This window comes from Hyperolius riggenbachi, chromosome 4, assembly GCF_040937935.1.
Source record: "Hyperolius riggenbachi isolate aHypRig1 chromosome 4, aHypRig1.pri, whole genome shotgun sequence".
NCBI lineage: Eukaryota > Metazoa > Chordata > Amphibia > Anura > Hyperoliidae > Hyperolius > Hyperolius riggenbachi.
Window position 1 is genome coordinate 419,431,223 of NC_090649.1, and position 110,452 is coordinate 419,541,674.

At 46.0% G+C, this 110,452-nt stretch overlaps 1 protein-coding gene and 1 long non-coding RNA gene across 3 annotated transcripts; one reads left to right on the forward strand and one right to left on the reverse strand.

Annotated features, from left to right (window-relative positions):
• Positions 1-328: 328 nt before the first annotated feature.
• Positions 329-80,361, forward strand: PPP4R3B (protein phosphatase 4 regulatory subunit 3B). 2 transcript variants are annotated; one of them, XM_068232426.1, is made up of 16 exons: positions 329-674; positions 16,423-16,478; positions 23,419-23,517; positions 23,761-24,384; positions 39,277-39,354; positions 40,154-40,270; positions 43,236-43,352; positions 45,875-46,024; positions 46,175-46,277; positions 49,403-49,444; positions 59,437-59,595; positions 62,295-62,464; positions 64,961-65,100; positions 70,508-70,692; positions 75,057-75,259; positions 78,711-80,361. In XM_068232426.1, exons 1-16 carry the CDS (start codon positions 533-535, stop codon positions 78,807-78,809), a joined length of 2,484 nt encoding a protein of 827 aa, XP_068088527.1. In that variant the 5' UTR covers positions 329-532; the 3' UTR covers positions 78,810-80,361. The 2 variants fall into 2 exon arrangements, with proteins under 2 accessions (XP_068088527.1, XP_068088528.1); XM_068232427.1 differs by having other exon boundaries at positions 45,875-46,006.
• On the reverse strand, positions 52,239-58,521 carry LOC137504262 (uncharacterized). Its single transcript, XR_011019461.1, has 2 exons — positions 58,446-58,521; positions 52,239-52,394 (listed from the first exon to the last, which is right to left on the reverse strand). It is a non-coding gene; the product is annotated as an uncharacterized lncRNA (long non-coding RNA).
• Positions 80,362-110,452: the final 30,091 nt, after the last annotated feature.

Consider the following 110,452-nt stretch of genomic DNA (forward strand, 5'->3'; position numbering starts at 1 on the left):
GTTAGGAGCTATGGCTAAACTCATACAGGGTGCATTTCTCTGTTTTCCTTCTGACCTCTGCAAGAGTTCAGGTCCACTTCAATTTAAAAAAAACACATTGTAAGAGGATATGAAAGATTTCTTTATTTTTCTTTGCAATTTTCTGGTTTATTCTGCCATTGTAATTGCTCCATAGGCACTGAAAGGGCTACACAGGTTCGCTTTATACAATATTTTGCCCTTACCAGATATGTCCGCTGAGGCTTCCACGTCCCCTCGCACGGAGTAATGCGCCCCCTGCCGGCGGTCGGCAATCAGCTGCCAGCTTTTGTTGGTCCAGGAGAGGTGCCGTAGCCCCTGCCAAGCCATCTGGGGCAACCTGTTTCAATGATCGTTGGAGGAAGAGAAAGGAGAGAATCGGGTTACAAGATGGCGGCCGAGTGATGTGCGCGGAGGAGATGTGTGTGGAGAGCGGCCAGGCAGCCATGATGGGCGGCGGAGGGAGCCGGGAATAGAGCGCAGCCAGGGCAGCACAGGCAGCGGCGCCGCCATCATGTCTGACACCAGGCGGCGGGTGAAGGTCTACACTCTGAACGAGGACCGACAATGGGACGACCGGGGCACCGGCCACGTCTCCTCCACCTATGTGGACAGGCTGAAGGGGATGTCTCTGCTGGTCCGGGCCGAGTCCGACGGTGAGGAGGGGGGCTGGGTGACAAGCTGTGGGGAACTGCAAGTCCCAGCATGCCTGGCATGGGGTGTTCCTTCTCGTGAGCATGCCTGTCCTGGGGTAGCTTCCCTCCTGTGGTGGAGCCAGAAGTCACATAATGCCACGGGGTCCCCCCTCTGTTGTGGAACCATAACTCCCAGCATGCTGTTGTCTACCTATTATCTGTGGAAAAATATCCTAGAATGACATTGGGTCCTCCTGTGTCCTGTGGAAACCAGAAGTTGTAACATGCCATGGGGGCTTCCCTATGCCCTGTGGGAACCAGAAGTTGTAGCATGCCATGGGGTCCTCCTGTGGGAAGCAGAAGTTGTAACATGCCATGGGGTCCTCCGGTGTGTTGTGGGAACCAGAAGTTGTAGCATGCCATGGGGTCCTCCTATGTCCTTTGGGAACCAGAAGTTGTAGCATGCCATGGGGTCCTCCTATGTCCTGTGGGAACCAGAAGTTGTAGCATGCCATGGGGTCCTCCTATGTCCTGTGGGAACCAGAAGTTGTAGCATGCCATGGGGTCCTCGTGTGTTGTGAGAACCAGAAGTTGTAGCATGTTATGGGGTCCTCCTGTGTGTTGTGGGAACCAGAAGTTGTAGCATGCCATGGGGTCCTCCTGTGTGTTGTGGGTACAAGATGTTGTAGCATGCCATGGGGTCTTCCTGTGTGTTGTGGGTACCAGAAGTTGTAGCATGCCATGGGGTCCTCCTATGCCCTGTGGGAACCAGAAGTTGTAGCATGCCATGGGGTCCTCCTATGCCCTGTGGGAACCAGAAGTTGTAGCATGCCATGGGGTCCTCCTATGCCCTGTGGGAACCAGAAGTTGTAGCATGCCATGGGGTCCTCCTATGCCCTGTGGGAACCAGAAGTTGTAGCATGCCATGGGGTCCTCCTGTGTCCTGTGGGAACCAGAAGTTGTAGCATGCCATGGGGTCCTCATGTGTGTTGTGAGAACCAGAAGTTGTAGCATGTTATGGGGTCCTCCTGTGTGTTGTGGGAACCAGAAGTTGTAGCATGCCATGGGGTCCTCCTGTGTGTTGTGGGTACAAGATGTTGTAGCATGCCATGGGGTCCTCCTGTGTGTTGTGGGTACAAGATGTTGTAGCATGCCATGGGGTCTTCCTGTGTGTTGTGGGTACCAGAAGTTGTAGCATGCCATGGGGTCCTCCTATGCCCTGTGGGAACCAGAAGTTGTAGCATGCCATGGGGTCCTCCTATGCCCTGTGGGAACCAGAAGTTGTAGCATGCCATGGGGTCCTCCTATGCCCTGTGGGAACCAGAAGTTGTAGCATGCCATGGGGTCCTCCTATGCCCTGTGGGAACCAGAAGTTGTAGCATGCCATGGGGTCCTCCTGTGTGTTGTGGGAACCAGAAGTTGTAGCATGCCATGGGGTCCTCCTGTGTGATTTGGGAACCAGAAGTTGTAGCATGCCATGGGGTCCTCCTGTGTGTTGTGGGAACCAGAAGTTGTAACATACCATGGTGGTCCTCCTATGCCCTGTGGGAACCAGAAGTTGTAGCATTCCATGGGGTCCTCCTATGTCCAGTGGGAACCAGAAATTGTAGCATACCATGGGGGCACTCCTATGCCATGTGGGAACCAGAAGTTGTAGCATGCCATGGGGTCCCTCATATGCCCCATGGGAACCAGAAGTTGTAGCATGCCATGGCGTCCTCCTATCCCCTGTGGGAACCAGAAGTTGTAGCATGGCATGGGGGCCTCCTGTGTCTTGTGGGAACCAGAAATTGTAGCATGCCATGGGGGCCTCCTGTGTCTTGTGGGAACCAGAAGTTGTAGCATGCCATGGGGGCATCCTGTGCCCCATGGCAACCAGAAGTTGTAGCATGCCATGGGGGCCCTCATATGCCCCATGGGAACCAGAAGTTGTAGCATGCCATGGGGTCATCCTGTGTGTTGTGGGAACCAGAAGTTGTAGCATGCCATGGGGTCCTCCTATGCCCCGTGTGAGCCAGAAGTTGTAGCATGCCATGGGGTTTTCCTATATTCTGTGAAAGTAAAAGTTCTAAGATGCCTTTGGGTTCACCTTATATTTTGAGAAACCGATATTTCAGCATGCTATTGGGTCCCTGTTCTGTGTAATCAACAGTGCTAACAGGCCATGATGTTGCCTTATTCTGTGCAGTCTAGTGTGCCATCTGGCAACCTTTTTCTGTGGAACCCCAGTTTTCAGTTTGCCATGGGATTGCTTTTTCCTGTGGTTACAGAGGTGCCATCATGCCACGGGCTTGCCTTTTTCCATGGATTTAGAAGTTTCAGCATGCCATGGGCTTGCCTACTCCTGTAGAGCCAGAGGTCCCAGTAAGTCATAGGATTTTCCTGTATTCAGTGCAAACAACTTTCTCAGCATTCCTTTACACACTGCATTGTTGAACCAGAAGTATTTGATACCCATTGGCTATTCATTCTTGAATGTACAATTATACCAAATTTATGTAGCAGAAATATAAACTGGGTGAATACACTCGCAACTGATATTTTTAGTAGTCCTTTATGTTGCATAGATGTGATAACTTTGTGCAATCGAGATTTTATCATCATTTGGGTACCTTTAATGCCTTGTACACAGCATGCAATTTTCATGTCACTTTGATGTGAAATTTCACATAGTTAAATTTCCGGCATGTCCAGGCTGCTTTCAGTTCTGAAAGGGAACAATTTTGTACAGTACCAGTCTCAAAATCAATCCCTTTTTTGATCAGAAGTCGGTCGTATATGCAGGAAATTTCTGTTGCTATGACAGGAAAATTGTATCGGGCCTAAGGTCGCTTGGGATCTGCTTTTTTATTCTGTAGGAATAGATCATCTAGGGTGCTGAAGGTTCTTCCTGCTTCTGTAGAACTAGCAGCCTTAGCATGCCTTGGTCCAACACAGTTTCTGCAGAGCTTGGTATTCTGTGGGATCTTCCCTTCCTACTTCTGTGGTACATGGGAAGCCCAGCATGTCTTTGGCTTTCTAGGTTTCATGGTGTTACAAGTCCCAGCATGCCTTGAGGCCTTGGATCCTCAACTTCTTCTGTGTTTCAGGACATTCTTCCATTCTTGTGCTACAAGGGTCCTAAAATGACCCCAAATCCTCCAGATGCTGAGAAGCCAGAAGCTCTAACATGACCTTATTTAATACGAATCATTGCTTTAAACTTTTTACACTGGGATTTTTGCGGTGCATGTGGCTTGTACAATTTGAGCATATCAGGCTCTGCACAGAAAGCATTGCTTGGTGTTCCCATTAATATCCTGTAGTGCGGTGTTCTTCAAATGCACTGCAGTACGCATTTCAATCTGTTTTCCATGCGCTTCCCCACTCAGTATTATTAAAGTCTGTACAAAATGGAAACCAATGCAGTGGCTACTTGAGTTGTATAGTGGGAACAAGCCCTTATGTGCTGGCATTTTCTAAATATAACAACCATAAGGAATAGTGGTGAGCTAATTGTTAACATTATATGCACGTTCCAGTTCAGCAGCAACTGAAATGTGCATCAGTGGAACCAGAACTTTATGTGGGGCTAATCAGATTCAGGAAGTGACAGTTAACAGGTATTTCCTGAAAATGACTAGCCCTGTGCAAGGTTCTTGTTCTGCAAATTGGGTTCCTTTTGTTCTTAATAGACACCTAGAGGCTTTGGAGATCTCCTCCCTGAGTCTGTGAAAATGTGCATGTTATTGTCACATAACAATACTCTGTTGACCTCTGGCTGCTGAGGGAGCTGAAGTCCTAACGTGCCCTGGGGCCCTCTGGCTGAAGTCCCAGCATGCTCTGGGGGAAATCTTGATGACAGGACTTGATTAGTGGGCTTGTGCTTTTTGGTGCTGCTGAAACATAAATGAAGTCCGACTTGAGGCTCTCTGACCGCTGAGGAGTTGCAAGTCCTGGATGGGTTGGGACCCTGTGATTGCTGAGGCAATGCACATCCCAGCATGCCCTAGGGCACCTTAACTGCTTAGGAAGCAGAAGTTCCTGAGGTCATCTTGATGCCAATGTTTTAGCATGCCCCAAGGCCTTTTGCTGGAAAACTGGTATGGCCCATACTACATTTGTGGCCTGTCGCCAGCACATGTGAGCGTGTGCGCAACAGGCCGGCGACACCTTGTCGCCAGGTCCCTCTGCGTATACACGCAGAAGAGGGATCAGCTGTGCGACAGAAGGCCCCCCCCCCCCCGGAAACTCCGTTCTCTGGCTATCAGGTTGCTGTCGCTAATCCGCATACACACGCGGACTAGCGACAGTTGCGGCGAAGTTGAAGTTGTGGCGGCAACTGTCGCTAGGCGATTGACCGCGCCAATCGCCTGGCGACAGGAGCGACGGTTCGGGGTGCGCGCCTGTGTTGCGCCTCATACTCACGGGCGACCTGTCGCCGCAACATGCGCGCGCCGCGTGTTGCGGCGACAATTGTAGCCCGTGAGTATGGGCCATTAGGTCACAGCATGTCCTGAGGCCCTTTGACTTCTGATAACTGTAGATCCTAGTGTCTTTTGGTTACTAAGGAACAGCAGAGCCCACCATGCACTGAGGGCCTATTGTTGCCTGGGACAAGAAATACCAGTATACCCTAGTGCCTTTTGACTGGTGAGAAACTGTGGACCCTGGCATACCCTGTGGGTCATTTGCTGCCAAGAAGAGTAAGTACTGGCATACCTTAGGGTGCTTTGAGGACAGCATACCCCACAACCATCTGGTTGCCAGTCCTAAGAGTGACCAGGGCTGTGGAGTCGGTACAAAAATCTTCCGACTCCTCAGTTTATGAAAACACGACTCCGACTCCGGGTACCCAAAATGGCTCTGACTCCCAACTCCTCGACTCCAACTCCTTAGTCTAATACTTAACAGGGCTGTGGATTTTGTACAAAAATTATCCGACTTCCGACTCCTCAGTTTATGAAATAAACGACTCCGGGTGCCCAAAATTGTCTCGACTCCGACTCCACAGCCCTGAGAGTGACTACCCTGGAACTCTTAACTGGCATTGACGGAGTCCTGGTACACCATGAGGATATATAGGCGATGACAAGGATTGTGGAGTCAGAGTTGGTGGTTTCATAAACTGAGTCTGAGACAGATGATTTTTGTACCCACTCCACAGCCTTGGTGATGACACAAGTCCAGGCAAGACCTGAAACCCTGCTGAACGCCACAAGAACCAGAAATTAGCAACTTATATTAAACTGAAGATCATAGCGTACCCTGAAGCTCTTGTCTACCAAGGAAATAGCAGGTCCTGACAGATTTTGGTCCCATTAACTACTGGAGCATGACAAGCACTGGCTAGTCATAGGGTTGTCTGGATGCCAAAAATCAGGGCTGCAGAGTCTATATAAAAATAATTCTACTCCCGACTCCTCAGTTTATGAAACCACCAACTCCGACTCCAGGTACCCAAAATGGCTCTGACTTCTCGACTCCCGACTCCTTAGTTTAATACTTACCAAAGCTTTGGAACGAAAATCATCTGACTCCTCAGTTTATGAAACCACCGACTCCAGTTTCCCAAAATTGCGCCGACTCCGCAGCCCTGCCAAAAACACAAGCATCATTATGATCTAGTGCCCTTTAAAGCCAGTGGGTACCACTTTAAAAATCAAAAAGTCAGATACTCACCTAAGGAGAGGGAAGGCTCTGTCCTAATGAGCCTTCCCTCTCCTCTTCCGGTGCCCTCGGTGCTGCGCTAGCTCCCCCGTTCGCGTCTGCCGCCGCAGGGACTTCGGAGGTCTTCAGGAGCACTCGGGCTTCCGAAGACGGGCCGCTCCAAACTACGCACGCGCGAGTGCGTCATAGAGGGCGCTCGCGCATGCGTAGTATGGAGCGGCCCGTCTTCGGGAGCCCGAGTGCTCCCGAAGGCCTCCGAAAGCTCCCTTCAGCTGCGGAAGTGGCAGTATTTGACCGAACTGGTCGAATACTGCCACGGGGGATCCTGCGCAGGACCGGGCATCGGGAGAGGAGAGGGAAGGCTCATGAGGACCGAGCCTTCCCTCTCCTTAGGTGAGTATCTGACTTTTTGATTTTTAAAATGGTAAACATTCACTTTAAAGTAAATCCTGTGAGGTTTAAAGATCAAAAAAGTCAGATCCTCCAGAAGCTTCCCTGTCCTCTTCTGCCGGGCCTTTCCAACGCTGAGACCTCCGAAGCAGATGGCTTGCGCATTAGCATGGGCCTGATCTGGCTCGGCTTCTTCCTCTCGAAGCCTGAGTGGGCATACGCAAACTCCACAGTTTTTTGCGCAGGACGGCGATCACTTTTCTCCCTACAGATGCGGGATATGGAGACTGACAAATGTATTTCCTTATAAACAATATACTTTGCTGTCCTGCTAATCATCTCTTGACGGGGGGACACAGGACAGGTAATGTATAAATGCACACATAGGGGGAACATTCATACACTAAGGGGGCAGCGGCAGACTCGGACGATTCCTGAGAGATTTTATGCTGGAATCGTTTGGGAATTGGCCTGCGATGTATGGCCAGCCAACAGATCTCTCTCTAACCAGATTCGATCAGAGAGAGCTTTGTCTGTTGGTCGAATCTGCCCATCCTCACTAGATGTATGAGGACCTCAAAGCAAACTCGAGCCGAAGCTCTGGCTCAAAATCTGCTACTTGCTATTTAGTGAGGGAAGCCTCAGGATTCTAATGAGGCTTCCCTTGTTTGTAACAAACCCCCGTTGCTAAGCACATCCCCCTTCACATCGGTGCCACACAGCTCCCTTTTCCCGGTTTAAGTGTGCGCAATGGCCGTGTGAGCCCACCCGCGCATGTGCAGTAACACAGAGCTCGCAGCTCCGTACTACTGCGCATGTGTGCACATGCGCAGTATTACGGAGACGTTGCACATCCCATACTGCACAGCATGCCTAGGGTTATGCCAATGGATTCTAACACACTGATGTGAACGTACCATCGCAGTACAATCGTGTTTTATTGTCCGTCGCACCTCAATTCCCCATTTTGAACCTAACCTTTTTAACTAGAAGCTCCTAAAGTGCTTGGGTGTGGGGCGTGCTCTAGTCTACTCCATAAACCAGACTGGGCACATTTTCATTGTGTATGTACAAGTTCACAAACACTGCATACCCAGTTAACCGAATTACTCATGGATCAAGGAAAGAAGACCTGCTCAAACTGTTCCTTTACTGGGCATGTGCGGCTTAGTAATTTGCATATGCACAATGAAAATACGCTTGTTCCAGGGGCTGGGGGCTTCAAATACATTTTCAGTTTGGGAGGGGGGACGACGCTCTGAGCTTTGACTGCTTGCAATAACTTAAAGGAACATTCAATAATTTTGATTCAGGTTTGCCTTAAAGGACAACCGAAATGAGAGGAATATGGAGGTGGCCATATTTTATTTTTAAACAATACCAGTTGCCTGGCAGCCCTGCTAGTCTATTTGACTGCAGGAGTGTCAGTAACACACCAGAAACAAGCATGCAGCTAATTTTGTCAGATCTGACAATGTCCAAACACCTGATCTGCATATGCTTGTTTAGGGTCTATGGCTAAAAAGTATTATAGGCAGAGGAACAGTGGGATAGCCGGGCAACTGGTATTGCTTAAAAGGAAATGAATATGGCAGCCTCCATATCCCTCTCTCTTCAGTTGTCCTTTAATTACTTTGGTACCAGCGGTCTCTGGCTCCTTAAGGATCAGAGTCCGCTGGTACGAAAAACGGGTCCCAACGACATCACACCGTGCGGATTTTCCCCTTCCGGTGATGAGATTGGCTCACTGTGATCACATGGTCAGGAGCCAATGAAATCTGCTCACAGAGTTATGCTGTCAAACCAACAGCAGGGCAAGTGAGCTGCAGCGGCGCGATCAGCGGTAATGGTTGAAACGCTCGGCGGAAAAGTTAAAATCTATGCCTTGGCAAAAACAACCGGTCAGAGGAGCCAAACAGGACGTAGATTGCAACTAGTGTTGTCCGCAAGTGGTTAAAGACAACTGTGAGAGTGAAAGGTTTATAGAAGCTGCCCTATTTATTTCCTTCTAACCTTTCTGGCGATAGTTCGGGGTAAGCCACGCAGGAGGTTTTCTCACGCCCTGCTGGGCCAATTTGCGCTGCCTGGCCTATCAGCGCCAGGCAGCACTGAAGGGTGGATCGGGACTCCCTTAGACGTCACGTCGTCCATGACGTCGGTGACGTCATCCCGCCCCGTCACCAATGGCGATCGAAGAGGGTAGGGGGATGCCGCTGCACAGCGGCTATCATGTAGCGAGCCCTAGGCTCGCTACATGATTTAAAAAAAAAAATAAAAAAACGCCTGCGCTGCCCCCTGGCGGTTTTTAATTGACCGCCAGGAGGGTTAATACCAGTTGCCGGGCTGTCCTGCTAATCCTTTGCCTCGAATACTTTTAGCGATAGTCCCTGAACAAGCATGCAGCAGATCACGGGTTTCTGACATTTTCAAATCTTACAAGATTATCTGCATACTTGTTTCTGGTGTGATTCAAACACTACTGCAGCCAAAGAGATCAGCAGAGCTGCCAGTCAAACTGGTATTGCTTAAAATTAATTAAATATGGCAGCCTCCATATAACTCCCACTCCAGTTGTCTTTTAAACAACGTTTATCCATTGACACAGTGGATATCTCTTCCAGGAGTGTATCATTACAGGACTTGCATGTGACAAAAACCATAGAGCCACTGCACCTGCTATCCTTTTCTTGTCCACCTCCAGTTAAACGGAGTTCCTTGGTTCTTTTATTCCCATAAATAAATGGCCACTTGATTGAAGTGTTCACCCCTGATGTATAGAGTTTGTTTTCTGCTTTCAGCGTTATTTCTGAGCCTGGCGTTCTTTTGAGGTGCCGTTTGGAAAGGTTTTGGTCTATTTTTAGCACTTGCACCTGGCAGCCTGGGATCCAAATGTCTTCACACTAACGCTGCTATGTGGCGTTTGTGTACAACATGGACCTTCTCACTGCTAATGTCAACCTTTTATAAGTGGTTTGTGTGCTTGCATTTGTAGTGTGGGGGGGGGGATTAAGGCATTGTCTTGTGCCTGTCTTTGGGCTTGTTCACACTATGTGCTGTCAGTTATGACGTACAGCGCATAGTTTGCGATACGCAGAGTAACTGGAAAGTTCATTGATTTTCATGTTAGGCCCGTTTGACATCTGCGTTTTTTGTGGAGCTGGCCGTACAGAGCCGGCCATCGGGATCAGGTAAAAACAGTTTTACAGCCATTGTGCAGTAAACTGTCAGTTTTCGATTTGTTCCTATGTAGTTGCAAACCCTTTCGTTTCCGTTATGCAGGTCTGAAAAATTGGGTCCTGCTGCATTCAGCGGAACTGTATGGCCGGTTCCATTGGCAAAAGCTAATGTGAACTGAGCCTTATGCTGGGCATAGACGGTTCGTTTGTGTCCTTATCAATCGAGCCGCTGATGGCTCGATTGATAATATCCGACAGGTCTGATGATAGATTCCCCGCCGGCGGACAATAGCGGGGAATCGAGCGGCTGATAAAGAATGCCCGCGGGGACGAGCGGGAATCGATCCCACACGAGTGGAGATGCGCCGGCATCGAGCCGCTGGCTCGATACCGGCACATTTTCGAACTGACTATGCCCAGCATTAGGCCCGGTTCACATCTGCTATATGAGCCAAAAGGATCCAGTGAGCGGATCCGGTCTCTGCTTTACCGGATCCGGATGGCTCAGTCCGTGGCCCGGTTCACATATGAAAACAGATTTGATCAATGATTGAGCAAATCCGTTTTCATTCACCAAATACATACCTAATCTTCTGCAGCAGCCGGCAGTAGAGGGTTTCTCCTCTTCCGCTGTGACGCGTCATGTAGTCACATGACGCTGAAGAAGACAGAAGCCTCTACCGCCGGCTGCTATGGTAGATTAGGTATGTATAAACCCTCCTTCGCCCACCCGCCCGGCTGCTGCACCCTCCCTTCACACACCCCCCCCCCCCGCTAAGCAGAACGCTCCGGAAAATTAGGGCCTGCAGCAATTTTTAGGTCCGGGGACCGGAACGTATCCGTACCAACGGACGCATGTGAATGGATCCATAGGTTAACATTGGATCAATTCACATCCGTTCCGTTTGTACAGTATACGTTCCGGTTACGTTCCAGAAAAAACGTTAATGTGAACCGGGCCTTAGGCTTGGTTCACACATAAAAAGGTGCCTTGTCCTGTCAGTTGTTGACAGTTGGCATCAGTTGTATGTATTTCTATGGCTGTGTTCACACATAAATCATTACATTTCCGGTCCAGTACTGTCCTGTCAGTATTGTATCAGTTTTGTATGTGTTTCTGTGGGTGTGTACACACTTAAAAGATTTACATTTCCAGTCCAGTCAGGTAAAACTGATGCAAAACTGACTGGACTGAAAATGTACAGATGTGTGTGTGTGGACCAATGCTTATCGTTCACCGTGTAGCCGTGCGTTCTGGCATGTTGCGATATAATGTAGCTGGACACATTTCATTACACATCACACACGTTTCTCTGCCGGGTTCTATTGTGTTGCGGCGGCTTGCCCATGCCCTGCGTCGAAATTGCGTGCACAAAATCTCTTTAATGCCTGCGTTGTGTAAACCTGTAGACCTTTATTTTCTTGTAGGAGCACTAAGTTGTAAAATTGAATATACACAGCAGTGTTCTCCCCAGGCTCTTTTAGCCGGGTGCTCCACCCGGCTAGATTTGGTGACCACCCGGCTGTCATCGGCTCACCTCCTCACCTCCTCCTATGCTGTAAGCACAGTTGCCCTGCATTTTCAACTCGCCCCACCCGGCTACTTTTTTATGCCACCCGGCTACTATTTCATGCCACCCGGCTGGAAAAAAATTCTGGGGAGAACACTGCACAGGTACACATGCATATAAGATATACATTTGTCCTAGCGCAAAATGCACAATGGGTTACTGTATTCCTATATCACAGTTACTTACAAGTAGGTATTTTTAAACTTAACCGCTCTGAACCTGGTCCATCTCCTCATGAGGGATTCTCGGGATTTCTTATTTTTGAAAGCACTCCTCGGGCGGCAGTGGTGCAGTCCAATTCCCAGAATAGTGTTCAATTTGGGTAAAGAGGCGCCCCAGTGTGAATAAAATTGGAGGCTCTCTTTGCTGATCGGCTGTTTGCAGTTGCCACTGTTATTGGCTGGAATAAGCTGGCTTAGACCCGTGAAGCGCATAGCCTGTGCTAAATAAATATTTTTGTCTATACAAAAATCTCATCATTGATGTAAACCACCTCATTTTTTTTCGATTTTATCTCGTTTTTAATCCAATTTTATTCACACTGTGGCGCCTCTTTATCCAAATTGTGCTTTACGTACCCCCAAGACACCCTGTTGAAGGGGTCTAGACAGACTACACATGGTTTAAACCATAGCGATAATCTGTCACTTTTTACCAAGAAAAGCGACCACACCCACACCCAGGTCCGGCTGGACCACCCTGAGTGGAGTCGGTTTTTGTTTGTCACCACCTGCTTCCTGTGGTCAGTTGCCCGTCTGCAACCCACCTTTGTGAGTAGTACAATTACCTTACCTGTTGATATCTCGTGTATGAAAACATATAGCGCTATTGGTCTCCCGTTTTTTTTTTTTGTCTCCTGTGTCTTTTTCTCTAGGGTGTTGAGACACCCTTACTACTCTACCCATAATAGTGTGTATGTGAGTGCTGCCCACTAGGCTGGCATCTATTTTTTTTCAGGTACTTTCCAGGCAGTGCTTTTGAAAAGACTGAGAATCCCCTATTAAAAGATGTGCTAGTCCAAAACTTGTTAGTTTCATAGCTGTCACATCAATATCTACTAATAGCTACGTGGGGAAATAGCCATTTGCAGCTCATTTTACTGTGGGACAAATGCACACCTTGAGTCTGTACACATGTATTTTCAACTTTAAAAGACTACTGTAGGGGGAAAAAAAAAAGTTGAACTTACCTGGTGCTTCTAACGGTCCCCCATAGACGTCCTGTGCCCGCGCAGCCGCTCATCAATGCTCCGATCCCCACCTCCAGCCCATTTCTGGAATTAAACCACTGCGCCTGCGCAGCCGCGCCCTCGCTGACGTCACCAGGAGTGTACTGCGCATGTACTGCGCAGGCACAGACTGTACTGAGCGTACGCAACACACTCCTGGTGACGTCATCGTCGGAAATTCCGGAAGTGAACCGGAGGCGGGCGGCCCTGAGGATAGGTGAGTGGCTGTGCGGGCACAGGACGTCTGCGGGGGACCATTAGAAGCACCAGGTAAGTTCAACTGGGGCTTCCTCCAGCCCCATCCACATGGATCGCTCCCATGCCGCCATCCTCCGCTGCCTCTATCGCCAGTACTGGGTCCCGTCACTTCCACCGGTCGTGGCCAGTGATACGCATTTACAGGGACTCCCTCCGCCTCGCTGGCGCCTGCTTTACGCCTGCGCCGTACGGAGGGAGTGCACTGCGCTTGTCTCGACTGGCCAAAGTGACGGGATCTGGTATCGGCCATAGATGCTGGGGGAGGCCGGTGGCGTGGGAGCGATCCATGCGGATGGGGCTGGAGGAAGCCCCAGGTATGTATAAATCTATGTATAATTTCATCTCTCTGTCTCTTTAAGGACTAACCACTCTGGCTCCCCTAAGCACCAGAGCACTCTCTAGTGACCCCCACCCTCTACAGTATTATCCCTGGTGGTTGTGTCGTAACGCCCCCCTCCCCGTCAATCGACCGCAAAGTGAAAAATCTACATAGTGTCTGATGGTTACAGCCTCAAGCATGGCGTACGTTCTCAACGACATCGATCTGCAAAGAGTTAAATGCAGCTGATCACGTACAAGTGAAAATATACAAATTAAACCTCCCTGTCAGTATGGTAGCCGCTATCTATCCGGAGAGAGACTGCAGCTGCCAGGAGATGTAGTCCATGGATGTGAGGATATATCTGCACACTGGCAGTCTGGAGGACCTTCAAAATTCAGTAGCTGTGGTCTCTCCTGGGGGAGATGGCAAATCCCAAACAGACAGTGATGGGGCAGAGGAGCAGCCAATTGTAGAAAATGAATGCCGATCGCACTATGCACCCTAACAGCAGAATCTATTATGAACCTTCTTTTACTTACAGGTGCTCAGTTGCCTTTAAGAAATTTACAGGTGCTCTGTGATCATCTCCCAAACTGACCTCAGTTGCTGGACGTTAAGGTGGCCACTAATGGTACAATTTGCTGAATGATTGTTTCAGAACGATTGAATGACTAATAATATGAATAATCGGAAATGATTGTTTGTGACCACTAACGGGAAAAAAAAAAAACTCTTAACCAATCAGATTAATACAATCGATCCCATCAATCTGATTGGATTGGTTTGAGATTTTTTTTTTACATTAGAGGACCCAAATGATGATTTTCGATCGTTCATGCGAGGAATTGTTTTGTAAACGATCGTTCTGCAAATTGAATCCTTAGTGTCCACCTTGATGCCTATTTTAAGTTGGGAAAAAAAAATAGTTCACAAGCTGTAAAGAGTAGCTTTCGTTACAAATGTAAGTAGAACCATTCATCTGCTGGCTATACATTTATACCCCTGCTCACCTGACCACAGTGATGTGCAGGAAGCAGCTTGGCCTCCCTTGGCGCAGCTGCAAACAAACCTCTTCAGCAGTGACTGAGGTGAATCTATAGCTGGAGTAGATGTGGCCAATGGTGGGTGGTGCCAAATGCAGCATTTTTTCTGTGCCAAAGTCCCAGCATCCCCGTGTGTGCTTCCTCTTCTCCTCATAGTTTGCTATAGTTTTCTAGTGCTCAAAGTAAGGCCCAAGTTATCAGCCTCTCTGTATTGTAGCTTAGTCCCAGCACCACCAAAATCCCTCCCTACTTGGCCAGGAAAATCAGCCAGCTGGAGCATCCGGCAAAACTGCTTTGGACAACACTGACTAGTGTGCAGAAGTTGGTTGCAAAGGAGAAATGCAAGCTAGTTACAGATATGTTGTTATCCGAAGTCTCGCACGGCCCCATTCTCCTCATAACTTATTGCTGCATGTAGGTTTACTGGGACATGTAGGTTCATTCCTTAAACCTGTGCTTGTTTACCTTATTCAAGGGGTAAGGGAGCAGAGGCGGAAAATCTCTGAAGCTGTCCCTAATCCATACACACGTGCGGTTGTTGGAAACTGACAGGTTGGACCATACTCATTTAAAAAAATAAAAAAGGCCGTGATTATTGTCCATTGTTCGGACAATTATCGCTGTTAAGGCCCATACACACACGTCTGATTTTTGCGAACGACGGGTCATTTGAACGTCCCGTCGTTCAGTTGTCCACACGCCGAATCAGGCGTGTGTACAGACTGTCGTTCGCGTGGGCGGATCGCTCAAACTCAGTCTTATCACGCGAACGACAGTCTGTACACACGCCTGATTCGGCGTGCTTTTGACTGAACGACGGGATGTTCAAACGACCCGTCGTTCGCAAAAAATCAGACGTGTATGGGCCTATAATCGCTCGTACTGCACAATAGCCGAGGCTCGATCCATTTGAAATACTCACATGTTGTGAATGTTGCACTTCCAGGTCCTCATTTTAGTGATTGTCTGGACAGGAGACTATTGTGCTGTCACTGAATTCAAATATGCGTCATCGTTGTTGTCTTATCGCTAAACTTTGTTGATCGCTAGTTTTCCAACGATCGAGTAATGAGCGTTAGAGGAAAGCATTAGTGACAGGAACCTAGATCATATAATACCTGTATAATAAAAAATACAGATTAGATATATCATGCAAGAGGTTTTTTGTATCAGGTTTGGTATCCTTGTGATATATAATCATCATGCCAGGACCCCAATGTGTTTTCTCATATTAATTGATTTTAGATTTTTTTTGTTGTGGTGTATTGAATAAAGATTTGTACATGGAAGCTTTAATTGGTTCGTTTGCATACTTAATTCTCGGGCAGATGATCTTGTTCTTTAAGTGTTTAATCTATTTAATTGCCACAGCTTAGAAGAACTTCAAGAAATGTTACACATGCAGACTTTCTGATGTAAAAACATGAAACCAGGTACCCAAGAGGTTAAAAAACACAGCCTGGGGTATTCTGGAAAGCCTCTTTTTGTTCTGGCTCTCGCTGCTGCCTGGGAGATCTGTCTCCATTAACTTTGCTGTTATCCACTGGCTTATCACCCCTTCAAAGCAAGCAGTATCCTCTGTCCCAATAACGCCTGCTCTAAAGCCTCATCTACACGCGTAGATGAGGCTGCGATCTGGCGGCTCTATTAGCCGCCGGATCGCCTCTTCCACGTGCCCGCCGCTTCCCCGCTCTCCGCCGCATACGATTCCCCGCCGGAGCCGCTTATCTTCCGCTCGATTCCCTGCCATTGTCCCCTCGCGGGGAGCGAGCAGGGAATCGGCGGAAGCAAGATCCGTCCTGTTGGATCTTATCAATCGAGCCGCATCAGCGGCTTGATTGATAAGGAGCATAGCGGCCGCATCTACGTGTGTAGATGCGGCTTAATCTATATGAATTGACATTTAGTGACGTGTTGAGATAATCACTGCACAAGGCGGTCATTTACCTCACTGCTCAGGAATGTCAGCTTTTTATGCGGTAACAGCTTTTATGAATTGACCTTTTGCTAAGTGCTCGGTAAAGTCAGCTGTTTTCAGTATTACCACATGCGGGAATGCTTTATGAATGTCTATTGTCGTTTTAACTGTTATTCTTGAATTGTGTAAAACTTTATTGCTTTTCTGTTTTTAGGTTCACTGCTTTTAGAATCAAAGATAAACCCAAATACTGCATATCAGAAGCAGCAGGTAAGAGCATTCCCATCCTGAGCTACTTTCTCCAGACTTTCCTTTTGTACAGTTTGTTCTTACTTTCCTTTACATAAAATCTTTTTTACAAGACCAGGACTGTTCCAGCCTTGATTGTGAAGGTTTAGGTGTGGTCCTCTGTGTTTTGTAGCTGTAGTCAATATAAATTATTAACTTCAGGTCTTAAAACCTGTATATTGAGCTACTGCAGGAGGCATTGCTTAGAGAAATCCAGTTATGTAAACAGAGAAACCTGGAACTTCCCTTTTTAAAGTCCTTTATTTGAAATCCTTTTGCCGACCTGTGTGTGTGTGTGTGTGTGTGTGTGTTTCCTTTTTATATGCCCTCTCTTTCCCAGTAATATTATAGTATAGTGTTACCTGTAGGGAAAAAAGTGCCCCATTTAGGTACTTACCTCAGTAGAGGAGAGCCTCTACTGCCATTCTGGCGCTGGTACTTCAACAAGTTGTTGGAGAGGCTGCACTCCGTTCTGTGAACAAGCATGGCAGCACTGCTTGGGCGTGAGATTCCTCACATCTGTGCAACAGCATGGAGCCACTCTGGCTCGGGAGAAAAAGCTGAACCCGAGCTGCTTCATGCTGTGGCGCAGGCGTGAGGCATCCGGCTCAGTGCAGGCGTGCTTGTTCACGGACAGGAGCATGGCCGCCAACTTCCAAAGGGTCCCAGCTGTGGTCAGGGGAAGGCTGTGCGTAGCTTCTGGATGATCCTGGGCGCTCCTGGGTACAAGAGCTGGAAGAAAAACAGGGCGAGTAAAACTTATCTATCTTAGGTCGCCTCATGTGTCCTTTAGTTACCCAAACATTTAGGTCCAGCAGGAGAAAAGCATAATACAAATGTTTTATTTAAAACATGTCACACTCTGCTCCACAGAGCAGTCATATTTGGCCCGCAAGGGGTTTACCCATAGGGGAGGTGGCCACTAGGCACCAGGGAACTTGTATATTAGAGGGACGAGGCAGCAGTAGACACCAGGGAACTGTATAGAAGAGGAGGATGGCCACTAGACTCTAAAGAAGTATATTGGGGGGGGGGGGGGGGGGGGACATTAGACTCCAGGGAATTTTATAAGAGAGGGAGTTGGCCACTAGACATTGAGGTTGGCCTGCCACTTGGTCCCAGTGTTCAATTTTGTATTTGAGTTTGACACCCTTGATTTAAGAGGAATCTGGTGTGAAAAATGTACATCTGGTCTATTACATACCTATGTAGAGGGAAGGCTTTGGATTCCATAGAGCCTTCCCAGTTATCAGACAGTTCTGTCATTCCCGCGCCTTCCCTCTTAAAAAGCTATTCGACCTGCCAAGTCGAATAGCTCCTTGGCTCTCCTTGGGTAACCTCCTCAGGAAGACAAGCGTATCTGTACTGTACACACGCAAGTCTGACGTCGCGCATGCGTAGTACAGATGATTGATCAGTACAAAGCACCCATGCATGCATACCTGTGCAGGAGTTGGTGGCATACTGTCACCTGAAGGGATCAGAAAAGTGCGGTGTTGAGCTACCCATCTGCAAAGTGACTTAGAGAAACCGTGACCAAGAATTGAACTTCATCCTAATCAGTAGCTGATACCCCCTTTTACATGAGAAATCTTTTTTTTTTTTTTTTCACAAACTGATCATCAGTGGGCTCTGTATGGCTGATATTGTGGTGAAACCCCGCCCACAGGAAACTGTGAGGACCATGGTACTGGCAGTTTCCCATCTGTGAACCTCATTGCATTGTGGGAAATAACTGTTCACAACTGTTTCCACCTGCCAAAAATCAAACAGCAGCTACTTCCACTGACATCACCTGCCAGCAGTAAAAATGTCACCATGTGATAAATGTCAGAATGTAAATCAGGGAGAGGAAAGATTTTAAAATGGGCAAACACTGACTAAATCATATAGATATAATTATTCTAAAAATGAAGCACTTTTTTTCTTATTACATTATTTTCACTGGAGTTCCTCTTTGAAGCCTGAATTCAAGAATGTGTTTGTTGCCAATTCCTTCCACCACAACTGTCCTAAAGTGACCCCGCCTTTCATTTGCACGCACATACCTACATATGTGTGGATACAACTGCTTCAAGCTGGGCAGATACTGGCCTCTCTGCAGCATATTTTTGCTGCATGACAAGTTCTCTTGTTTTTGTACGTCTCTGCACTGACCCGATGCTTGGAAATGTCGAGGCATTTGTAAGAAAATCGGCTGTTGACCTGAGTTGGTGTCAGAGGAAAATGAGTTGAGTCATGTTTGGGTGTGTGAGTTGAGAGACTAGAGTAAAACCATGTGTTGTTGTCGTGTGTCTCTGTCCTGCCTCAAACACAACTGCTTTGGTAAAATGTTTCTATTTTCTTCTTTAGTCCCTGCAGCACTGATGTCGTCTTCCTGTCATCAGTCATGTCTCTTGTATGCAGTTCCACTGTATATTACTGCACAGACTGCTTCCCAGTGGCCTACCCACTTCTCTCAGCTTGTCTTCCAGCTTGCTGCTGATTCTTGGAAACCATTGAACTAGATTTTGCCTGATCTTAAATTCGATTCATGGCAGAGGTTTATTTTGTATATTTAAAGCATGTTGGCCTAAATGCTTTCATGTCCCAGTGTATTCTATGTTTGTCTTTATAAGAAGTTTCACTGGAGAACCCCTTGTACACATGCAGCTTTTCCTGAGCAGAATGATCAATTGTGATTTAGTGTACCTGAGATGTCGGCATAAAAAGATTTGATACTTGCCCAGGGCTTTCTCCAGCCCCATGAGCGCATATGCGTCCCATGCTGTCCTCCCGAGTGGCTCCGTTCAGCCGCAATCATTCCCGGTAATCTGTCTCGTACACGCCAATCGGCTCTTCTGCGCATGTGCGAAGGGGCCGCGTATGGGCAGAAAAGCAGCCGCGCGTGTCATTTAGCTTAGCCAGGCAGAGGATGCCCTCAGTGTCTGGGGCCAAAGTAAGCAGCTTGTCAGGTGCAGAAGATGGAGGTTGCCTGTACTGACCTCACACTCACGGCTGAAGCAGCACAGACAGTTTGGCAAGTTTGATGTCATTGCGCCTGACGTGCAAAGCAGTAGTAAAATTGCGCAGCAAGCACATCACAATTTCACTGGTGCTAATGGTAGGGGACAGTGTGTGTTAAGCCAGTTACATGCACGTTACTATAGCAACACTCATTGTGCTAATAAGGTAACGTGCATTGCCTCCCTTGTCGTTAGTACCAGAAAAGGGGCCCATACACTGAGCCGATTAGCGGCAGATCGATCGCAAATCGATTGATCGATTTGCGGCCGATTTCAATCGATCTGACCTGCTGGAAAATCTAGGACGATCTGTTGAGATTGCTTATCATTTTGCATTGGACCTAATGGAAATCTGATGGCAAAAAAAAAAAATGCCATCAGATCGATTTTTAATAGATTTTATACTGAAATCTATTGGAAAAATGTTCCTAAACACATCAGATAGATCAGAGATCTATCTGATGATCTATCTGCTGCTAATCTAACAAGTGTATGGCCACATTAAGATTGCAGTTTGATACCAGCGCACGCCAGTTTTATCGCTGCTCCGTGCATCGGGCCCTTAGTACCTTATCCGTGATTTTGGGGTCTATATCACAGAGATGTTATTGGACAGTGATGTCCTCTTAAAGCACGCAGAGATAAGAGCACAGATGGTCATTGAGATGCCAATAAATTTGAGTTAATGTTCATTGGGCTTGATTCACAAAAGCGTACTAACTGTTAGCACGCCAGTGAAAAGCTGCTTATCACGTGCAAACTGCCTCTTCGCGTGCTAATGCACTTGTAATAGTTTGCGCGCGTAAACTTTAGTGTGCATAAAGTTTTGCACGCGTAAAGTTTTATGCGGCCATTAAATCCTATGCGACTTTCCGTGCGCACCGGACTTTGCGCGCGCAGTTATACCTCAAAACGGTGCTAACCTACTTAGTGCAATGGTTATCACGCAAAAAAGTATTTAGCAGCAGAGTAGGTTAGCAGCGCTTTGTGAATCAAGCCCACTGTATGCAAATTATGCAGCTTGTAATATGACCAATCAAAATTCAGCTACTGTATTTGATTGGTTCATTTCCAAACCGCATACATTTAAGGGGCCCATACACTCAGCCGATTTTCTGGCCGATCGATTGAAAATCGGTTGGCCAATCGACTGATCGATGGCCGATTTCGATCGATTTCGATGGATTTCCATCGAACTGGCAGGGTGGAAAATTTAGGTCGATCTGATGAGATTGCTTATCAGTTTGCATTGGCCTCAATGGAAATCTGATGGCAAAAAAATGCCATCAGATCGAATTTTAATAGATTTCAAACTGAAATCTATTGGAATTCTATCCTGGTAAAAAATGTTCTAAAAACGCATCAGATAGATCATCAGATGCATTTCTTATCTATCTGCTGCCAATCTGACGAGTGTATGGGCACTTTTAAGCAGCCCATACACTCAGCCGATTTTCTGGCCGACCGATCGATCCCGATCGATCGATTGCAAATCGGTTGGCCAATCGACCGATCGATGGCCGATTTCGATCGATTTCGATGGATTTCCATCGAACTTGCAGGGTGGAAAATTTAGGTCGATCTGAAGAGATTGCTTATCAGTTTGCATTGGCCTTAATGGAAATCTGATGGCAAAAAAATGCCATCAGATCGAATTTCAATAGATTTCAAACTGAAATCTGTTGGAATTCTATCCTGGTAAAAAATGTTCTAAAAACGCATCAGATAGACCATCAGATGCATTTCTTATCTATCTGCTGCCAATCTGACGAGTGTATGGGCACCTTTAAGCAGCCCATACACTCAGCCGATTTTCTGGCCGACCGATCGATCCCGATCGATCGATCGATCGCAAATCGGTTGGCCAATCGACCGATCGATGGCCGATTTCGATCGATTTCCATCGAACTTGCAGGGTGGAAAATTTAGGTCGATCTGATGAGATTGCTTATCAGTTTGCATTGGCCTTAATGGAAATCTGATGGCAAAAAAATGCCATCAGATCGAATTTCAATAGATTTCAAACTGAAATCTGTTGGAATTCTATCCTGGTAAAAAATGTTCTAAAAACGCATCAGATAGACCATCAGATGCATTTCTTATCTATCTGCTGCCAATCTGGCGAGTGTATGGGCACCTTTAGGAGTAGAACTAGTGTGGCCGTCTTTATGGAAAAATTGCATATCTATGCAGTTGATTTTGGTGTGTTGGTCTCATCCAAGAGTTTTTGTACAATAATTTAAAGGATACCCGATGTGACATGAGATAGACGTGTATGTACAGTGCCTAGCACACAAATAACTATGCTACATAGTTACAGACTACAGTGTGACCATCGCTGATAAGAAATTACAACTATAAAACACTTTGCTTGCAGAAAATGGCTTCTGAGAGCAGAAAAGAGATACAAAGGGTCAATAATAGTTCATAGATTTGAGCTCTGGCATACTTCAATGTGTCATTGAACAAAAACAATAAAACAGTAAAAACTTAGATTTAAATATAAAACTGTAGAATATCTTAAGTCATTTTAGGAGGATAGATACGATTGTTTATTTTCACCTCAGGTGTCCTTAGGCTTTTTAATGTGTTCCCCCCCCCCCCCCCCCCTTGCAGTTTGATTTTTGGATGCATGAAAAAAAAAGCTCCATGTAGGATAATGTTGCTTACTGCATGCAATTCCCCTACCTTACCACCTGCTCATAGCCGCACCATGGTTTAAGCTCCCTTTTATGTTTCTGGGAATCTATCTCCACCCAGGAAGCCAAGAGCCACTCTTATCAGATGCGAGCTGTGGTGAGTGGTGCTGTTATCATGACGTGTCAGCAGATGCTTTGGTTATGTCTACCTCAGAAGCCGTATTCTATAAGACACAGTACTTTAATACATGAAGTCTCTATTACATACAGCATTTCGGTGTGACAGTTCCTGTGTTTTTATGTAAGGATTTGGCTTTATTAAATAAAACCTGAGATCTTAAATATAGGTGTATTTATACTTATCGGGGGCTTCCTCCTGCCCCATGAGGTGCGCGGTCTCCCTCTCCGGCCGCTCTGTTGTTTTCTTATTGGCACGGTAATCTGGCAGGCCGGGGTCTTCTTGGTGCCTCCTGCAGCTGGGAGCATTCTGTGCCTGTGCGGTAGTACGGCCGGGCCACCCATGTGCAAAAGTGCGCAATAAGACATTGGAGCGGGCGGAGAAGACAGCGAGGGAGAACACACACCTCATGGGGCTGGAGGAAGCCCCAGGTTAAGTATAAATACACCTATTTTCAGGGCTGTGGAGTCGAGCAATTTTGGGCACCTGGAGTCAGTCTGTGGTTTCATAAACTGAGGATTCGGAGTCGGAGGATTTTTGTACCGACTCCACAGCCCTGCTTGCATTTAAGATGTCGGGTACATTTTAAGCTTTGTACGCACACTAGATGAAACTCAGCTATGATGTCTGCCCCTGCTGAGAATCTACCATGTGTGAAACGGCTCTAACACTTTGGCCAGGGATGACCATTGTTCTCCCCATTTACCCTGGCTGCCATATGACATCAACTCCCACTCCATCAGCTCACACACCCCCACCCCCACACATTGCCTGAAGGCTAGCAACACATCTGCATAACATGGCCCTGTAATGTCGCCTGAGGGATCAGGTCTCAATCCCTACAGTGTGACATGCTTCCTGTATATGAGGCTTTATGTCTATATAAAAATGAAGCTTTTACTTTCTGAGGTAAATATCCTGCTCGCTGTGCGCTAATGGCATCTCATCTGATGTAGTAAAATGCACCGAATTTCAAGAAAAAGTAGAAAAATTGGTTTCTAATTTGCCACTACTGTACCTTAGTTAACATTTGTCTTTCATGGGAAAGGTAAGGAAAATGGTTGTGTTTTTGGTGACTGATGCGTTTTCCTTCCTCATAGGACACGCTGATTGTCTGGTCTGAAGCAGAAAACTATGATTTGGCTCTTAGCTTCCAAGAAAAGGCCGGCTGTGATGAAATCTGGGAAAAGATATGTCAGGTACATTTTTGTATTTATGTGCGTTGGTTTGGTCTCAGGTAAACTTTAAAGAGACTTTATGTGAATGCGCCGTCCCCACCATATATGCTTGTTTCAGGTGTGTGATTCAGACACTAATGCATCCAAGCTGATCAACAAGACTGCCAGGCATCTAACATTCTTTAAAAGTAAATACATAGGGTTGTCTCCATATTCCTTTTTGAGGCATATTTGGTTTGACCAATGTTTAATTTTGATTTCTAGGTTCAGGGGAAAGACCCATCGGTGGAAGTTACACAAGATCCTATTGATGAGTCTGAAGAGGAGCGCTTCGAGGAGATGCCTGAAACAAGCAGCTTGATTGATCTTCCTACTTGTGAACTCAGTAAACTTGAAGAGATTGCCGACCTCGTTACCTCAGTCCTGTCATCGCCTATACGCAGAGAGAAACTAGCACTAGCCTTGGAGAATGAAGGCTATATCAAGAAACTGTTGCAACTTTTCACGACCTGTGAAGACTTGGAGAACACGGAAGGTTTGCACCATTTATATGAGATTATTAGGGGAATCTTATTTCTCAATAAAGCAACTCTGTTTGAGGTGATGTTTTCAGATGAGTGCATAATGGATGTTGTGGGCTGCCTGGAGTATGACCCATCTTTGGCTCAGCCAAAAAGACACCGGGAATTCTTGACCAAAACTGCAAAGTTTAAGGAAGTAATCCCCATAACAGACTCCGAACTTAGGCAAAAGATTCACCAAACGTACAGGGTACAGTACATTCAAGACGTCATCTTGCCCACACCATCTGTGTTTGAAGACAATTTTCTTTCTACGCTCACGTCTTTTATTTTCTTCAACAAAGTGGAGATTGTCAGCATGCTGCAGGTGAGTGCTGTTCAACCCTGTACTTTAATTCAGTATGCCATTGTTTTTTGTATCCGGAAAATGTCTGGCGGTACTGGGCGATCTGGTAAGATGCAGTATGGTGAACACACTATAAAACATTGTCTTGGCTTTTGTTGAAAATGTTCATTCTTTGTAAGCTTCACCTTCAGCCTCTGTTCTACTCATTGCTTTATTTTTTGTCCGAAAGAACACAATACGACCTACATACTAACCAGCTAACTGCAAAGCTTTAAAGCGGATCCGAGATGAAAAACTAACTATATATAACAAATAACTTGTCTATATATCTTATCTAAAGTTTAGAAAGTTTACACTACAAATCTAGCTGCAAACCGCTTCAACAGTATGATTATTTCTTCCTGTGATACAATGAAAGCAGCCATGTTCTGCTTGTCATTACACACAGGCACAGTTGCTCTGCATGTCCTCCCTTCAGCCTGTGAAAACGTTACTCCCCTCTCCTCCGCCTCTGAAATCTCTGGCTAGTAACACCTCCTCCTGCCCAGAATGAGCTCCCTTAAGCCCTTGCTACAGTGCCAAGGCACTGTGAAAAGCTGTGGGCAAAGCTTGTTTAGTTTATAGGGAATTAGAGTATTAAAACAAAACAAAAAAAAAGTATTTGGTTTGAGGAATGCCCTATAAACTATATGAAAGAAACACAATTATGCAATGAGTAAAAGTTTATCTCGGGTCCACTTTAAAGGCAACTGAGCACAGAATGTATTTCCTTTACATTGAATCTTCCTGTAGCTCGGGTAGCCTCCCGTTCCCGTAATGGTTGGCATCCCATCCGCATTTCAAAGGACCCGTGTCTGAAGCCTGCTCCCAACCAGCAATGCATGCTGGGAGCTGTATCCCACAAGGCATTGCCAGGAGCTGTAGTCTATAGATGTGTGTGCATCTCCTGCCGTACTATAGCTCCCGGCATGCCATGCATTGCGACATACAGCTTCCAGCATGCATTGCAGCCGGGAGCAAGCTTCAGATGCGGTTCTTTTGAAGTGTGGCCCCTTTGGAATTCTTTAAATGAGAGCTGGCTTCTAATTTCTGGCTATTGCTGGTGGCCACCTATTATGCTGTTTTTATCGTCATTCGTGCTTGTCGCCTCCTCCTCCTCCTATGATGAAAGCAGAGATTTGCCAGCTCTACATTCCCTCATTGTGCCCACTCAGCTTCTTTTTCATGCCACCTGGCTGGAAAAAAAATCTGGGGCGAACACTGGATAAAGTGGCACCCAAATCTCCAGTGCCCTTTTTTACCTGACTTGCCTTATTCTTGGTTGTTCCCCCAGTCTGTCACACTCCTGTGGCAGCTCATGGCTAATAATCACAGCTGGTTCTTCTTGCTGCAGCCACAGTGGGCATGGGCAGAGGAGTCTACATGCTGAGGTGTTACCGTATGCTGTGCCGTTGCTTTGAGTAAAGTCAAGACTCCCAAATGGGAACAGGGTGACTGGGAGCATCAGTACTGCTGCTGTGACCTGGAACACAGAGTAGCTGCAAGGCTCAGTTTCCCTGGAGCTCTGATGGGAGGAACCGCAATAAAAATAAACTGGCTAGGTGGTTAGAGGGAGGAGAACAGCTGATTAGTGATGAGGAAAGGTTAAAGGGACTTGGTATGTGATTTATGAAAAGATGATGCAGTCTCATAGGTTTCGGAAAATAGTGTTTGTATATGTACACTGAAGATGTCCAGAAATGAGGCCCTTGGATTAGAGTTGGTTTCATAGAAATGGGGCTGTATGAAAGGTGTTTTTAAAGAGACTCTGTAACAAAAGTTTCAGCCTTATTTCTTCTATCCCATAAGTTCCTATACCTGTTCTAATGTGCTCTGTCTTACTGCAGCCTTTCCTAGTTGCACAGTGGCTGCATTATCTCTGTTATATAATCTCATCATCTTTCCTCTGACAGCTTTGTAGGGCTCAGGCAAAAATGTGCTGCTCTGCTCATTATAGGCAGAAGCTATACACACCCTCCACGCCCCCTGCAGGCTCTGTATGAGTCACAGACTGAGCTCCTCTCAGCCTATCACATGCCATGTCTTTTGTTTGTAAACACTGCCTAAAACTGGCAATTACAAGCCAGGTTTGCAGCAGGGAGTGGCAGAAACAGCACAGAGGGGCCCAGGAGAACATCATGAATAGAATGGTATGCTTTTTATTGTAAGAATTTTAGAGTACAGATTCTCTTTAAAGAGACTCCGTAACAAAAATTGCATCCTGTTTTTTATCATCCTACAAGTTCCAAAAGCTATTCTAATGTGTTCTGGCTTACTGCAGCACTTTGTACTTAAACATTCTCTGTAATAAATCAACTTATCTATCTCTTGTCAGACTTGTCAGCCTGTGTCTGGAAGGCTGCCAAGTTCTTCAGTGTTGTGGTTCTGCTATAAACTCCGCCTTCCAGGCCCCTCTATGCACACTGCCTGTGTGTTATTTAGATTAGAGCAGCTTCTCTCTTCTCTCTTATCTTTTATAAGCTGGATAAATCGTCCTCTGAGCTGGCTGGGCTTTCACATAGTGAGGAATTACAGACAAGGGCAAAGCTGTTTGCAGGAAGAAAGGAGCAGCCTGAAACTTCAGTGCATGAGAGATGCAGGGGGAAAGAAACACACAAATGATTTCTTGAGATTCAAAAGGAAGGCTGTATACAGCCTGCTTGTGTATGAATGTATTTTCTATGTGTGGACATACTGTACATCAACCTACTTCCTGTTTTGGTGGCCATTGTTTGTTTATAAACAAACATTTTAAAACTGTTTTTAACCACTTTTAATGCGGCGGGGAGCGGCGAAATTGTGACAGAGGGGAATAGGAGATGTCCCCTAACGCACTGGTATGTTTACTTTTGTGTGATTTTAACAATACAGATTCTCTTTAAGTAGATATTGGGAATCTTTACAAGATGCTGAGCAGTCCCCCGAAAGCCCACGCTATTTACGAACACCCCTTGGGGGAATTCGCTGTAATTGGGAGCACCCAGGTGTTCAGTTTGCAAACGATGGGCTCGATCCCACCAATTGGCGAACTGTGTTACTTCCATGTCCTTCTGCAGGTGTCAAAATGTCACGCAGTGATCGAATGCAAAGTTTCCATATTTGACAGCGTCTAAATGAGATGCTGCTGCTGGCTCAGTCACCCGTTTGAATGGGAAAAAAAATCATTTGTCAGTTTTCGGCCATTATAGCTTTAAAATAATACATGCTACCATAATTAAAACCCACGTATTTTATTTGCCCATTTGTCCCGGTTATTACACCATTTAAATTATGTCCCTATCACAATGTATGGCGCCAATATTTTATTTGGAAATAAAGGTGCATTTTTTCAGTTTTGCCTCCATCACTATTTACAAGCTAATAATTTTTAAAAAATATTAGTGTTTATAACCACTTGACATGCATATTAAAGTTCAGACCCTTAGGTAACTATTTGTTTTTTTTTTAATTGTAATTTTTTTTCTAATTAAAAATTTTACTTGAGTATTTTTGGGCGTGTGGGAGGTAAACCGTTAATTTTAAATGTAAATGGTGAATGTAGATGTAGTTTTACTATTTGGCCACAAGATGGCCAGTCAAAATTATTTTTATTTTATTTTTTTACTTCCTGTAAGCGTACTTACAGGAAGTGAAGAGGGGATGTGTAACAGAACAATCGCTGCTTCTCCACAGAAGCCAGCGATTGTTCTAAGGGACTTAGATCAATGAAAGGGAACTAATTTCCCATTCATTTATCTCCAGGCTAACGGGCGGCCCGCACACTCCGGCGGTTCCGATCCTGCGAACCCCGGCTGCTCCGTTTTTTTTTTTCATGGACGTAGCTCCTACTTCCAGCATGCATATTTGGACATAGGAGCTACATCCTGTGGGCTAAAGTGGTTAAGCTCTGTTACAGCCATGCTACTCAGAGGCTGAAGCTGATAGCAGAAGGTATTAATCAGGGTAGAGATAGATGACAGATGGCTGCCAGCGTCCGTCCTTGTCATTTAGCGGCGCCTCCCACATTTAGATGAATGGGAGTTTTTAGCGGCGACTGCGTGAGGGCCATGGTCAATAGCTTTTTCTGAGATGCTGCGTGTAGCTGCCTTCTAGCGTTGTTTGCGTTCACGGTTATGTGTCCACCAGGGGCTCAATACGCAATGGAACAACTGTAACCAATGGCAAATGCTTTTCTGCTTGGTAGAAGGTAGCGTTTAGCATCAGAGGAAAGCATACAGCCAGCCCTGTTGACTAGGTGCCAGTTACAAAAGTTCATGTTAGGAAGTAGGGGAGCTTAGCTGGGATCAGAAGGTTAGGGTTGGGCATCAGGAGGAGATTGGTAAGTATTCTCCCCAGGCTCTAGCCGGATGCTAATTTTGGTGAGCACCCTGCTGTCAATTGCTCGCCTCCTCATCCTTCTATGCTGTAAGCCGACCCAGCATTCCCCTGTCTTACCCTACCTGGCCACTTTATAATGCCACCTGGCTTGAAAAAATTCTGAAGAGAACACTGCTAGGAGAATTGGTTGGTTTCACAGTTGACAAAGGAGACTCTCCAAAATACTGAGCACATGTTTATATGTTCCACCCTTTTCTGTGGCCAGTACATTACTATCACACATTCCTGTCGTGTGCCACCCTTTTCTGTGGCCATTACATTACTGATCACATATTCTTGTCACACGTGCCACCCCTTTTTGTGGGCGTTACAATTATGGATCACATCTTCTTGTCACGTGTGCCTCCAGTTCCTGTACCCGGAAAATGACCACAGATTTTGTGTCCTGTATACATTCCTCTGTGTTTTGATTTTAGTTGTGTCGCTCTCTAGTCCAGAAATAAACTGGGATCGGAAAACGCATGAAAAGTGTACATTGTGTATTTGAACATAATAAACCCTCAGTCGCTTGCTGCTAACTTTAGTGTTTGTTAGTTTACTTCCTGCTGAGTAACTTCTGTCAGGACACTGCAGCCTGCACACAACCTGTGATTTATTACATTGCTACAGACAGTTGTATGTGATCCGGTGTTAGTCATGGAGAGAATATGAAGACATAACAACAAACTGTTTAGGTAGAACCTTTAACCTCCCTGGCGTTCTGTTAAGATTGCCAGGGCGGCTGCGGGAGGGTTTTTTTTTTTTAATAAAAAGAAAAATATTACATGCAGCCAACTGAAAGTTGGCTGCATGAAAGCCCACTAGAGGGCGCTCCCGATGCGTACTTCTGATCGCCTCCGGCGATCAGAAGTAACAAGGAAGGCCGCAATGAGCGGCCTTCCTTGTTTCGCTTTCCTCATCGCCATGGCGACGAGCAGAGTGACGTCAGCCGCCTCCGATCCAGCCCTTAGCGCTGGCCGGAACTGTTTGTTCCGGCTGCGCTGGGCTCGGGCGACTGGGGGGACCCTCTTTCGCCGCTGCACGCGGCGGAACGCCGCGATCAGGTAGCACACGCGGCTGGCAAAGTGCTGGCTGCGTGTGCACCTTTTTTACTTGAACAAAATCGGCCCAGCAGGGCCTGAGCGGCACCCTCCGGCGGGCTCGTCCATACTGCTAAGGAGGTTAATGACTGTACAAGAATTCCTTGCAGGCTTTCGTTTAGAAAGCTTGCAAGGAGCTGGCCCGGGGCAGGGGGTGGGTGAGGGGACGGGGAGCAGGGAATAAGGTGAAGGGTCTTGGTTTGGGGTGGGTTTTTTTTTTTTTTTTTTTTTTCCCCCTCTTTTCTTTCTTCTTCCAGTTCTATGTTGATTGTATGGAGGCCCTCCGGACTCATATTAGAGAGGGGGGGAGGTGAGAGATGTGGGTTGGAAATAGGAGGTGGAAGGAAAACTGAATGAGGGTAAATTGTCAATAGCGTCTCAGAAAGGGGTTGATTATAGATGGATAACATAAATGTATGCAAAGAAGCTGTAGATAAAAACAAGCTGTTAAAGTAGGCTCCCACGCTCCCCTTGGGAAGTGATGTTTTTAGGTATTAAGAATAACCCGCATGTGTTTTATGGGATATGAATGTCTAATGTATTTTGTAAATCATGTTGATAAAAAATCTATAAAGAAAGCTTGCAAGGAAATCTTGTACAGTTAGTCATTAAAGGGAACCTTGAGGCCGGTTTCACACTGGAAAACACTGTTGTGGGGGCGTTGTGGTGCGATGAGCGCATTGCACCGCAACGCTAAAAATAGCCTTCGGAGATTAGCGTGGCATTAGCGCTCACTTCCTCTGGCCGGAATTAGAATTTTGCGAAAGTGTATTGAAAAAATACTCTTATGCGCACCACAACGCAAATAAACTTAAAAAAAAAAAAAAAAAAAAAGCTGTTCCTGACAATGCGCTGTTGCTTGTGCGGCAAATTGGCACTTGGGCGCACCGCATCACACCGTGCCAGGTATTGATTTACCTGGGGCTTATTCCAGACTCCCCTGCAGTCCTTCTGTGCCCTCATTGTGACTCCACGAGCCTCCAGTCAGCCGCAGCACTCTTCTAAGCTGGGTGACCCGGATAGTCGATGGCCACTGCGCTGGCTGCATGCCGTTCTCCCCGGGATCTTAGCCGGGTGCTCCACCCTTCTGCTGCGGTGTTTTGCTTAAAGGGAACCTAAACTGGGAAGGATATGGATTTTTCCTTTTAAAATAATACCAGTTGCCTGACTCTACTGCTGATCCTGTTTCTTTAATACTTTTAACCACAGCCAGTCAACAAGCATGCAGATCAGGTGCTGTGACTGAAGTCAGACTGGATTAGCTGCATGCTTGTTTCAGGCATGCAATTTGGCCACTACTGCAACCACAGAGATCAGCAGGACTGCCAGGCAACTGGTATTGTTTAAAATGAAACATCCATAGCCCTCTCAGTTAAGGTTCCCTTTAAAGCTGTCTGACTGAGCCCTGTCAGGGGCTACTGCACATGCGCTGCCCAGGCCTTGAGCGTACGCCTGCAGCCAGATGTTTTGCAGCCGAGCATGCACAGTAGCCTGCGACAGCTTTCAGAGGGGCACAGCAGCAGATCTGAAGGACTACAGGAGGCTGGAGGAAGGTTTACATGCAGAAAGGCCGACTTAAGTTTGGGCATCCAAAATAGCAGCTACCAGAATATAAGTAAAGTTACAGATCTAGTATTATGATGTGCAAATTTCGAAAGTAAAATATTATTAAATTATATATATTTTTCTACAGCTGAACCTAACTCTCTTCTCACACAGAACTCTACCTATACCATTCTCCCCTATAGACCCCCCAATGCCTAACCCTACCAACCTCCTTGAGGATGCCTAACTTTAACCCCGCCCCCTTTGTGGACACCAACCTTAACCAAAAAAATCCACAATATTCATAGAAAACTGCTAAACATCATTTATAACGTACGCTTTATAGAAAACCTGCTAAGTATTGTTTATACCATAGCGGCTGGCCTTTGGTGCATAAATTTCCTACTATAAATATTTGTATGGGTGCCTATAGTGGTGCCCAAACGTCCTTTTTCCCGAAGAAGCACCAGGCTGGTTAAACTGTGAGCTCCTTTGGGTCACCTAAGGTTTCTATTAAAGGTACCTTAATACCTAAATGTTTGTTGTTGTATGCTGGTATTTCTACTGACAGGATCCTGCTACACAGCAAGTGAGGGGAAGGGGAGATCCTGTGAGGATGTTTGCCTCATTCACTGCAGAGTGCTCTGTGTGTTTTCACACTGTGATCCCATGTAAGCTGGCAGCTGTTGCTGACATCTGTCCACACTGCATTGCGAGTGGCTGTTTTCCTGCTGTGATTACAAATTGCTGCAGGGAGGGCTTCAAGTTGTCTCTTTAGTGCAGCAGGGGGCATGGCACAAGCACTGCTTTCATCACATTGGGATTCTCACTTGGAATCTGCTGCTCTTTGTGACCTGCAGTGAATAAAGTCTGAAGTGTAAATGAGCCCCTTTACATGGCTTTTGGCAGGATATGAAAAAGTCGGTTTGACTGATGTGACCTTTTTAACAAATCCATTTTTTGATTGTCTCCCCATCCCAAAATTTCCATCCAGAGATTTATTTTGCTGCCCAGCCTTTCCCTGGTGTTTGTTATGCTCAGTGAGATCACTAAGGAATTGTATTATTTGAGAATAGTGGAATATTGGCTAAGAAATAACCTTGCATGCTTATGTAACCTTACATGCTTATTTCAAATAAAACATATGTATTGGCCTTTACTTTGTAATTTTCATATACCTGGACTATTTATATTGTCTCTCTGAAGCAGGACTGTATACATACCTTTAGTTTGTCTCTGAAGTCCCATTCCTCAGATATCCTTCTTTTCTGGCTGGTTGCTGTAGTCTGGTCTCTGCACAGCCCCCTTTCTCCCATAACCTCCTAATGTAAATATTTTTACCATAGACACACCTAATGCTAGCTACACACAATGAGATTATCTGGAAGATTTACTGGCAGATCGATTATTTCCGATTGATTTTCTGTTCACTTCTATGGGAAATCGATGTGAAATCATATCGGACATGTTGGAAACAATCGATCTGACAGTAAATCTGCCAGAAAATGGACCTAGCATAAGGCCCATACAGGTTTCCAGTTTCTTTCACCTACAAGTGATCCATACTGAAGCACATAAATTCAGGCACATTGCCTCATAAGTTCAGTGAATGCATTTATATGAAGATTTTGCATGCAGGTGTGTGAAGGGTAACTGACTTAAGCATCTGTACATGGTTTCAGAGGCATAGTCCAATACTGCAGTCAGAAAATCAGATGGCTGGCAGGAAATAGAGATTTATTAATGTGTACCTGGGGTAAAGTGCAGTATCTATACTTACCTGAGGCTTCCTCCCACCCCGCGTGGTCTTTGGGCTCCAGCGCCGTATTCCCGGGCCACTCGGTTGTCTACAGTAGTTTGACCAGTCGTGCTATTCTGCACATGCTTGGCCCCGTCACGCACTTGCAGCTACGCGCACACAGAAGAATGTGACTACCTAAATTACCTGAGGTGTCCAGTGAGGATGTCCATGGAGCCCACAGACCACATGGGGCTAGAGGAAGCCCCTGGGTAGATATAAATATTGCACTATAGCCCATCTTGGGTTCCTTGTAAAAGGCAAAAAGCATGACAGCTTCCATATTCCTCTTGCTATGATTTCCCTTCAGAAATTGCCTTTAGTTTTAGGATGTCTATAATCTGTTGAGAATGGAGCAAGCTTTGCAGGAACACATTGCCTTGCAACGTGGAGATTTTCCACAGTCCTCCTTTCATAAATGGATATTGCCCCGCTGGCTTAATCCAGAGCTGGCTGCTCCAGGCAGGAAGTGCTCACAGAACAGCTTGGTAACTGTGTGTGGGCAGATACTGTATGCCATTATGTTCAAATGGGAAATAAATTGTTTTACTCACCAGTAAACCTACGTAACACTGCTGTAATTGGGAGCAAGCTTTCAGCTGAGAGACGCAATGGTGGCGCTCCTATTAAAAGAAGAAAGTGTAAATCCAGCAGGGGGCCGGTGACAACATTTTGTCCATCTGCTTTGCTAGGATTCATTTATGTAATTAATGCATTGTGCCTTCTGTTCAGCACTGGGTTTTCTATGGTAGCTGTATAAGGATTATCCGGTGTGGAGCAGATCTGTTTGATCCTTGGTTTGTGCACTGCTGGGTCACTGACTGTATTACTGCTGCCTACAACCAAGTGCTTCACACAAGATGCTCTCGTTCCCTGTTCTCCAAAGAGTGGGAATGATCTTTGTTTCTCACACGTCCGCAGGTTCTCGGGTGTGCAATGTTTGCCCTCATGGGTTTATGTAGACAAGATCAGGGAATCGTTTGAGCTGTGATGGTTAAATGGATTGGATTTAATCCGAGAATGACCTTGTAGACTTCATTGCTTGTATTTTGGTTCCAGCGTGCAGCCATAAAACACCTTGGGGGACATTTAGGGCCTATTACTACTATCTGCGATTCTTGGACATTTCCTTACACTGTTTTGGATGTGGAATCGGTCTATTGAAATCAATAGGCTGCATCTAAAATGTTTGAGACCAAAAAGTTGTTTTATAAAGATGAGCTTACAGTGCAAGAATTGGTTCGCAAATCTTCAGAGGTTCAATCTTTAGACACGACATCCCATAAAAAGTTGCAACAAAAAAAATAGCAAGGTTGTTCAATTGTTTAGAAAGACAACGTTCTTCAGGCCTTCACAATCAATTGTGTACATCTGCACTCTATACACAGCACAAGATGGAACAACATCTGGACCAAAACTAAGCCAGGAATATTAATCTGGAATGTAAAGGGGCAACAAATAAAACAGCATCTGGACAACAACCAAGCCAGGAGTCACCACTTCCAATGTAAATAAACACTGCACACAGGCAGGACTGACCAGTCCCTGTGTGTGACATTTATTTACATTGGAAGTGGTGACTCCTGGCTGTTTATGGGATGTCTGGTCTAAAAATGAACCTCTTTGAAGATTTGTGAGCCAATTTTTGCACTTTTTGATACATTAAATATTTTAGCTCATCTTCATACAAAAGAATTTTTGGTCTCTTCAAGTGATTTACTATGTACTTATCCTTGTATTTATACTGGTGAATAACTGGTGTAGTGGCGCAGCACTAAGGATACGTTTTCTTCTGCTCTCCTAATCTACCTAAATGCATCTAAAATGTTGCATGCTGCAGTTTTCCGCTGCATGGATTTGAGTCAGCATGGGTGAGACTTGTGGGAGTATGAGGGAGTATGAGGGCAAGCACAAGATCAGGAAACAATATAGAGTACAGTACTATATAAGGGAGCTGTCAGGAACCGGCCCCGCGGCACGCCTGCAGATACGGTTCCCGACTGCGGGTTTGACCAGATCAAGCGGGGAGCAGCCTTATTCAAGCTACAACAAGGCTGTCACCCCGCAAAGCACTTCTCACTGCCACCACCAGCTGCTGCTAGACACTTCACGATTCCCACTCTATCGAGTGATCTGCATGCAGTCTGCGTTTTCGTATCTGGGTCAGCTTTGCGCTTAGGCCAAACACGGGAACGCCACACACACAATACAACCGTACAGTAGCAATTAGGGTTGTCGCGATATACCGGTATCGCGATATATTGCTGTTTCAATGTGCATGGTTATCATACCATGCACATTGTCAAAATACAGTTTTTTCCGCTTACGCATTCGCCGCCGTTGCCACTCAGCGAGTCGGCTCTCAGGCGCCGGATATGACACGCGTCCACTGAGGACGCGGCTACTGGAACGCAAAGACTGCCACCCAGGCTCCCACCAGCGGCGCACTATGCAGAGCACTTCTCCTGAGTCCTGGGCTAGCGTCATCAATGACTCTCGTTCCCGCCCAGCGTCTTTGCACTCTAAGTGAATGAAGCACTTAGGACTGAGGACTTGGCTGCTGACAAGTGAGTATTTGTCCCCTGACTCCCCTCTCCCTCCCTCTGGCTCTTCACCTAATTCTAGCTACACCTATCCCTATGCTGCGGCCACCTACCACTGGCTACACCTATCCCTGGCTACCTATGCTGTGGCCACCTACCACAGGCTACCTATGCTGCGGCCACCTACCACTGGCTACACCTATCCCTGGCTACCTGTGCCACGGCCACCTACCACTGGCTACCTGTGCTGCAGCCACCTACCACTGGCTACCTGTGCTGCGGCCACCTACCACTGGCTACCTGTGCTGCGGCCACCTACCACTGGCTACCTGTGCTGCGGCCACCTACCTCTGGCTACCTGTGCTGCTGCCACCTACCACTGGCTACCTGTGCTGCGGCCACCTACCACTGGCTACCTATGCTGTGGCCAGCTACCTGTGCTGTGGCTAACTACCACTGCCTACACCTTTCCCTGGATACCTATACTGCGGCCACCTATTACTGGCGGGTGGGGGCACATTATTTAATGTGAGGGGGTGGGGCCCAGGTCCAAATAATTGGTTAATACCGTCATACCGTGGTATTTTTTTTTTTTTTTTTACGGTTATACCGTGGAATTTCATACCATTACAACCCTGGTAGCATTGCACATTTAGCTGCTGAACTTGTAACGTAAATTACACTGCAGTCTCTTTCTAGGCTATGAGCGTTACAGCACAAGTCAAACTTATTAAATAAATATTTAATATTCCAAAAAGTGGAACAGTGCAGACAAGAATATATACAAAAAGATTTACAAAACAAAGTAAAAAATCACAACAATAAAAGTTACAAAGATACACACGACATTTTGCTTAAAATACAATGGGAATAAACGTTACCAGCATATAGATCTGAGCGTTGTTGCGAGGAGAACGCGGTTCTGGTCAGACCAGGTTAGTCCTAGCATTTTGCTATAGCCAAAGAACTACTAGAACTCTAGATCTTCCTAGCTGAGGTTTTATAGCAAAATGTGTGGCCCGGGGCCACTCAAATGTCAAGGTCCAGGAATAATCCAATTTCCTCAGGTGTGACGGCACATCCTTGCTGGCCAGAGTTTCCTGTTAGCCTTTGAAGATCCCAGACTCGGTCAGGATTGCATATTTGGTCAACCGGTAGCTGTTACATGAATACAAAGTTCAAAGCAATGCAACACCTTTTCAGGATGCAGGACAAAAGAGGAGGTTATCATCTAATTACCTCTTTCCTTGCTGGGGGCAAAGGTTGCAGGTGACAAACACATCTAAAACAGTATTTCCTAGCAGATCAAAGGTAAGGACATGGCTGCTATTGACCTAATTAGCCATCTCCTAATTAGAGGCTAGGTAGACAGTTCCTAATTGAATGTCTAGGTTCATTTGCCTATCCAATTTAATTGATCTATTCCGTATTCAATGCAGAGTTAATTTACATTTCCATACAGGAACTCCATGAAGCCAGCTGCCAGAGTGGCCGCTTAACATACATACCCCTCTGAAAGACACACTGCAGATATAAAAATAGGCTTCTGTATTATACCAACATCATAACTAGCTGCTATATCATGACAGGAGCGCTATAACAGATGCCACTGTGAAAGTCAGCACAATAAAGGGCCATGCACACGACATACAAGTCTGTAGCTGTGAGCAACAACAAACCAAAAAGAGACTTCAACTGATGGCAGCGACAGTTGTACACATGCGACAACAAAGCGTGAACACGCAGCGGAAGTTGTCCGTGACAGAGCCGACAACCTGGATGTCGAGAGCGACTCTGTCTGCAGAAGACTTCCAAGCAGACGTGAGGACAACGACAGACTTTGCGACGGTTTGCGCAACAGAATCCGCGAGCGATCACCAGTTCAATCGCTCAGATATGGCTGTGTCTGCAGACTTTCTTTGTTGCTTGCCTTGTCCACATGAACGAACTGTCGCTCATCATGTGTCTGTACAGACATTTGTGCTCTGTGTGTATATGGGCCTTAATGGAGGAGGACTTTAATTTGGAGAGAGCACTATAAACAGGGGCACTATAGTTAAAGGGGTTATGTGGCATGTATAAAAAAACAAAAACTGACACTTACCTGGGGTCTCTATCAGCCCCCTGCAGCTGTCCTGTCCCACGCCGTCATCCTACGATCCTCCGTTCCCTGCCCCGGTCTAATTATTCCTGTAACTAGAGTGCGGCTGCCCGAGCACGTCTTCGGGAGCTTACTGTGCAGCAGGGCTGAGAAATCTGAGTCGCAGCAATTTTGGGTACCCGGAGTCCGATAATTTTTGTACAAAATCCACAGTCCTGGTAAGAGACTAAGGAGTCAGAGCCATTTTGGGTACCTGGAGTCTGAGTTGAAGTCAGTGGTTTCATAAACTGAGGAGTCTGAGTTGGAGACAGATTTTTGTACCGGCTCCACAGCCCTGCTGCGCAGTACATGAAAACTTCATACTACGCAGTAAGCTCCCGATGACGCGTACAGGAGCGAACATTTGTCTAGTTAGACGAATAATTAGACCAGACTATTAGACTATAGTGCCCCTGTTTATAGTGCGCTCTCTCTCCAAATTAAACTCCACCTCTATCATTGTGCAGCCATTTACAGTGGCATCTGTTATAGCGCTCCTTATATAGTACTTTATAGTGTTCCCTGTTCTTGTGCTTCCCCTTGTTATGCCCCCCACAGCTCTCCACTCACACAGTGGGGCTGGCAGCCAGCAGTGTGCCTTTAGGAATTATATTTACTCTCTTCATGACTGTTGCAGCCTCCAAATTCCAATTCCTGGATCTTTATCATCTTCTCGCCTTGTTCAGCGATTAATATGCCAGCTCCTGAGACAGGTCCAGCTATTGGATTGCTTCTCAGGCCTCATGAGTCACACACAGCATCATCGCTGTTTAGGTCTGCAGGGCATTATTTGCTGTGGAGTTGGTACAAAAATCATCCGTTTTCTCAGTTTATGAAACCACCGACTTCAGGTACCCAAAAATTACTCAAACTCCACAGCCCTGGTCTCCAAATAAGAGGTGTAATATTGTCAAAGGCTTTGAATAAAGCTCATTATATGTGAGCCATATCTGCAGCATGTCACAGAAGTCGTAACAAGTAGATAGCAGGCCTCTGGAGCTCGCCTTCTTCTTGCCTTTGTGCATTAAAAGTATAGTCGGAAATGGGGTGTTGTAAACCGGAATAAAGTCAAAAGATGTTTCCAGACTCTAAAGCTCTGTATGTCATTCAAAATACTCAGCTGTGCAGGTGAGATCATTTCCAGTTATGAATAATGACCCCATGACGCAGAGCGAGACACTGCACTTTTGGCCATTGAGGTGAGGTGATTTCTATGTATGTATACTGTCAGGCATGGCATCATGTGGAGGACAGTTCTGTATTTGGGCTTTCTTTTTTTAAAGATGTGCTTAGTAAATGCACTGATCCCCACTTCCACTGCTGCAGCAGTTTTAGTGACTGAAGTCTGTTTTTACGCTTTTATTAAATTCCTACTTTATCTATTTCATATAGGAAGATGAGAAGTTTTTATCAGAAGTTTTTGCACAGTTGACAGATGAAGCTACAGACGATGACAAGCGGCGAGAATTGGTAAGCAGGGAATCTGCCTGTTCTTGCACTCCCTTGTAAATGCACTGGGAAAAGTATTGCCTAGTTTTGTTTGATACTTAAAGGAAACGTAAAGTGTAACTTAGGTGCCCTGTTTAACTTAACTAGTGGTTATTCTAGCCCTCTGTGGTCCTTCTGGTCCCTTGCTGTGGTTCTGATTTGATCTATGCAATAGCTGTCTCCTCCAAACACTGCATGTGTGGCCTTGGGCCTCCTCGATCCTGTTCCCATGGCCAGGAGCATTCTGTTCTTGCGCAGGTCATTAAAATGTGCCTCCCCCCCCCCACATGTATAGTAGCGCATGACTGGCCGACGGTCAGAGGAGCACTGCGGCTGTATGGAACGCAGTGGAGTGACAGCAAGGGACCTGAAGGACTACAGGGAGCTAGAAGAAGCCCCAGGTAAGTAACACTGGGCAACTAAGTTTCACTTAAAGAATATCCAAGGTGACATTTCTTAATAAAAGTATTCAACTACTTGTAAGATCCCAGCTGCCCTCCAGGCGGCCAGCCAGAAAGCTGTGTGGGCTCACAACACTGACAACCGTGCATGCGAGGCTGTGCCTACCGAGCATGGACGGGATCCTACAAGTCCACAGTACGCATGCATGCAGCCTAACTGCGCAGGTACGGTGGCCATTTCACTATACTGCTTTCAGGTCAAAGCTGCTGATCCATGGTAGGGTTGAGGCCTGGTCTGGACAGTTTTCTGGCTAATTGGAGGCGGTGATTAGTTCCCTTTTAATCTGCAGTTTTGGCTAATATCTGCCTTTATCTTTTAGGTTAACTTCTTCAAAGAATTCTGTGCGTTTTCACAGACGTTGCAGCCTCAAAATAGAGATGCGTTTTTCAAAACTCTGGCAAATCTAGGAATTCTTCCTGCGCTAGAGATTGTCATGGTAAGTTGTAGCATTTGGTTTGGGGGAGATTATTGTGAAGGAGTTTTGTCAATGTGGGGGTGAAGTCAGGGTTGATAGAAGTACTGAGTTGACTTAATCACACTCCTTACTCTGCCAAACACAAAATTGTTTTGGCTGAGGAAAATCTAAAGTACTGTTCTTATGGATCTTTGATGATCATACAGCTGGTCCCCTCTAGTTGTTCTCATACGAATAGGTAAGTCCTCATAATCGAAATTTAAATAAGTTCGGGCTGCCCATGGCTGAGGGGGGATTAACTTACCCAGGTGCCGATGCGCTCAATTCGCATCCCACATCACTCCCATGCTTCCTTCGACAACCCGGAAGAAGGAAGCATGTGAGTGACGTGGGACACGAGTGGAATGCATCGGCAACTAGGTAAGTTAACCGATCATTGGTCATGAACAGCCCAAACTCATTTAAATTTTGACTACGAATACATAGCTACTCATAATGAGCATTGCTAGTCCCCTCCTGATAATTTTCCCGCAGGAAAGCAAACAGCATTTTTGTACAGCAATTGTTTTTAAACTCTCTTGAAATGAAATTTAAGGTGTTTATGTAGAGAGCACGATGTTGGGGAATGTTTTTATAGTGGAACTGTAGGTCATTTTGCTTAGCACTTATAGTTCAAGAAGAGTCTGAGAGCGATGTTTACATAAAAAAAAATAATGTACTTGTCTGAATTAATTTGTTTCATGCCTGCAGCAACAAGATGGGGTGGGGCATAGAAGTGCCTGCCCATCACCACAGCTCTGATTGTACCTTGCCTGCACACACCCTCACACAATTGTCTCCATTCATCTCTTGGCTGCAGAGGATGAAGCAGAGGAGCCAGTACTGAGGGATTTAGAGTCAGGGCGGAGTGATGGAGATTGCCATAGACTGTCCCTTTCACTCGTGAAAGAATGGGGGGGGGGGGGCAATTTGGGCCCAAGTAATGTGGCCCGGTTATGGTAGTGGGATTGGCGGCACACCACTGAGTAGTAGATCGCGACTGAGGAATTCCTGGAGCCCACTGCGGGACAATGGAGGACCATTGAAGGGAGCTCAAGGCCTACAGGAGGCTGAAAGTGAACCCAAGGTGAGAGTGATATGGAGGCTGCCATATTTCTTTCCTATTAAAGAATACCAGTTGCCTGGCAGCCCTGCTGATCTATTTGGCTGCAGTAGTGTCTAAATCGCACCAGAAACGAGCATGCAGCTAAATCTTGTCAATCTGACAATATTGTCAAACCTCTGCATATGCTTGTTTGTGGTCTATGGCTGAAAGTATTAGAGGCAGAGGATCAGCAGGACAGCCAGGCAACTGGTATTGTTTAAAAATAAATAAACATGGCAGCCTCAATATAACTCTTGCCTTGGGTTCACTTGAAGGATTCCCCAGGTAAGTATAAATGCTGGGCTTTATTTTGTCTCAGGTACACTTTAAATACTGAACATTTTTACTTGTTTTACCGCTTGCTCTAATGTTTGGGAATTGACCTGTTGTTGAGGTATTTACGGGCACAAGTCGGTAATTTACCTCACTAGTCAGTAATTTTACTTTTCAGCGCAGTAACAGCCTTACTGAATTGTTTGGCAAGATGTTCTGTAAAATCAGCTGTTTTCTGCATTACCAAATGTGGTAATACTTAGTGAATTGAAGCCCAATGTGTATAGGTGGGGTGTCCTCTACAGATACTTTGTCAAGCCATCAGATTTGTCAAATTTTCCTCAGTACCAAGCCAGTTTGGAGGTGTTTTACAGCAGTTTTCCTGTAGCCAGAGAACATCAGCACATGGCTGGGAGCGCACTGCGCATGCGTATGATATCATGCGCATGATGTAGTGACGTCATGCGCAGAGCACTCCCGGACACGGGTGTGTGCTGTAGAACGTGCGCAGCCCGGCCCAACTCCACGACCCGAAACATGCTGCCAGAGGGGCATTTAGGTAAATGTGGGGCAGAGAGGAGAATGGGGGGAGTGGTGGGCATCAGGACAGGTGACAGTATACCTTATATACTCGCGTATAAGCCTAATTTTTCGGCACAAAAAAAAGTACCCCCTCGGCTTGTATGCGAGCTATTGGAGCAGAACAGATGGTGGAGCAGGTTTTGTTTCTGGCAGAGTGGTGTAAGGATCTTGCACTAGTGATCTCTTGCCAGCTGGCTTCCTTGCTGTGTCCTTGCCCCCCCCCCCATATCTCCTGCAACATGGTGTGCAGAGTAAGCTGCTCAAGACTACCTGTGTCCCCTGGCTTGTGGAGCGGAGCGTACAAGCAACGTCGGTGGTGCAATGATCGAGGATTCTTCTGGTGTGGCAATTGCTGTGTCTCATATCTGACGCCATGTAGTGGCATCTTGAGACACAGCTGTATCATCTTTGGGGCACATCTGAGTATGGGGAGTGGGGTTGACTTGTACTGGGAGCACATCTGGCTACTGTGGAGGGGGCTATACACGAGTCAATCACTTATTCCTGGTTTCTGAGGGAAAAGTGGGTACCTCGGCTTATATGCGAGTATATACGGTATGCCTGCTCCCCCCGTTTCTCTAGGTCGATTCTCATCTAGTATGCTTTAATGTTGAATATTGCTCACGGCCACGCTCCCCTCCGTGTACGAGCACGGATGGACAATACAGGTGGCTTTACTCTGTGTGAACTGCTCCATGCTAGTACACAGACGCGAGCCCCAGTGCTGCCATGCTCGTACACGGAGGGCAGCACGGCCGCAAAGATGAGGCTCCCAGCAGTGGAGGGGTTGTGGATGATCAGGGGAGCCTCTTCTCTCTATTTTGTTTTCTCCTATGGCTACAGGTTTAATTTAAAGTCATGTATGTATTGTATGTTTATATACTAGTCTTGGAGAAAAAAAATGCTTTTGACATGGTACATTAATATAATTTCAGTTGTGTTTTGTACCTGTGTATAATGTGCTGCTTGGCTTTGCTTTCCTTCCAGGGTATGGATGATCTGCAGGTTAGAGCAGCTGCCACAGATATATTTTCTTATCTGGTAGAATTTAGTCCGTCTATGGTTCGGGAGTTTGTAATGCAGGAAGCCCAGCAGAGTGATGATGTAAGTAGCTACCTCAAAGAGTATACCTGAATGACATTTCATTTTGTTGTACTTAGCACAATTCAACTGTCTTGTATGAATAGCTTCTAGCATTTGGTTGTTTACGGTTCCATATCCCTCTAGAGCAGAGTTCCCCAACCCTGTCCTCAAGGTCCACCAACAGTACATGTTTTGCAGGAAGCCACAAACATGCACAGGTGAGGTAATTAGTGCCTACTTTTGTGGATTTCCACAAAACATGTACTGTTGGTGGGCCTTGAGGACAGGGTTTGGAAACATTGCTCAATAGGCTCAAAACACGACAAACTGATGGGAAACTATGCTAGACTTTCTGCTCAGATGCAATAAAGCAGAAGCAAGACTCTGGCAGTCACCCATGTGAACGGCTGCTAGCGGTCATACACCATAACACCCCTAACACACCAGGGGATTTCTATTACGACAGGGATCGGTACACTATCCCCAAGGTTGCGTGGAGTGTAGCGGAATCCAGCATGGCGGGGGAGAAGGGAGAACAATACGATTGTGCTGGGCTCAGGCGTCGGGGATGCCGGATCTTTAGCAGGTGTTGTGTGGCCGCCGAACACGCTGGTTTGACTCAGGAATCTCGGCCAAGACAGTTTTTATCATCTGCCACGGCTGAGTTTAACCTCCCTGGCGTTCAATTACAACAGGATTTCAGTGCAAAAAGTGATCCAATTAATTTTCGTAACCTTTTTTTTTTTCCTTGCCAAAATGTGGCAAGCAATGGTCTAGTACAGTGTTTCTCAACATTTTATTGGTATGTACCCCTTATAAAACCCTGTACTCACCAAGTACCCCTCTAGCATAGTAAACCTTATCACAAGTACCCCATGACAAATAAATATTTAATCGTAGTACATAATAATTGGTTCTAAACCATTTCCAAGCATTTACTATTGCTTTTAATTAGCTAAAATACTAATTTGGTGTTTATGTAGGATTTATAATTTTCTAAAACTCTAAATTTGTTATACTTGGTTAAGTATATCAAGCATGAGTACCCCCTGGAACCATCAGAAGTACCACTTGGGGTACGCATACCGCATGTTGAGAACCTAGGGTCTAGTATACAGTGCAAGAGAGGATTGACGTGTATGCACGTCAATACTTTTCACAGCTTGTTTTGTATTGACGCGTATAACCATCAATACACCAGAGAGGTTAAACCAGCAGGTGTACGTAGCTTTAGATCTTGTAAATTCATACCTTCCTTTTATCTGTTGTTTTTCTGGCCTACCACATTGCATCATTTGATATTCAGTATGATTCTACTAGCTTATTACTGCTTGGTGCAGTAAAAAGCCACATACCCATCCATTGTACAACTCCCCCCTTTTAAGCGTATAACACATGGTATGTAAAATTGTATCTTACATTTGTAGCTCCACCTGCTGGTGGAGTCGTATAGCTGTGAGGTTAAAGTGAATGGGAACAACATTTAAAAAAATGACAGATACTTACCCAAGGAGAGGGAAAGCTCTGGGTCCTATAGAGCCTTCCCGGTGCCCTCGTTCCAGTGCTGGCTCGCCCGGTACCAGTATTTGACTAATTTAGTCAAATACTGCTTTACCCGGCCGAAGGAGGCTTCAGAAGTCTTCAGGGAGCCCGAGTGCTCCTGAAGAAGGGCGGCCCTGTACTGCACCTGCGCAAGCACGCTCTCTTGCATGCTCATGCCAGTGCAGTATGGAGCCGCATGTCTTCGGGAGGACACGGCTACTGAAGACTTCCAAATACCCTTTCGGCGGGGGATTGAAAGGGGGGGGGGGGTAGCACAGGATAGAGACCACCGAGAGAGGAGACAGAAGGCTCTATATGACCCGGAGCCTTCCCTCTCCTTAGGGTAAGTATTTGCTTCATTTTTTAAAAAATGCGGTTCCCATTCACTTTAAACACACCTGAATTTAGTGTACAAGTAGTCCCCGGGTAACTAACGAAATTTGGGCTGTAGGTTTGTTCTTAACCTGAATGTACTCTTAAAGTGAACCAGAGACGTAGAAAGAATCCACACTTACCTGGGGCTTTCTCAAGCCCCATAAACACGCTTGAGTCTTTTGTTGTCCTTCCGCGGTCTGCCGTTCAGCTACGATCACCCCCGGTAACTGCTTCAGTTGCGTCAGTCAGGGTCTTCTGCGCATGCCCCTGGTAAGTATCGATTCTTTCTAGTCTATGATCTCTGGTTTACTTTAAGTCGGAACACTATTCCTTTTCTGTCCCCTGTACGTCCTCTGTGCCTCCAGTGTCCCTCTCTGTGCCACCTCTGCCCCCTGTACCTGCTTATACAAGTGTAAAAGCCATTTTTTCTTTAATTTTTTTAAAAAAATCTATTTTCTCTAAAACGACAAGTCCTGTTTGACTTGTTCCCACAGAGTCTGTGGTGTTAGTATCAGCATGTCGTTCATAAGTCGGGGACTACCTGTACTGATAACCTATGTACCTATGTATGTTCCATGAGCAATGCTTCTCATCTCCCCTTTTCTTTCTTCTTCTTCTTGCCGCAGGACATTCTGTTAATAAACGTTGTAATAGAGCAAATGATTTGCGATACAGACCCAGAGCTTGGAGGAGCTGTCCAGTTAATGGGACTCCTGCGGACACTGATAGATCCAGAGAACATGTTAGCCACCGCTAATGTAAGAACATGCAAATGGGTAATAGCATCTTTATTATTTTCTTCAGCTGTGCCTTTGTTTCTGCATGCCTTTCAGAAGTACTTGTCATAGTGCATGTAGCCTTTTTTGCATAACCCGCTTAGAGTGATGTGCAAAGTATTTAAGTGATGTCACTTTGTTTTTCAACAGAAAACTGAGAAGAGCGAGTTCTTGAATTTCTTCTACAACCATTGTATGCAAGTCCTCACCGCTCCGCTGCTCGCCAATACATCGGAAGACAAGCCAGACAAGGGTGTGTTGCCAGCCAGTGAACTTTGTATAATCTGCTAAATTTACAACCTAAATACATAAGCATACTTTTATCTGTCTTAAAAATTGAGTTCAGCCAGTCTAAAGCCTTGCACACCACGGATGAGACATGTCACCCAACGACATTGCCGGGGCTAGCAACGTGTTCAGTTGCTATGCGGGGAGGCCAAGGACCGACAGAGTGTTGCGGGTGTGATGTCACGCAGGAGCTGGGTGAGGGGGAGAACAATGTTCTCAGCCGGCGTTCAGCCAAAGCAAATCGCCAGGCTGATCGCTGACTGAGGGGTCGGGGACCGCTGTACACATGTTGGATTCTCCGCAGAGGTGGTTATCGGCCACCTCATCCAAGTTTTTATCTTGTGTGCTTAAAGGGAAGGTTCGGGGAGGGCTGTAAAAAAATAAAAATCAAAATCCACTTACCTGGGGCTTCCTCCAGCCCGTGGCAGGCAGGAGGTGCCCTCGCCGCCGCTCCGCAGGCTCCCGGTGGCCGACCCGACCTGGCCAGGCCGGCTGCCAGGTCGGGCTCTTCTGCGCTCCAAATGCCGGCACTTCTGCGTCCCACGCGGACGCGCTGACGTCATCCGGCGGACGTCCGATGATGTCAGCGCGTCCACGTGGGACGCAGAAGTGCCGGCATTTGGAGCGCAGAAGAGCCCGACCTGGCAGCCGGCCTGGCCAGGTCGGGTCGGCCACCGGAGGCCACCGGGAGCCTGCGGAGCGGCGGCGAGGGCACCTCCTGCCTGCCACGGGCTGGAGGAAGCCCCAGGTAAGTGGATTTTTATTTTTTTACAGCCCTCCCCGAACCTTCCCTTTAAGCTATGTACACTCTAGTTTAAATTTGGCTGAGTGGCTGATAGACAAACTCGTTGAAGATTCTAGAACAGGCATGGGCAAACTTGGCCCTCCAGCTGTTAAGGAACTACAAGTCCCACAATGCATTGCAGGAGTCTTACAGCCACAGTCATGACTCATAAAGGCAATTGCATTGTGGGACTTGTAGTTCCTTAACAGCTGGAGGGCCAAGTTTGCCCATGCATGTTCTAGAAGGTATCCATCGTGTATACAGTGGCCACCAGATTTTGCCAAAGCTCCAGCATGCCTTCCTCCATAGTAGCAGAAGCGTCGCTAGCGTGTAGGCAGGTAACACATTTTGTACTGCCCCACTACATAGTCACGCCACTTGTACGTCTATTTCTGTTTTATAGCTTTTTGTCATACAGGGCAACTCATTGCAAAATTAAATTAGAATAACACTGGTACATTTTGCACTGTATATTGAGGCAAATGCATATGCCTAGCAAGAGTGCCCAGACAAAATTGTAGTAGCTTTGGGAACTGTTTAATTTGAATAATGCCCCCTATACCTGAGGCAGTATTGACATTATGACATTAGTGCTGTTTCTTGCTGCAAGGTAATAGCACCACATCTCAGACCACTGACAAATGTCAGGTCACAAATGGTGCCATTCAGCTGCGCTAAATTGCAGCTGGAAGGCACTTGGTGGCTGCCAGACCAGCGCCATGGAGTTGAGGAGTCGGAGCAATTTTAAGTAGAGGTTTCATAAATGGAGGAGTCGGATGATTTGTGTACCAACCCCACAGCCCTGGTAAGAATTAGACTAAGGCGTCTGAGTCAAGGAGGCAGATCAATTTTGGGTACCTGGAGTCTGTTTCATAAAATGGGGAGACTGAGTTGGATTCGGTTGATTTTTGTACCGACTCCGCAGCCCTGTCTACTGGTCAGATTTAAATGTTAAGTCAGTGTGAGAAGTGATCAATAATCTGCAAATGTATAACTATGTACATTTTGTTGCAATTTGTATGCAGCTTCAAATTGGACCAATCAAACAAATGTGCTTCTAGTTTTACATTAGCCCAACTCCAGTCTGCATACAATTTACTACAGATTCGCTGTACAATAAGATGCAGACCGGGCAGTGTCTCTTTAGTTGCATTAATTCCCATACGTTACAGCCAACAAAACGGAAAAAACTTCAGCATGATGTAAACTTCAAACCTGGTGCCGTTATCAGGGATGAGCTCCGGATAAGTTCTGAATGGGTTTCAACGGGTGAGGGAGAGATAAACATGCCCAGCTGCCATCTACTTTAATCAATCCCACTGGCGCGTCCCGCGCTGCGTTCCATTCCGTGTCACGTGACTACTACGCTTCCTCCTTCAACGCGGAAGGAGGAACGTGTGTGTGTGTGTGTGTGTGTGTGTGTGTGTGTGTGTGTGTGTGTATGTATATATATATATATATATATATATATATATATATATATATATATATATATATATATATATATATGTATATGTATATATATATATATATATAATGTGTATATAGCTTTCTTTTTGTACAAATTACTGCAGAGTTTACAGCAAGTAGGAACTGTAAAGGTAATCTTGACCTCCACTCTGCCGAATCACCAGTGCTGCAGATTTGCTGAAATATATTAAAGCAATAGGATTAGCCATACTATGCTAGGGAAAAAACACATATAAAGGAGATAAATACTTGATCTACTTACATAACACATGTATTGTACTGTCCACATTTTGATTTCAGTAAGTTTTATATAGTAAATGAAGAGAATTCTGTTCCTGGTGAGAACCATGTCTTTTGCCCACAGTTTGAGGCTAAATACGGATGTAATTTCTTCCCTCAACTTTTCTTTCTTTTTTTCTTCCAATCGCTGAGTCATCTCAGCTTTGCTTGTAAACGCAAGTGAGCAGAGGATCATGTTTCAGATAGGCAGCTAGGCAGGGAAATTTAAAGGGAAGAGGAGGAATATATTATAGAGAAAAAGAAACCCCAGCATGCAACTGAATGGCAATGGTCATTAAAGTGCCAGTGCTCCTAAGGTATGTGATAACCCCAAACCATAACCAGTTGCTGTTGAAATTTGATTTTTATGGTGACAATCCCGCTTTAATCAATAGAAATGTATACAAGGAATATGTCTAATGTGGAGGAAGGTCTTGGTTTTACTGTATCATGAGTTGATTTTTGTTTTTATGTGGGTCTTAAAACCTGTTTTTTTGTTTTTGTTTTTTTTTTTCGTTTTTTTCTGATTTACAATTTGTATTTTCTTCTTTTATCAGATACTGCTGTTGCATCTCCTAGAAGTAACACCATTTGTCCAGGTACATACCCTGCATTTCTGTTACTTACGGGCTTTCGTCCATAGATCTGCAGACGTTCCTAAACTCCAATGACAGGACCCCCACCAGAACATGCAATGCACAGATTGCCTCTATTGGCCACCATGGTCATGTGACCAGAGTCAGTTTCTTGCTTGTTATTGCCCCATTGCAGTGAAAGCGAGGCAGTGCAGCTGAACAGCACTAACCAGTCTTTCTGTGCTAATTGTGTGTCACCTGGGCTTTGTGGCTACCTGTGTTTCACTGGAAGACTGTTTTTCTTGTACTTTGTGATGGGTTCCAGTATATACATTTGTTGGGGTATTCAGACTGCAGTAAAATAAAGCCCAATGAGTAGTTGTCACTAGTAAGGATGGTCCTTGAGATGCATTCTGTGTTGATGCAGGTGTATGCAAATTTTGTATGCAGGTTGAAAATGAACAATTAAATTCCATTTTTTGCAAGAGTTGATTGGTCCACTTTCAAGCTCCAAACAAAAACTTGCCTCAACTCAATTGTTGGCATCTCATTGACTTTCCCTAGTCACTATTGCGACATCCAGCTGAGCTATTATGCAAACTGACTTTCATATATCATTTTAATATGTATTATTGTACATTACAAAATAGTAGTCATTTTCAAATGAGCTGTAATTTGTTTAAATAAGTGCATTTGAGTGTTAGCTTATGAAACTATTGTCAGCTCTGTCAGCCCCACATCAGCTGGATTCTGGTGCATAGCTCTGCCCACTTGCAGAAAATGGCTCTGACCTTTACTATATCCAATATAGATAAGGTAGAGGCCTTTTTCTGTAAGGTGGTGGGGCTACACGCTGGAACCCAGCTGATGTGGGGTTCTAAGGAATCTTCTACAGAGGTGTCAAGACATTCACATTAGCCTATGACAGGCTGAGATGGCTGACAGGGTAGAGTGTCAGCTTCTTGACCAGGAGATTTTTCTTCAGATGCCATCCTAATATAGCTTTAAAGTGAGACGTGCCATGATGAGATAGACGTGTATATGCAGTGGCAAGCATAAAGACACTTACGCTGTGCTCCTTATATTTTTTTCCCTGCCTGAAAGCGTTAATATTCAGCTATGGAATTTACAGTTTTTCTCCAGTGGGGCTCACTGATAACAAATTACAGCTATAAAACACTTCCCTAAGCAGATAACTGGGGTACTGACTATAAGAGAAAAGATGAAAAAGTCAATAGTTCATGTATTTTCACTGCAATTGAGCAGAGACTATAAAACATTAAATCTGCTTTGTAAATGTTTATACATAAAATAAAACCTTGAGCTATCTAAAAAGTCATTTTTAGGAGTAGGAGTATAGATTTGATGGTTTATCATTAGTTTATTTTCATCTCGGGTTCACTTTAAAGTTTCAAAGCTTTGGCAGTGTTAAAATGCCTTTTATGTTACACACTTTCAATCAACAAGATTCTTAAATGTAAAATAGTCGGTGGTATCATGAACTGAGGAATTGGATGAGTTTTGTACCGAACCTCTTGGGAGATGAGCAGGGCTGTGGAGTCGGAGTCGGGGCAATTTTGGGTGCCTGGAGACGGAGTCGGGGAAAAATGCACCGACTCCTAATGAATTTAAACTGTAATTAAAATAGAAAATATGATAAAATGTTCTATTTCTCAGATAATAGTCATCATAAATCATTTATACATACAGTAATAGCTGTGCTTAGTCCACAAAAATAAAATAAACCAATCAAAATTAGTTACTTGTGCTGCTTCAATAAAGCAGTCCCCGTATTTTTAAAGTCAGATATACACATCTGATTGTGACTATGTATATAATGTGTACACAGGAATCTCTTATATATACTAAATAACATCTATGCTGTAAGTATAAAGCCTGATGTGTAGCCGTGTCACTAATAGAGATGGTCAATGAGATGGAAATAATTCTGCGTTGATGCTCATTTATGCAAATGTATGCGCTCTCTTTGCTCATGAAATCAAATAATTTGATATGTTGTTAAAATTCGGTTTGGTGACTACAAATTAAATAACTGGGAAGGAAGAAAAAAGTTTTATGCATACCTGGGGCTTCTTCCAGCCCCCTTCAGGCTAATCAGTCCCTCGCTGTCCACCTCCACCACCTGGATCTTCTGCTATGAGTCCTGGTAATTCAGCCAGTCAGCGCAGTCTGGCCGCATTCCGCTTCCACAGCCAGGAGCGTTCTGCACCTGCACAATAGTGCTGCGCAGGTGTAGTACGCTCCCGGCGGCGGAGTGTGTGCATGCGCACTACGCCAGACAGGCTCAAGTACCTGGACTCATAGCAGAAGATCCAGGTGGCGGAGGAGGACAGCGAGGGACTTAATAGCCTGAAGGGGGCTGGAGGAAGCCCCTGGTATGTATAAAACTTTAATTTCATCTGTCTCAGGTTTACTTTGTTACACAGTAGTACTATACTCTACATACGCACTCTCCATAGAGCTGCAGGGAATCCACTGAGTATGCTGTGCACATTGAACACAGAGGTGTTGTCTATCGCCCATAAACCTGGTTCAGATTGTGCATGAAGAATGTGTAATAGAGGAAGAATCTCCTTATTCCCCTGCAGAGTACCTGCACATCACTTTTACATGTACCCACAGTTACATTGCCTAGGGCCTGATAGATATTCTTTGTTCCGGTCTGTACATTTTACAAGTACTCTTACTAAGGACTAGTTTTAGTCTATGGCTAAAGGGAATAAATATGGCAGTCTCCATATCCTTCTCACTTCAGTTGTCTTTTAAAATTCCTAAGGATTGGCAGTTAAGAGACAAATTTCATGTTACATACTTTTAATCAACAAGATTGTAATATGCCAATTAGAGGAGTCTGAGTCGGTGGAATCCTAAACTGAGGAGTCTGAGTCGGTGCCTGCAATCATTGTATGCCTTCTGGAACAGGTACATTTTCTCCCAGCAGTTTAAAGGGACACTATGCAAAAAATTGTAAAATTTAAAATGTGTAAACATAAATGAGAAGTACATTTTTTTCCAGAGTAAACTGAGCCATATATTACTTTTCTACTATGTTGTTGTCACTTACAGTAGGTAGTAGAAATCTGACAGAAGTGACAGGTTTTGGACAAGTCCATCTTTTCATAGGGGAGTCTCAGGGATTTATTTATTTTCAAAAGCACTTAGTGAATGGCAGTTGCTCTGTCCAACTGCCAAAAAACAGTGTAGCGAGCAGGGAAGCTGGCCAGCATCATTGTTTAAATCCTTTTTAGGGAATATCTTTATAAAGAATTCTTCCCTATTCTACCCATTCTTCCCTAATTGGTCAGCGACGCTGGGTATGAGTCTGGGCATTCTACTGACCATTGATCACTGACAGACAGTCGGTCAGAGCATGTAACTCCCAGTTTTTCCCACAATCCTTCAGGGCAAAGGTGAGACGTAGCTCCTCCCAGGAACAGGAACAGACAGCACTTCCCCTATAAAAAAGTCACATGGTTAGTCCACCCTCAGTGCTGTTTGTTCCTGCCTCCAGGCAGGTCGGCATCTCCCCTCTGGGTGAAGCCTGTGTGCTGGGCTGCAGGTGGATCCTTCTGGGTGGCTGAGACTGTGGTACTGAGGCAGTCTGGCCATGCGCCCCAGGCTGGATCTTTCCTGGGGTTTGCCTACCTTTCTCTCCCGCTGCCAGGGAGAGCAAGTGTGGAAGGCGTGGGTTTCCCTTGGCGGCCTTGCGGCAGCGGAGCAGGACGGAGGTAAGCCAGCGGCCATGTGGAGCGCATTGCGGCCATTAGGACGCTTGGCCGCGTCCGGATGCGTAATTTCCGGCGGGTATGCCGGAGGTAGCAATTTGTAGAGCTGGTTCATTACTCCTTCTGAACCTCCGGTCCGCCCCTCATCCAATTGCGGCAGGCCGGATATGTTTTAAACGGGAGGCTGCGCAGGCCTGTTTGCACTGTTGCTCAGAGGGAGTTTGGTCCTGCGCTGGACATGAAAGTTTGGAGACATGTCAGACGCTAAGAGGATTGAGGGCAACCAGGCCGCCCAGAAGGTGAGATAATGGCTTCTCTTTCTGGGCTAAATGTGCTAAAGCTGTACAGAGTTACATGCCTTGTTGGTTTTGTTTGTTTGCAGGCCAAAACTGAGGCCGCTGCTAAATCTGCTGAGGCTGCTGCTGCAGATAAGCATAGGCTCCCTCCTAATTATAAGAGATGCCCTTTGTGCAATTTTAAGCTAATGTTGCCCTATGCAAAGACTCTGTCAGTTGTGCATAGAGAGGGTTATGAGGGAGGAGTCGGGTCACTCTGTTCAGAATACATTGAGATCCTTTAGGGCCCTTTTCCACTAGCAATCGCTAGCGTTCACGCTGAACGCTAGCGATTGCTGAATCGCAATTACCGGCGATTCCCCGACGTTCGCGGCCGCGATTTTGCTATGCTATGCACTGCATAGCAAAATCGCGGCAATAATCGCTCCGCCGCGCGATCGCGATCCGGTCAAAAACGAATCGCGGTAGTGGAAATGACCTACCGCGATTCCTATGTTAAAAGCAAACTGTAGCGATTTGACAAATCACTAGCGGTTTGCGGTTTTGCGATTAAGCAATCGCAAACGCTGTAGTGGAAAAGGGCCCTTAGAGAGGAGATTAATGCTTCATTGGAATCAATTAAGTCCTCATTATTGAATGCTAATCCATCTACTTCTCAGGTTGCTGTATCTGGAGTATCTGTGACTGAGGTTGATGTTAGTCAGGCTGAGTTTGCAGCTAGTTCTGAGGATTCAGACATTAGAGAAATAAAATCTGAGTCTGTTCCAAAGTTTAAATTCCGTATTGAGGATACGGAGGCATTGATTTCTGCCATTAATTACTCTTTTGGAGTTGAGTAAGGATGTGGTAGCTAATTTGTCTATTCATGATCAATTATACAAAGCTAAAGGATCCACTTGATAAAAAAGTGGATGCTTATTTGAAGAGGTCTTTGGAGGCTAGTGTGGCTATGTTTAGGCTGGCTGTTGCCTCTACATGTATGGTCAGAGCTTTGGAGCTGTGGATTAATCAGCTCAGAGCTAATATACTGGCTGGTGCACTTGTTGAGCATTTGTTGAATTCTATTGCGATTCTCATTAAATCTGCTGCATATTTAGCTGATTCCTCTACTGAGGCAATTAGGTTTACACCCACTGCTGAAATTAATGATCAGCTTACATCGAACAAAAAGAAAAAAATTTTCCTAAAAAGAAAAAAGCTGTTGCAACTAAAGTTTTTTTTGTGTGATCAAAAAGATGCCTCTAAAGATCAGAGAAAGAAAAGGGGTTTTAAATATAAAGCTCCGAAGACCCAGTCAAAATCCCGATGACTCGTGTCAGGCGATGGGGGGAGGCTATGATGCTTCTCTCTCAGGTGGGCAAAAGGGGCAAAAAGCCTGTTTATTTGCCGAACAATAAAGTTTGGTTACCAAATAGTTTGCGCTCCATCCATCATCAAAATTTGTGGTCTCAAAGGCCCCAGGAGATCCCACTCTGTTTCCAGAAATTTTGAGTATATTGCAAAACATGCTAAAACAGAATGTATTTTATCTTGTGCCAGATCAAACAATCTGAAACAGTCTGTATGCATGTTGGATTATTAGGGCTCTGTACAAATTAACAAGCTGACACATCATTGCATTCCAGCGGTGTGTAGCTTCTAAGAGTAACAATGGTTAATTTGCATATAGTCAGCAGTGATGCACTGGGAGACATCTCAAGCTCATTCCAACCTGAATTATTGCAAATTCTTTCTGTTTTAAGAAAGCAAACTTTTTTGCTATTCTTAGCATTTTAGTAAGAGGGCTTTTAGGACCTTGGTAGCCTCTTACACACTCTGAGTTCTGGGTCACCATGAGCTTGCTGGTTAGTCTGTATCCTGTGCCAGTAAAGGAACAAAAGCAAAGCTTCTGTTTCACTATTTTTGTAGTAAAAAGTCGTCGGGCAAGTTCCGCCTGATTCTGAACCTAAAAAGACTTAACCTGTTATGAGACAGAAAAAGTTCGGATGGAATCCATTTTTTCAGTAAAGGAGCTACTGTTTCCAGGGCCCTTTATGGCATCTCTCGATCTGAGATGCATATTGGCATTCACCAAAAATCGCAAAATATCCTAAAATTTGCATTTGGAGTAAATAGGAGGGTAGAACACTACCAGTTTGTTTGCCTTTCGTTTGGGATCACTTCTGCCCCAAGAGTGTTCACAAAGATGCTGGGAGAAGTATTGATTCCGTTAAGAGAGCAGTCGATTTTAATCATTCCGTGTTTAGACGACTTGCTTATTCTCGGAAGTTCAGCAGATCAACTGACAAACCATTTAAATCTGGTATCGGAACATCTCTGATCCCTAGGTTGGATTATCAACCTAGAGAAGTACTCTTTGATTCCAAGTCAGAAAACGCCTTTGCTAGGCATGCTAGTGGATTCATTAAAACAGAGGATTTTCTTTCCTCCGGAAAATATCCTAAAGATAAATTTGGCAGTGAAATCATTAGAGGGAAGACAAGGTTTCCCTAAGGATGATTTTGTCTGTGCTGGGATTGATGTCATCCACAATGGTGGCAGTACCCTGGGCGCTGGCGCACATCAGGAAGTTGCAGAGTTTCCTTCTAGGAAATTGGGACGGTCGTCCATAAACATAAGATTTCAAAGTCACAATTCCTCAAACTGTGGTGTCTCTGCAGTGGTGGTTGGAGAAATCCAACCTTGTGAAGGGAAGGCTTTGGAAGGAGCCTGTAGACAAGGTAATTACTACGGATGCAAGCGCTTGGGGCTGGAGAGCTCGTATAGCTCACAGAGCCTTTCAAGGGAAGTGAACAGAACTGGAGTCTGAGGTCATCCAACTGGAGGGAATTAAGGGCAGTAAAGCGGGCCTTATTTCAGGCGCGATCGATACTGTCACAGTCCAATGTTCTGATCCACTCTGACAATGTTACGGCAGAAGCGTTTTGTCAACAAACAGGGAGGCACGAGATCCCTGTTGTTGCAAGAAGAAATGGAGGAGATCTTGTCCTGGGCAGAAAAGAATGTGTTATCCTTGAGAGCAGTTCATCTCGAGGGAACACTCAATATAGAGGCAGACAAACTGAGCAGAAGCAGGATTCTGTCATCAGAGTGGTCTCTAAACAGAGAGAGGTGTTCCCAGACATCACAAAACGATGGGGAACACAGTCAATCGATCTGTTCACAACAGAAGACCATGCCCAGATTCAGAGTTTCTTCTCCCTCAATCCAAGAAAGCATATATCTGGGGGTGACTGCATTCATTCAGGAGTGGAACTTTCCACTTCGGTATGCACTTCCTCCTCTCAATTTGATTCCGGCAGTTATCAGCAAGAGGTTGTCAAAATCGGATGATTTTGATTGCACCTTAGAGGACCCTTGGAGACTTCCTTGCAGGCCAGATCTGCTGCTGCAAGGGAACCTGGGGCATCCACATCCAGGCAGATTGAATCCGTCAGTCTGGATCCTTACTCAAAAAAATTGGGAGTATCTGACAAGGCAGCCTCTACATTGATTGGTATCCGTAAAGAAGTTACTAGGAAGATCTACTTGAAATACTGGAAAACTTTCCATCTTTGGCTGTCCGGCTTTAAGTTTGATAGCCTGTCAGTTCCAGCAGTCCTGGATTTTCTTCAGGAGGGTTGGGATAAAAATGTTTCTGTAAGTACGCTTAAAGTGCAGATTGCTGCTTTATCTGCTTTTTCAGTTATCCCCTTGTCTTCCTCTCCTTTTGATAGTGAGGTTTCTGAAGGCTTTTTCTAGGAAACTTCCAGTTTATAAACCATACGTTTCTCCTTGGGATTATCAGGGGTTTTAAAGGGACTGTCCAAAGGTTCCTTAGAGCCTCTTAAGGACAGTTCTTTTAGATATCTTACATTAAAAACAGTATTTTTTAGTAGTCATCACTACAGCCAGAAGGGTCAGTGAGCTACAAGCTTTGTCTATGAAAAGTCCTTACTTTCAGGATACATTAGGGTTACAGACATATCCAGAGTTTTGTCCGAAGGCTATGTCTAGGTTTCACAGGTCGCATGATATTATTTTGCCTACTTTCTGTGTGAATCCAAAGTGTGGAATAGAGAGGATTTTTCACTCATTAGATGTTAGATGTGTTCTGGAATATTTGAACAGAATTTCAGATGTCAGGAAGACAGATTCTTTGTTTTATTTTCAGGGAAAACTGTAGGTCAGAGAGCTTCTAAATCTACTATAGCTAATTGGATTAGGTTAGCTATTATAGAAGCTTACAGAGTTATGGAAGTGAGGCTCCTGCCTCATTTAGAGTGCATTCTACTAGAGCTAGGGCAGCTTCTTGGGCTAATAATGCAGGGGCTTCGCCTGAGCAAATATGAGCAGCAACGTGGTCAAGCTTTTCTACGTTCATCCGTCATTATTGAATTGATGCAATGTCTGCACACGACCAAGCGTTTGGTAGAAAGGTTCTCCAAGCAGTGGTCCCACCCTGAGGTTGTATTACTTGTTAATCATCTCACCTTTGCCCTGAAGGATTGTGGGAAAAAAGCAAAGTTAGTACCTGCTAACGTTGTTTTGAACTATCCTTCAGGGCAACGATCCCACCCGGGTGTTAATTGTCTGTGTCTGATAGTTGCACGGTTATGGGTTAGTGGAATGTTCACCTGTCGGTACTTGGCTAAACGCACTGAGGGTGGACTAACCATGTGACTTTTTTTTTATAGGGGAAGTGCTGTCTGTTCCTGTTCCTGGGAGGAGCTACGTCTCACCTTTGCCCTGAAGGATTGTTCAAAACAACGTTAGCAGGTACTAACTTTGCTTTTCTCTCACTCGCTGCCCTAGTGTGTCAGCACTTGCCACATGTGAGATAGCTACACCCCGCTTTCACCTCATTAGCGGGGGGGATCAGCAAAGACCCTCACAGAGCTGCACAGTTGGCTGGATGTAGCAGCTGACACACGCCACAGACCCCATATTCAAAGCTGGTCTGTGGTATAACCAATAGGTTTTTACATTTGGAGTTCATTTTACCTCCTATTTATACCGATAGGGTGTGTCTTCTTAGACTCAGTGTTTGTAGTATTTTCCCTGGTATCCATTTGGTCAGTGTTTATTTATTTATTTTCAAAAGCACTTAGAGAATGGCAGTTGCTCTGTCCAACTGCCACAAACTGTGTAGTGAGCAGGGAAGCTGGCCAGCATCATTGTTTAAATCCTTTTTAGGGAATATCTTTATAAAGAATAAAAGCCTTGCTAAGAATCCCCTATGAAGAGATGGACTAGTCCAAAACCTGTCACTTCTGTCAGATTTCTACTACCTACTGTAAGTGACAGCAACATAGGAGAAAAGTAATTTATGGCTCTTTACTCTGGAAAAAAACCTACTTCTTATTTGTTTATTAAAAAAAACAAAAGTTTGCTTTCTTAAATCAGAAAGAATTTGCGATAATTCAGTTTGGAGTGAGCTTGAGATATTACCCAGGGCATCACTGCTGAATATATGCAAATTAACCATTGTACCCTTAGAAGCTAAACACACCTCCAGAACCGCTGGAATGCAATGATGTGTTAGCTTGTTAATTTCTACAGAGCCATAATAATCCAACATGCATACAGACTGTTTCGGATTGTATGATCCTCATCAGTGCATGGCATGGATTAATTTGGCTCTATGCAGTAGGGCTTGTAACACCGAGAGGTACAGACTAACCAGCAAGCTCATGGTGACCCAGAACTCCTTGGAGTGTGTAAGGGACTACAATGGTCCTAAAAGATGTTAAGAAAAACATAAGTTTGCTTTATTTGTTTGTTTGCACATATTTTAAATTTAGTGCCCCTTTAATTTTAGTTTATCCCCATGGTCCTGTTACATCTAATGCAAGCACTTTATTGCTCTAGTTTAAATTTAAGTACAGTATACAATCACACAGGCCTGTTTCAACTGTACAATGAGAAATGTTTTTGGAAGTGCATTCCAAGTTTCCTTCTGCCATCAGTGACTAATTTGAAACGTGTTTTTCAGATAACTATCAGACCGCCCAGCTGCTTGCATTAATTTTGGAGTTACTGACATTTTGTGTTGAACATCACACTTACCACATCAAGAATTACATCATGAATAAGGACCTGCTCAGGAGAGTGTTAATACTGATGAACTCTAAGCATACGTTTCTGGCTCTCTGTAAGTGTCTGCACGTGTTTGTGTTTTAAAATGTAGTAGTCGGTTGTTTTAATTCTCTCATTGAGGAGATGTATTTAACCACTTTAGCCTCAGCTACAGTATATCTACGTCCTCTGTGATTTCATCTTAGCCACAAGGACGTAGATATACCCTCAACATAAATTGTGACAGGAACATAATCTAGGTAATAAATTATGTGATAATCGGTAGAAATAGCCAAACAATGTGTGCTTTTTATCTACAGTAGCACTTTTTATTTTTGGTTCTTTTCCGTTAGCTGGGCGCAAACCGATAGGTGGCGCTAAAATGCCGGCAGCAGAGTTACAGCTTTCCCTACTATCCATGGCGGCCTGGAGGGAGAATAGTAATTAAGGCCACCTAGTGGTTGCGCCCGGCTAAAGGAATAGTACCTTATTTTTAAGCTGCATTTTTTCCCATTAAAATGCATAGAAAACAAAATTGTTCTAGGGAAAAAAATGCCATACAATGTAAGTCTAGTTTGTCTTGGGAAAAAAAAATAAAAAAAAATAAATATATATATATATATATATATATATATATATATATATATATATATATATATATATATATATATATATATATATATATATATATATATATTTATTTTAGTTGTCATAAGTTGGGATAAAGCTATTGCTTTATCCTTACTTTTTGGATGTTGCTCCCGTGCTGATGGCAAATCGCATCCGTATTGTATTTTTTGGGGGGCTGGCTGCATATTTTTTTTCAGTAGGCTATTGAAAAATTGACCCTTATGCCTTTTCCTATGTCTGAAGCCTAACACCATTGTAAATACTTTTATTTAATTCATCTTGTGTAAGATTCCATCTTGAGCTCCAAAATATCAAAATCACATTAAAAATCCCAATTACACCCAATATTGCACCAAAATTGCAATTTCAGGAAAAACTCAGAGAAATATACTTCCTCCTCCGCAGCTTTGGAATTAAAGAGAGTCTGAAGCGAGAATAAAACTCTTTTTACCTTATATTCAGCAGGGGCATGTATGCCCCTGCTAAAACGCCGCTATCCCGCGGCTGAACGAGGGGTCTTTACCCCTCAAATCCCCTCCATGCTGTGCGGGGAGCGCTTCCTGTTGAGGCAGGGCTAATGGCCGCAGCCCTTCCTCTCGGCGCGTCTATCAGCGCTGATCGCTGCCTCTCCCCGCCCCTCGGTCTTCCTTCACTGAGAGGGGCGGGGAGAGGGGGAGATCCGCCGCTGATAGACGCGCTAAGAGGCAGGGCTGCAGCCATTAGCCCTGTCTCAAGGAGCAGCAAAATCTACGACCAAGTTGGTCATGGATTTTGCAGGGGGGGTTTTGGTGGGTAAAGCAGCGTTTTAGCAGGGGCAAACATGTCCCTGCTGAATATAAGGTAAAAAGCGAGTTTTATTCTCGCTTCAGAGTCTCTTTAACAGAGCTGGTAGATGAACCAGATAATTTCTAAGGAAACTTACACTTTTCAAAATGCTTTACATTTTGAATATTTTTGGGGTGTACATTTTTTGTTTTTTTTCAATATTGTGAGTTTCTTCCTGCTTTAAAGACCCCTTCCAGGATTGTTATGAACGTTGCTGAGTAGTCAGCAACTGTCCCTCCTTCCTAAATGTGTGGTCACCTGTTGTGAAAGAGCTGTTCCTCTACTTGCCATGCTCAGGATCATGGTCTGGTCCAGTTGTGCCACACACCACCTGCCATAAGACACCAGTACTGGGAGAAATGTTAGTGAATTAAACCCCCAAAGGGGAAAAAGTCCTGAAAGTTGTGCTGCATCTCTGGTCCGGCTGTGAGTGCTGGCACATCCCACACTTTCCTGTTATTGTGTGGGAGCTGTGTCACCAGATGCTCCTCCCAGCACTTTGCCACACCAGTTCAGAGGCTGGGCAGAAGCTGCCAAGTGCTGTGGAGGAGATGATGGTCAAGCATAAGTTTTGTGTGAAAGAGGGAGTGGCTAAAAAAGTATTTTGGAGGAAGTGGTTGCCAGAAGCAGCTGTGTGGATGAGATGTTTGGGAGTAAAGTATCACTGAAAAGGGGGTAGGTGGGACAGGGCCAAAGGCAAAGCGAGCAAGAGAAAATTTACGTGGAGGCAGGAGTCGCCGGAAGCAGAATTATGTGGCAGACGTAGCAGCCTAAGCCTGGTTGTAGGAGAGGAGCAAATGCCAAAAGCAAGTGAGAATTGGATGCTTGTATTTAAAAAAAAAACAATCTAGCAGGAGTTGGATGTAGAATAAGGAGGCGGCAAGTGTACACTTAAGGGGCCCATACACTCAGCCGAATTTTGATCGATGTCGATCGATGGATTGCAAATCAATTGACCAATCGATCTATTTGCGACCGGTTTCAATTGATTTCAATCGATCTGACATGTTGGAAAAATTTGGCTTATCTCGGACGATGGCTTATCAATTTGCGTTGGACCTAATGGAAAACTGATGGCAACAAAATGCCATCAGATCGATTTTCAATAGATTTTATGCTGGAAAAAAATGTTTTTAAACACATCAGATAGATCAGAAAATCTACTGATGATCTATCTGCTGCTAATCTAACGAGTGTATGGCCACCTATAGTTGTCATTTTTGCTACATGCATATGTTCTTTTTTTTTTTTTTAAGGATGGGGGGAGGGTTAGTTTTTCTTCAATTGCATTCCTAACAACTGTTCTTTTTCTTCTCACAGGTGCATTGCGTTTCATGAGGCGAATAATTGGGTTGAAAGATGAATTCTATAACCGCTACATTATAAAAGGCAACCTTTTTGAGCCAGTTGTCAATGCACTTCTTGATAATGGTACCAGATACAACTTGCTAAATTCTGCAATAATAGAGCTGTTTGAATTTATCAGAGTGGTAAGTATAGTTCTTTAAAGAGACACTGAAGCGAGAAAAAAAATATGATATAGTGAATTGGTTGTGTACTATGAATAATTTCTAGACGATTAGCAGCAAAGAAAATATTCTCATACTTTTATTTTCAGGTATATAGTGTTTTTTCTAACATTGCATTATTCTATAATATGTGCAGATTACACAACACTCAGCATTCAAAATGATTCTTTCAGAGCAGTCTGTGAAGTAATGACATCTCCTCTAGCAGAGAAAAAGTAAACAGTTCACTTACAGTTGAGATAATAAAAGTCAGATAACAGCCCTCTCCACGACTAAAGCAGCCCATACACTCAGCCGATTTTCTGGCCGACCGATCAATCCCGATCGATCAATCGATTGCAAATCGGTTGGCCAATCGACCGATCGACGGCCGATTTCGATGGATTTCGATGGATTTCCATCGAACTTGCAGGGTGGAAAATTTAGGTCGATCTGATGAGATTGCTTATCAGTTTGCATTGGCCTTAATGGAAATCTGATGGCAAAAAAATGCCATCAGATCGAATTTCAATAGATTTCAAACTGAAATCTATTGGAATTCTATCCTGGTAAAAAATGTTCTAAAAACGCATCAGATAGATCATCAGATGCATTTCTTATCTATCTGCTGCCAATCTGACGAGTGTATGGGCACCTTAAGACTTAGTCGGAGAACTTAATGGCTTGTTTGCATAGAGATAACAACTGGAGTTTCTCAACTCTTCCTGTACTGGAAACAATTAGACTGATGTATCTGATCTTAATGTTTTATTTCTTAGCTGTACTACACATACAAATCATATCATTTTTTTTTTCGCTTCAGTGTATCTTTAACTATTCCATTGCCAGTGTTCTGCGTCATAGCTGTCCTACTTGCATGCTAAAGGTGGCATACTGTACACTGAGAGATGTGAATGTTTGATATGAGGGGATGTTGCCTATAAAAACAAAATATTCATGATTAAGTTAACATTTTCTGGTGTGACTCATTACTGAAATGAGAAGGTTATAGTTCTAAACTTTACTGCATCCGGCTTCATCAAACAACTGGTCAAATTTCAATTCACTAAGACTTTTTACTGCATGGAAAAGTAAAATTACAGACTAGTGAGGTAAAATACCGACTTGTGTGGTAAATACCTCAAAAATCTCAATTCACAAAGATAAGAGCTTTTTTTTTTTTTTTTTAACAAATGAGGGGTTCAGTATTTTATCTCCTGCCTAGAGCTGTCAACAACTGACAATCAGCCATTTGGTAAACTGGACATGCAAAGTAGACAGCCAATCGGAGGAGCCACCCCGTCCTACTACTCACTCCCTTGGTACCGATGTACTGCCGGGTGGGACATCAGATAGTTAATGAAAAGAGGGAGCACAGGGCACATTCATAGAGGTTTCCCCTGTAACCCTTTAGAGGTAGAGGTGCACATACATGGACTGATGCAATTAGAGAGGCTTAAGGTGCCCATAAGTTACTTGCTTTCACGCCGATACACAGCAGATTCGATCACTGTGATCGAAGCTGCTGTGAAATCGAATACGCAGACGTGGACTGATTGACCGATTTCCATCGATCTGGCCAGGAGGAAAATTTCGATTAATCACTGTGGGTCGGCAGCGCGGCGTTCGATTCGGCAACGATCTCAGCCGTTCCGCTGGCGTGAGTCTGTGCTGTCCCTTTCTCCAGCTGGCCTTCATCTTCACTTCATTTCCTGAACGGACCTGGGACTTGCGCCGGCGGAACAAGTAATGTATTGCTGCTGGCAGGGGGCAGAGAGGCAGGCGGCAGCTCCAAAGATTGTGAATCGATTTCATGCTGAAACCAATTCAAAGTTTGTGTGCTGTGTAAGGGCAGCCTTTAGATCCATCTCTGATCAGATTCAATCAGAGAGGGATCTATCTGTTGGTCGATCTGGTGGCAATCGACTCCATTCTTTAAGGAGGCAATTTACAGGGACACCTGGGATGCCCTTTTATGCTGTCACAGAACAGAAGCAGAAACAGCCCATATTTTAGGCAGGCCACCTGAAGAATCATCACAACTCTGGTCAGAAGTGGGAGAACATCACTGTAGCAGAACACAGCTTGCTGCCGATACAGTCTCCACAGCTGGTTAGACTTCCACTTTTTACTGAACAGGTTTTTGTGAATTCAAGTCATGTTTTTCTGTAAATTACCAATCTATAAATGCTTGTGTGAAAATCTTATTGAATTCGGGGGAAAAAAAGGTCTAAAATTGATGATGGATGATGATACCCTTAGTGGATTGAGGCCCAAATCTATATTGGCATATTCTGACCAAGATTTCCTTCAGATTTCTGACCAATTCATCCGCTTTATGCCGTCTTGAACAATTATATCTCTATGCATGGATACCGAAACGTTGTGATGAGTTTTGCCCGTTTCTTTAATATTTGGCTGTATTTTTGAAATGCATTTCATCATTTTTTTTTTCTTTCTTCCCCTTATCCCTTGCAGGAAGATATTAAGTCTTTAACCGCGCATATAGTAGACAATTTCTACAAGGATCTGGAGCCCATTGAATATGTTCAAACATTCAAGGGGCTGAAAACTAAGTATGAGCAAGAGAAAGATCGACAAAGTCAGAAACTGAACAGGTGAGTCTTGAGTATTACTAGCATTGCTGAGTTTATAGGCTGAAATGGAGATTTTACCTGGTCACCGAAGTAGGGCAGTATGACTTCCTGTGTGCCCAAGCTGGCATCCAATGTTACTCAGACCTTTCCAGGCCGTGGTGGTTTATTGCTAGGCAACCCTGGACTTGGCCAAAGGCAGACAGTGGGGCAGCTTTCTGATGACTCCCCCACCATTCCAGCATTTGTGCCCCTCTTGTGTCCCCTTTTACTATGGTGTTTCTGTCAGCATAGTGTTCCCTCGTCCCCCCACTCCATTCCTAGGCAGTACTCAATTCATTCTAGCACTCCTTTTATAATGCCCCATAATCCAAGCTACCCTCATTATAGTGCTCTCCATAGTACTCCTTTGATATTTCCCCATTAGTATACTCTGTGCTGTAGTACCTTATTGGTATTCTCTGTATAATATTGCACCCTCATTTTTTTTTTTTTTTAATAGTACATCCAACATTTTAGAGCTTCTGCTACTGCCCTCCGCACTATGAAGAGCTTCTGTTACTGTCATACTGAGCAAAGTGTCCACACAGCACTTTAACCTGAATACATAACCCAGTATAGATATCTAATGTCCCCCCCAATATAAGTAGCCAGATGTCGTCTGCCCCCCCCCCCCGCCAGTATAGGCCAGGTGTACCAAATACACCCCCCCCCCCCAAGTTTAGGTAGCCAGATGATTCTTCCCAGTATAGATGTCAAATGAACGCCTGGGAGGAAGATGGGATGCGTGCACCCTCAGGTGAATCCTGGAGATGAGCACGTCAAGTAGAGCGCAGGAGATTTGGGCGCAGTCGGCGCCACCATAGACCGTAATAGGAATTATGGCTGTAGCGGCACTCAGTGAGTAACTTTGGCCCGGTTAAAAGATAGAGGTGAAGTTAATTTTAAAACACTCTAATTTTGCAGCCAGTAATAGCTGGAAGCCGAATTACATCATTCCCCACCATCCACATGGACCTGGAGGGGGAATAGTAATTAACGCCGCTGCCAACTTGAGCAGGATAAGCCGTATATCGGCTGTATCCAGTGCTGAAGTCTCCCGGCGGCGTCTCTCTCGTACGCTCCTGGAGAGGTGAGATAACGGTATGTCACTACTTCTCACTGCGCACTCTGCATGCCCCAGTTTCTTCCACCACTACAACTTCGCCCCAGGCAGTGACCTGCCACTTAAAATGTCCCATTTTAAATAGCTGGGTCGACTGCCCATGTGCACACAGAAAGGGCTCCAAATTCTCCCTCTGCTGCATGTGCCATAGGTTCATCACCGCTGCACTATACAGTTGCTTTAAAGTGACTCTGTAACAAAAATTACGTTTTTTCTACCATCCTACAAGTTCCTAAACCTATTCTAATCTGTTCTGGCTCACTGCAGCTCTTTCTACTATAACCATCTCTGTAATAAATCAATGTATCTTTCCCCTGTCAGACTTGTCGGCCTGTGTCTGGAAGGCTGCCAAGTTCTTCAGTGTTGAACTGTTCCTCTATGCACACTCCAGTGTGTGTTTTATTTACATAAGCCAGCAGCTTCTCTGCTATCTTATCAGTGATAGAAGAGAGCTGGATAAAATTCCTCCTCTGGAGGCTGTGAAAGGAGCTGGTCTGTCACATACTGAGGAATTAACGACATAGGCAGAGCTGTCTGCAGGAAGCCTGTAATGTTCAGTGCATGAGAGAAGCTGGGGACAGAAGGTAAACACACACAAGTGATCTCTTGAGATTCAGAAGTAAGGCTGTATACAGCCTGCTTGTGTATGGATGTATTTTCTATGTGTGGACATACTGTACATCAACCTACTTCCTGTTTTGGTGGCCATTTTGTTTGTTTATAAACAAACTTTTTAAAACGGTTTTTGACTACTTTTTAATGCGGCGGGGAGCGGTGAAATTGTGACAGAGGATAATAGGAGATGTCCCCTAACACACTGGTATGTTTACTTTTGTGCGATTTTAACAATACAGATTCTCTTTAAGAATTATTAAAGTTCTTCACTCTGCAGCTTGTATTTATTAGACCACTGGATGGCAGCATCATCCTGATTTCAAGTACATGTGTTTCAAACAGGTGTTAGCAATTTAAAAATCCACGTTTAACCTGTGAAGTCTTGCTTTCCTCTCTCCTTTTGTAGTATAATAAAACTCTGCTGTGTGTTAAAGGACAACTGTAGCAAGAGGTATGTGGCGGCTGCCTTATTTATTTCCCTTTAACCACTTAATGACTGCCTAACGCCGATAGGTGTTGGCAGGTCGTTAGTGGTTTAGCATGGAAGGCCTTTCCATGCCAGTTCACGGAGGGTGTCTCCGTGATCAGTCTCCGAGCCACCGATCGCGGCTCGCAGGTTGAATGTAATCATGCGGGGAAGAAATCCCCGCTGTTTACATCATACGGCGCTGCTGCGCGGCAGCGCCGTAAAGGAGATTGGCGAACCCCGACCTCTGATTGGCCGGCGATTGCCACATTCTGATAGGCTGAAGCCTGTCAGGCGGCGCAAGACGAATTGCCGTCCTGCGCCGCCCAGGGGACGGGAGGGAGGGAAACAGAGAAAGGGCAGAAAACGCTGCGGAGGGGGCTTTGAGGAGCCCCCCCCCCCCCCCCCCCCGCAAATCACAGACAGCCGGCGGCGATCTGACACCAACCCTTCCCCCCACCCCCCAGCAGGAAATCCCCCTAGTGGGGGGAAAAAGGGGGGGGGGGGGAGTCTGATCGCCATGCTGCAAACCTGATCTGTGCTGTGGGCTGGAGAGCCCACAGCACAGATCAGGCAAAGAGAGCCTGGTCCTTAAGTGGTTAATGCCAGTTGCCTGTCGGCCCTGCAGATGTATTTGGCTGCAGTAGTGACTGATTAACACCAGAAACAAGCATGCACGATGTCAAAAACACCTGATCTGCTTATGCTTGTTCAGGGCCTATGATTAAAAGTATCAGAAGCAGAGGATCAGCAGGATGGCCAGGCAACTGGTATTTCTTAATAGGAAATAAAGATGGCAGCCTCCATATCCCTGTTAGGGATGGTCAGTAAGTTGCAAATCACTTCGAGTTGATGCAGGACTAAGCACATCTTGTATGCAGCTTGAAAATGGATCAATCGAATCTTACCACAGCAGGATTTGATTGGTCCATTTTCAAGTTGCATATATTTGAATACAAAATGTGCATAATGCTGCATCAACTCAAAATGATTTGCATCTCATTGAACATGTCTAATCCCTCACACTTCAGCTGTCCTTTAAAGAGGAGCTGTCAGCCATACTAGCTTAGAAAAAAAAAACACATATATTAGTCGATAAAGCGCTGCGGAATATGTTGGCGCTATATAAATAAAAAATAATAATAATAAATAATAATAAATACTTGCTCTACTTACATAACAAATATATTGTACTGTCCACATTTTTATTTCAGTGAGTTTTATATAGTAAGTAAAGAATTCAATTTCTATTTTGGAATCCCTGTGTCTGAAGCCAATCCTGATGTCATTTCCTCCCTTACTGTTTCCTCTCCTCTTTCTGATTTAGTATGCATTGCCCGTCCTCCTCCCAGTCTTCAGACACTCCCACACAGCTCTGCACTAAGAAGTGCATCATCACAAATCATTGTGTTACTTTGCAGGCCTAATTTATTTGTATGGATCGGATCTCAGCTGAGTCACTTTCTCAGCTTCTCAGCACAAGAAATAGTGGCCAATCCGAGAGGAAGATGTGTGTGGGGGAGGGTAAAATGGGAGTGAAAGAAACTTGAGCCAATCAGGCTGCATTAGTTATGTCTGAGGGGGGAAAGGGGAGGAAAGTAAAGAAGAAAAACAGCATGCACTGCAACTTTTTTTTTTTTTTTTTTTTGCAGCAGATACCAAATAAGAGCCAGGGTACCTGGTAAATATTCTATTGAGAAGAAAATTAAGAGTGATTTTTAACTTTTGACCATATAAAATAACAGTTACTCTTTAAGCAGAAAGCCTCTTAGAGCCCATTCACACTTGAGCGGGAATCGCATGATTCCCGCTCACGGCAAACCGCTAGCGGTTCTGCAAGAACCGCTACACAATGTAGCGAGTGGCAGTGTTCTCACTGCCGCGGTTGCGGTAAGCGATAACCGCAACCGCGCTGCATGCAGCGGTTTGCCGGCGACGAGCGTTCCACGATTTGCGATTGTGATTAGCGTGCATAGCATGCTAATCGCGATCGCTCCAAACCCGCCGCAGTGTCCAGTGATTTTTCCGCGCTGATCGCGGGAAAATCACTCCCGCAGAACGCCGGCGGTAATCGCCGGCGTTCTGCGGTTTTAAGTGTGAACGGGCCCTAAGTGAGACTATCTGCTGCTATTGTCAACTTCAGTCCGGCTAAGAAATGTTTATCTTTATGCTGTCATTTGAAAATACTTAGTTGTTTTATGCAAGTAATGTCTGTTAGATTTGAGGTTGTATCTTATTTAATAAGCCAGGTCAGAGATGACAACTTGACACCCTGAACTTATCACAGGCAATAGAAAAATACAAATCGCACACTGAATTTAAAGAAAATCTGCAACGAAAATAACGTCCCCTGGGGACGTTCTCACCTTGGGTGGGGGAAGCCTCCAGATCCTATTGACGCTTCCCCCATCCTCCTCTGTCCCACGGTGGCGGCGAAAATCCTCCCGGAGCGGCGGAGATGTAAATATTTACCTCCGTGGCTCCAGCGCAGGCGCAATATCCGCTCTTCCCATGGAGATAGGCGGAAATAACCGATCTTCATCGGGCCGCTCTACTGCGCAGGTTCAAGTCACCTGCGCAGTAGAGCAGAGCTGACGGCGATCAGCTATTTCCACCTATCTCCATCAGAAGAGCCTAAATACCGCCCCCACTGGAGCCTGGAAAGGTAAATATTGAACAGGCTGTCTGATTTGTCACGCCGGCTTTGAAGGGCTGTAGCGAGACACCCGTGGGACAGAAGACGACAGGGTAGGCCTTATTAGGATCCGGGGGCTTCCCCCTCCCGATGTGAGTGCCCCCCTCCCCGGGGACGGTTTTCTCGTTACATTGTTTCTTTAAAGGAAACCAGAGATAATAAATACGTTTTATACATTCCTGGGGCTTCCTCCAGCCCCATGCGCACGGATCGCTCCCACGCCGCTGTCATCAGCCTTCTGTATCACCAGTACTGGGTCCCGTAACTTCAGCCAGTCGCGGCCGGTCTGTGCAAGAGAAGTGCGACCCCCTACGTATCTCTCTATTCCCTCCAGATTACTGGCGCCCCCTTCCTTCACTCCTTTGTTTTTCTGCTTCCACCCACCTCCTTCCGTCCGCCCAGAAATTACCGTTGCAGGGAGCTTGGTTATGTTGAATGCATTTTGCTGTTAACCAAAAGAATATTCACTTTCTCAATTCTCTTCCTTCAGTGTCCCGTCTATATTGCGCAGTAACAGATTTCGCAGAGATGCCAGAGCTCTGGATGAAGATGAAGAGTTATGGTTTAATGAAGATGAGGATGAAGAAGGTGAAGCCGTTGTGCCGCCTGTTGAAAAGTCTAAAACGGAGGACGATTTTCCAGACAGTTATGAAAAATTTATGGAAACGAAAAAAGGTATTTTATTGTGAAAGGGCTGTACTGCACCTCTGCCATGTTTGTTCTGAATACTTATGTGCATGGTGAACATCTAGAGTGTACAGCTGTCCCACAGTGTTATTGTGCTGGACCAGTAACAACCCATTTATGTTCAGGGGGTTCTCCAATCACCGTAGGAGTCAGGCTGCTCAGCAGATGGCAACATGTGATTTGTTGCTAGGCTGTCATCTGATTGTGAAATGTTAGTGTGAGTACAGAATAGTTCCTCTACCTTAGCTGTGACAGTCAGTATCTAAGGGACCATTGACAGCAGGGCAAGGGAGCACCCCCCCCATATTGTATTTATCAAGAATCAACTAAAGATATGTTGCAATGTACCCCCTTTTCAATAGTGCTTAGGACTTTCAGCAGATGTGGTCATGCTAGTGTGGTTCAATAGGCTGAGTGTAATCATAGCTTTAATATGAGGGAGATCTATTCGCGGATCTCTTAAAGGTGCCCATGAAAGGGACCCTGAGCAGTAGATAGAATAAGAAAAATTCACTTTAGGCCGCTAGGTCCCCCGGTGTCCTCCTGGCTCTTTTCTGTGTCCTGGCGGCTCCCGTTATGTCGGGCCGGCTCTTCCTGGATCTTGACGCATGGTGTCATCACGCTGGCTGCTACGCGTCATCACGACTGTCACGCCGGCCGCTGTGATGGCGCATAGTGGCCGGAGTGATGACACCATGTGTCAATAACTAGGAAGAGCCGGCCCGACACCTGGCCCGGGTGTTGCCGGTAATGGGAGCTGCCGGAGGGACACGGAAAAGAGCCAGGAGGACGCTGGGGGACCTCTCCGCCTACGGTGGTCTGGAGGAAGCCCCAGGTAAGTGAATTTTTTTATTCTATCTACTGCTCAGGGTCCCTTTAAAGAACAAGCGACACCCATGCTAACCTAGAAATAAAAAACACATAAGTAGATAAATACTACTTCTACTTACATAACATGTATTGTGTTAACCAGGTACTGATTCTTGTGAATGTTATAAAGGAAAAGCAGAAAATCCTATTCTAGGCAGTGACCATCTTGCCAAGCTAATGCTGACATCATATCCTCCCTAACTCTTGTCCCCCCCCCCCCCCACTTCTCTTGCTCATTGGCTATCATTCATAAAGCGTTCCCGCATGCGGAAATGCTAAAAACAGCCGACTTTACCGACCACCAAGCAAAATGTGTATTCATAAAGGCTGTTTCCGCATGCAAAGCGGACTTTCCCGAGCAGAGCGATAAATTACCGCATTATGCGGTGATTCCATGCGGAAATGTAACAAAATGTAAATTCATAAAAACTAACGCAGGCGGTATGTGGACGGGGATTACCGCTCCCCTGGATGTAGCGATAGGCATGCGGAGTATATGTAAGTGAATGGGACAGACCTCCCAAGCAGCAGCAGAGAGAACACCGCATGGAGGGACTCGGCCAGCTTCTCCTGTTTCTGCATGCCTACCGCCAGCCTAGAGCGGGATATCTCCGCACTCCTATCGCAACAGGCACCATTTTTATGAATGACCACCCAGAAGGCTGAAATACCGACCGCGGTGTTTCCCCGCACGGATTTCATTTACCGACAGCACTTCTATGAATGATAGCCATTGTGTATTCATTAGCTGCCCTCCTCCCAGAGTCTTCAGACACTCCCACTGAGGTGTATACTAGGAACTACACACTGTCTTATCCTCCAATCGCTGAGTCACCTCAGCCTTGCTTGTAAACACAAGTGAGCAGAGGTGTTTCAGATAAGAAAGCTAGGCAGGGAAATACATGGAAGAGTAGGAATATATTGTAGATAAAAAGAACTTTTTCAAAATTTGCCTCAGGCAGCAAAAAGTCTAGGGCCGGCCCTGCAAACAAACACATATATAAGTAGATAAATACTTGTTTTACTTCCATAATACCATGTATTTTTCTGTACACATTTTGATTTTAGTGAATTTTATATGATTAATAAAGAGAACTGTTCCAGGCATTTTCCATCTATACTGCCTCTGAGTAAAGCCAATCCTGATGTAATTTCTGCCCATTTTAACTGTGATATTTGGTAGAATAGAGTTTTAGGGTTGAGGCCCATATCTTGTTTGTTCTTTTAGTCACAAACTGAATCAAAAGCAATTACATTTTTGCATTTTCTGTACCAAAATAAAACATGTAAAATGAAAACAAAGTAACAGAATATAAAAGAAAAAAACATATTGTTACTTTAGGTAACGTTTTTTTTACGTATGTACAGGTATGCCATGAGGGCATATTACTATTATTTTTCCAAATCAGGTCTTGCAATTATCAAGTGTACAATGATAAAGCAAAAAAACTGAAAAAAGACACCAAATACAATATTGTCGCCCTACATTGTACTAGGAACATAATCTAAATGCAGTAATAACCAGGATGGTTTTGTGATATAAATGGAGAAATTGAGGTGGTTTGGTTTTTTTTTGCTATTATCTTATTTTCCTTGTAAAATATATAGAAAATAAGGTAATTAAGCAAAATTACACACTAAAAGCCTAATTTGTCCTGAAAAAAAACAATATATAGATCATTTGGGTGTAATAGTTATTGACGAATGAATTGGGAGTAGCACTGATATGTGAAAATTGCTCTTCTGAAGTGGTTAACCACTTAAGGACCTCTGTGTTAAACCCCTTAGTGACCAGGCCTTTTTTCACAAATTGGGCCACTACAGCTTTAAGGCCTCGCTGCAGAGCCGCACATGTCGGCAAACAAGTGATTTCTCTCCAACCACAAACACCCCCTTCACCAACAGAGAGCTTTGTTGGTCGGGAGTGGGGGGAGTCTGATCGCTCCCCCAATGTTTGTTTATTTATTACATACATATTAATGCATTTACCTATTTCTTTAACAATGTTCCCTCCCTCCCCCAGTCAGCCTATCACAGCGATCAGCTGTGATAGGCTGTGGATCGCTCCTGTGTCCTCCAGGGGGACTGTAGTGTCACACGGCTTTCCCCAGTACAGCGCTGCCTTAAAGGGAAGGTTCAAGCAAAAAAAAAAAATGAGTTTTACTTACCTGGGGCTTCTACCAGCCCCATGTAGCCATCCTGTGCCCTTGTAGTCACTCACTGCTGCTCCAGTCCCCCGCTGGCAGCTTTCTGACCTCGGAGGTCAGGGCCACATTGCATACATTTTTACGCATTCCAGCTAGTGCAGGAACAAAAATTTACGCGTTGCACCACTAACGCGTAAAAATGTATGCGTTAATGTTCCTGCACGAGCGGGAATGTGTAAAAATGTACGCAATTCGGCCCTGACCTCCGAGGTCAGAAAGCTCCCAGCGGGGGGACTGGAGCAGCAGTGAGTGACTACGAGGGCACAGGATGGCTGCATGGGGCTGGTAGAAGCCCCAGGTAAGTGAAACTCATTTTTTTTTTTTTGCTTGGACCTTCCCTTTAAGCCCCATCTACACGATACGATTGTGCGATTCGATTACGTTTCTATTTACGATCCGATTAAATCCGACATGTCCAATCAGGATTCGATTCAATTCGATTTGCCATTGCAAAACAGTGGCAAATCAAATTGAATTGAATCCTGATCAGCTTTAGATCGCAGCGCTGTACAGTCTTATTAGAAGGCTAACAGTTTCCCAGCTGGGAGACTGAAGGCAGGGTGGAGCTCCGTCATCAGAGCAGAGATGCGCATGCTCTCCTGCAAAGCCCATTTCCCAGCCGTTCACGCAAATTGGAGTGGTCCTGGGGCTGCAGCACTGCTCACGCCAATCGTCGTGGACCAGTCAGCAAGAGGTTAAAATACACAAACAGATTTCAGATGCCAGAATCAACACAAGATGAGGCGTATCCTGTAGTGTACACAGAGGTGGTGCTGGTAACAAGTGGGAGAGGCTATCTCATTACAAGCCCTGCCTCTTAGAGCACCATTTGTTAATTTGATGTCGACAGAAGGGAGTGCTTGGTAGACACAATCTTTCATAATGTAGTCCATACTAAATAAATTGTGTGACTGATTTTGTTGAACCAAAATCCCAGTTATTAAGTAGTGTTCGGAAAACTGCTATGTGGGAGTGTACTTTCCTTTCTCCCCATCCCAACTGATTGCTGTTTTTTCTGTTTTGTTTTTTAAAGCTCAAAGAACACAGCAGATGAAAGAAAAATGTTGTTTAGATGATACATAACACTCAGTGGTAAAACTAGCAGCGCATCCCCTCTGACTTGATATTTTGGAAAGGAGCAAAGGCAGAAATCCTATTTCTATAAGCAGAAATACTTTAAATGGAGAATTTAAAAGACCCTGCCAGATTTCAAGTTTTATGGCTTTTCACACGATCTGCTGTTTGGCTTGGCTAATGGATTTCATTTCTTTTTAGCTAAGGAGAGCGAAGACAAGGAAAATCTTTTAAAAAGGACTTCAGTGGGAGGTTTCAAGTTCACTTTTTCTCACTCGGCCAGTTCAGCAAATGGAGCTAACACCGCAAACAGCAAATCGGTGGCGGCACAGACACCAGCAGCGGGTTCTAATGGTTCATCTTCCAAAACCTTAAGCTTAGCTAGCACCGTAGCATCTACCAAGGTAAGCCTTCAGCACTGTCGGAACAACACACCTGCACAGAGGATGCTGGAGGGCACAGGTCTCCTTTGTTTTATAGGGCCTGAATAAGCAGAGTACCTGGTGATCAGGGTGTCCAATGGGATGCCTGCCTCCACAGCCAGAAAGCATTAGGAGATACCCCTCAGAACTCCAAATTTTAACCAACTAGGAACATTCTATAAGTCTAACTAAAGCAAATGACCAGTTTTTGGGCCAATTTTACAGTTATCCAGAATAGAGAAATCATTGTTAATTATTACATTCTTTGTAGAATGCAGTAAATTATTTAGGATACCCACTTTGGCTAATTTTCCTGGTTTTAGCTTCAGAAACACTTCCTGTATGTACCCCTGCCCTATCAGTGATGCCTAGGCTGTTAAGCTATGAGGAATTCTCCTTCCAGAGTATTCTGGGAGACCAGACATATTTTTTCACTAGCTTCGGAATTCTCAGATACAAACATTCCGCAGAGCTGCCCTTGACAAGAATAAAGTTGTTGCCACCTGTGATAAATTAAAAAATATAAACCAGGGAGAGGAAAGATTTTACAAGGGTGGCTGGATGGTGTAACAGTGGCTCAATGGTGTAACAGTGGCTGGATGGTGTAACAGTGGCTGGATGGTGTAATGGTTAAGGGCTCTGGAGACCAGGGTTCGAATCTCGGCTCTGCCTGTTCAGTAAGCCAGCACCTATTCAGTAGGAGACCTTAGGCAAGTTTCCCTAACACTGTTACAGCCTATAGAGCGCGCCCTAGTGGCTGCAGCTCTGGCGCTTTAAGTCCGCCAGGAGAAAAGCGCAATATAAATGTTATGTCTTGTCAAATACGGACTTATTTATAAAAGAATATTGTATAAATGCAATTTTATTAATTACGGTTTTTCATTAGTTACATAGTTATTTGCGTTGAAAAAAAAGACAGTCCATCGAGTTCAACCAGTTCCGCTTTAAATTTTTATCCTTGCAACTTCCTACTATATAAAGGGATAAACCTTGTGCTAAATGTGCTTAAAATACAGTAGCACACTTCAAAATGCATATTTTATTCTAGGCTTGCAACAGGATTACAACATCGGTAGGGTTTTGTTGACTTTCTTAAAATGCTTTCACACATCTTGGTTGGCCAATTTTACCACCGAGCCAACAGATTTTAAATACATTGAGCAGACTGTGTAGGTAAGCTCTCATATTAAATGGAAGTACCGTAGTTTTTGGACTATAAGACCATAAGGGAGGGAGTGCTGGGGGGTCGTGCTGCAAATGTCTTTCCCTCCCTGTTTGATCTGATGCAGCCCCGTCTCCGTGCTGCACACAGTCCTCCTACTACATCCTCCACACTACAGTCCTGTATCCCCGCCGGACTCCGTATGGTGGCCTGTAATCAAATAAGGCAAAGAGTGGTGTGCGCTCTGCACATAATTGTAGTGTGGGGGAAGTAGTAGGAGGATGCCTGTGTACAGCTCAAATGCACATGAGATCGGAGGAGAGATGAGGTATTTACAGCACAATCCCGGCATTGCATCGGGTCAGAGGAGGAGAAGCATTTGCAGCACAATGCCCGGCATATAGAAACTGCTTCAGCACTCGCAGCCTCAGTCTGTGGCTGCAGACACATTAGGAGCGTTCAGCTGGATATGTAAGCTTCAGCTGCGCTTACTGCAACGTTGTGTGGCTGTACATTCACACTATAAGACGCGCTGACTTTTCCCCACCGCTTTTTGGAGTCTAATAGTCCAAATAAAAATATGGTAGTAATATAGGCCTATAAAACAAGGTTGCATGTGTGTATGCACCTTAAAAGGACCTGACCTAAGAGATCTATGGAAGCTGTCTTATTTTTTTCTTTTAAAGGAATACTGAGCAGGTTATAAAATCACAGATCTGCTCAGTGGATCGTAAAAGGGAAAGAGGCGCCCTGATGTAATAAAAGCATCTAAAATCAGCTTAAAATCGAAAAGTGATATGAGGTAGCTTACCTCAATGACGAAACCTCTGTAGTTAATACAAGGGATTTTTATTAGCACAGGCAACGCGTTTCGCGGGTCTCAGCCCGCTTCATCAGGCCAGTAAAAGTGCCAAATAGAAAAGATCATCTAGCATAGGGAGCCTCTCTTTTCTATTTGGCACTTTTACTGGCCTGATGAAGCGGGCTGAGACCCGCGAAACGCGTTGCCTGTGCTAATAAAAATCCCTTGTATTAACTACAGAGGTTTCGTCATTGAGGTAAGCTACCTCATATCACTTTTCGATTTTAAGCTGATTTTAGATGCTTTTATTACATCAGGGCGCCTCTTTCCCTTTTACGTGCTAAGTATACCCCCGAACACATCCTGTCCGAGGGGAGGTGGCAGACCACCAGTGGAGTCCCCACAGTGGACTCTGTCCCCTTTTTTCCACTAAGAGAGCGACCATCCTTTCGGTTCTGGCTAGGACCACCCCGAGTGGAGTCGGGTTTATTGTCTCCACCTGCTTCCTGTGGTTGGTTGCCCCAAGCAACCTCCCTTTGTGAGTAGTGCTTTTAATTTATTTTCTTTTATTGTGGTCATTGACATATTGCACTACTGGGCTCCCGTTTTTTGTCTCCTGTGACTTTTTCTACAGGGTGTTCATCCACCCCTACTACAATTGCTCAGTGGATCGTTCAGTAACAGCCTTATCAGTCTGCAGACAGACTGTACACACGCACTACTGTCGACAGAACGTCGTCCAGCGGGAGGGTCTGACGGACCCGTCGTTCATTACAGTAGTGCGTGTGTACGCACCTTAAAGGGAACCTAAACTGTGAAGGATATGGATTTTTCCTTTTTAAAAGACCAATTGCACGACTCTCCTGCTGATCCTGTGTGTCTAATACTTTTAGCCACAGCCCCTGAACAAGCATGCAGATCAAGTGCTCTGACTGAAGTCAGACTGGATTAGCTGCATGCTTGTTTCAGGTGTGTGATTCAGCCACAGGGATCAGCAGGATGCTGGGCAACTGGTATTGTTTAAACTGAAACATCCATATCCCTCTGTTTAGGTTCCCTTTAAGCGGACAGCACTTCTGTGCAGTCCATGATAATCCCATGCAGGCGGATGCATTCCCCCATATAGCCTATGGGGGTAACGCATCTGCCGTGGGCTGCAGCCAGACCATCAGAGCGGACATTACAGTGTCTGCTCCAGGGCTGTGGAGTTGGTGGAGTCATAAACTAAGGAGTTGGAGTATTTTTGTACCGACTCCATAGCCCTGGTCTGCTCCTGCTGGTCCGACACAAGTGGAAACTGAGCCCAAGTGCATCATTGGATATATGTAGTAGAGCAGCTTTTTGCGCTTTCTATAAGGTATATTCTTTGAGAAATTGCTTTGCATCTGAAATGAGGCAGAGTGCAGTCTTACAATTGGGTAGAATTCAGATAACTGTTTTCATGAATTACGCTCAATCTCTCTCTTTAGCAGGGAAGTCTGATCGGTTTGGTGGATTATCCCGATGATGAAGATGAGGAGGAGGAAGAAGACGCGTCCCCAAGAAAGAGACCTCGGCTTGGATCTTAAACTGACACTCACTAAGATTAGTTGTGGTTTGAGGAAGCAACTGATGTCCGAGCTTTTAGTGTTGGGTCAGGACGATTTCCCTTGAACAATATGGAAGCAGCCAAACTCCGCTCGAAGGGTGTCTATGCCAAGCTTTCCTGGGAGCCCTTCCAGTGAATCCTTGCAGGGTCAAAGGGGTTAAACGAATGGGTAGCTATGACAACCGAGACGGACCGCCTCCGCGCGTCTTGTGTTTGGGATGGGGAAGGAATGGTTCACTTAGGACATACATTAATTCTCGCAGGGTTACCCCAAAAAGTGTATGTCACCTAGATTAAATAAATGCGGAAAGCTTTCAGTTGCATACTGGTAATCTTAGTTTTCTCAATGGTGCTGGCCATAGCGTTTTATCAATTGCCTATTTTATACATTAAAAATAAAAACCACAAAAAAATGAAAATAATGAATTGAAGGGAATGAAATCTGTCACAATGGAAGTATAACCTCGGGACCATTCTTTGTAAATTCAGCGCCCATCAGGAGCGGTGGGGGATGGGAGGGGGGACGACACATTGTAGTGCATGTCAAGTTTTACAGAGAACGAAAAACAAAACAAAAAATCTTTTCAGTGTGTATTTTATTAAACCTCTGAAGTCAGAATGGACAGATCTAACAAGTAGCCCGTCCTGCATAACTGCACTTCCACAGATACTGACGCCAAGGATCAGTAGCTTCCGAAATTAGCAAGGAAACTGCCCGTTTGGCCTCTTTACCAGTGCCTCGATCTCTCGCAGTGTTACATTTTTACGTTTCTTCACATGAACAGTGCGTGTTTTGTTTCATTTCTCCGGTTTCTTTGGTTCAATAACGCCATAGCTGTCCTTTGTCTGCACAAAAAAAAGCAAAATCCACTATGGCTATGAAAGCAAACAACTATACCAAAGGGTTAACGCCACAAGCAATGGCAACATCGGCCGTTTTGTTCCGTAACACTGAGGATAACTGATATATGCAGCCTATGGTACCTTCAGTTAAGGGCGTAAACGACACAGCTGCTTTTAAATCCAATCATTTTCTAATCTAGGAATTCACAGCCCATGCCACATTCCATGGATGTCAATAAATTCCAGTGGATACAGTGTCTGTAGCTGAGGAGCACTGTTGAGAGCAGAACCTGAACTGTAAATATTTTAATACTCACCCGTATATGATCTGGGATCATGCTGAAGATCATCTTCTCTTTCTTCCACCCCATGAATTTCCTGCTAGTCACCGCCCAGCCATAGGCCGACAATTCTCCACGAACGCACCACCCATCCGTTTCTCCTGGACACAGTTGGGGCAGTTTCCCAGTTTTGGAGATTTTGTAGTTTTAATTATAATTTTAGCTATTGTTTGGAAAGATGGGCTGTCTGTGTAGATATGAAGTATAGTTCTTTTTCCATAAGAAGACAGAAGTTTATTTTGTATTAAATACCACTGTACTTGTTTTACACCATTTGTATACATGTGGTGATATTAATGCTGAACTGTAAAATTCAGGAATTAAAATGTGACCCTGTAATTCCATAAAGGATTTTGTGTGTTTTTTTTTGTGCTCAGATCTGATTTTAGGCCTTATATTAATTTAAAAACGAGGCCTAAAAAAACATTTTGGAATATGAATAAAGAGAATTGATGGGACAGCTGCGCCTGATGTGAAGCACACAATTTCTGTATACATGGCCTGACCTTCGACAAACTCCTACCATTAACTCCATTACTATATCCATGCGCAGTGATCTAATATTATGTGGTGGATGCTGGGGGGGGGGGGGTGATGTGATGCTTGCCGGAGGTGCTGAGAGGTGTGTGAGGCTAATTGAAGGTGCTTGGCGGGGAAAGGTGAGGTAGGGTGATGGTGTAGGCCAGGGGTGCCCACACTTTTTCGGCCCGCGAGCTACTTTAAAGTTCGCCGGGGCCAGGAGATCTACCGACGTGTTAAATGCCCCCCCTCTGGAAAAGTTGTTAGTTATAGGTCCCTTCAGTATAGGTTACCTAGCTAGGTATATGTGCCCTTAGAATTGGTTAGCCAGGTATATGTGCCCTTAGAATAGCCAAGCATATGTGCCCTTAGAATAGGTTAGCCAGGCATATGTGCCCTTAGAATAGGTTAGCCAGGCATATGTGCCCTTAGAATAGGTTAGCCAGGCATATGTGCCCTTAGAATAGGTTAGCCAGGCATATGTGCCCTTAGAATAGGTTAGCCAGGCATATGTGCCCTTAGAATAGGTTAGCCAGGCATATGTGCCCTTAGAATAGGTTAGCCAGGCATATGTGCCCTTAGAATAGGTTAGCCAGGCATATGTGCCCTTAGACAAACGCCTACCATTAACTCCATTACTATATTGATGCGCAGTGATCTAATGTTATGTGGTGGATGCTTGGGGCGGGGAGGGAGAGGGATGTGATGTTTGCCGGAGGTGCTGAGTGGTGGAGAGGTGTGTGAGGCTAATTGAAGGTGCTTGGCGGGGAAAGGTGAGGTAGGATGATGGTGTAGGGCTGTGTAAGGAGTAGGTGAGTGGTGGTGTGCAGAGGCAGGTGATGGTGCTGATAGGAGGCTAAAAGTGCTAGCTAGGGAGAGGCAGGTGAGACTCTTAGGGTTTGTACACACATCCAATTTTGATTGGCCAATCTGTTCATAATATTCAGTCTCTATGCCTCATACTACATGGAGATGGTAAAATTGGCCAATCAAAATATGGATGTATGCACCCTTAGGATGTTAGGTGGGCAGAGGTACAGTAGGGGAGGTGCTGGGTGGAGGCTAAGGGTGCTAGCTTGGGGGAGGCAGGTGAAGATGCTGGGTGAGTGGAGTTTGAGGGTGATAGATGGAGAGAGGCGGGGAGGTTAGCTGAGGGTGCTGGGTAAGCAGAGGCAAGTGAAGGTGGGGAAAAGCCGGTGAGGATGCTGGGTGGAGACTGAGGGTGCTAGCTGGGGAGAGACAGGTGAGGATGCTGGGTGGACAGAGGCTGGTGAGGGTGCTGGGCTACTCACCCAGAGAAAGGAAGGTGAAAGGGCTGGGTGGAAATTAGAAAGGGTAGCTGGTGGAAGGCACTCATCAAGCAGCAGCTGCAAACAGCATGCCTTCTTTCACCTATCCATTGTGTGGTTTGCCCCTCCCTCCCCATTATTGTGTTGCAGCACAGGTTGGGATCCCCTGATCTAGGAGGTCTTTCAGAATGAAGATAGTGACAAGGAATGTGGCTTTTAAAAACAGAATGTTGAGAGATATCCAACAGCAGGCCAAATGCAGAACCCTGAAAGGGCCTGTACCAAGTTAGTTCCCACAGGGCAAAAAATAGTTGAACCATCATGGAGAAAAGATCTGACACCTCAGAATTTGGTATGGAAGGTTGAGGTTTAGTCTTTAAGTGTAAAAGGGACCCGTATGCCTAGAATACACAAGTCGATCCGGCGGCCGATTAGCCGCCGGATCGACCCTGTCCGCACGGATCAATCACCACCGGCGATTCCGTATCAGCGCTCGATTCCCAGCCATTGTCGAGCGGCTTGATCGGGCCAGCTGAATATTATCAGCTGGCCGGATCAGCTGGTTGATACACGGTACAGAAACGTACCGTGTATGCCCAGCATTATGCTAGGGATACACGGTACATTTCTGTACCGTGTATCGGCCAGCTGATAATTATCAGCTGGCCCGATCAAGCCGCTCGATCCCCGCCAGCGGACAATGGCAGGGAATAGAGTGCTGATAAGGAAGCGCCGGCGGGGATCGATCCACGCGGGGACGTGGCGGGAGTCGATCGACTTGTGTATTCTAGTCATTAGTGTGAAGGAACAATATTTCTACTAAGCTCAACTGTAGGAAACTCGACACCATGCTTGTGGAGTAGACCCTTGAGTTTACTAGCCTCACCTTACACAAGTGAAAGAATTGGGTAGGTTCGGAGGTAGATCACTGAGCCTTTAACATAATTTTAATGACTGATGGGGACAGATGTGGCTACTATGGTGAATTATTGCAACACTAGGACTAGAATGGTTTGTTCACTTTATGTTGCAGAGTACCTGATTTGCTCTACCCAAAAAAGCTCAGACTCTTTAACCACTTAACGACCGCCCACTGCACAGGGGCGGCCGGAAAGTGGATCCCACAAGGACCAGCTTATGCCCAGAGGCGGCGGTCCTTGTAGGGGCATGGGCGGCGTGATCGCGTCATTTGTGACGCGATCGGCCGCCGGCGACTGGCTCAGCCCCCTCGCGCTGTAACCCACCGGCCGTTCGGAAGCGCCGGCGGGTTACTAGCACCCGGATCGCCGCATACAAAGTGTATAATACTTTGTAATGTATACAAAGTGTATTATACAGGCTGCCTCCTGCCCTGGTGGTCCCAGTGTCCGAGGGACCACCAGGGCAGGCTGCAGCCACCCTAGTCTGCAGCCAAGCACACTGATTCCCCCTCCCCTGCCCCCTGATCGCCCACAGCACCCCTCAGACCCCCCCCCCCCCCTGCCCACCCCCCAGACCACTGTTTGCACCCAATCACCCATCAATCACTCCCTGTCACTATCTGTCAACGCTATTTTTTTTTTTAAGCCCTAAACTGCCCCCTGCTCCCTCCTGCTCACCCCCCACCCCTCAGATTCTCCCCAGACCCCCCCCCCCCCTGTGTACTGTATGCATCTATCCCCCTGATCACCTGTCAATCACCCCCTGTCACTGCCTCCCATCAATCAGCCCCTAACCTGCCCCTTGCGGGCAATCTGATCACCCACCCACACCAATAGATCGCCCGCAGATCCGACGTCAGATCACCTCCCAAGTGCAGTGTGTACATCTGTTCTCTACCCTAAACACCCACTAATTACCCGTCAATCACCCCCTGTCACTGCTACCGATCAGATTAGACCCCTATCTGCCCCTAGGGCACTCAATCACCTGCCCACACCCTCAGAACGCCCTCAGACCCCAGCCCTGATCACCTCACCAGTGCATTGCTTGCATCTATTCCCCCCTCTAATCACACCTTGAGACACCCATCAATCACCTCCTGTCACCCCCTAGCACACCTACCCATCAGATCGGGCCCTAATTTGCCCTGTGTGGGCTCCTGATCACTCGGCCAAACCCTCAGACCCCCTTCCCAGTGCATTGATTGCATCTATTTTCCCCTCTAACCACCCCCTGAGACACCCATCAATCACCTCCTGTCACCCCCCTAGCACTCCTATCCATCAGATCAGGCCCAATACAACCTGTCATCTAAAAGGCCACCCTGCTTATGACCGGTTCCACAAAATTTGCCCCCTCATAGACCACCTGTCATCAAAATTTGCAGATGCTTATACCCCTGAACAGTCATTTTGAGACATTTGGTTTCCAGACTACTCACGGTTTTGGGCCCGTAAAATGCCAGGGCGGTATAGGAACCCCACAAGTGACCCCATTTTAGAAAGACACCACAAGGTATTCTGTTAGCTGTATGACCAGTTCATAGAAGATTTTATTTTTTGTCAAAAGTTAGCGGAAATTGATTTTTATTGTTTTTTTAGTGTCATTTTTCACTAACTTGTGACAAAAAATAAAATCTTCTATGAACTCTCCATACACCTAACGGAATACCTTGGGGTGTCTTCTTTCTAAAATGGGGTCACTTGTGTGGTTCCTATACTGCCCTGACATTTTAGGGGCCCTAAACCGTGAGGAGTAGTCTAGAAAACAAATGCCTCAAAATGACCTGTGAATAAGACGTTGGGCCCCTTAGCGCACCTAGGCTGCAAAAAAGTGTCACATGTGGTACGGACTCAGAATAAGTAGTATAATGTGTTTTGGGGTGTATTTTTACACATACCCATGCTGGGTGGGAGAAATATCTCTGTAAATGGACAATTGTGTGCAAAAAAAAATCAAACAATTGTCATTTATAGAGATATTTCTCCCACCCAGCATGGGTATGTGTAAAAATACACCCCAAAACACATTATACTACTTCTCCTGAGTACGGCGGTACCACATGTGTGGCACTTTTTTTACACCCCAAGTGCACTAAGGGGCCCAAAGTCCAATGAGTACCTTTAGGATTTCACAGGTCATTTTGCGACATTTGGTTTCAAGACTACTCCTCACGGTTTAGGGCCCCTAAAATGCCAGGGCAGTATAGGAACCCCACAAATGACCCCATTCTAGAAATAAGACACCCAAAGTTATTCCGTTAGGAGTATGGTGAGTTCGAAGATTTTATTTTTTGTCACAAATTAGCGGAAAATGACACTTTGTGAAAAAAAACAATTAAAATCAATTTCCGCTAACTTGCGACAAAAAATAAAATCTTCTATAAACGCGCCATACTCCTAACGGAATACCTTGGGGTGTCCTCTTTCTAAAATGGGGTCATTAGTGGGGTTCCTATACTGCCCTGGCATTTTAGGGGCCCTAAACCGTGAGGAGTAGTCTTGAAACAAAAATGACCTGTGAAATCCTAAAGGTACTCATTGGACTTTGGACCCCTTAGCGCAGTTAGGGTGCAAAAAAGTGCCACACGTGGTATCGCTGTACTCAGGAGAAGTAGTATAATGTGTTTTGGGGTGTATTTTTACACATACCCATGCTGAGTGGGAGAAATATCTCTGTAAATGGACAATTGTGTGTAAAAAAAACAAACAATTGTCATTTACAGAGATATTTCTCCCACCCAGCATGGATATATGTAAAAATACACCCCAAAACACATTATACTACTTCTCCTGAGTACAGCAATACCACATGTGTGGCACTTTTTTGCAGCCTAACTGCGCTAAGGGGCCCAAAGTCCAATGAGCACCTTTAGGCTTTACAGGGGTGCTTACAATTTAGCACCCCCCAAAATGTCAGGACAGTAAACCAACCCCACAAATGACCCAATTTTGGAAAGTAGACACTTCAAGGTATTCAGAGAGGAGCATAGTGAGTCCGTGGCAGATTTCATTTTTTTTTTTTTTTGTCGCAAGTTAGAAGAAATGGAAACTTTTTTTTTTTTTGTCACAAAGTGTCATTTTCCGCTTACTTGTGACAAAAAAAGAATATCTTCTATGAACTCACTATGCCTCTCAGTGAATACTTTGGGATGTTTTCTTTCCAAAATGGGGTCATTTGGGGGGTATTTATACTATCCTGGAATTCTAGCCCCTCATGAAACATGTCAGGTGGTCAGAAAAGTCAGAGATGCTGGAAAATGGGAAAATTCACTTTTTGCACCATAGTTTGTAAACGCTATAACTTTTACCCAAACCAATAAATATAGGCTGAATGGGTTTTTTAATCAAAAACATGTTTGTCCACATTTTTCGCGCTGCATGTATACAGAAATTTTACTTTATTTGAAAAATGTCAGCACAGAGTTAAAAAAAAAATCATTTTCTTGACAAAATTCGTCTTTTTTGATGAATATAATAAAAAGTAAAAATAGCAACAGCAATCAAATAGCACCAAAAGAAAGCTTTATTAGTGACAAGAAAAGGAGCCAAAATTCATTTAGGTGGTAGGTTGTATGAGCGAGCAATAAACCGTGAAAGCTGCAGTGGTCTGAATGGGGAAAAAAGTGCCTGGTCCTTAAAGGGAACCTTAACTGAACGGGGGGTAAAGAGTTTCACTTACCTGGGGCTATTACCAGCCCCCTGCAGCAGTCCTGTGCCCTCGGCGCCGCTCTGGAATGCTCTGGTCCCCCGCTGCATATCTACGCGTGCGGAATGCGGCAACGCGTATTTTTGTACGCGTTGCGGTCCGCAATTCCGCTAATTGCATTGGTGAATGCGTCCAATAATACGCATGGCGGCCAGCGACTGGTGAGTCGTCAAAAACGAAACTAAGTGACAGTGGGGGACCAGAGGATTCCAGAGCGGCGCCGAGGGCACAGGACTGCTGCAGGGGGCTGGTAATAGCCCCAGGTAAGTTAAACTCTTTACCCCCCGTTCAGTTAAGGTTCCCTTTAAGGGGGGTAAAGCCCATGGTCCTCAAGTGGTTAAAATGACTTGAACGGATCTTATAAACTTTTATACATGGGGTCTAATGCTAAATAGACACAATGCAATTTCCAGTCCGATAGACTGGGATCAGACTACAATATCTGACCTGTCTGATAACTGGATAGATTTTGCAAAGTTATTGAAAAATTAATCCTGTTATCAATCTGAAACCGTTTGGACATGTACACACGATACAACTTCCTGTCAATTACCTTTCGATCAGATAGGAAATTGAATGGTCTGTACCTAGCATTAAAGGGCAACTGAAGCAAGAGGGATATGGAGGCTGCCATATTTATTTCATTTTAAGCAATACCAGTTGCCTGGCTATCCTGCTAATTCTCTACCACTATTCTCTACCTAATACTTTTAGCTATAAACCTTGAACAAGCATGCAGCAGATCAAGTGTTTCTGACATTATTGTCAGATCTGAAAGATAAGCTTCATGCTTGTTTCTGGCATTATTTAGACATTACTGCATCCTTATAGACCAGCAGGACTGCCAGGTAACTGGTATTGGATAAAAGGAAATAAATATGGCAGCCTCCATATATTTCTCACTTCAGTTGTCCTTTAAGTCTCTAATCGGCTCTGAAGGCTGTTTAATCACTCTGTAAACCATAAAAATTCCTGATGTCTGAACCCCTGCTGAGAAATGCCATTTTAAGGAAACCTGGGACAAAAGTCATCTCATGTTTTATAACTTACCTGGGTCTTCCTCCAGCCCCCTTGAGGCCACTCCTGTCCCCCATTGGACTGCCCAGTACTCTGGCCGAGTCACACATTGTTGCGCAGGTCTCAGTGCTGGAATGGTGAGGAGGAGAGTGACTGACTGAGGGAAGCCTCAGGAGGATCCAGTGGCTTAACCTCCTGGGGGATACAATTATATCGCCCAGGAGGTGGCGCAGCACTATTTTTTTAAAAATGTTTATTTTTTAAATCATGTAGCGAGCCCAGGGCTCGCTACATGATAGCCGCTGTGCAGCGGCATCCCCCCACCCCCTCTGATCACCTCCGGCAATCAAAGCAAACAGGAAATCCCGTTCAGAACGGGATTTCCTGTTTGGCTTCCCCTGTCGCCATGGCGACGATCGGGATGACGTCGTGACGTCAGAGGGAGTCCCGATCCACCCCTCAGCGCTGCCTGGCACTGATTGGCCAGGCTGCGCACGGGGTCTTGGGGGGGGGGGGGAGAGGCACGGTGGGTAGCGGCGAATCAGCGCGGAGCGGCAGCGATCGGTATATACACGCAGCTAGCAAAGTGCTAGCTGCGTGCAACAACAAAAAAAATTATGCAAATCGGCCCACCAGGGCCTGAAAAATCCTCTGTGGCGGCTTACCCCGAGCTCAGCTCGGGATTATCCCCCAGAGGGTTAAGAGAAAAAACAATTGTATCCAGTGCACAAGTCCATGCACAATCAGTTCACCTTTTTTGGTAAGAAGGGAATGCTTGTTTGCAATATCAAAACCATATACCAAACTCAAAAAGCAAACTGCACTCGCCAAACTAAAAGTACACTTTATTGGATCAGAGTAACAATAGTCTTAGCCGTTAACCCACAACACCACCAAGCCCCTTAAAGGAAACCAGAGACGGCAAAATGAAAAAGATTTTATACATAGCTAGTGCTTCCTCCAGCCCCATCAGCATGGATCGCTCCCATGCCGCAATCCTCCGCTGCCTCTATTGCCGGTACCAGGTCCCGACACTTCTGCCGGATGCGGGCAGTTGTACGCATCCACAGGGACTCCCTCCGTATTTATGCAGGCGCCTGCGCAGTACGGAGGGAGCGCACTGTACTTGCGTTGACTGGCCGAAGTGATGTTACCCAGTACCGTCGATAGAGGCAGCAGAGGACGGTGGCGTGGGAGCAATCCATGCGGATGGGGCTGGAGGAAGGCTCAATTTTGAGACATTAAGATGGCTCAATAGATCATTTCCGACATGTCCGATCACCGTTCGATCACCTTGCTGCTTGATTTCTCATTGAAATGCATTGAAAAAAGAAAAACGAGCGACCGATAAGAGAATTGAGCGGGCAAAACGTTTGGGCGCAGAATAGAGCGCCGGAATTATTCCCAGCATGAGTCTCTTTAACCTCCTGAGTGTTGCGGCGCTCAGTTGGTTAGGTTTTGCTGCCGCAGAGTCTGAGGAGAAATCTATTAGATCTATTGGCTGCAAAAGCTTTAGCTAGCACTAGGCTAGTTAGTACAGGTGGCCGGCACCCCCGATCACCTCTGCTTATACATTACGCAGCGATCGGCGCAGCCTCCCCACACAGCTCTGCTCTTCTCTATGGGGAGGATCGTTCATGACGTCATGCGCAGTCCCGATCCTCCCCATAGAGAAGACGAGCTGTGCAGGGAGGCTGCGCCAATAGCTGAAGCCAGGCTGGTTAATGTATAAGTGGCTGGATCGGGGGGGATGCCGGCCACCTGTACTTGCTAGCCTAGTGCTAGCTAAAGCTTTTGCAGCCAATCGAGCGAATACATTATTCCTGAGGCCAGCGATCTGTATACCTGATAGTGTCGGGCATACCCCTCAGGAGGTTAAAATTCCTCATACACTGGGCAATAGACCTGGAACTCTCCTGCTAACCAACTTTGCTCACTCACACAATTGCATGTGTCTGGATCGACCGATCTAAAAAATTTACATGTGTAGAAAAGAGCTGGATGCAATTCCTTATGAGTCACAGTTCAGTATGTGCTTTATTATAATGGAGATTATATACTACAATTCTCTTTTTAAAAGTACGGCTAATAAAGTCACTTAGCAGACTCAGCATTAAGCTGCACTAGCTTTAAGAAACAAATAACTGCTCTGCCATAGACTCAGATAGGCCTGGTGCACACCAGAGGAGTTTTTCTGAGCGTTTTAGCTAGTGGCGCATGGCAGCAGCGCATAATTCTGTGGACCCTGCACAGACAGCAGGAGGTTAAATACAGCAGGAGGAGGAGGAGGAGTGACGTGTGGCAGCAGGCAATGTAATGGGCCATGGCACCTAGCATTGGTACCACGGCTGTAAATAAACACCAACAGCAGGAGGTTCCAGACAGCAGTCGTGAAGCCCACATTGTGTCCAATACACAACTGGGACAGCACAGTTTTCAACCCAGACACCTCAGAAATATTTTTTTTTCTTTTTTAAACTAAAAATGTAGCTTTTGTAGTGGCGCATGGCAGCAGTGCAAAATTCTGTGGACCCTGGCGGTGGGAACACAGACAGCAGGAGGTTAAATACAGCCGCAGGAGGAGGAGGAGTGACGTTTGGCAGTAGGCAATGTAACGCGCCATGGTCCCTAGCGGTGGTACCACAACACCTACAGAAAAAACAGGCCAAATTAGCAGGGGACTGAAGGTTAATGTGAAAAAATAATTCCCAGGCACCTCATGTCCTCCTCGCCAACAGGTGCCTGGAACGTGCCTTCAATTCAGGCCTGGTTGATCTTCAAAAATGTGAGTCTGTCCACGGATTCTGTGGACAAACGAGAGCGCTTCTCTGTGACCACGCCTCCGGCCGCACTGAAGCACCTCTCGGACAGCACGCTGGAAGGGGGGGCAAGACCACTACGCCAGCTCACTCCAGATCTGCAAGCACTCGACCCAGTACTCCACAGGGTCCACAGGCGCCTCGCCGGTGTCAAACCCATTGAAGGACTCCATGTAGTTGGCCACCATCCGGGTCAGGAGCTGGCTGTGACTTTGATAGTGTTGGGCGAACAGTGTTCGCCACTGTTCGGGTTCTGCAGAACATCACCCTGTTCGGGTGATGTTCGAGTTCGGCCGAACACCTGATGGTGCTCGGCCACATGGCCGAACTAAGAGCGCATGGCCGAACGTTCCCCGAGCGTTCGGCTAGCGCTGTGATTGGCCGAACGGGTCACGTGGTTCGGCCCCCGAACGCGCTCCGATTGGCCGAACGGGTCACGTGGTTCGGCCCGAACGCGCTCTGATTGGCCGAACGGTCACGTGGTTCGGGTAAATAAACACCCGAACCACATCATATCTCCGCCATTTGTCTGTGGGTTTAGCTTTGCGTAGGCAGGCAGGGTAGTTCGCGCTCCAGCCACGCTAGCCAGGGTCCCCCCAGTCATTGTGTGTCGCTGCTGGGAACAGTAGTACACCGCTCGCTCAGCCACACTATATAGCATTGTGTGTACTGCCACTGTGTACCTCGCTCAGCCACGCTATATATAGCATTGTTTACTGCCACTGTGTGTACACGGCTCAGCCAGACTATATAGCATTGTGTGTACTGCCACTCTGTGTACACCGCTCAGCCAGACTATATAGCATTGTTTACTGCCACTCTGTGTACACCGCTCAGCCAGACTATATAGCATTGTTTACTGCCACTCTGTGTACACCGCTCAGCCAGACTATATAGCATTGTGTGTACTGCCACTGTGTGTACACCGCTCAGCCAGACTATATAGCATTGTGTGTACTGCCACTGTGTGTACACCGCTCAGCCAGACTATATAGCATTGTTTACTGCCACTCTGTGGCTGCTGGGAACAGTAGTACACTGCTCACCCGCCACTGTATAGCATTGTGCTCTGTGTCGCTGCTGGCAATAGTGGTACACCGCTCACCCACCACTGTATAGCATTTCTGTACTGCCACTGTACTGCTGCCAGTCAGCGTGTACTTTAAGGATAAGTGAAATGAGGAAGAAATCCGGTGAAAGAGGGAGGGGCAAGGGAAGAGGTGTTTCCCCTGACGGTTCACGTACAGGCCACAAGGGAGCACCCAAGAAAACCCACTCAATACCGCCCATGTTGTCCAGGACAACAACCCTCACAGATCCAAAAGAACAGGACTAGATAATTACTTGGATGACCTCTCAAGCGTCCAGCAGTGGGTTAAGCAGCACCAGCACATCACGCACGAGGTCCGAGTCCTCAGCCAGTTACAAGGAGCCAGTGGGCACAAAGCTGACACAACCGGCAGCGACACCACGCACACAACTGCCAGATAACCAGTCCGATGAATTACCTCAGGACACAATGGGGTATTCGCAGGAGCTATTCCCAGGCCAACAAACTTCCACCTTTGAAAGGTCAATGGAGGAACAGCCAGAAATGTTGTGCCCGGATTCACAACCATTAACTGTGGGAAATGCACCGGGCACTGAAATACAACAAGGCGAGTCCGAGGACTTTGAAACCCAAATCCCAGAGCAAGTTGGGCAGGAGGGGTTGCAATTGCAGGAGGTCGGCCGAGAAGCTCTGGAAGACGACGTTGGAGTGAGCTGCGCAGAGGTTGTTCTGGGGAGCTCTACTCCACGGCGGTGGCCCCCCACAATGACATATGACGAGTTTGAGGAGATGGAAGAGGAGGGTATGGACAATGTGGACAGAGACCCAGATTTTGTTTGTGAACGAGAACATCGCCGCCGTAGCAGCAGCACAGATGAGTCTGTTGAAGAACTCACTGCTGCACGAGTTCGCCTTGTGCCACAAGGTAGGCGGCGCGAAATTTCAGGCACCACAAGCGTGGAAGTTCAAGTCAGAGGCAAAAGAGGCGCAAACAGAAATCGCCAGCAAGGCAGGTGCTCCAAAGTCTGGGCTTTCTTTGAAGACTGCACTGAGGATGTTACCATGGCGATTTGCAAGGTGTGCAAGACCCGCCTGAGCAGGGGGAAAAGTATTAACAACCTCTCCACCACCAGCATGAGCTGCCACATGCTATCCAAACATCCCACTCTGTGGGCAAACACGACAGGACAGGGTACCAGCAACACTGCCTCCCTTGGGTTCACCAGACTCACCACCAGACCCGCCTCAGCAGCAGCAGTAGTAGCCCAGCCATTGCGTGGTTCACAACATTCACAAACATCAGACGACGCTGACACTGTCACTTTCCGGAGTAGTGCTCTTGAGGTCTCCCAGTCTTCATCAAACACAACAACCAACAGCCCTTCAGTGTGCAGCCCTACGGTTCAGTTGTCTGTCTCGGAGATGTTTGAGCGCAAGAGGAAATTGCCAGCAAATGACCCCCGGGCCGTGGCAGTAACAGCCAGCATAGCCAAGCTTCTGGCCTGCGAAATGCTGCCATATCGAGTGGTGGAGACAAACAGCTTCAAGGGCATGATGTCAGTGGCCATCCCACGTTACGTGGTTCCCAGCCGCTACCACTTTGCGCGCTCTGCAGTGCCTGAGTTGCATGAGCATGTGGTCAGCAAAATAACCCGAAGCTTGAAGAATGCCGTTGCCTGCAAGGTTCACCTCACCACTGACTCCTGGACGAGTGCGTTCGGCCAGGGTCGATACATCTCCCTTACCGCGCACTGGGTGAACCTTGTGGAGCCTGGCAGCGATTCCTCACCTGGTACGGCGCGGGTGTTGCCCACGCCGCAAACAGCTGCACCGCCGTCCCTCCCACTGGATAACAACAGCAGCAGCTACCTCTCTGACTCCTTCTCCTCCAACGCATCTCAAAGCTGTACCTCATTCGGAAACGCGAACCCAGCACCAGCAGCAGTAGGATCGTGGAAGCAGTGCAGCACAGCTGTTGGCATGCGTCAGCAAGCGTTGCTGAAGCTGATCTGCCTTGGGGATAAGCAGCACACAGGGGAGGAAATTTGGAGGGGAATAAAGGAACAGACGGATTTGTGGCTGGCACCGCTGGACCTGAAACCGGGCATGGTTGTGTGTGATAATGGGAGTAATCTCATTTGCGCTTTAAGGTTGGCTAAGCTGACACACATCCCTTGCCTGGCGCACGTGATGAACCTAGTAGTTCAGCGGTTCCTGAAGACATACCCAGGCGTGGCCGATCTTCTGTTGAAGGTGCGACGAGTGGCCAAACATTGTAGAAATTCAAGTACTGCTTCGGGGGCACTCGCCAAGATGCAGGAGCGCTTCAATCTCCCCCACCATCGCTTGCTGTGTGATGTCCCCACGCGCTGGAATTCTACGCTGCACATGCTAGCCCGCTTTTACGAGCAGAAGAGTGCAGTGGTCCAGTACATGACGGCGCAGTACCGAGGCGCATCCGGCCAGCTGCCAAGCTTCTGTGGATCCGATTGGGCCAACATGTTGGACCTCTGCCAAGTCCTCCAAAATTTTGAGCAATCCACGTTGCTTGTGAGCAGTGACAACTCTTTAGTCAGCATTACCATACCACTGCTGTGTTTACTGAAGAGGTCAATGTTGAAAATCAAGGAAACAGCTGTCATGATGCAACTGGGGGAATCTGAAGGAGAAAACGATCAGCGTGATGGTACCAACATCAGGCCATCCGCCTCAGGAAACGCTGGCCCCAGCAGCTATGACGAAGAAGAGGAGGAGGAACAGCTGGCGTTGGAGCAGGAATTTCCTGCCACCACTGACGAGGGCCAGAGCGGTGCACGTTGGACTTCCACAATTCAGCGCGAATGGTCAGCAGAAGCAGACCAGGAAGAAGGTGACGACTATGATGCATCACAACAACTATCACAACGCTCACAAGAGGATGATGAGGATTCTGGCAGGACTCTGGCACACATGGCTCAATTCATGCTAGACTGCATTGAACGCGACCCACGCATTGTGCGCATTCTGGACAACACCAATTACTGGGTTTATACCCTTCTGGATCCACGGTACAAACACAATGTTCCAAAACTGCTTGAAGAAAGAGTCAGACAGGTCAAAATGGAAGAATACCAGCAGGCCCTTGTGGAGACTTTAGAGAGGAGATTGACATCCTCCCCCTCCTCTAGCCAGTTGTACGCTGACAGACTGACTTCCGCAAACCCAGGACGACCAGGAGGGCAGCAAACAACACAAGCCGCAGCTAGTGCCCAAAAGGGAATGGTATCGGCAGTGTCCTTGGAGTGGGAAAATTTTCTGACACCCATGCAGCAGCAGCCCACTGAACAGCAAGCGTGCAGATCCACCTCCAACACCGATCGCCTGGAGAAGATGGTCAAGGACTACATGTCAGATGGCGTAGCTGTGTCTAACAATCCATCTGCACCCTTCAACTATTGGGTATCGAAGCTAGACACCTGGCACGAACTGGCAATGTACGCAATAGAGGTGCTGGCTTGCCCGGCAGCCAGCGTTATGTCGGAACGCTGTTTCAGTGCTGCCGGAGGCATCGTCACAGATCGGCGTATCCGCCTCTCCACAGAAAATGCAGAGCGTCTGACTCAAATTAAAATGAATCAATCCTGGATTGGAAACGACTACGCAACACTCCAGGACCCCAACCAAGTAACATGACCAATGAACATCTGGGATGGTTTAGCGTTTCCGGTCCCTGTTTATTGAACCTCTCATCTGTATTACATTTATGACTGCATGGCGGCAAAAAGCATTGCTGCTATATCCGCACGCTTTTTGTCCTCATGCAAGGCCTGGGTTGTTGTGTCTCAAAAAGCGTGGCCTTCTCCTCCTGCGCCTGCTCCTGTTCCATCACGTGTGCTGCTGCTGCTGCTGGGTTAGCGTTGCCGGTCCCTGTTTATGGAACCTCTTCTCTTTATTTCATTTATGACTGTATGGCGGTAAAAAGCATGCTATCCGCACGCTTCTTGTCCTCATGCAAGGCCTGGGTTGTTGTGTCTCAAAGCGTGGCCTTCTCCTCCTGCGCCTCCTCCTGTTCCATCACGTGTGCTGCTGCCGCTGCTGGGTTAGCGTTACCGGTCCCTGTTTATGGAACCTCTTCTCTTTATTACATTTATGACTGCATGGCGGTAAAAAGCATGCTATCCGCACGCTTCTTGTCCTCATGCAAGGCCTGGGTTGTTGTGTCTCAAAGCGTGGCCTTCTCCTCCTGCGCCTCCTCCTGTTCCATCACGTGTGCTTCTGCTGCTGCTGGGTTAGCGTTACCGGTCCCTGTTTATGGAACCTCTCATCTTTATTACATTTATGACTGCATGGCGGTAAAAAGCATTCTATCCGCACGCTTCTTGTCCTCATGCAAGGCCTGGGTTGTTGTGTCTCAAAGCGTGGCCTTCTCCTCCTGCGCCTCCTCCTGTTCCATCACGCGTGCTGCTGCTGCTGCTGGGTTAGCGTTACCGGTCCCTGTTTATGGAACCTCTTCTCTTTATTTCATTTATGACTGCATGGCGGTAAAAAGCATGCTATCCACACGCTTCTTGTCCTCATGCAAGGCCTGGGTTGTTGTGTCTCAAAGCGTGGCCTTCTCCTCCTGCGCCTCCTCCTGTTCCATCACGTGTGCTGCTGCTGCTGCTGGGTTAGCGTTACCGGTCCCTGTTTATGGAACCTCTTCTCTTTATTAGATTTATGACTGCATGGCGGTAAAAAGCATGTTACCTGTGCAAAGAAACATGACATTTTCCGCATTTAAAAGACAGTTTTTCCTTTGAAACTTTACAATCAGTTTTCTCAAAAACTATAAGCTCTTTTTCAAATATTTTTTTTTCCTCTTGTACCCACTCCCAAAGTGCACATACCCTGCTAATTTGGGCTATGTAGCATGTAAGGAAGCTTTACAAAGCACGAAAGTTCGGGTCCCCATTGACTTCCATTATGTTCGGAGTTCGGCGCGAACACCCGAACATCGCGGCGATGTTCGGCGAACGTTCTCGAACCCGAACATCTAGGTGTTCGCCCAACACTAGACTTTGAGAGGAGGATGCTGCTGCACGCACCTCCTCTCTAGGCTGCTCTACCACCATGTAGAGTGCATTTGTCAAGGACAGCAGGTCTCCTGGGTGCCTGATGCTGCTGGCTGCAGGCACCAGCTGCTGTGCTGGCTGGACAGGGGGGGGGGGGGGGGGGAGGCTGGGGGAAGGCTTCCTCCAATCGCCGAACAAGGATCTCCTGCAACTCCCTTGTTCGCTGCTCAGGGTCTCCAACAGGCAGGAACTGGGCCACCTTTCCCTTCAGCCGTGGGTCTAGGATCATGATGATGCAGGCGTCCTCCCGAGCACGCATCTGCTTCACCCTGGGGTTTGTGCGCAGGCACTGCAGCATGTGCGCTGCCATGGGGAACGGTGGTCCGTCCAGCAGAGACATCAGGGTCAGCGGCCGCAAAGCTGTCCTCCTCCTCTGGCCCCTGAGCCTCTTCCTCCTCTCGCACCACTGCAGCAGCGCTCTGCTGTTCCCCCTCAACAGCAACGTCCAGGACCACCAACTCCTCCTCCTCCTCCAACAACTCAAAATCCTGCGCAGAAGTGGACTGCGCAGGTGGCTGCTGTTCCAGCTGGATCAGGGCCTCCTCTCCCACATCCAGCAGATCACAAAGTGCCCTGTCCGTAGACAAACAAAGGGCACCCACCGGCAGAGGGATGCCCATTCCTCGCTGACCAGGTTGGTTCCCTGCAGGAAGGGAGCCAACACCAAGCAGACCTGCTGCATCTGCCCCACCTGTGCGTTGGAGAGGAGCTGGAGTTTGGTGATGCCGGCGAGAGTGGCCTCAACGATGTAGCGTTTGACATCCCTCCTCTGCTCAACCAGCCGCTCCAACATCGCCAGGGTGGAATTCATGCGAGTTGGCACATCGATGACAAGGCGGTGTCGTGGCAGGCCCTCAAGCTGCTGCATTTCGGCCAGGTTTGCTGCGGCAGCAGCTGAGCGGCGGAAACTGCGCACAATTTTCCGAGCCGCTTCTAACAGATTCTCCATCCCATGGTAGGTGCGCAGGAACTTCTGCACCACTAGGTTCAGGACGTGGGCCAAGCAGGGGACGTGGGTCAAGTGTCCCCTGCTGATGGCAGCCAGAAGGTTGGCCGCATTGTCGGACACCACCAATCCGACTCTGAGGCCTCTGGGGGTCAGCCATGTCTTCTGCTCCCTCAGGTAGCGGAGCACGTTGGCTGCTGTGAGACTTCTTCCCCAGGCTTCTTATCTCCAGTAGCGCTTGGCAATGGCGGGCCTTCACGCTGCAGTTGAGGCGGGGTTGCTTGGCGGCGGGAGCTGCTGCTTCTCCCTGACCCCGCATGGTGGCACCACATAGTGGACTACTGGTGCTGCTGCTGATGCACCCGAGGATGGACCTGCTGCTTCCTCGCTTGTGCATTCCACCAGGCTGACCCAGTGGGCTGTGAAGGACAGATAGCGGTCTGCCCCAAAACGGCTGCTCCATGAATCCATGGTGACGTGGATCTGCTCACTCACGGCGTGATCGAGTGAGCGACCCACGTTTGCCATAGCAAAGCGGTGCAGTGCTTGGATCGCCGTGCAGGAGTAGTGGCGGCTTGGGATTTGCCACTCTGGGATCCCGTACTGTAGGAGCGTTCTCATGTCACTCCCCTCCTGCACAAAGGAGTATGGCAGGAGCTGGGAGCACATGGCCTGGGCAAGCAGCCCGTTCAGAACCCAGATGCGCCTGTTGGTGGGAGGCAGAACCTTGGTCACACCGGGAAAGGACGCGTTTGCCTGTACGGGAGGATGAGGAGGCGACTGTGGAGAGAGCAGATGAGGCCACTGAGGACTGGCTGCCCGAGGGGGGGGAGGGTTTGGAGCAGTGAGTTTCTGTGCTCCTGCTGCTGATGCGGGATGAGCAGGAGGGTGCTGCTGCTGCTGAAGTCTGTGCAGTGGCTGTCTGGCTCTGACCACTGCCTGCGCCACTGTCCTTCAGCTTCAGAAACTTGCTGTAGTCCTCAAAATGTTGTGTTGGTCTCCAAGTGGGTCTGCAGGCACGAGGTACCCAACTTGTTCAGATTGCGACCTCTGCTCAGGCTGCCACCACAACTGTGGCAAATGGCACGGGTCTTGTCGTCAACACACACAGTGAAGTACTGCCAGACTGGGGATTTCAACTTGCCCTTCAAGCTTGAGGGCTGGGGAGGTTTTTTGCCTTTGGAGGGCTGAGTTTTTTTCCCTTTGCTTGGAGGAGCTTTAGTGGGGGTGGTGGTAGCGGCTGAAGCAGCAGGCTGTGGCTCCTGCCTTCCACGCCCTGTGCTGGCCGCCATGCTGCTGCTGCGCCTCTGTGCCAGAGACACATCCTCCTCCGATGACGAGCTGCCTTTAACCAACTGGGCTGGTGGTGGCACATAGGGACAGTCCCCTACCTCATCATCATCATCATCCCCAAACATCTCTTCTGAGCCCTCAACCAACTCCTCTGCCCCAACATCCCCTACATCAGGCCCCTCCTCCTCACGAAATTTTGGTTGTTGTGCGGCAACAACAAACTCCTCCACCTCATACTCCTCCTTGCATGCCCCCATCATATCCTCAAACTGTTCCACAGCATCCCTCAAAACGCTTGCGGTCCCTGGGGTGAAGAGCGAGGTCAGTGAGGGAAGGCTGGTCGCTGGGGTCGACGTGACCTCAAGCGGTGGTAGAGGCCTGCTGCGGACCGGAGTGCAGGTGGCACTGGTCTCGCTGGTGCTGGAGGTCTGGCTGGAAACGGTGGCTTGCTGCTCCGCCATAATTTCCACGACATCCTGTGCCTGACTCTCCACAATGGGCCGGGGCTGTCGAGCCACGGCAAAGATGGGCGCAACACGCTGCTGCTGCGCCTCTGCCACAACTCTGCGGTCAGTGGCTGGCGGCGGACCAGTCACAGACCTGCCGGTGCTGCCAGTGGCTGCAGCAATGGCACTGCCTCTCCTGGTGGTGCCTCGCCCTCTACCTCTGTCAGTCATTGTGCAATAATATACAAACACTAAGAAAAACAAAAAATATATATCTATAAAGGGTGGTAAAGGATGTAAACTTTAATGAAGAGACTGGGTTGGTGGTGACTGGTGGTGAGTGACAAAAAAAAAGTTTTTTTTTTTTTTTGTAGTAGTACTAACAGTAGTGTAGTGTACAGTAGTCGATAACTAACTCGTGTGACAGTAACAAATAAAAGTCTGTCACACACGGATGCAATCAATAGGGTCAGGCAGATTACAGTCACAGATCACAACAGATGCTGGCCTTGTCTGTGAAGTAACTATTACACAGTAGTGAAGCCTGTGGCACTAAATAAACTCACAGACTAGCAGTACAAATTAAGTAAACTAGTACGTAGGTAACAACTAACTATAATCCCTAGTAGTAGTCGATAACTAACTCGTGTGACAGTCAGACAGTGTGCGACAATAAAAGTCTGTCACACACGGATGCAATCAATAGGGTCAGGCAGATTACAGTCACAGATCACAACAGATGCTGGCCTGGTCTGTGAAGTAACTATTACACAGTAGTGAAGCCTGTGGCACTAAATAAACTCACAGACTAGCAGTACAAATTAAGTAAACTAGTACGTAGGTAACAACTAACTATAATCCCTAGTAGTAGTCGATAACTAACTCGTGTGACAGTCAGACAGTGTGCGACAATAAAAGTCTGTCACACACGGACGCAATCAATAGGTTCGGGCACATGAAAGTCACAGATCACAACAGATGCTGGCGTGGCCACTGTCCTGTGAAGTAACTATTACACAGTAGTGAAGCTGGTGGCACTAAAACTCACAGACTACAGCAGTACAAATTAAGTAATCTAGTACGTAGGTAACAACTAACTATAATCCCTAGTAGTAGTGTAGTAGTCGATAACTAACTTGTGTGACAGTCAAACAGTGACAATAAAGGTCTGTCGCACACGGACGCGATCAATAGGGTCAGGCAGATGACAGTCACAGATCACAACAGATGCTGGCCTGGCCTAGTGGCCTGTGAAGTAACTATTACACAGTAGTAGCGATAGTGAAGCCTGCGGCACTAAATAAACTCACAGACTATAGCAGTACAAATTAAGTACACTAGTACGTAGGTAACAACTACTACTAACTATAATCCCTAGCAGTAGTGTATACAGTAGTCGATAACTAACAGTGAGTGACAATAAAAGTCTGTGACACACGGATGCAATCAATAGGGTCGGGCAGATGACAGTCACAGATCACAAAAGATGCTGGCCTGTAAAGTAACTAACACAGTACTGAAGCTAATTAACTCACAGACTAACAGTACAAATTAAGTAAACTAGTACTAGTACACAACTAACTATAATCCCTAACCTACCTAAGCTAGTAGGCTAAGGCTACCTAGGCTAGCAGGCTTTAGCCTGCACACAGACCTAACACTAGCCTAGCACAGTATACAGTATACCACACTAGCTGACTGAACTATAACAATCGAATCATTAACTAACTATAAAACAATATAATCAATGTGTGTAGAATGTGTTCAGGAGGTAAAACGCTGGGTTTAACAGTTGAAAAGCACTTGCTAAGACACGCAGCAGCACTGGAGATGATCTCAGTACCGCAGAGTCACAAGCACCGCAGAGTCCCTAAGATGGCCGCCGCCTTATTTAGAGGAGAGGAGGGCCAGGCTCCCCTCCTCTGATTGGTTGCTAGGGCCTCGGCTGGAGGCCTTCTGATTGGCCCAATGATGTCATCCCCTGGATACCGAAGCCGAATTCGTGATCACGTGTTTACACCGGTGATCACGGGCAAATTTGAGAGTGACTATTCGGGTACATTCGTCTTCGAATTCGGGAGCAGTATCGCTTTTCGAATTCGAGCCCAGCAATCATAAAAATCTACCCGTAATCATGGGTAAATTCGAATTCACGATCTTTGGGGAGCAACAGCACATATCCACGCCTCCTTCTGGGACCAGACTGAGTATGCGCAGTACATATCTCACTATGTCCTCTCATCAGTGCACATTGAATTAGAAATGAATGCAACACTCTATGCAATCCAGAGATTTTGATCCACATGATGGTTTGTTGATACAATATTCAGTAACCCCAAACCCTAATCCCACTCAAATCATTGAAGGGGCCAACAACACAAGACCTATTTGATTATTGATATCTCCACAAAAGTAGTCCTCTGTATTAACCAGTTGCCAGTTATACCAACATTCATTCTGTCCATTTTCTATTGTTTTCAAAATATCTGCTCACAGATGACATCATTTTGACAACAACATTCAAGCACATTATAATTTACAGTGATAATAAAGGGGTACCCCCATCTATTCTGAAATTATTCCACAAACAGTTCTTAATTTCAATCACTATAAAAATTGCACTTCAGACCGATCATAGCTGGAGTATCTTACTAATCATAGACCTAGCAGACATTGCCGATACACGTCTTCCTGAGATTCCATAGACCCCAGACATCCTCTTAATCATTTGATATACCAGATATAAAAATAACACACAGGCCAATCCTGGCCCAGTTTTCAATTTCTTGAACTCTTTCAAAAAATGAATCAAATTTAATTCAGTATTCACTCTATTAGAGGCTAATGTCCCTAGGTTATAAATCCACCTATTTTCAATCTGATTTAGTAACTTCTCATGGTCCCCACCCCTTCTAATCCTCTTTGGTTTTATTATCCCTTTAAATGTCAGACAGTCTGGGTTACTAGGCCGCTCTAACATCGGCACATCGTGGAAACCTCGCTCCATGTAGACGGGGCTTAACATCACAGGCGCCCATTCTCTTCTGGCATTCCTATAAGATACAAGGATTCAACTGAAAATGGCCAGCTAAAGTAATCCAATGGAAGCAATGGAAAAACTCGAAGCTACAACAGAAATGCTTGTGGATGCTTACACAAAACAAGTCTGGGTTACGATCATACATCAAGTATACCAGCACTCCGTGTTTCCAAAATAAACGCTCTCTTATTAAGCCATCATATCCACAATGATACCGACAATTGTTTCGGGGGCCTCGCAGGGTCCCCCTTCATCAAGGCGTGTGGTTACCACACTCCTTGATGAAGGGGGAACCTGCGAGACCCCCAAAACAATTGTCGGTATCATTGTGGATATGATGGCTCAATAAAAGAGCGTTTATTTTGGAAACACTGAGTGCTGGTATACTTGATGCTTGACTTTGGAAATTTGGCATGCCTAAGCCATAATACCAAGTACCTGACCAAGCAGCGAATGGTGTGCCCACTCACAATCCTTGAAAGTGGGTTACGATCATGGAACACATCGAAATGTGCGCTCAGTGGACTTACAAAGACTAACCCACACGCAGGTGGGTGTATAAACATAACATAAACAAGAGAACAATGTGCACGTCACTTCTCTAGACATTCAACCACTGACTGAGTTCCTCCCGACCAACCTTTTCTCCTTATATTTCAGAGTATCAAAGCAGCAGTATAACATTATTCAAATAGCATACGTGTTAAATGGTATATGGTTTCTGTGCAATGCAGGCATATAAGGAATGGAACAGAAGTTATGTTTCCTAGGTATATACAGTATTAGTATACACTTGATTTGTATCTTTATTGCTGGCCCATGGTTTCCAAATGTTCTCAAATTTTTGGGGGCAACCTCTGGCTATATAGGGAGCTATAGGTAAAGGGAGTCATTGACTAATTTCTTCCAATAATTTCTTCTATTATTCCAATAGTGAGGGTGGCTCTGCTTTTTTCTAGTTCAGTATAATTGCTTTACAGAAATAGTATAGTAGAAGGCCCACTAACATTCTTTCAGCACATGTGCTGGCTAGCCTTGTGGTATCCCCTAGTATACAGTAGTAAGGATCATTAGTAGTAGTGTTTGTGATATGTTCGCAAATAGTTTTCCAAAGGCGGGATATTCCAGGACAGTGCCACAAAATGTGATCTAAATCTGCATTTGGCGCATCGCATCTCCAACAAAGGACCGGGTTAGCCAGATCAAATTTAGATAGCTTTGCAGGGGTCAAATATGCACTATGTAAAATTTTAAATTGTATTAGTCTATCTGTCTAGACGCGATGATAGCCAAAAGGCTTAATCAAAGCATCCTCCCCACTCCACATCATCTAGGTGTGGGAGAATGTTGAGCCAAGGCTGTTTATATATGGTAACATGAGGTTCCGTTATTAAAATAATGTTCTGATATATTACTGATAGAGCCTTTTTAAGGTTTTCATTTAGTAAGATTTCTTCCACTTCGGAATGGATATCTCTCACCACTTAATCTCTATTTAGAGCCAGGAGTTCATGGTGGCAGCAGCTCTGACTTGGGCTGTAGCTGGGGGATACTATATTTGCTGTACAGTTGGTGGGGTGGATTGTATATGTTGTATATATGTCACTGCACTGTTATAGCACCGCCTGATGAAGCCTTTCGGGTTGAACCTGGTCAAGGGATTGTATGTGTGTGTGGTAGCACTGTAATATGATATAATATGAGCACCCCATAAGTGTGTACATTTGTTTGACAGAGTAATCAAGCAGCTCGGGGTGACCCAAACCACTAGGAATGTATAGGGGGGTAAAAGAGACCGAAAAGCCCTCCTACTAATAAGCAAGAAGGCAAATTTCACCAAGCATATGTTTGTTTGAGACACACCCATGAGAGTCTGCCGGTAGACTTAGCTTTATACACTGGGGCAGTGAGACTGCACAGATATGATTGCCCAGTGAACATATAATTTGCCTTATATAAGTATCTCATGAGTAATTGCACCCGAATGGCTGGGGGATAGCTGCACCACACTCCAACAGACCACAGGAGTAGTGGGGGATCAGCAAAGACCCCCCCCCCCCATTTGTCTAGTGCAATTTTCTCTGCAATCAAAGCAGACAGATTTTTTATATATAGAGGAGTCCACACACAGGATTGTCTCTTTAGTTTTACAGATTTTGTTATGCATGACAAAAAGACCATTCTTTAAAAAAAATGGTACCTATATAGGGCAGGTCCAGTTGGACATATGGTGCATGATTATTTAGTTTGCAAACAACCAGATGACCAACTGATAACAGGTTGTTTGCCAGATCCAACTGGTGGATCAATCGGCCCAACTATCATGCAGGATTAAACGTGTGTACATGTCTTTTGGACAACTTTGTTGTTTTTGAATGCAGACATGTTGTGCAGTTTGTCATTTAGCTCACACGCATTGTATTTAAGTGAGTTGGTTGTTTAGTTGGTTGGGGTGTGTGAGTACGTACTTGTCAGGTAAACAACTCGCTGTATACTTGGTCATGTTGCGCGGTTGGTTGTGCATTAGGTTGGATGTGTGTATGAGCCTTTAGCTGTATCCAATTTACATTCAATTTGCATGACAACAGGGACTATTAGCATCTTGTTGACTGTCTCCAGTGATTAGAACAGTAGACGGTGCAATATAAAGTACAGTACAGCTGAATCTAAGGAGCCACCATAGCCTTGTTACCAACAGCTATTATTGCACACACATTAGATAAAACTCAGCTGGGGCAGCTGCTAATGACCAGCTCAAAGAAGAATCTAGTGTGTGTATAACAGCATCGATACATCAGCAAGAGATCCGGTATGCTGCCCGACAGTATCGGACTCTCTTTTGGACCGTCCCCTCCATTGTTTGCTGTACATTGTCCCTGCTCTCCACAGTAACATAATGTTCTATGCAAATGTATGCAGCTTGCAGCATAAGCCTGCATCAGCTATGAATTATTTGTATCTCTTTGACCATCCTTAGTAGGATGAAGCTTTAAGCACTCCGCAGGGATCAGAGTAACAATTTTCCTTCTTACAGGTAGCTTGAACTCCGGGGGAAGCTGTGCCTTTCGTACAGATGGGCACACTAGTGTGGGATTGGGTATAAACAGCAACTGATTTAAATGAGGGTGGAGAGAAGCGGACGCTATATTAGTGTGGTGAGGTGTGCAGACTCTTACTGCACCTCCTGTGTGCCAGCATCCCCCTCCGTTTCTCTCTGAAAGCCTCCATTTGGGACCCATAAGTTGGCGCCCTTTGACCCGGACATACATAGCTGCGCATCCTCCTACACTACCATAGCATCTGTTTTTTATTTACCATTGGTCTTGGGTATCTGCACATGACTGTGGTAAGCTGTGGGAGTGGGAGAGTGGTGCTGCCAGGACCGCCTAACGCCAATTGGTGTCATAGTGCAGGAGGCGGGGTTAGCAGGGAACGAGTGCTCATGCTTTGCTTCCGGGTAAACAAAGCGAGGATCCGTTGTCAGCCTGCCAGCCACAATCGGAGCTGGCAGGCTGTAATGTAAAATGAAAACAAAGCAGGCAAATAAATATGTGCACAGCGCTGTGATCTAGAGCAACGCTGTACAAGGGGACAGCCTTGTCACTTAACTGTCCCTCCTAACGGCTCACAATCTAATCCCTCTCATAGGCTGATGCCTGAGTGTGTAGTGTATGGATCACAGTCTAAGGCGAATTTAAAGTGAACCAGAGACGAAGCACCCTCATGTATTTTACCATATATATCAGTGGGAACATTAGAGAAAACACCCACCCTGCTCTCTCTGATTCCTGGTGGTTGAGATTCAAACCGCCCAGAATCTGCAATGAGAGAGACCAGGAGCCCAATGGTGCAGTATCGTTAGGATATATGGCCGAGGATAGTGTAGTTATTTATACTCACAAGGGTGGTTGCACTCCTGCAACCTCCGACAGAGCCTACGGGAAAAAGACTGTTCCAGCTTGTTATCCCTGGTCTGCTATACAGGTACTGGTCGGTCGCTCTCCTTGGGATATTGTGACACGAAATGTCCAATATTCAACCCAGAGGGGTAGAACTAATGCTGAAACGAACTGTTGGAGGCGCCCTGAAATATAGTCTATGTAGATTATGCTGTACAGGAGTAGATAAATTTTAACTCCAGAAAAGATCAAACCACATGGGTAGTTATATTGATTTAAAGGGGAACTGAAGAGAGAGAGGTATATGGAGGCTATCCTGTTTATTTCCTTTTAAGCAATACCAGTTACCTGGCAGCCCTGCTGATCCTCTGCCTCTAATACTATTAACCATAGCCCCTGAACAAGCATTCAGCAGATCAGGTGTTTCATACTTTAAAGTCTGATCTGACAAGACTAGCTGCATGCTTGTTTCTGGTTTTATTCAGATACTACTGCAGAGAAATAGACCAGCAGGGCTGCCGGGCAACTGGTATTGATTAAAAGGAAATAAACATAACAGCCTCCATATAGCTCTCTCTTTAGTTCCCCTTTAATGATACACAATAAGACAAGGCGTTTCACGGGTGCTACAAAACCAATTAGGAAGGTTAAAGTGGATCCGAGATGAACTTTTACACATTGCATAATTGGGTTCCTTTCCTATTGTTTATAGGGCATTCCTCAAGCCAAATACTTTTTTGTTTTTGTTTTAATATTGTAATTCCCTATAAACTATCAAGCCACACCCACAGGTTTTCAGAGAGCCAATGCACTTTCAGACAGTAGCAAGGGCTCATGGGAGCTCAGTCTGGGCAGGAGGAGGGGGAGGTATTACTAGCCAGAGATTTCAGAGGCAGAGGGGAGGAGGGAGGAGGAGGGGGGGGGGGGGGGGGGGGGAATTAGGATTTTTTGCTCAAGATGTAGATAAGCCTGCCTCTGTGTAATGTTTACAAGCAACATGGCTGCTGTCATTGTATCACAAGAAGAAATAATCATATTCTATTAAAGCTGTTTGCAGCTAGATTTGTTGTGTAAACTATCTAAACTTTAGATAAGATATATAGACAAGTTACTTGTTATAGTTAGTTTTTCATCTCGGATCCGCTTTAAATGTGTTGTGGGCGGTACATACCAATAAACCTCAAAAGAGACAATATTTATGAAAAACTATATAAATTTTATTTGTAGAAAAAAAATGATCATTAAAATTGCCTGAACCATATTCCCAACCACCCAACCCTGCAGCACATATCCCCAGCAACCCCTATAAACCAAAGCCCCACTCAAACAGCATTCACCAAACATGCAGCAAAATATCAAGGCCTTGATCAAGCAGCACCACTAAGCTGTAGGACAAAAATTGTCATCTCGATAGGGGGGGTCTCCACCACAGCATTATAAAGCCTGCACAGTTAGTAAACCCAGAAGAGGAGAACCTTGCTCATATAGTACATGACTGTCCATAAAGGATTTAGGCGATGCAAGAGCTGAGCAGGCTGCGTCCTTGCATATAGTGAGCTCCAGTGGATGTATATAAAGCGCAAAGCAGTTCACTGTTATTGCCTTAGTATCCCAGCAGACTCAAAAAGTATGCAGCCCTGCCATCAGCAATAGCAGGATGAGCGAACAAGCCTGTAATAAGGACAGTTCAATCCAGCAAAGATATAAAGCACATGTAAGCAAGCAGAATAGCCATTCAAGCCAGTGCCTCTAATGTAGGGTCAGAAGTGGGTGCAGCAGCGGTAATGGATAAGCCAGCATCATCACATTGAGCATTTATTGTCTGTGTAGAAATGCTCACCCCTAGGCCAAGTGTCCGTTAAAGTTCATCCACGCATGGGTGAAGGAGAGGTGGAGAGTCCCCATAAAGGATCCCAAATCCAGGGATCATGCTAGTGGTCAGGAGTGCTGTGTCCGTTAGTGCAACAGGAGTGGTCAGGCGGCCTAGCAAGCACACGATGACGCCACACGCAGCCTCGACATGTTTCACGAGCGTCTGCTCGTTTCCTCAGGAGGCGTGGCTCATCGCTCAACATCAGCAGTGCCCTTTCATCATAACATCCATCCAATCAGGGTGCACGGAGCAAGCCCGGCCCATCGGCACGCGCCTCCACCCTACACACTCCAACCCCGCCCACATCAATCCGTCAGGTCGGGGAAGAGAGGGGAGAGGCGCGCGCAGCCGCCAGTGACGTCCGCACAACCCCGCAGCTCCCAGGCAACCAGGATGCCATGAGAAGAGGCGGAGAAGGCGGACACCAAAACCAAGCGAGAGGGCAGACCGGCAGGGGTTCGCCCCAAGTCCCAGAACGGTCCACAATTATATTCCCATATGCCATACATTTTACCTGCCAGTTTAACTCTACCTTTATTTAAGCTAGGCTGTAACACTAATCTAATGAATAAAGTCTGGCCTGCACCAACAAAGGCAGGACTCCATTAGAGACAAGCTTGTCACAGATAAATACTTATCAAAGCCTACAAGGCTGCAGACATGGGCATGAAGCAGCAAGAGGCACCGGAGCCGCGGCGAAAGCAAGGTAAATACCCTAAGCACACAGAAAAACAGAGGGGAAAAAAATCAAATAAATCAGACCGGCAGAAAAGCAGCAAAACCCTCCACCTCATTCAAACCTGGGGGGGGGGGGGGGGGGGGAGGTGGCTTTAAGAGTGAAGATCCAGTGGCATTCCTTCTGAAGCAGCAATCTGTCTGGGCTCCCGCCCCTGATTGATGCATGGATACGGTCTAAGCCAATGCATTTAAGTCCACTGGGATCGCCATTATGGTGCTGTCTGAAATGGACCCTGACCGGGGCAGTGGAGCTCACACTTTTAATACTCTTAACATGTTCAGAGACCCGTTCTCTGAGCTCACGTGTTTTACCAACATAGAATGCCCCACAGGGGCAGGTGAGCAAATAAACAACAAACTTCATTGCGCAGTTGACGTAGTGTGAAAGACTCCACTGCCTTCCGTCGGGGAGCAAGACAGACGCACCCACATACATAAACCTACAATATTTGCACCCGCCACAAGTATAAGTCCCTGAGTCTCGACAATGCGGTCTCGGAGTTCCCAACCCCTCAAAGTGCCCCCTAACTAGGGTGTCCCTCAATGAGGGCGCTCTCCTGAATGTGATATTAGGTCTTGGTGGAACAAACAGAGACAACCGCGAATCGTTAACCAAAATGTACCAATATTTATCCAATATATGCTTAATTTCATTATGTTCCACACAGTATCGAGTGCAGAATCTCGTCTGTCGCTTAGAGGAGGTGACCATTCTATTTTACTGGTAGCGCGCCCAGGCTATGCATAGGTAGAATTTAGTTAGTGTTAGGTCCCCTCCCATGGAGGAAAGACTTCTTCGACAGTGGGAGGGACGAGTACCTAACAAATTGCAAATTGTTAGTGAAACTAACATCCTCCAAGTGGTAGACAGGTCATGTGTATGCTCATTGTGTATTTGAATCCCATGAGTGGGGTGTGCACTTTTTTGCAGGTAAGCACTCATCTGTTTTTAAGTAGCGCTGTTCATTTCTTTGCTATGTTTGATTGATTTATTTCTGGTCAGCTGCTCCCACTTAATAGTTTTCCTTTGGTGTATATGCAGAGCCTCTGTTTGGGTTCAAGGTGCGTTTGCAGTTTCTGGGGGGGCTCAGCGCATCTCTGAGCTGAGGCCATTCAGAGGCGGCCTGGTGATGCGCTGATCCCACGGAGATAGGTGAAAACAGCCGATCTCCGTCGGGCCGCTCTACTGCGACTGCGCAGTAGAGCGGACCCGACGGAGATCGGCTATTTTTGCCTATCTACGCCAGAAGAGCCGCAACAGCGCCCCCACTGGAGCCAGAAAAGGTAAATATTGCACAGGCTGTCGGATTTGTCGCTTGTGCGTTTCGGGGGCTGTAGCGAGACCGCCGTGGGACACAGGAGGACGGGAGAAACCTCGATAGGGTCCAGAGACTCCCCCCCTACTGAGGTGATTACCCCCAGGGGAACTTTTTTCAGTACAGGTTTTCTTTAATGTGAAACTGTAAAGGTGCCCAATAATAATACAATATACTGAACAATTGATCGGATCGGGTATGGTTAATGGTGCTGATTGACGACGAATGATCATTCTATTGATCGTTCTGTAAATCCGAATTTCTGAATAATTCTTTAGTCTGATTGCTTGTCATTTTCGATATCATTGGTGGGCCTAACGATTGCTTTCAATCGATTACAATGATCTGACAATCCGTTATTCGGGAAATTGGATTGTTAATGGGCCCTTAAGTGGTTTGTTTACCTAGCACTGATAGGTCTACAGTAATGTGTACCTGACACTGGAATGAGTGGCAATGTTTCTATTAGGAAAA

Coding starts and splice junctions, on each gene's coding strand:
- PPP4R3B (XM_068232426.1), top strand. CDS start 533: ATGTCTGACACCAGGCGGCGGGTGAAGGTCTACACTCTGAACGAGGAC. Junction 39,355..40,153: donor ATGACAAGCGGCGAGAATTG/GTAAGCAGGGAA, acceptor TTTATCTTTTAG/GTTAACTTCTTCAAAGAATT. Junction 70,693..75,056: donor ATTTATGGAAACGAAAAAAG/GTATTTTATTGT, acceptor ATTTCTTTTTAG/CTAAGGAGAGCGAAGACAAG.